The sequence below is a fragment of the Phyllopteryx taeniolatus genome, chromosome 3 (genome assembly GCF_024500385.1).
Source record: "Phyllopteryx taeniolatus isolate TA_2022b chromosome 3, UOR_Ptae_1.2, whole genome shotgun sequence".
In the NCBI taxonomy this organism is placed as follows: domain Eukaryota; kingdom Metazoa; phylum Chordata; class Actinopteri; order Syngnathiformes; family Syngnathidae; genus Phyllopteryx; species Phyllopteryx taeniolatus.
The window spans coordinates 11864499-11979236 of NC_084504.1; the positions used below are offsets into that span (position 1 = coordinate 11864499).

Below are 114738 nucleotides of genomic sequence, written 5' to 3' on the forward strand. Positions count from 1 at the left end.
ATGATGTCGCAATTATTAGGGTTCCCACATAGAACATATTAAGTAAGAGATAAAAAGTGTTAAAACTTCTAGAGTGTCAGCCAGATGCCTAGTCCATATACAAATACAGTGCAGCTCAGCTTCTGGCTAGCAGACACCATGGTTAGACGCATGCAGTGACGGTTTCTGATATGGGCAGTCGCTCAGGGCAGCATTCTCTGGGGGTCTACAGTTTAATGTTTAAACCAGTCCCAGGCTGATATTGGCAAGTTACCACTTGGTGTCTCTGTAAAAGAGTGAAGAAGTACTACCAAAGTAGTCGCCATTTCATCATCAAAGAGCAAACATGTATCACATTTGTACGAAATCAAAACAAACAAGTTAATTATGGTTATGTTTAGGACTAGGCTTGGGGCTTAAGGCGGTTTAGGATGGGTTAGGGTTGGTGGGAAACAAAGAACCACTTTCCTGAAGGTGCTGTGGCGCTTCATCTCATTAAATGAACTCCTATGCTGTTTCAACTAACATTGTACAGCACCATGAAGTACTTGAATGTTGCCCCCTGGGCTTCCTTGAAGGGGTATCCCTTCATCTATGGTCTCTGCAGAAGGTTTCTTTTTTCCCCAAATGGCGGGTTTTGAGTTTTGTCTTGCCCAATTGGGGTCTTCATGTCGCTGATTTGTGTCAGCTGTGGGCCTGTGAAGCACTTTGGCACTTTTGTGATTAGGGCTACACAAATAAACTTGACTTATGTTTGTATGATTGTTTACAGCTACCAATGTATGTAACACTGTTACTGTCATGATAAATACTGAAATATACGTGGGAGGAAACATTCTTAATCATTAGCTTAAAAGTGACATATGGTACGTTTATGTACGTCACTTTTAAGTGTTTGGTGCCTAGTTCCCAAATATGTTGGTGTTTATGTGAATGAGATGCATAACGTTTGTAGAAAGACGCTTTTTAAAATTCAGTCCATTTACTTGCATTAGTTTACAGGACAAATATGACACATTCAATATGGCGGACGCGCATACACATGGCAGCGCCCGGCCAATTCGCTCAAGGCAGTATATTTGACGTCTATGCGTGTAAAATCATCGAACAAAAAAGAGGAAAAGCGGAAGTTAGCGTAGCAACCCATACGTCAGTTGGACAAATTGTTTTCTTGTGGGGTCGCTTAACTGTCTAGAACATCAAAATGTTGAAAGACTTGGTAAGGGAGCGACTCATTGCGGCGGCCGACGAAATCTACGTGCTTTTTGAACGAACGATAGCGTCGTACGAGGAGCAACTTTATCGGGCGAGAGAGGAGAACGAACGACAAAGACAACAACTGGAAGCTGTTTGCAAGACTCAAATGTTGCTCCGCGTCGAAGGTCTGTTTACTACACGTCTACTTCGAATGTACACCATGTTCATCAGCTAAGAAGAGCGTGCCACACACTACGTCTGCGTTCCCATCAGGTGACATTAAAATGTACATAGCAAAACGCACCAAAGGCAACCATCTTGATTTTCCCAATCATCCAATCGGAACGTTAGCTGGACGTCACGTGGTAGGGTCCCTATTTAATGCTAGTCAATTTTATTTTTCCAGCGACAATTCACAACAGAATTGATCTCAGGGGATTGGACATATGAAGGAGGTGTAGAAGCCCGCTCCGCACGCAACAAGAGACAAGCTGAAGACTGTGCGGTGGCCGGCTGCGATATAGTGAGAAAAATATTCAGCCCTGTGGTCAAACGTTGCCCTCCTCTCTTGAGTCTCTCACTTTTGCTGTGCAACAGGGGAATTATAATGTACTTCCTCTGTTATCTGTATATAAAACAATTGAAATCATTGAATCCCTTACTGGAAATGCTCGGACAAAACGACGTCGCCTTTCTCTCGTTGAGTTCATTTTCCATGTCTTTGTTGCTAAAGCTAACAAACAAAACAAAAAACGTGTCTGTGATTATATTGTACACCAATATGTCTGACAATTTACCATTCCATAACACAATGACAAAGTTGTTTTTGTTCAACAAATATTTTTGACGGTATGGTAGAAATACAATATAAACAGTGTTTGTGTTGCTTGTGTCCCTGCAGACGTCCAGCAGCTAATTGCTCGTCAACAAGCACTTTCCCCTCAGCCATACGGCGGGACCTCCAATTCGGACCAGCAGCAGCCCCTCCACTTTAAGGAGGAAGAGGAAGAGGCTGATGTTAGCAAGTTGCCACCAACTGTCATCTCTGTGAAGAGTGAAGGCGAACCACCTGAATCGACACAGCTTCATCGCAGTCCAAGTGAAGATTACTGTGGAGGACCACCCGCGAACAACCTCTTGGCGCCACTGTCAGACAATGATGCTGAAATGCTCCCCGACAGCGAGACAGACTGTGAAGGTGACGACAAACAGTTGAAACGCTCTGAAGAGAAGACAACCCCTGGCAAAAAGAAAACTTTACAATTGCGTAAACGTTTTAGCTGTGCATTTTGTGGTAAGAGTTTTGCTAAAAATCAACATATGATTAGACATATGAGAACACACACAGGTGAAAAACCTTTTCGTTGCGCTGTTTGCGGGAAAACATTTGCTCGAAAAGAACATGTGGAATCACACATGATAACGCACACGGGAGAAAAACCTGTTGGCTGCTCATTGTGTGGTAAAAGATTCTCTCATAAGTCGTATATGAGAACACACATGAGAACACACACGGGAGAAAAACCCTTTAGTTGCTCAGTTTGTGGCGAAAGCTATTCTCATAGGTCCAGTTTGACTGCACACATGCGGGGACACAACATTGAGAGAATCATGGTTTTACAGTAATCCTCTGTTACATTCCACCATGTATTGTTTTTATCCAATTGTATTATTCTGAAGAACTGTAAACATGGGCGTGCAGTTCCCTCCAAATTAGGGGTTGAACTGACTAGTCGATAAGGCGACTTTACTTCTCCGTGTCAACTTTTAAAACCAGAAGCCAATTTATCAGTAATCATGTGTTTACGGAGGATTTTCAATCCCCATGGCTGGTGAAAGATAGTCTGTCGGATTATAACTACGAGCAGCCAAATGTTCGGCCACCTTCATATGTCTGCGTGGGTCCGCAAGTTAAAAAAAAAAAAAAAAAAATGATGGTTGTAGATGAGAATAACGGTTATCTTCGCAAGCTTTGTTTATTACGATATATGCCAATATTCATACCAGCCGGACTACGAGACAGGCTGCAAGCAATGAGGGCAGCAACGTGAAGTGAAGCCACCCCCCCCAACATGACACTGAGAGTGGCCCCCTGTTGCAACAGCTCTGTTTCACGGTTGAATTTGAAACTTTTTTTTTTTTTTTTTTAACTGTTAATAGATGCTTCGGAAAAGATTCTCAGAATTTTAGGTATACGCTCGGTGGGATGTTCATCAATACATATTTTTCCTGTTGACTGTTGTTCTAGCTGTCGCCTTCGTCCCGGTCTCAACCTAGGGGGTATTCCAGCAAGCAGGTTCAACATGCTCTTACTCTAAACCTGAGTTTTAAGTTGACTTCCCCTAAACACAAATCCTGGGATCATTTGGGTCCAGAACAGCTGATCAGAATCAGAATCATCTTTATTTTGCCAAGTATGTCTTAAAAACACACAAGGAATTTGTCTCCGGTAGTTGGAGCCGCTCTAGTACGACAACAGACAGTCAATTGACAGAGAACACTTTGGAGACATAAAGACATTGAGAAAAACAGTCACTGAGCAATAAAGGGTTGCTAGTTATCTGGTAATGCCGGTACATTTTTTTTTGACAATTGTGCAAAAGGATGCAGAGTCCTCTAGCACTTAGAGCAGTTCGAATGAGCAATATTGCAATAGTCCGGTGCCATGACCATTGTGCAAAGGGCGCCGAGACGTCAAGGAGTGTATGCGGTTTAAAGTGACGAGTAGTGCGATAATCTGGGACAATGTTGGTTGTGCAAATGTTGCAGATACTCCTCAGTCAGTGTGCAAATGGAGCAGATGCTACTCTGGCATGAGTGGCCAGTATTGGTCAACAACAGATATGCAAATAGTGCAGCGTGGCGAGACAACTACAGTGAGTGCACGAGTAATGTATAATTGGCCCCACAGAAACGTGACAACAAGTCAAAAAATTGCCAGCATGTTGTAATGGAATTGTAGGTTAGGTGTTTAAGAAGTTGATCGCAAGAGGGAAGAAGCTGTTGGAATGTCTGCTAGTTCTAGTTTGCATTGATCGGTAGCGCCTACCTGAGGGAAGGAGCCGGAAGAGCTGGGGCCTCATGTACAAAAGGTGCGTACGCACAAAAATGTGGCGTCCGTTCTTTTTCACGGCAGATCTATCAAGAGGGACATGACCGTGGAAATGTGCAGTGGTTCACGCCAACTGCATGGCCGGCGTACGCATGTTTCTGCAGCTTTTCGTGCTTTGGCCACAGGTGATGCTGGGAAACTGTTCTCATAAATCTGCACACCAGACACTTGAATAATTAGCACTGATGAACAATTCATGCCCGGCAACATTTGATTTCAACAATGCAATTGAGGCAAGGACTGAGAATTCATTTGTTAACCAGTGTATTTAATGAACCACTGATATTTATATATCAAGGCGATCAGTCGCTTCGTGACTCCAGCACATGCACTGAAAAAAAGAGTCCTTTGAATTTACTTCATTTAAACATGTACATCGGTTGCACATGATTAAAATGTGTTTAAATTGCCATAATTTACCCCTCTTCTCCTAAAAAAAAAACATGATTTATTGTCAGTGTGCGTGTCCTCTCCAGTGTATTAAAATAATAAATTGAGTAATCAAAAAGGAGTCAAAGTTTTTGATATCCTCTTTGATATGCTGATGTGCTTCTATTTGAATTCAAAAGATTTGTTACAAATACCACACATACAACATTTACGCGTGAACCTTTATCTCACAGGGCTGAGTGCAGGTTACTGTATGAACATGTTTGTTGTGAGTTCTAAAAATAAATGGCATTTACCTTGGGGGTGATCATAGTCAGCCACGTGCTCCCACCACCCCTGAGAAAGCAGCGTCACCCATGATCGCAGCGATTCTCTCCTCGAACGGGGTGAGGCCCTCCGCGCCGGTTCGTCCGCCTTTTTTTGGCCACACTTTTGCGGTGGGCAGCTGTCCTCCGCTTCACATCCACCTTAATGTCACTTCTTTTTTAGTTCAGCGTGTGCACACTATTCGGACTCCACAGCATTGACAGCCGCACACACGCTGTCCCATTCACTCCTCTTTCGCGTGTGAGCGCTGTAGGACAGCGTGCGAAAGAGGATTTTCTTGCCTGCCTCCACTTCATTGAGCAACTTCACATTCAGAAAAAATATTTTTCTTCATTACCTTGCTAATTTTCCTTTTTTTCTGATCATGCAGCGATCGGCATCTCAGGTCCAGGGTTAATTTAAGTATGATTTGCATATTTAAATGTGGGCGTGGACAGGGAGGAGTCGGCTACTCCAACGTGCGCTCATTTCCATGTTGATTGGAATGTACGAAGGAAATGCGCTTGGATTCATGACTACGCAGAGTTCCATACATCTGAATATTTTTGTGCGTACGACGTTTTCTAGATTTGAGCGTACGCCATGTTTTAGGAGGAAATCCACAAAGTCTTTGTTCATGAGGCCCCAGGTGACCAGGATGTGGAGGGTCCAAGAGGATTTTGCACGCTCTTGTCTTAGTTCTGGCAGCGTGCAAGTCCTCAAGGGTGGGTACGGGGGTACCGACAATCTTTTGATTGTCCATTGCAGTCGGAGTTTGTCCTTTTATGTAGCAACACCAAACCAGACTGTCATGGAAGAACACAGGACTGATTCGATGACCGCTGTGTCGAACTGTCTCAGCAGCTCCTGTGACAGGCTGTGCTTGCCCAGAAGCCGCAGGAACTACATCCTCTGCTGGGCCTTTTTGAGGTCAGAGTTGATGTTGATCGCCCACTTCAGGTCCTGAGAGACTGTAATTCCCAGGAACTTGAAGGTCTCGACGGTTGACACAAGGCAGCTGGACAGCGTGAGGGGCAGCTGTGGCGAAGGATGCCTCCTGAAGTCCACGATCATCTCTACAGTCTTGAGCGTGTTCAGCTCCAGGTTATGTCGGCCGCACCACAGCTCCAGCCGCTCAACTTCCTGTCGATACGCAGACTCGTCACCGTCTTTGATGAGGCCGATGACTGTGGTGTCATCTGCAAACTTCAGGAGTTTGACAGTCGGGTGCGTTGAGGTGCATGATTAGCCATAAGTAAAAAAAAAAAAATAAGAATAGCAATATGAAAAATTAAACAGCATTTCCCAGACTCTTCAGATGTAACCAAAGCAATAACAAATGGCGTTGTTGGTGTAAAAAATAACTCTCACTGTTGAAACTTACTCTTGCACGTTCCTAAAAAGAAAACAAATGAACCGAACTGTGACCTTAAAACCAAGATACGTACCTAACTATGATTTAGGCATAATGTTGCACCCCGATTGAGTCAACATTTATTCGGGTTCGTCTTCAAACCTGTCCCAGGCCGATGTCGGCAAGTTTCCACTGACTGGTAGTGTGCCTGTGGAGAGTGAAGACATACCGCCCAAGTGGTCAGAGCTTCATTATCGCAAACCAAGTGGAGACACTGTAGACGACCACCACCAGACAACCACCTCTGTCAGACAGTGACAACATGGAAGAACCTTTGAGGAGCAACGCAGATTGTGAAGGTGACGACGCAAACAGTTGAAATGTTCTGAAACTGAGACTACTCTCGGCAATAAGGAACTTTCACAAACACTGAAAGAATGTTACCTGCTCAGTTTGTTAAAAGTTTGAGTCAATGTTGATTAGAAACATGAAAACACACAGGAGAAAAAAAACATTTAGCAATTTGTGGTAAGGTTATGATAGCATACAGACTTTGATAACATGCATGATTATGCATACAGGAGAAAAAACCCTCAGTTACCCCGTTCGAGGAGAGAATCGCTGCGATCAGGGGTGACGCTGCTCTCTTAGGGGTGATGGGAGCACATGTGGCTGACTATGATCACCCCCAAGGTAAATGCCATTTATTTTTAGAACTCACAACAAACGTGTTCATACAGTAACCTGCACTCAGCCCTGTGAGATAAAGGTTCACGCGTAAATGTGTGTATGGTATTTGTAATAAATCTTTTGAATTCAAATCGAAGCACATCAGCATAACAAAGCGGATATCAAAGACTCCGACTCATGTTTAATTACTCAATTTATGATTATAATACACATGAGAGGGACACGCATTGTCTGCGTGCTACATGTTTGGGGGATTCCTCCCCCTGTCCCTGTCGTCTCTGGTGTCACAGAGGTGGAGGATTGGTCCACAGTTGCTGGCGTATCCGGCGTCCTCGCACGTGCTGTGCTGGAGTCGCAACAAGAGATTGTGAGCGCAATAGGCGGCATAAATGATCGCCTTGATCAGCTCATAGGTGTCCTCTCAAAAATAAGCGCTTCATTAAATACACTGGTTAAGTGAATTCTGCTTTAGCCTGGGCCTGTTCAACTGCTTTGTATGGGAACTGGATATGTCTGGGTAATTCCGTCCCACACGGCTGGCATGGCTCGGCTCAGGGTCGACCGGCACAGTCCTGATCGGTCTGCCAGGTCCCTCTGGAATGCCCCGGTCGCTAGGAACCTCCAATGCAGCTGATGAGCCAGTTGTCATCATTTGATCATAAATCCTCTCTGTCTCTGAACTGACGTTTTCTCCGTACCGCAACGTTTGCAATTATAACAGTTTCCCAGCATCACCAAAAGCTGTAGAAACGTGCGTACGCCAGCCATGAAGTTGGCGTGAAGCACCGCACATTTCCGCGGTCATTTCACTTTTGATACATCTGAACTTTGCTGTGAAAAAGAACGTACGCCACGTTTTTGTGCGTATGCACCTTTTGTACATGAGGCCCCTGGTGTCTAACTTTGACAAAGGCCGAGCTACCTGTTGACTGGATCGTCTCTCATGCACCACAAAGTTTGAGCTTATATGTATTTACTGGCTGTAAATAAACTTCTCTTTGTTGAACGAGCTAGTACGAGCAGAGTCTTCCTTGGACATCACCAGCTCACCATCTTCCATCCCAGGAAGGAGAAGGGCCTGTTACTAAATGGACAATCTCAGCGCATTGATGAGAGCACAGCAAGAGTACATACTACGGTGAAGGAATGTCTCCGTAGAAACGCTTGAAAAAGTAGAGACATTACACATTTAGGAAGTGTAATGTAAAAAGGACGGAGCAGACACAAACATCAACGCGAGCTGTTTGAAAGGTAATAATAGTAATAATGTATACCACTTGTATAGCGCTTTCGCAAAGGTACCCTGCGACTCGCACAAAGTCACAGTTGTATTATTAGCCATACTGTACTTACAGCTTTCCATTTGCACATTTTGCTCAAATGTGACTTTCGAATATGTGACTATATTATAAGCACATAAACATTGCATTCCGGCATCTTAATTCCGCACCATGAGTTTCAGTGTGCAATAGAACTATTATGCATCAACATATTTCATTTGCCGACGTTAGTGCGCGAAATGAACCACACATCAGTTCCACAAACAGATCAGTGTTCGGAGAACAAAACAAACAAAACGTAAATTCCTCCCCCCCAAAAAAACAAAAAACAAAAAATCACAATGAATATTACCGCAAGTCAATATTACTTGCTGTTGCCTTACACAGGGGTGTCCAAACCTTTCCTTCTAAGGACAACATACAGAAAAATCTTCAAATGCAACCAAGTCATTATTGTAAGTAAACATATGTGAAGCAATTATATGGTATTTATAAATATATATTCATTAAAAAAAAATAAACATTTTTTTTTTTTTTTTTTTCAGATTTTTTGGGTAGCCAGTGGTCCTGTATCCCACAATTTGTAGCAGTGGCGGTTTCTGGCATGTGCGATATGTGCAACCTCAAAGGGTGGTAGTTTTGCCACACCTTCCTTACAGAGTCTCATTACCAATGTGTGGATTCACCTTGGCAAGTGCCACTCTCATATCATTTTTTTCCAAGAAAGTCTGTTGTTTTTCTTCATTTTCATGGCTACCATCCTCGAAGAGGATCGCTCGCAAAGATAACGTTGAAACAATCGTAATGAGTATGTCAAAGTCTTTCTTAGCAATGACAGGTTACGCTACGCTTTGGTGACAGCAAAAGGTTGACCTCCGCTGAACCCCTGAGACTGACTCACCATCTCCTTTGGGCTTGGTCGAGAACCACTGTATATGAATGAATTATCTACAGTTGAGGTCACCAACATGACATTGATGATGATCCTTTCCTTATTTATAATAACATATAATTCAAGGTAATCTGAGCAAATGTGTAATTTCAGAACTGTGTATCAAACGGGTAACCCTTGCATTAAACAGTAAATCACAAGATGTGGCTCCGTTTCCAAAAATCCGACATTTCAGTATTTCTCTTGGGCTATCTTGACTTTGTTGCAAGCAAGGCATCTTACCGCCACCTCGTGGCGGTAAGATGCCTTGCTTGCAACAAATGCGTTGTGACGTCGTCGTGGACAAAAAGGGCGGAAAGAAGAATAAGGAAGTGCTCCGAAACGCTTGGAAGAGGAGCAAGCACGAGTTTCAGTTTGTGTACGTTGTGCGATCGTTGAACTACAGCGCCAAAATGCTGAAAGATTTGGTAAGGGAGCGACTCATTACGGCGGCGGACGAAATCTTCGGACTGTTTGAAACAACGATCGCGTCGTACGAGGAGCAACTTTGTCGAGCGAGAGAAGAGACGGAGCGACACCGGCGGCAACTTGAAGCTGTTTGCAAGACTCAAATTGTCATACGCATCGAAGGTATGCTCACTAAACGTCCACTTAACATTGTCAACAGTTCGTCAGCCAACAAGGGTGTTAAAAAAACCAAACCAAAACAAACAAACTAATTTCCTCTTTTACAAAAAAGGCGACACCGTAGTATTGGGAGTTGGTTAGAATTATATTCAGTTTATTTCAGCACATTTCCGTTTTAAGAAAATGTAATTTGCTGTAAAACATTGACACGTGCAAAGCGCCTGTATGTGTAAATGTGGTATAATATGATCACTTTTGCTTCATGGTCATGTTCAGCAAGCAAAACAGACGGCAGCCATTTTGATTTTATCAATCAGCCAATCGGAACACAGCCTTGGCGTCACGTGACTGCCGGAAGTGGTAAAACCTAATCAAAATATAAATACGGTCTGTATATTAGTCAATTCAACTTTATTCTTTAAGTATTTAAAGGGCATACCAGTGTTTTACAAAGGAATATATAACACCAAAGACAAAAAAAGTGAACATTAAACAGAACGGTAGATCAATCCTTGGCTTCAGCAGACAGCAGTTCTTGAGCAATTTAGTAGTATTGTAATATATGTAATTATGAGAGTACACTTTTAAGAGCGGAGGTAGGGTTAAGACTGGGGAGGTGTGAGTTGTGGCCGACAGCAGCTCGTTGTTGTGAGGTCCTTGTGTTGCCGCAAGTTGAATAAAGCGACTGAAATGCAGTGGTGACTCCCTTCCTCCTTGACCATTACCGATGGCATTACGGTATTTTTTTTTTTTTCAAAACCAAGGGAGCACCCAAGTGTGAAATACTAAACGAAGAGCCACAACGGAAGGTACCTCTATTAAACAAACCAGGAGTTTACATACACTATATAAAAAAGACCCATACACTTGTTCTCACTGACTGATATGAAATCAGACTATGGTAAACTTTTCCTCTTTTAGGACAACTAGGATTACTGAAATTGTCTCATTTGCTAAATGCCAGAATAATAAGATATTTTTTGGGGGGAGAACTTTTCATTACTTTCTTCAAAGTCAGAAGTTTACACACAGTAAGTTTGTTCTTCTTGCCCATCAACTCCTAGTGGAGCATAGGCCATCGAAGACTCTTCTCCATACAGCACAGCTTTGGCCCCATCCCCTCCACTTTTATGGTGGAGAGGAGAGCCCAAAGCCAGTAAGATTACTGTACCTTTCAACAATTTGGAAAAACCCAGATGAGGATGTTGTGTCTTTGGAAGTTTCTAATAGGTTTATTGACAACATTTTAGTTAGAGACGTGGATGTATTTGAAGGCACACCTAAAACACACTGCTTCTTTGCGTGACATAATGGGGAAGTCAAAAGAAATCCGCCAAGTTATCAGGGAGAGAATTATGGAGTTGCACAAGTCTGGTTCATCCTTGGGTGCAATTTCCAGTTCTCTGAAGGTGCCACGTTTATCTGTTTAAGAAATTATTTACCAGTATAAACACCATGGGAAAGTCCAGACATCATAACACTCAGGAAGGAGACGGGTTCTGTGTCCCAGAAATAAACGTGCTTTGGTCCGAAATGTGCATATCAACCCAAGAAAAGATGGAAAAGACCTTGTGAAGGATTTGGCTGAAGCTGGTCAACGTGTTAGAAGGAAGCCATTACTCTAAAAGAAACATAAAAAAGCCAGAATACAGTTTGCAAATGGACACAGATTTTAGAGACATGTCCTGCGGTCTGATGAAACTCAAATTGAACTGTTTGGCCATAATGAGCATATTTACATTTGGAGGAAAACAGGGGAAGCTTGCAAGCCTGAGAACACCATCCCAACTTTGAAATATGGAAGTGGCGGTATCATGTTGTGGTGTTGTTTTGCTTCAGGAGGGACTGGTGCACTTCACAAAATAAATGGTATCACGAGGAAATAACATGATGTGGAAATACATTTCAAGACAGCAGCAAGGAAGTTAAAGCTAGGATGCAAATGGGTCTTCCAAATGGATAACCACCCATACTGCTAAACTGGTTACAAAGTAGCTTAGGGAAAACAAAGTCAGTGTTTTGGAGTGGCCATCACAAAGCCTTGATCTCAACCCTTTTGAAAATTCCTGGGCAGACCTGGAAAGGGATGTGCGAGCAAGGCGGCCTACAAACTTTGGTCAGTTAAACCAGTTCTGTCAGGGGGAATGGGCCACAATTCCTGCCAACTATTGTGAAAAGCTTGTGGAAGGATATCCAAAACATTTGACCCAAGTTATACAGTTTGAAAGCAATGGTACCAAATACTAATGAAATATATGTAATTTTCTGACTTTCAAGAAAGTAATTTAAAATAAATGTATTAAAACAAATTCCTCTAACTTTTCTGGCATTTACCAAATGGAAAATCATTTTTGTAATCCTAACTGACCTAAAACAGGAAAGGTTTCACCTGATTTCATGTCAGTGAAATGTCTTGCTAGCAATTTGAAAACTGCAAACCCTCCCTTTAATGATACTGGACTCGACTTAGATGATAACTACATGAGTTAACAAGTCTTTCATGTTTATATTTACATTTTAACATCTGAATTTTCAAGAAAGTGTGCCCATTTGTTTTGCGTTTTCTTTTTAAAAATGTATTATTATTTTTTTTTTCAAATTTGCGCAAACCTGATGCCCATTTGTTTTGGTTTTCTTTTTAAATGTTTTTTTTTTTTTTTTCCCAAATTTGCGCAAACCTGGTGACTGACCACAATGTAAAGGAGTGGCCACCTCATGAAGCAAATATAATGGAGGAAGACCTGAAGATAGTTACATTTGGATTCAAGGATTATATATTGTTTGAATTGGGAAAACAGAATGGCAACCTGCAATATTTGGAACGCAAAGTATCATCATAACTACAGTATGACATCTAGTGTCTTTCGTTACAGTAAAACCCACAAAGCTACAGTATGTCAAATTCACAATTTAGCTCTCTGGTCGGTTGTGCGTTTAATTGAGAAGACAAAGTAATAGCCAATACTAGTTGTGTATACTGTAAGTGTGTGTACGAGTGCAAATTGGCAAAAGTGCAATTATAGGTTGTGCCTGAGCAAGATTGTTTGACTTGACTCATGGCTTGCTTAACCCAAGTAATGACCTGACGTCACTAGCTTGAAATTTAGTGGGGGCTCGACTTTGATTTGCTTGATTGTTGTGACAGTAACTTGGGACTTGCTTGAAACTTTCAGGTGGGAACTTGAGATTTACTTATGTCTTCCACATATTTGACTGAACCTGTGGTGCTTAGGTTGGTCAAGAATATAGCTGAAAGTTACAGTATTTCTGTTTGGGAAAAACATCAATTTGACCAGTCTGACTCTTACCACATCTCATATTTGGTCCACGTGAGCTGAACTGTGTTCATGTTGCTTGCATCCTGTAGATCTTCAAAGGCTGATTACTCACCAAGAAGAACTTCCCACTCAGCTGCAAGAGCAGCCACAGCCCCCCAACGTTGAAGAGGAAAAGGAGGAGGCCAGTGTCAGTGTGTTGCCACTGAATGGCGTATCTGTGGAAGAGTGTAAAGAGGAACCACCCGAGCCATCACAGCTTCCTCTTGACAGTCTGAGTGGTGACCACAGTGGAGAACAACCACCAGACATCCCCTTGGGTCCACTTCCACAAAGTGACCACACGGAAGAACCTTTGAGGAGCAACACGGGTTGTGAAGGTGACAGCGAACAGCCGGAATGCTCTAAAAAGAAGATGACTCTTGGAAAAACGAGTCCTGGCAAAAAGAGTCCTTGCAAAAGGAGACCTGTCAAAAAGAGTCCCGTCAAAAAGAGTCCCGTCAAAAAGAGTCCCGTCAAAAAGAATTATGGCAAAAAGAGTTATGCCAAAAAAAGTCCTGGCAAAAAGAGTCTTGGCAAAAAGACAACTCCAAAACGCAAGAAACACCCAACACGTAAAGAAAACTACAAATGCTCAATTTGTGATAAAAGGTTTGCTCGAAACGGACATAGGACAAGACACATGAAAACGCACACAGGAGAAAAACCCTTCGGTTGCTCAGTTTGTGGTAAAAAGTTCTCGCGAAAGGAACATCTGGAATTACATACAAGAACACACACTGGGGAAAAACCCTTTGGTTGCTCAGTTTGCGGCACAACATTCTCTAGAAAAGAAAGTATGGAAATACACATGAGAAAACACACAGGAGAAAAACCCTATCGTTGCTCAATATGCAGTAAAAAGTTCAGTGTAAGGTCAAACTTGGGAACACATATGAGAATACACACAGGAGAAAAACCTTTCCGTTGTTTAGTGTGTGGTGAAAGCTATGCTCATAGCAACAGTTTGACTCTACACATGCGGACACACAAGAAGTAAAAATAAAGGTTTTACAATAGTCCTCATAGAGCTGAAATATCCAAAGCAGACCACGTATTGTTTTTATTAAATTTTAAATATCTGAAGTCCTGTGAATGCTGCTTAACTGTGCAGTTATTCAACCTTAACTCTTTTCAATGATAAACTGTCGGGATGTCACAATATTCGCAATATCACCATATTGCAGTATTAAAAGTTCCTCGATCTCATTGTGGTCTTGTCTCGGTATAAAATAATGAGCCGTTGTCCTTTAAATTTAGTTTTGGGTATAAGCAGGCATGTCGCTAAGCTGGGCTCCTACAGCTCTAATTTCACTTCCTTGTTACGTATATAAGCACCTGATTCCCAAGAAATACACTTATTGGCTAACTCGCCCACGTGACCGAAATGCGGCGTTGAATACGGAAGTCTACAAAATGTCTACGAAACGGCATCTGTGCCGGCTGTAACTAGGTGATGTAAGGGCGTGCGTTAATCGTCCTATGAAAAGAATCGTTGAGACAACTGATGTGAATTGCAGGACACATCACTCATCATCACCTCGCCTGTCTGAGCGTCGCTTTGTAATCAATCGAGCGAGACGCGCCCCTCACGTCGGCTTCCGTCCCCTCAAGTGTAACAAAGTCCAACGGGAGCCATTACCGGCACCAATGTGCCCCCCGTCGGGCCGGGAACGGCTGCGGGTGGACCTCTGCTTGGCGAAGCGGAGGTCCACCTCCCTTCCGACCTCAGATCAGACGAGACGACCCCCTGAGTTTAAGCATATCACTAAACAGAGAAAAAGAAACTAACAAGGATTTCTATGATTATTTTATTTATTGTTACTTGGCTCTTTCTGTATTTACAGTATATACCTGTGTGGGTGTTAAGAGTGTGCTTGTGTTTCTGACTTGACTTGAATTTTTGCAAAGGAATCACTGTTTGTAGGCAGTATCCAATTTCTAATGCTATAAAAAAAATGGCAATAAATACTGACAAATTGGTGAACAGACAATTTCTCAATTGACAGTTTTGTTATTGTCAACGTAGTGTGATTATTGCTGCAGTAATAATAGCTTTTTAGAGTTATACAAATGTAAACGTTGGCTGAACGGGGATAGACGTGCACAATAAAATATGATTTTCACAAAAACCTGTGGGAATACACTCATGAATTTCTCAAGCCTATCGAGGACTCGGCCAGCAAGAAAAGGAGAGCTCTTTTGGTTTACCTCTTCGCCCCACCTGTAGAGTGAAAATTTCTGCAATACCAATTCCCATGATATCGCAATAATTATCGTACCATGCGATTAATACCATGAGAAAACTGAACCGTGAAAATATAATACCATTACATCCCTAGTAAACTGACTTTTACTGACTATTTTGATACACGTGACAATACAGTATTATAAAATATGTACCGGTACAAAAAATTAAAACATACAAAATGTAAAGAGAAGCTATACTTTTATAACAGTTGGATTAAGCGTGGGTCAAAAGGTCGATTTTGTAAAAGTAAGTGACACTGTGTGGCAGCTAAAAATCAGATCGCACATTTCTTTTTTTAACGCTTTCACCCTGGATGCAGTTCCCCTAAAAGTGTAATAATTGATTAGACAGGGTTTCACTTCTTTGAGCATTTTAAGCAACTTTGCATCGTTCATGTTTTTTAATCCAGTATTTTAGGAAGTTAGCTAGTTGAAAGCCCGAGTTGAACTGTAGTGATAAATCAAGACATATTTCCCTTTGAGTCTATATGTGTCTACATGCTGCATCCATTTATTGTTGTTTCTTTTCAACAGTGTTTAATACGACATGATTATTATCAATATGTATTTTTGTAACTCAAGTTGCATAGTATGCAATTTCAATAAATATCACCAAAAATCAAGCTTCACTCTTTTTGGGAGGAACCATATTGTTAGCTATGTGTCTAGCTAAGCTGCAAGGTTTACAGTTATGTAATATGATATACTAGCCTTTATTAGGATTCTCATACAGACTATTATAGGTCAGTGAAAGAAAAAGTAACTGCCTGGCACTCTAGCCACATGCCTGTTCCATAGACAAATATAGTGCAGCTTAGCGTATCTCTAATACAAATAATGGCTGGCCATATGTACGCAAGAAACTTTTTTTTTTTTTTTTTGTGAAAAATTTAGATAGTGTTTTTGTTGCATAATTCACAATGTTGAAAACATTACTGTTACACTTGTCTGCATCGTTTATTATTACTTAAAAGAAAGACAAATGGTTGGTGTTGCGCATAAAAGAAAAGATTCTAGCTGTTGATTTTTCATTTGAAATATCATTGAATGTGTTCCTGTTTAGATGAAACACATTTTTGTTTTGCATACTGTTCCCGATGTGAACGGAACCTTGACCTTAAAATTACGGTAGGTACAGAATTATGATTTTTGGTTTACCAATAAACCCTTAGAAATGTCAAATAAATGTGGTTTCACATATAACAAGCCCGTGAAGGGAAACCTTAACAGTGAAAACAAGTTTGTCACCCCTATTCTTTGAAGTTAGCGCTATGTACAATTTACCTTTTTTTTTATATAAAAGACTTTAAAGGTTAATACGTCCATGCATCTGAATCAGACCATGTATTGTTTTTATTGAAGTGACAGAGCTCTTTTTAAAAATGCTCTGTTTCATTCAATGTTGTTCGTGTTGCACTTGTGGTTGCACCAAGAAAGTGATGAACTGCTGTGTGTGAGACAATCAAATGGGAATTTTCCAAATAATTCATAATTCGCTGTGTTCTTAAAATGTAAAGACCAGGGTTCACCAACCTTTTTGAAACAGAGCTAACAGTGCTACCAGTTTGATAGACTTTTGAAATCTCCATTATTTATATTTAATTATAAGCTAATTAAGTTTATTCATCTATTTGAAGACAATGATATTGTTCATGATTTCTCACAATGATTATTATTTAACAAGGTAGAAAAAAGATCAATATCAATATGCAACACTTCATTTCTATGAATCTCTATAATTGTTTGCATTTTAAAATGATCACTTCTGCAACATTCCTTGGAAATCACAATGTCCCGTCACTGATGAGCTATTTTTAAAGCAGGCCTGTGGGCTACCCATGTGGTTCTTGGGGGTGCTCTCATGCTGCTTGTGCCGTGAGCACCGTGGAGGTGCAATTGTGATTTCCTTTTCCAGCAGGGATCTTTTTTTTTTTAAATACTTGTAGACATTTGTAGAAATAAAATGTTACATATCTGTATCCTACCCCGTTGTTGATAATTATTGTGAGAAATCATTAATATGATCAGTATCTTCACATGGATCACTATAACTAATGATTAATAATAACATATAACCAAAGGTAATTTCTGCAAATGTGTTATTTTTACAAGTGTGTATCAAACTGGGAGCCTTTCACATGAATCAGTCAGTTGCAAAAAGGTCGGTGACCCCTGCGGCCTGCAGGATCTCTCTTGAGCTGTCGTCAAACATCCGTCCCCGTTGACGTGTTGGTTTTAAAATAAACTTTATTTAAACAGAAGTAACTCAATTTTAGAGTCCACTTGAACATAAGATTAGTATTACATTAAATAAAAGAAAGGACAAAATGTAACTAAATAACTCGACGGCGAGTATTGCTGACGTAAATATTTTTAAACTCGCACGTAAACACTCAAGCGTCTTCGTGTAGTCTGGAAACCTCGTGGCTGGTCTGTTGCTTTAAATATTGCTGCTCTACTAAAGGATTGTGGGTAAACAAAAAAATTTCCTTTCGTAAAGGTTTCTCCGAAGTAACCTACGCCAAAGGTGACATCGAGGCAGCTTTCCTCGGCATTTTGGAGAACTCGGACGACCTTTCCTCCAAGTACTTCCGGTTTATGGCGAATAGGAAAGGAAGGTCCGTTAGCCAAAACAAGAATCCGAAGAGGGGCCATTGTGTTGTGCGTTCATCTCTGTGTTCTTGTGTGCTCGTTTATAACTGTCTTTTACATCAAAATGTTGAAAGAGTTGGTAAGGGAGCGACTCGTTGCGGCCGCCGACGAAATCTTTGGGCTGTTTGAAAAAACGATCGCGTCCTACGAGGAGCAACTTCGTCGCGGGAGAGAGGAGACCGAGCGACACCGACGACAACTGGAAGCCGTTTGCAAGACTCAAGTTGTGATACGCATCGAAGGTCTGTTCACATAACTCCCACCTGACAGTTTCAACATTGTATTTATCTAACAAGGACGTTAAAACTACACTTAGGAGCTCTCCAAAAGGCGAACCCCAACAGTTGGGTGGGTGCAGGACTTTAACGTGATGAAGCCGGCGGGCGAACTTCGGACCGCCCACATTTTGGACACATCAGCCTATCTCAGCCTGACACGTCCATGGCAGAAGGGGAGGAGGACATTTCCTCACTGAACATCCTTTTATGTCTATATTAAAAGTAGACAATAATGAGTGAAACTAGTGATTATGAAACATGTCGGAAGGCCTGTTGTTGAAAAATCTGACCGCTGAAGCACCTACTTGAGGAAAGAAGAGCCACGTCATCCCACGTGAAGTAGTTCTTGCAGATTCATTTCTGCATGTTAGCTCAATTTGGTATTGATTGCATCACAAATACTTCTAAGACATTTGAAAGGAGTTCCCATGGATGACAAGGGCGTTTCTGTAGGGTGCATGGTGGCATTGTGTGACAGATGGGACTTTTGACTCACACCGCTGGGTGTCATGACAGGGTCTCCCGGCCAAAAGTGTCACGTCGCTTAATCTCCCAAAAATGCGACCGATCGTCACCAACATTTATGTGTACAACCCTATTTATGACCACCTGCACCTCTGAAATGATCAGAACAATTGGCCCTGTATTTATGGTTTTATGGCCGCTAAGCGTTTCAACAACCGTTCGCACTCACATTCACACCTACGGGCAATTTAGAGTCTTCAATTAACCTACCTTGCTTGTTTTTGGGATGTGGGAGTAAACCGGAGTACCTGGAGGAAACCCACGCAGGTCACGGGGAGAACTTGCAAACTCCACACAGGCGAGGCCTGATTTGAACTGAGAGGCGGGTCTGCTCACTAGTCGGACAACGTGCCGCTATTTATTTCCCCATTGCTCTAAAATGGTTTCGTAGTATTGGAAATGACTGCCAGTTTCACATTTATTTATTTTTTTAACCTGTCCTGTTCTGCTGCATGGCCATGCATTATAAACGACAATTTTTAATCTTCTCACAAAGAGCAGAATAGGTCATGTACTAAAGTCATCAATTCTTTTTTTATGTATTTCTTACAGAGGAGGTTAGAGGCATTTGAAGTGCTCATTCCATTTTTGTTTTAATTATACCAAGATGGCGGCCACTTGTCACGTTGCTAGAACAAGTAACAGTGTGGGAATCACTAATGTAGGTCATATGTGACTCTCCAGCATGAAACTGATTAGAAGTCACATCTGTTTTTATGCAGATACATTTTCTGAAAAGGCAAACATTTCCATTTTAAAAAAAGAGGTTGGAAAAAAAAAAATCCTGATCCAGGCACTCAGTGGGATAACAAATGTAAAAAGCCTTTATTTTTGAGGGCTCAGCCATTAAAAAACACCAGAGTGTTGGACCTGGTCGTGTGACTTCTGATCGGTTTCATGCAGGAGAGTCACATATTACAGTATATTTGAGCCGTGTGATTTAAACTGTGTTTGTGTTGCTTGTGTCCTGCAGATGTCCAACAGCTGATTGGTCGTCAGGAAGAACTCCCCCCTCAACTGCAATCGGGGAGCTCCAGTTTGAAGCAGGATGACCTACAGGACCCCTGTGTTAAAGAAGAAAAGAAGGATCCACAGGACCCCCGTGTTAAAGAAGAAAAAAAGGATCCACAGCCTCCCCATGTTAAAGAGGAAGCGGGAGTGGCTGATATCGGCATGTTGCCACTGACTGGTGTTTCTGCGGAGAGTGAAAACCACGAAGACAAACAACCCGAGTCGTTACAGCTTCATCATCACAGCCCAAGTGGAGACCACTGTGGAGGACCACCACCAGACAACCTCTTCACTCCACTGTCGCACAATGATGACATAGAAGAACCTTCGAGGAGCGACGCATACTGCGAAGGTGACGACAAACAGTTGAAATGTGCTAAAAAGGAGACAACTATTGGCAGCAAGCAAAGGTGTAATATTAAGGTTACCTGCTCAATTTGTGGTAAAAGGTTTGGTAAAAAAAATACAATTAGACACATGAGAACACACACGGGAGAAAAACCCTTTTGTTGCTCAATTTGCGGTAGAAGATTCACTTTAAAGCCAAGCATGAAAACCCACATGAGAACACACACAGGAGAGAAACCCTTTACTTGCTCATTATGTGGTAAAACATTCTCTCAAAAGGATTATGTGGCAATACACATGAGGACACACACAGGAGAAAAACCTTTTAGTTGCTCAGTATGTGGGAAACGATTCATTGCAAAGCGAATTATGGTAGCACACATGAAAGAACATACAGGAGAAATACCCTTTCGTTGCTCAGTTTGTGGTAAAGGATTTTTCCTTAAGTCAATGATGGTTCGCCACATGACAACACACACAGGAGAAAAACCCTTTTGTTGCTCAGTATGTGGGAACAGATTTGTTTCAAAGCGAAACATGTTAACACACATGAGAACACACACAGGAGAAAAACCCTTTTGTTGCTCAAGTTGTGGCCGAACATTCACCCAAAAGTCAACCATGGTAAACCACATGAGAACACATACGAAAACAAACCTTTAGTTGCTCAGTTTCTGGTGAAACATTCTCTCAAATTGAATCACACACATGAGAAGACACAAGGGTGACAACCCCTTTCACGGCTCAGTTTGTGGTAAAACTTTCACTCATGAGAAGATGGCACACAGGATGCTGGTGGTGTTTGGCTCTACATATGTGTGTGAACAGACTTTTAGTGTGATGAACACCTACAGATCCCAGCTGAGTGATGAACACCTCAGATGTGTTCTGAGAAGTCCATCTGGTCCTGGGATGGCCCGTCTGTCAAATTTTAAAAGTCAATGTGTCCCCTGAGCCAAAACGTTTGAGAAGACACTTTCAAAAAGTCTATACTTAATCACATCTAGAACGTTTTTTTTTTTAAACATGTCAAAACGTATTTAAAAATCTGTTATCTTCCCCATACTATTGGGCGTGACTGTATCTTCTTAAAATGTAAATGGTTCAAGTTATGTTTATGTAGGTGTATCTATCTTGTCTATCAATCTTTATGTATTTGTCTGTGTATTTTTTTTTTGTAACTTCATAGGTGCTCCTTTTCCTTGATTTCTTAATTTTTGAATGTGGACGGATATATGATGGATGATCTGAACTGAGTTTTTTTCTCCAATTTGTCATTAATGCTATAAACATACATTAAGGACACAAATAAATAAAAGTTAAAGAATTAAACTCTTTGTCATACCTTTTGCTTGGTAATATTAGTAATTCTTTGCAGAGGATGAAGAATATATGCTTGTGAGTATTGTATTCTATGTGTTGCGCCATCATTTTACTTCAGACACCCGATGCTTTTAGGGTTATAACAACGCCGCATAGATCCTATTCGTTAGCAAGTCACGACGTTTCCCATGATTGGTTAGTATAGTATTAAGACAGCGGGCTTAAAGGCTGAGCTATGTGGTTGTTTTCAATACACAAAGTGTAATTTTCTTTGTAGGTCTATCTGCCAAACTGCTGTTAGTTGTGAAGTGAGTTGAGTTCACTGTCACCATACTGTAGAGTGCTCATATCTCAAGTTTGCACGAGCAATTCAAAGCAAAGAAATCATCCGAGCAACGGTTTGTATCGCAAGAAAATTCGAGTCACTCGTATCTCGAGGCATCAAATTATTATTTACATGTAATAATATTCTACTGTTCTGTTTTTACTGTTCCAAGTTAGACTAAGAATAGTTGAATTAGGCTACATTTGGTTTTCTCATCGAGGACAAAGGCCTCTCTGTTTACGACTTGGTGATAAGCCCACCGAGGTTATCTGAACAATTTTATAGGGAACGGGGGGGGGGGGCAGGTGGCATCACTTTTACCCAGTGAGCTTTATTAATTGGCAGCTAGTATTATGTTTGAACACAGCCCAAGTGAAACACAATTCACGGCACACCAACAAACAAAAATGTCACAAAAAGTGGATACATTATTTACTGTATATGCTTCCTGCCATCTAATAGAAGAGCATTTATTTGTTCTGTCTGTCACTGTGCCTCACTGGCATAAATAGATGAACAAAGATACATTATTTCTTGTAAATAATTTCCCACGGCACACCTGAAAAGCGCTCACGGCAAACTAATAATGTGCCACGGCACACTGGTTGGGAATCACTGGACTAGAGTACTGGTCTGTGAACCCAGGGGGAGGCCTGATGACTGTGTAATGTGTGTGGTTGTCTAAAAAAAAATAAGAGGTCAAGAAGGAAGAGGCACATGTTTTGTCTGCACCAAGCAAAGCAACGTCCTTATCTGCAAGAAGTTTTATGCTTCCTTGTTAACTAAAATGCTCACTTTAAGACTCACTGGTGGATCACCCCAGAGAGAATTGAGAACTCCTGACCCTTGGTTTGCAAGGCCAGTGCTAACTGGGTGAGGCCTTGCCTGGTTAACAAATCCTAATGCTATGCTACAGCATGTCAAACTTAAGGTTTCATATCTCAGTGGTTAAAGTACTAGTCTTTTTACCCAGGGAATTGGACTTCAAATCTCACTGGTCAGTTTTTTAATGCAATGTTTCAATTTGAACAATACAAATTCAAACTATGTTATTCAAATTCAGTTTTTAAAGCAGTTATTCAAGTTTAGCCATTCAAATTCTAATATAGATGATTCAAATACGATTCCTGGTGGCACATATTTCAGCCTGATTTGGAAAATGTATGTTTCATATATATCAAATTACTTTACAGGCTCGGTGCCTGTACGTTGGGGTTCATCTCAGGAGATGAGAGGGTGGCCTCACTCTGCCTTCAGGTGGGGAGGATGGGTCCTGACTGTTGTTTGTGCCTCTGAACCAAACAGCAGGTCAGAGTACTTACCCTTGAAGGGGGTGCTGGAGAGTGTCCCTACTGGGGACTCCCTAGTTCTCGTGTGGGACTTCAACGCTCACATTTGGGAAATGACAATGAGACCTGGGATTGGGAAGAAGGGCACCCCCAATCAGAACCCGAGCAGTGTTGTGTTATTGGACTTTTGTGCCTGTTACAGACTGTCCATAACGAACACCATGTTCAAACATAAGCTTGTCCATCCATGCACTTGGCACCAGGACACCCTAGGCTGCAGTTTGGTGATCGACTTTGTGGTTGTGTCATTGGGCTTGCTGCCACATGTTTTGGACACTTGTGTGAGGAGAGAGGCGGAGCTATCAACCAATCAACTGCCAATAAGTCAAATACTCATCCATCCATTTTCTGTACCTCTTTTTCCTCACTAGGGTCGTGGGTTTGCCAGAGCCTATCCCAGCTGATTCTACGCGAGAGGCGGGGTACACCCTGAAGTGGTCGCCAGCCAATCGCAGGGCACATACAAACAAACAACCAATCACACTCACATTCACACCTCCGGGCAATTTAGAGTCTTCAATTATGCATTTTTTTGGGATGTGGGAGGAAACGGGAGTGCCCGGAGAAAACCCATGGAGGCTTGGGGAGAACATGCTAACTCCACACAGGCGGGGCAGGGATTTGAACCCCGGTCCTCAAAACTGTGAAGCAGATATGCTAACCAGTCGTCCACCATGCCTCTCAAATAGTGATATCGGTAAAATTAATTGCTTTTTCAAAAGAAAATTCAGTAAGCCATGTCTTTACCGCTACTGGTCAAATATATGACACTGACCCATGTGTAATACATATGTAATACATATGTCATACATTGTATATGTTTACATACTGTGTTTAAAAATGTACAGTATGGTGTGTGTGTGAATATTGCTTCTGTGCCAGAGCAGCAGTTTGGCTCCAAGGACCACATCCATGGTGGGAGCCTGTACTAAAAACAGCTCACCATTGATGTGATATTGTAATTTCTTAGGAATGTTGTGGAAATTATCATTTGAAAATGTAAACACTTGGTTATAGAAACAAATTGCTGCATGTTAATATTTTCTGTTTCCTGCCTTGTTAAATCATTGTTGGTAATTACTGTGATCATCAGTGGCTTCACATAGATGAATCGTCTTTGCATCGGTAAAATTGTGAAGCGTAACAGGTATGATTGTATTTGACTTGGATTTAATCCCGGTTGAAGTGATGCCGTTTTAAAAAAGAAACTTTATTCAAAACACAATGAATACAATTTTAGAGTCCACTTGAATACTTGAGCACAACATTAGTATTAGATTAAATAAAGGGAAAGACAAAATGTATTGCTGACATAATTATTTTTTAAATCTCTAACGTAACACTCAAGCGTCTTCATGTAGTCTGGATATCTCGTCGTTGGTCTGTTGCTTTAAATATTGCTGCTCTACTAAAGGAGTCTGGGTAATGAATTTCCTTTTGGGGAGAAAGGAAGGCGGAAGTGAAGTGGCTTGACTGCGGGAAATACAAAATATGTTTATGGTGAAAGATACAGGACAAAAACGAGGAAGAGCTTGAGGTGTTGCATACGGGTCATACCTCGGAGGCGAGGATCAATCTTCAATAACATGAGAAAAATCAGCAAAAACGTTGATTGAACAAAACAGGTTAAAGCGGTTTGTAGCCTGTTTCTGATTCGTTATCAGCATTATTGTCCTTTAAAAAACATGGTATCACAAAGTAGGTCAGATGCGTTATTTGAAATTCACGAGATATTGTATAGATTAAGTAAATTAGAGACGAGCGTCAGGTTTATGTGGGTTCCAGCACATAAAGGAATTAAGGGGAATGAAAAAGATGATTATTTTGCAAAACAAGCACTTCAACGAGAAGAATAGTTGGGAATACCTTTTGGCATGGGTGAGGTCAAGGCTTATGTGAAAAACATAATCAAAAGAGAATGGCAAAAACTTGGGAATGGAGGTCCCACAGGACGGCATTTCTATAAGGCGCAGCGTGTAGAAACAGAAGGGAACAAACAATCGATCATAAGATTAAGATTAGGACATACAGGGCGGAATGGGAAAATGCATTTAAGTGGGAAGCACTGTAAAGGTTTGTGTGAATGTGGAGTAGAGGAGGAGCGTGTCGAACATGTTATTTGTTATTGTCAAAGTTATGGAGGCGACGAGATGAGTTGAAGAAAAGTGAGGTTCCACTATTTAATCTCATAAATGTACTGAACACTGAAATTAAGATCAAAGCCTTGTTTCAGTTTTTAAATGAAATATGATTGATAAAGAGAATCTAGTCTAAAGTATATATTTTTTTTTATTATTGATTTATTTTGCTCCTTAGTACTGTACATGTGTATAGACGTACTCTGATCCACACTCCAGTACAGTAGATGGCGGTAATGCATCTTGAACGTTTGATGCCACCCGCCAACAAACAAGAAGAAAAAGAAGAAGCAGGAAGCTTTCCTCAGCATTTTGGAGAACTCGGACGACCTTTCCTCCAAGTACTTCCGGTTGATGTCGAATAGGAAAGGAAAATTCGTAAGGCCGAAGAGGGGCCATTGTGTCGTGCGTTCATCTCTGTTTTCTTGTGTGCTCGTTTATAACTGTCTTTTACATCAAAATGTTGAAAGAGTTGGTAAGGGAGCGACTCGTTGCGGCCGCCGACGAAATCTTTGGGCTGTTTGAAAAAACGATCGCGTCCTACGAGGAGCAACTTCGTCGCGGGAGAGAGGAGACCGAGCGACACCGACGACAACTGGAAGCCGTTTGCAAGACTCAAGTTGTGATACGCATCGAAGGTCTGTTCACATAACTCCCACCTGACAGTTTCAACGTTTAGTTCTCTAATAAGTACTTTAAAATTGCACCTAGGAGCTCTCCAAAAAACATCAACGCGTATCAGTCCACAGGGCTACATCAGGGAGTTGGACCTGGCCATGTGATCGGTTTCATGCTGGAGAGTCACATATTACAGTCCCCTCCAAAAGTATTGGGACGGTAAATTCAATTCCTTTGTTTTTGTTGTATACTGAAGACATTTTGGTTTCAGATCAAAAGATGAATATAAGACAAAAGTTCAGAATTCCAGCTTTCATTTCATGATATTTACATCTAGATGTGTTTAACAACTCAGGACAGAGCACCTTTCGTTTGAAGCCCCCCAGTTTTCAAGTGAGCAAAAGTATTGTAACGGAAATTATTAAATGAACTTAAAGTGAATAACATTTAATATTAGGTGGCATAACCCTTATTTGCAATAACTGCATCAAGCCTGTGTGCGACCCATTGACTTCGTCAGACTGTTGCATTCTTCATTTGAAATGCTTTTCCAGGACTTGACTGCAGCCTCTTTCAGTTTGTGTTTGTTTCTGGGGTTTTCTCCCTTTAGTCTCCTCTTCAGGAGGTAAAATGCATGCTCTATTTGGTTAAGGTCAGTCTATGACCTTCAACTTTTTCCCCCTTGATGAAGTCCTTTGTTGTGTTGGCAGTGTTTTTTGGGTCATTGTCTTGTTCCATGATGAAGCTTCTCCACATTAGTTTGGATGCATTTTTCTGTAAACTGCCAGACAAAATGGTTTTGTAGAATTTTAGAATTCATTCTGCTGCTACGATCATGAGTTACATCATCAATAAAGACTACTGAGCCTGTCCCAGAAGCAGCCATGCAATCCCAAGCCAGGACATTACCTCTACCATGCTTAACAGAGGAACTTGTGTGTTTTGGATCATAAGCAGATCTTTCTTTCTCCATACTTTTTCCATACATTCTACAGTCTTGAGCGTGCTCAGCTCCAGGTTGTCGGCCACACCACAGCTCCAGCCGCCATCTTCCTGTCGATACGCAGACTTGTCACCGTCTGTGATGAGGCAGATGACTGTTGTGTCATCTGCAAACTTCAGGAGTTTGACAGCCGGGTGCAGTCATTCGGATAGAGAGAGAAGAGCAGCGGAGAGAGGACACAAACTTGGACACAAACTTTGACTGGCCAAGTCAATCACCGGACCTTAACCCAATCGAGCATGTATTTTACCTCCTGAAGAGGAGACTGAAGGGAGGAACCCCCAGAAACAAACAAGAACTGAAAGAGGCTACAGTAAAGGCCTGGAACAGCATTTCAAATGAAGAATGCAACAGTCTGGTGACGTCAATGGGTCGCAGGCTTGATGTAGGTATTGGAAGTAAGGGTTATGCCAACAAATATTAAATATTATGCTCACTTGAAAGGTAGGTGGCTTCAAACAAAAGGTGCTCTGTCGTAATTTGTGAAACACATCTAGATATAAATATGAAATGAAAGCTGGAATTACAAACTTTTATCTCATATTCATCCTTTGATCTGAAACCCAAATGTCTTCAGTATACAACAAAAACAAATGAATTGAGCTTGCCGCTCCAATACTTTTGAAGGGGACACTATATTTGATTCGTGTGATCTAAACTGTGTTTGTGTTGCTTGTGTCCTGCAGATGTCCAACAGCTGATTGGTCGTCAGGAAGAACTCCCCCCTCAACCGCAATGGGGGAGCTCCAATTTGAAGCAGGATGAGATACAGGACCCCCATGTTAAAGAGGAAGAGGAGGATCCACAGCCTCCCCACGTTAAAGAGGAAGAGGGGGTGGCTGATATCGGCATGTTGCCACTGACTGGTGTTTCTGCGGAGAGTGAAAACCACGAAGACAAACAACCCGAGTCGTCACAGCTTCATCATCACAGCCCAAGTGGAGACCATTGTGGAGGACCACCACCAGACAACCTCTTCGCTCCACTGTCGCACAATGATGATATTGAAGAACCTTTGAGGAGTGACGCAAACTGCGAAGGTGACGACAAGCAGTTGAAATCTGCTAAAAAGGAGACAACTATCGGTAGCAAGCAAAGGTGTAATATTAAGGTTACCTGCTCAATTTGTGGTAAAAGGTTTGGTAAAGCAAATAAAATTGGACACATGAGAACACACACAGGAGAAAAACCCTTTTGTTGCTCAATTTGCGGTAGAAGATTCACTTTAAAGCCAAGCATGAAAACCCACATGAGAACACACACAGGAGAGAAACCCTTTGATTGCTCATTATGTGGTAAAGCGTTCTCTCAAAAGGATTATGTGGCAATACACATGAGAACACACACAGGAGAAAAACCTTTTAGTTGCTCAGTATGTGGGAAAAGATTCATTTCAAAGCGAAGCATGGTAGTACACATGAAAGTACACACAGGAGAAAAACCCTTTCGTTGCTCAGTTTGTGGTAAAGGATTTGTCCTTAACTCACTGATGATTCGACACATGACAACACACACAGGAGAAAAACCCTTTTGTTGCTCAGTATGTGGGAATAAATTTGTTACAAAGCGAAACATGTTAACACACATGAGAACACACACAGGAGAAAAACCCTTTTGTTGCTCAACTTGTGGCCGAACATTCGCCCAAAAGTCAACTATGGTAAACCACATGAGAACACACACAAAAACAGACCTTTAGTTGTTCAGTTCGTGGTGAAACATTCTCTCAAAAAGGAGGAATGGCATCACACACTTGAGAAGACACAAAGGAGAAAACCCCTTTCATTGCTCATTTTGTGGTAAAACTTTCACTCATGAGAAAATTAAGACATGAAAACACACAGGAGGAAACACCTATAGTTCAATTTGCGGTGAAAGCTATGTTAATAGGGCAAGTTTGATACTGTACATGCAGACACAAAACAGGGAGAATAAACATTTTTCTGAGCACACTAGAAAGTGGTACGTGTGTGGGTCTTGGGATAAAAGATTCGGTCATCTGAGTACTTCTAGACAGGTAGTCAAGCAGTCTTTACTTAAATCATCTTTATGTATCTGTCTTGTGTATTTGTTTTCGTTGCTTTATATGTGCTCCTTTTCCTTGATTCCTATATTTTTGAATGTGGACTGATGGAAGTTTTTTTCTCCAATTTGTCATTAATGCGATAAACATACATTAAGGACACAAATGAATAAAAGTTAAAGAATTAAACTCTTTGTCATACTTTTTGTTTCTGTTCATATGCCGCTCCTGGTGTGCACTCCTAGGCCAGCTAGGGGCAGTACAATACAGATATATGGATGGACATGGAGACACAGGAGACATCATCACTTAATGCTAATAGTCATTAGCAGAGGATGAAGAATATGCTTGTATTCTGTGTTGCACCATTGTTTTCCTTCAGACACCCGATGCTTTATTCCATTTATTTACATGGTGCCATGTTCACCTACTAAATTTGGCTTGTGTACATGAGGGAATATTCCACAAAGCAGGATTAAAAAAGGTCGCCCAAGAGTTTGACTCAACCTCCCATATGGATGCTAATCATAAACACACTTATGACTTACACAAGTTATAACTCAATGTTAGTCTTGTGGCGTACCCCCTTATGAGTGAAACTAGAAAGCTATTTTACTTTACTACTTTGTGAGATAAATTAACGTTACCCTTTTGTAAGTAAAACTTGATTCATTTTGCCTAACGTTAGCTACTATCGCAAAACAAGTCTTTCCCATTTTAGATTGCGTTTTCACGCGCTTTCTGCCACTCCGTGTGTAGACTCGCTGTGACTTCCGTATGCGGTGACGTCATACGCACACACTTATTATATTTAACTTTCATCCCACTTGAAAAATCAACCATAACGTGGATAATTCCGGTGATAATAATAATTCAGCCACGCAGACGGTGCATTTTTTTCCAAAATTGTTATTGAAGTTCTTCGCAGGCAATTCATTCGTGACACGCATACTACATAATGACGTCACATTTACGCGACGTCTCCAGTAAATGACGTCATATGAGAACTTCTTGCCTCCTCCCACCTCGCGCCTCTGGGACGCATTGAGTTGTGTGTTCAACTCTCTTTTACATCATGTTGAAGGAGTTGGTAAGGGAGCGACTCATTGCGGCCGCCGACGAAATCTTCGGACTGTTTGAAAGAACGATAGCATCGTACGAGGAGCAACTTCGTCGAGGGAGAGAGGAGACCGAGCGACACCGACGACAACTGGAAGCCGTTTGCAAAACTCAAATTGTGATACGCGTCGAAGGTCTGTTCAACTTAACTCTCACCTGACATTTGCAACATTTAATTTATCTAATAAATGCGTTAGCAACTACATTATGAGCTCTTTAAAAGAATGGCAAGCCCAATTTGCTCCGACTCGATTTGAACTAGCCAGCAAAACAAACCAACAAACAGTCGGCAACCATGTTGATTTTGCCAAACAGCCAATCGGAACATTGCCTTGGCGTCACGTGATTTTTCGACGCGTTTAATTCTTAGACTATATAAAATATACCTCTGTCGTCATGGAGATACATTGCATTCAAGTTTAAAATGGTCCCACCGTGGTCAAAATTTCTCTCTTCATATTCTCATAAGTTTAATTTTGTGGCTAATGGTTTCAAACACACCTATTGTAAATGAAAAAAACAACAACAAAATTAACATCATAGCTTTGTAAAGAATACAAGACATTTGATTAATAAATTTATTTCAAATGCATAAGTCTATTGAAGTAGCAGTCAAATACTTGTTACATAATACCGAGTGACTCAAATTGCCAGTACAAATTTAACTGAATAAATATGCCTGAATACATGCCCAAATTTGTCAATACTTAGATTTCTTTAAATATTAATTGAAGTCAACACAACTTTATTTATACAGCACTTTAACAACAACCGCAGCTGTAACGAAGTGCTGTACATAAGACATAAAAGGCACAATTAAGTACATTGATTGTAAATAGCAACTGATGTTTTATAGATCAAATGTTATTTTTTATCCATTGTTTACAATATGCGGCATGTTTACGCACAACCATTAGTGCTAGCACAAGCTTGCTAGGCTACATAACGTTTTGTTGCCTGCTTGCGAGCCGTATCGTATTAAAAGTACGGGAAAATACCACAAGCAAGCCTTAAACAAACATCCTGTCTTGAGCACCGGTGACCACCACCACACGTTTTTCCCCATTTAGTTCTTGTAATACACACAATGCGATCGATTGTTGTTGTTGTGGCCGTGGTAACGAGTGTATCCGATCGCGTTTAAGTTGACAAGATAAAGCCCAGTGATTGTAAAAGACGGCATGCGGTGGTATCGGATTTAAAGATTTTATTGCAGTAGTGTGACATAGTGCAATCGCGAAAGAGCAAATTTGTCTTGTTGTCTGATCCGGGCATTACGTGTTGTCTGTCCCACACCGCGGACATGTTTTTTAAAAAATAAACTAGCTTTTGGATTCAAATATAATCTACACGATGCCGACGCAGAGTAAATGTCTTTTGCCAATGATCGGATCGGCGAATTATGACATTAAAGCCATTCAGCCTATCAGCATAAAATGCTAAATATCGACCGATACCGATCAGGCTAATCAGATCGGTGTAAAGTCTAATATTTACCTTATTTTGATAATTGTGTGGTTAACAATAAATACTGTGCGATATAGAAATAAGTGAAAACAATTTATCCATCCATCCACTTTCAACACTGCACGGTTTTAGCATTTAATTCAGTGATTCTTTCGCGTGGGAATCACTGATGTAGATCATATTATTTCTGACCCATGTGATCTAAACTGTGTTTGTGTTGCTTGTGTCCTGCAGACGTCCAGCAGCTGATTGGTCGTCAGAAAGAACTCCCCCTTCAGCTGCAGTGGGGGAGCTCCAATTTGAAGCAGGATGAGATACAGGACCCCCATGTTAAAGAGGAAAAGGAGGGTCCACAGCCTCCCCACGTTAAAGAGGAAGAAGCGGTGGCTGATATCGGCATGTTGCCACTGACTGGTGTTTCTGCGGAGAATGAAAACTACGAAGACAAACAATCCGAGTCGTCACAGCTTCATCATCTCAGCCCAAGTGGAGACCACTGTGGAGGACCGCCACTAGACGACCTTTTATCGCACATAAACAACATAGGAGAACCTTTGAGGAGCGATGGAGACAGCGAAGGTGACGACAAGCAGTTGAAATGCTCTAAAAAGGAGACAACTATCGGCAGCAAGCAGAGGTGTAATGTTCAGGTTACTTGCTCAGTTTGTGGTAAACGGTTTGGTAGAAAAAATACGGTTAGACACATGAGAACACACACAGGAGAAAAACCCTTTTGTTGCTCAACTTGCGGTAAAAGATTCACTTTAAAGTCACACTTGGTAACCCACATGAGAACGCACACAGGGGAGAAACCCTTTCATTGCTCATTATGTGGTAAAACATTCTCTCAAAAGGATTATCTGGCAGTACACATGAGAACACACACAGGAGAAAAACGTTTTAGTTGCTCAGTATGTGGGAAAAGATTCATTGCAAAGCGAAGCATGGTAGCACACATGAAAGCACACATCGGCGAAAGTCCCTTTAGTTGCTCAATTTGTGGTAAAGGGTTTACCCTTAAGTCCGTTATGGTTAGGCACATGAGAACACACACAGCAGAAAAACCCTTTTGTTGCTCAACTTGTGGGCAAACATTCACCCGAAGGTCAACCATGGTAACACACATGAGAACACACATGAGAACAAAACTGTAGTTGCTCAGTCTGTGTCAAACGTGTGGACTCGAGTCATATGACTTGGACTGGAGTCATGAATTTGATGACTTTAGACATGACTCGACAAAGTGTCACAAGAGATGACTTCGACTTGAACAGCAAAGACTCGTGACTTAACTCGGACTCAAGCCCATTGACTTGAAAATACTTGCCACTTTTACCAATGTATTGAGAAACAAACAGCCTGCAAATCTCTCTCAATAGTTCAACATGCCAATGTTTAATTTATTACGGGAATTTCAGAATGACGTAACCATTAAGTTGATGCTCTCAATGGATATCAAGTGAAAATGTCTCACAGTACTTAAGTTTAATTTGAACTTATTTTTGTTTACTTTTTAAAATTAATTTTTTTTGGGGGGGTAATTTACAGTGAACACCCTGTTGGGTACTCTTAAGTAGAGGAATTGACTAGGACTTCACTCTTTTCAGACACTAAGTTATTCTAATGTTTAGAATAAAATAATCAATAAATAACATAAATCAACAATAAATGTGGCAGTTACATAAGGTACACATTCCACCAAGTACTGGTAACATACACAGAAATGACAATTAACGTAATAATAGGAATGTTAATTATTGCAAAAATAAAATCCACATTGCATTGTGGAAATCGCGTGGCTTGACATCTCGTATGCTCGTTTTTGCTAGCATTAGCAGCTAGCATTGTGAGCGATTACACAAATAGTTACACGGCGGGCCGGCCATATGCTGTCTGGATTTCCTTTTCATTACAGTCTGGCTTAGTCAGTATAGTGTTCTCAAGAATTAGTCATATTTATTTATTTTATTCACTTTATTTACCGATCAAGACAAAGCTAGCATCTATTCGACATGAAACTGCGCGCTTTTTTGCGTCATTTTCTTCTTCTTTGGCTCTTTGTGATGTAATATTTTTATGCAGTGCCCCCTAATGTTGTGGTTGAGATACCACAGTTGGATAGCCTTTTCAACAGGATGACAAACTGTTCTTTTTTTTAAAAAATAATGCCTTATGTTTTTGATACTCACAAGAAATGTCAAGTTTAAACTGAAATCTATTTATAATTGTGTTTTATTTATTTGGATTTGTGTTTGAAATTCCCTCACTGCAAATGTTTGTAGACAAGAAAATGTAGGTTCTTGATATGTATATGCACAATGTGAATTTAAGAAAAATGCTTTTAAAGAGGAAACCTATTGGCCATTCATTATTAAGTGAAATGTATTCATAATTGCTCTTTAACAAACAAAAAAATTACCCAATTACTTGATTATTCGATAGAATTGTCAGTAGAATACTCTAACTAATTGCAGCACTACTGGATGCCAATTCTCATTTGTGACATGTCTGTTTAATGTAACTTCATAAATAAAGTGAGAAAAAGTAAGTCATAGCATACCATTTACATAGAATAATTGAAAACTTACTATTGGTTTTGAAAAGGCAAAAACACTTCCCCCTTTGACGATCGGTTTTGAAGGGGCAAAGATTTTGATCAGCTCCCGAATTTTCTTATAAAGTTTCAATGCACTTGTTTATCAAATTTGTTTCGATAACAAAATATGGATTTTAAAATATATATTCATTCATTTTCCGTACCGCTGATCCTCACTAGGGTCGTGAGTGTGCTGGAGCCTATCCCAGCTAGCTTTGGGCAAGGGGAGGTGTACACCCTGAACTGGTTGCCATTCACACTCACGCCTACGGGCAATTTAGAGTTGTCAATTAACCTACCATGCATGTTTCTGGGATGTGGGAGGATACTGGGGTACCCAGAGAAAACCCACGCAGGCACGGGGAGAACATGCAAACTCCACATGGGTGAGGCTGGATTTGAACCCAGGTCCCCACAACTGTAAGGCACATGTGCTAACCAGTTGTCCACCGTGCCGCCTGTATGAGTATTCTATATATTAAGTGTATAATATATGAATTCAATATATTGTTAAAGACTAAAAACTAAAAGTGTAGGATTTGACTCTGGACTTGCTTGTCTCGACTTGGGACTTGACTCGAGACTTGAGGCAAAAGACTTAGTTGTGACTTGCAAAGCAATGACTTGGTGAAACTTTCACTCATGAGAAAGCTAAGTTAAGACATGAAAACACACAGGATAACACACCTTGAGTTCAATGTGCGATGAAAGCTCTGCTATTAGGGCCAGTTTGACTGCATGCAGACACAAAACAGAGAGAATAAACGTTTTTCTGCCCAGTTGTGCTCAGGGTTTCGCGAAGAAAGTGTGTGACATAAGATCAGGTCGTCTGAATGCTTCAAGACTTTCTCAATTCTTCACTTAAATCACATCTAGAATTTCTTTTTATTTATTCTTTTACTATTCAAAACGTACTTAAAAATCTGTCATCATCCAATAACTATTGGGCATGACTGTTCTTAACATGTAAATGTCACATGTAACTAGTTTGTTTATGTAGGTCTATCTATTTAGTCTATCTAGCTTTATATATCTGTCTTTGTGCATCTATTATGTAGCTCCTTTAGTAGCGTTATAGGTGCTCCTTTTCCTTGATTCCTATATTTTTGATTTATGGATTATTTATCTGTAGTAAAAAGTCGATAACTCTCAAGCAAGCTATTTTTTTTCCTCCAATTTCTTCATGAATGCTTATTTTTTTGTTATAAACATGCATTAATGACACAATTAAATACAATTTAAAGACAAACCCTTTGTCACACTTTTAGCTTCAATTCAATGGTTATACTGCTTCTGGTGTGCGGTCCTTAGGCCACCTGGGGGTCGTAGAATAGATATATGGCGGTACATGGAGACATCAAAACTCAATGGTAATATTAGTCCTTCTTTGCAGAGGATGAAGAATATATGCTTATGAGTATTCTATTCTTTGTGTTTCTCCACTATAACACCACCACAGAGATGCTATACGTTAGCAAGACCGGCATTTCCCACACAAGGCCTCATAGCTCAGTGGTGAGAGCACTGGTCTCGTAAACCAGGGGTCGTGAGTTCAATTCTCACTGAGGCCTGATAACAGTGACTTCTTAATAAAGCATGTGTTGTTTTGCATATTGTCATTGAAAGTTGGCAACGGGCAAACCTTTGTCAGCTCCTTATAAGAAATGGTGAATTGAATCAAAGTAGGCACACTGTCTTCTTTGTTGGACACCAAGTAACTGTTTTGTAACCAATCAGATCAAATTCTCCCTCCCAGGACCAGCTGGCCCGCAATAACATCAGCATTTTCCCATCCTGATTGGTTGATCAGCGCTATATTGTCAAGTTCAACTAGTAAAACTTGACTGTAGCGATCTGCACACATTGTTTAATAATCAGCACCGCTGGTATTATGTCCTTTACTCGTTTTAGTAAAGTTCATGTTGTATATCGATTCTGAACTGCTCCAGATGTGAGTGACAGTCACATGCTGTTATACTGCGTTTTTTTAGTATTGATGGTTTCTTTAATTGCAGTGTGATAAGTCCGCACAGAAGCTTCAAATAACAAGCAAGTTCCCTGTTGAAAATGTACTTCAAATTACTTTCTCAATGTAACTAATTACAATGGAAAACATTTTAATTAGTTGTCTTAATTTTAAATGAGCTCTCGATTTGCTGGTCACTGTACGTTCCTACCCTCACCTAAGCTCATGAGCTGTGGGTCAGGACCGAAAGAACAAGATTGTGGATACAAGCGGACGAAATTAGTTTCCCCCGTAGGGTGTCTGGACTCTCCCTTGGAGATAGGGTGAGAGGCTCTGTCATCCCTGAGGGGCTCAGAGTCGAGCCGCTAGCCCTCTGCATCGAGAGGAGCCAGATGAAGTGGCTCGCGGATCTGGTTAGGATGCCTCCTAGACGCCTCCCTGGTGAGGTGTACCAGGTGCACGTCCCAGTGGGAGGAGGCCCCGACGATGACCCAGGACACGCTGGAGGGATCATGTCTCGCAGCTGGCCTGGGAAGAGCTGGAGGAAGTGGCTCGGGAAAGGCAAGTCTGTTCTTCCTTGCTAAAGCTGCTGCCCCCGTGACCCGACTCCAGATAATCAGAAGAAAATGGATGGATGGATGGAATTTTGAACAAATGCATCAACAGGACCCTTGGATTGGACCCTCCTCCAAAGAAGTGATTTAAAACCATAGATCATGAACTTGTAATCATACAAATAACTAAATATTTGTTCTTTAAACAAATAATAAACTGATAGAAAATTATGATGAAATTTAAATACAGAATAAAACCAGCTAGCACATCTGCCTCACAGTTCTGAGGATAATAACCAAAAGCAACTGTAATTTAATTTATTATTTTCTCCCAGTAATGTAACAGATTACATGAATTGTGAACTAAATTACATCAAATTACTAAATGTAATTTGTCCAAGAAGTAGGAAATGGGTCAAGGTTACGATTAGAGGGTGGGTTAGGGTTAGTGGGAAACGCTAATGCCGCCACACTTTAGTCACATACTTCTTTTCCCATCTGGAAGCAATAGCGCGTGTTACACGGGGATACAACAGTCAAAGTCATAGAGCAGCGGCGCGTCTCCGTGAACCAGTAATATTGGAGAAGGTCGTGTCCTGCCTGGAAACTTTGTGGGAATCCTAACAACACATTGACAACACCCAAGAGCAAGAGCAGAGGAAGAAGAGCTGCAACGTGGTCAGAATCCACATCATCTTTGTAGCTAAGTACAAATACATAAAAAATGGCTTATGGTGACGCATGCTCAAATCCTTTTCTACCATTTATACATGACATTACACATTAAGAACAAACTGAATCGAAGAATATTCCATTTATTCATCTTCAGTCAAATGACACGGATGACCCACTCACACACTTGGCCACTCAACTGTTTATAGTCAAAGCCTTGAGAACTGGTAAACATTCATTCGCTCTCCGTGTTGTGTTTCCGCATGTGTTCAGCCAAACTGCCCCTATGAGCATAGCTTTCACCACACACTGGGCAACTAAAGGGTATTCCTGTGTGTGTGCTCATGTGCGTCACCACATGTTCCATTTGAGAGAATGTTTTACCACAAGTTGAGCAACTATGGAGTTTTTCTCCTGTGTGTTTACTCATGTGTGATTGCATACTTCCTTTATGAGAGAATGATTTACTGCAAACTGAGCAACGAAAGAGTTTTTCTCCTGTGTGTGTTCTCATGTGTGTTGCCAGATGTGGCTTTTGAGAGAAGAGTTTACCACAAGTTGAGCAACTATAGGGTTTTTCTCCTGTGTGCGTTCTCATGTGTGAGATCAAATGTGGCTTTTGAGAAAAGATTTTACCACAAGTTGAGCAATTATAGGGTTTTTCTCCCGTGTGTCTTCTCATGTGTGTTGCCATAGCAGCCCTATGAGAGAAAGTTCGGCCACAAGTTGAGCAACTATAAGGTTTTTCTCCTGTGTGTTTTCTAAAGTGTGAGTGCATACTTCCTTTTTGAGAAAATGTTTTACCACAAACTGAGCAACTAAAGGGTTTTTCTCCCGTGTGTATTCTCATGTGTAATACCATATATGGCTTTTGAGAGAATGTCTTACCACAATGTGAGCAACTAAAGGGTTTTTCTCCTGTATGCATCCTCATGTGCGCTTGCATACTTCCTTTTTGAGAGAATGTTTTACTGCAAACTGAGCACCTAAACGGCTTTTCTCCTGTGTGGATTCTCACGTGTTCTAGCATTGATCCCCTTTGTGAAAATTCTTTACCACACTGTGAGCAACTATAGGGTTTTCCTCCTGTGTGTGTTCTCATGTGTGTTATCAAAGTCTGTTTTGTAGCAAAGGTTTTACCGCAAACAGAGCAGGTGACAGTTTTTGTACGCATTTGTGAAGTTTTCTTGTTGGCAAGAGTTGACTCAGTTTCAGAGCATTTTGACTGTTTATCGTCACTTTCACATTCTATGTCACTTCTCAAAGGGTCTTCTATGTCATCAGTGTCTGACAGTGGAGCTAAGAGGTTGTCTGGTGGTGCTCCCCCACTGTGGTCTCCATTTGGAGTGTGACGAAGCTGTGACCACTGGAGTGGTCCGTTTTCGTCAGCTTCAATCTTGATAGAGACACCATTCATTGGCAACTTGCTGACCTCAGCCTCCTCCTCTTCCTCCTTCATGTGGGACGGCTGTGGATCCTTCTGCTGCTCCTCCTGCACCAAAATGGAGGCGCAACACTGCGGCTGAGGGGGAAGCTCTTCTGTTGTCATGTGCTGCGGTGAGATGCTGCAATGAAGCTGCGACAACTCATCTTCGCTCTTCACGACGACGACAGTCAGAGGCAAGTTGGTGACATTGCTCTCATCGTCTTCCTGCTTAATGCGGCATGGCAGATGATCCTGTGCTTCCTCTTTAACATGAGGGGGCGTAGATTCTTCTCGGTGCCCAATCAGCTGCTGGACGTCTGCAGGACACAAGTGACACACAATGGAACTTATAAACAGAATCTTGCTTAGGGCTGATGTTATTGAATATTTTTTGAATTTAGTATTCTATCATTTATCCCATTGATTAATCAAGTAATGGGATAAAAATCGATGTTTTAAAGACCCTGTAAAGCAACAACAAAATGTATGTGTGTGAATGTGCTGGAAACACACACTGCCTGACTTTCACATATCAATCAAATATGTTTGTTCGTACAGTATGTGCTCAAGTGTCTGTAATCAGCTATAAAGGCTGAATCATGTGTGCCACTGTGTTCAGTAAACTGCTAACTCCCCTGTAAGTTAACTTAGCTTAAGGGGAGTCACATAGAACACAGAGCGAGGCGCTGACATATTAAACGACCCCACTGCTAGCTTGCTAGCTCATTACCTCACAAGCTAGTGAACGCAATAGTTAACTTTCCCTTACGTGTCTCTGTTGTGTGGCTGGATCGATGCGTGACGCATGGAGAGAGGCTGTGAAGTATTGGACGTACTTAACACCAGTCCACCGTCTGCGAGCCTGCTAGTGGCTACTAGCTACTAGCCGCTAGTAGTTGACTAGCTGGCCAATGCGGTATATGCAGAACTGCATTTGGTAAAACAGGTCTAAGCACTTCTTTTGGTGAATGGCGAAGGGCGCTATGACAAAGCAACCGTAAGACCTTTAAACATCTACAATGTATTTTTTTCTATTCATGCCATCTCTACTTATGCCCACTTCAACCTCTGAAAATATCGGAATGACAGCCCCAATATTATGGATTTTATGGATGTTAAGTGTTTTCCTTATTAAAAGACGTTAAGCTTTTTCTGTATAGTGAATGCCTATGGGGAGGAAATCGCGTAACGCTCATAAAATCAAAAATATTGGGACGATCATTCGAATGTTTTCAGGGGTTGAAGTGGACATAAGTAGAGAAGTCCACATAGAAAATGGTGAATATTGATCACAGTTTTCTGACATTAACGTTTTTTTTTCTACAGAGAGAGAAACGCTTAGCTTCCATAAAATACAAAATACAGGAGCAATTGTTCTGATATTTTCAGAGGTTGAAGTGGGCATTAAGTAGATATGTCCAGACAAATTTTGGTGACAATAGATCACTGTTTTCTTACATTAAGCGATGTTAAGCCTTTTTACATTAAGCGTTTTGGACAGTCCCAACATTGGGGCATTTTCACCGGATTTAAAGATTCATAATCGTTTTAGTATTATCATAGGAAATGATACTATCACTGGATTCGTCTTAAACGGATTTGTCTGCTCATGGTTGTCTCATGTAAACCAACGCCTAATCTTGAAACATTTTACAAACATTCCTGCATGGTGACATATCAGGAACTCTTGTTTTTGATACCGCATCTATTAACTTTAAAAGGCATGCCAAAATCGGACAGTAATTGTCCCCCTAGTGAAATCTCCATAGTCCTAAACTGTACATAACATTCAAGCAAACATTATTTCTCGTATATGACCAATACTAACGCTGAGTCCACAAAACATTTTCTACGCGTTTTGTCCACTTTTTTTTAGCTACAAAAATGTGCAGAGTAGCGAACAGACCTTGGACAATTTGAGTGGAGGAAACTGTGTCCCATTGTGGCCGTTGTCGATCGTTCTCCTCTTTTGCTCGACAAAGTTCCTTTCTTGACATGTTCATGTCTTTTAGAGCGAGTTTACCACTTCGCCGTCGTGCTTTGTCTTTCGTCTGCTCACGGCGACGCCATTAACCGCCTTTTCTTCTTCGGTGGTGGTTTTACAGCTTACAAAGGGTCCATGATGCCGCACGGCCGCCATCTTGCGGCGGTATTTATGGAGGCCCAAAAGTACCCAAATTAAATAAAATTGAATTATTTAATTATTTCAGGCTTTATTTTATTATTTTAACATTTATTTAATAATTGCAACAGTCATTTAATTGTTTCAATATTTATTTTATTATTTAAACATGTATTTAGTTATGTGAATATTAATGTAATTATTTCAAAGTTTCATTATCGTTATTATTGCGGCCAAAGGACGGTCAACCTATTATTAAATCCAAACGTTCACTTCCTTTTTCTTCCCTGTCCTGTGAATGTTTACGTTATTTTCAATTAAAATATGAAAATATATTGTTCATGTGGTATTAGCCTATGCAGACTATTTGTTTATTCTTATTATTCAAAAGATAAAGTCATTAGACATTTCTTAGATTTTTTTAGGACAACAGGACTAGATAAAATAATTTGAAAATCAAAGCTCTTTGGTGTGTTTATTTTTGATTTGTGTGGCTGAACAGTTTAGTCTATAAACCAAAGCAGGAATCATTGCAGATCAATAGATGGCTGTAATGCATTATTACCGCTTGCAAACGCCGTTCAATGCAAAGATCGAGTCCGTACGACACTGCGCATGCGCACACAGCCTCCACAGACGCTGTCAAGAGAGCAGCTGAGACGAGCAGACAAAACGAACAAATGAACTACTTTCCAGAGAGTGACTTAAATTTTAATTACGCGATGGGCTATTAACAAGGGCCACAACAGTTTGGGTGAGTTTCAACTCGTCCTATTATGATTCCGTTTGTATTGTTTATGCGAGTGCCTGCTAGCTAAATGCTAACGTTGTTACACTGAAGAGACGACGCGGCGCAAGTGTAAAACATTATTGATTTGATTGATATTGACAAATGGATTTATTTCTCTTATTACCCGTCTTACAGGTCATTTCATTGCATTGTGTGTGTGAGAGAGCGAGAGCGAAAGGGACCTACCCTACATCCTGAATGAGCTGTTGCACCCCGTTCAAGAAAATCCAGTACGAGTTTGACATTGACAAATTCATGGTATGGCACCATTAATTAACAATTTGCTGTATTTTACATTTGTTTGGAGGTAAAACTGTGATTGTGTTGCTTGTCTCCTACAGACATCCAGGAGCTAGTTGGCCACTAGAGTAACTTCCCCCTCAGCCACAGCGGGGGTGATCACGAAACTTCAAGGAGGATGGCGTCAGCAAGTTACCACTAACTAGCGTCTCTGTGGAGAGTAAAGAAGCCAAAATACAAATCAGCCAAGTTGAGACACTGTGAAGAACACCACTAGACACCCTCTTAGCTCCTATGCCAGACGGTGACGACATGGAAGAACCTTTGAGGAGCAACGCAGAATGTGAAGGTGACGACAAATCGTCGAAATGCTCTAAAATACTTGGCAACAAGGAAATTACACAAACATGAAGAAAACATGTTACCTCCTCAGTTTGTGGTACAATTTTCGCTGCACATCACAAACGCCACAGAACACACATAGGAGAAAAGCTTGTTTGTTGCTTATTGTGTGGTAAAAGATTTTCTTGGAAGGTATGTGTGGTATCAAACATGAGAATACACAGAGGAGAAAAACCTTTAGTCGCTCAGTTTGTGGTAAAAGATGAATTAAATAGCCAAGCATGGTAACAAGTGAGAACGCCCACAGGGGAAAAATCCGTCTATCCGGAACTATTTAACTGCACACATGCGGACACATGATAAAGGGAAAATAAATGTTTTACAGTGGTAGCCCACAATATAGCGATTCCGAAGCGGACCACGTATTGTTTTTATTGAAGAGCCATAAATGCTGTGTTTAGCTGTGCAGCACAGATCGTTGTCATCTTCATCGTACTTTCAGGAGTGGCGCAGATTGTGAAGGTGACAAAATGTCCAAATGCTCTGGAAAGGAAACTTCACGTGTTATCTCCTCAGATTGTGGTAAATGTTTCCCTAAAAGAAACAACATTGATTAGACTCATGAGAAAACACAGAGGAGAAAACCCCTTTGGATGCTCATTTTTTGGGAAAGAATTTGCTCAGAGCCTACCATTGCTAAGACACGAGAATACACACAGGAGGAAAATCCTACATCCAATAGTCTCAGAAGATTATAGTACGCTTAAAGAAAAATTCAAAACGGCGGCGGGACAAATATGGTGGCCACTCTAAACCCAAACATCAACAAGGTAAGGTCATTTTTCATGGTTATATTTTGTTGAGCTATGCATAAAATCATTGTGAGTTCATCGTGACGCGCAAATCTGACAATAATTTGTAAATGTGACGATGTAGTATGCTGCTAAATGACATGGCCTTGGTTCCATTAAAAAATGTTAGTATGTTAGCAAACATTTGCTCAGGGAAAGCATAAGTAAACAAGCTTTTAGCTAACGCTGGTGCATCTTAAAAGCGGTACATTGTCTCAGTGAAATCATTTAGTTTAGTAAATGAATACAGCCATCCATACATAAATGACATGAATTTTTATTTGATGTTTCATGATTTTATTTCCAGAGCGTTTTTTCAAAGAAAACTGGAGTTCCTCAAATTAATTGATGGAGATGAATCAGATTTTGAAAATGTATCCGACGAGGATGATGCCATCCTGGATGCTGATTATCAACAACCAGTAATGGAGCAAAGCAGCAGTAGTACTGATGAGGGCTCCTTTCCACAGCCCACTGACCACAGCAGAGGACATAAATGTCTCCATGATCCACTAATGAAGACCATTATGCAGGTCCTTGAGTTCCGTACGGAAGTAGCTTACGCACTCTTGGCCCAGCATCACATTCACGAGGACTATGGCGAGCTTTCAGAGATGTCAGAGGAAGAAGAATATTCAAATCACGAGAAAAAAATGGCCAGTGACAGCAGTGCCCCACGTCTCAGTCCTCAGGGGGGCAAATGTGTATCTCCCCGAGCAGATCAGCATGTGGAACGCAGCATGCTGCACTGGGAGAACCCAAGTGTGTTGTGTGAGCTGCAAGGTGTTCTTGTGCTTGCGAGCTGATTGCAACTGTTACACAGCTTTTCATTTGTTGATGTATACATGTTCCTCAAGTAAAGGGCAATCCTAGTTTTAATACAAAATGCTTTCAACTGTTGGCAGAATTTCAAATGAGCCATACTGTCGATGTGACTGTCTAAAAGTGGAAGAAATGTCATTTTGTTTTGATTTTTGCACTGTGGTGTTTGAAACATGTTCAAGATGTATTGTGTAAGCCCTATTGATACATGCATATGCTGTGTTCAGGTTGGAAATAAAGAGTTGGGCACTCAGTGACTCAAAGATGACTTTATTGCGTTAAATGGGTATTCAGAAAGCATGTCCTAATGTGGTTATCATTTTTCTGTAAGCTACATCATGTATAGGTTTTTACACTTATTGGGGTTCAAATAAGCCCAAATAGCAAAGAAACATATTGACTAATTCTCAGGGCGTTGAATCGATCGCAAGTGGATTGTTCTGTTTCTATTAGAAGATGTTACGCCTCTCATTCAAGCAGGCTTCATCAGTTTATGCAACAAGACTTACTTAGGACGCACGAGCCAGTCTTTGTGTGGAAAACTCAACTATTTATGCTCCAAGTTAGACCATGGCTCAAAGTTAACTTTTTAGAGCAATTGCCTGAAGGGCAAATTTTTGCTTGCCCGTGGCAAACTGGAGCTTTCCCTGTTAGGTCAAGTGCACTTAAATCTTTGCTATATCTCACAGTTCGGTTTAATCACAGTATCAATCTCACGGTACGGTAGTTATTGCAGTATTGTGGGAAAGCTCATAGTATTACAGGAAGGTTGACCCAACAGGTGGGGCGAAGAGATGAAAAACCTCTCTTTTACTTACTCGCCGAGTCCTTCTCAATTGGCTTTCGTAGTTTCTGTGTTTCCCAACAGGTTTTTGTGAAAAAGACATCTTCACATCATATATTACCGTGCACTTCTATCCCTGTCCATCCAATGTTTACACTCGTATACGGTACCTCCAAAATGCTATTATTGCTGCAGCAAAAATCACGCTATGCTCACAATAACAAAACTTTCCATTGAGAAAGTCTCTTCACATTGAACAGCTTGGTGCACGCTATTTTATTATGCCCCTGGCTGCTAAGGCGCAGAGGCTAAAGTTCTCCGATGTCAACGCATTGTAAGTCACTAGTCATTGCCTCCACGGTCATGAAAAAGGTACACTTCTTACTATGCTTCTTACAAGTGTCACGAAGTGAGGATGAGGGGTGGCTAGGCAAAGACTATCTCAAAGCTATGCTAATTGCTAAGCTATCGTGTCATACAGTACACGCCCGAAGATAGCTGGGATAGGCTCCAGCACGCCCGCGACCCGCATGAGGATAAGCGGAACGGAAGATGAATGAATTAATGAATAAATTTGCATTGTTTCAGCAGCAGTTGTGGATATAGGAAATATAAATATGTAATGTACATAGCATGCAAGAGAAGACCAAGACTATTGTCCATACATAAACTATCCAATTCAATCTATCAATCTTTATTTGGTTGATTGCAAAATGGAGGGCTGAGTTTTAAAAGTTTACGTTTGAGAGCTGGTTAATCTGATTTAATAGTCTTGCTTTTTTGTTTAAACAGAATTGGCAGAGGCGAATTAATCCATAGACACCAATATTTTTGATGATGACACGTTAATTCAGGCTTCAACTGCGTCCGCCATGACAATGTTGATGTAATTAAACATTAAAATATATAACAAAAATTTCGAAGCCATAATTTATTAACGATTATGATTATGTCTATCTCACGATAATGATCTTGACAAAATTGTGAAAATATGGAAATTCAGACAAATTGTGACAAATTGTTCTGAAAGTGATTTTTTTATAGGTTGGCAGCTCTGCTAGTGCGTCCGAACTAAACCTTGTTGTATGAACTGATGAAGCCCGGTCAAATGAGAGCCGAAACGTCTTCTAAGACAAACAGAACAGTCCGGTTGGTATCGATTCATGCGCTGAGAATGAAATGACCTGGATGAATGAGAATATTCACAGTCAGATTTGGAAACACTGATCCAAATTATGCGTTTTCTTGCTTGTCCCCTGCAGACGGCCAGCAGCTGATTGGTCGTGAGGAAGAATTTCCCCCTCGGCTGCAGTGGGGGAACTCCAATTTGGACCAGAAGGATCCACAGTTCATCCGTGTTAAAGCAGAAGTGGAGGCTCCACAGCCGTCTCACATTAAGGTGGAAGAGGAGGAGGCTGTCGTCAGCAAGTTGCCACTGACCGGTGTCTCTGTGAAAAGCGAAGACGAACAACCGGAGTGGTCACAAATGCATCATCAAAGTCCAAGTGGAGACCAATGTGGACGACCACTATCAGAAAACGTTTTAGCTCCGTTATCAGACAGTGATGACATGGAAGGACCTTTGAGGAGCAATGCAGACTGTGAAGCTGACGACAAACATACGAAATGCTCTGAAAAACAAAGAACTTTTGGCCACAAGGAAACTTCACAAATGCGTAAGAAATGTGTTACCTGCTCAGTTTGTGGTAAAAGTTTTACGAAAAAATCAACATTGAATAGACACATGAGAACACACACAGGAGAAAAACCCTTCAGTTGCTCGGTTTGTGGTACAGCATTCTCTAGAAAACAAAGTATGGTAACACATATGAGAACACACACTGGAGAAACCCCCTTTTGTTGCTCAGTTTGTGGTAAAAGTTGTGTTACAAAACAAACTTTGACAACGCACATGAGAACGCACACAGGAGAAAAACCTTATAGTTGCTCCTTTTGTGGTAAAGAATTTGCTCGAAGTGGACCAATGCTAAGACACATGAGAATACACACAGGAGAAAAGCCCTTTAGTTGCTCAGTTTGCAGTAAAACATTCTCTCAAAAGGGAAGTATGCAAGCGCACATGAGAACACACACAGGAGAAAAACCCTTTTGTTGCTCAACTTGTGGCAAAACATTCTCTCAAAAGGAAAACATGGTAACACACATGAGAACACACACAGGAGAAAAACCGTTTAGTTGCTCAGTTTGCGGTAAAACATTCTCTCAAAAAGGAAGTATGGAATCACACATGAGAGGACACACAGGTGTAAAACCCTTTACTTGCTTAACTTGTAGTAAAGTTTTTTCTAAAAAGCCACATCTGGTATCACACATGAGAACACACACGGGAGAAAAACCCTTTAGTTGCTCGTTGTGTGGCGAACGCTATGCTCACAGGGCCAGTTTGACTGAACACAAGCGGAAACACAACACAGAGAGAGAATAAATGTTTTCCTGCCCAGTTGTTCTCAGGGCTTCAACTAAAAAGTGATGAGTGGCTGAGTGTGTGACACAAGATCAGGGCATCTATAATATCTTATTCAAGAGTGAAGATAAATAAATGGGATAAAATTCGTATCTTTTTTTTTTTTTTGTCCCATAATGTCAACATCAGTTTAAAAGGTGCTGCCTCCCATAAAAAGCTACAACAGGCATTTGTATCAGACAAAACCAGGGCTGCTTTATGAACTCATGCAAAACAACTTTGTCTTAAAAGCATTTAATATTGTCTTACTCTTATTCAATGTGAGCAGACCTTTTGCTCATAATAGTTTTATACAATTTTTTTTACACTTTTGTAATGTTTAAATAACAAAGCTTTTACTTTTTATCTGTTTCACTTATTTAAGTTTTCTTAAAACATTTTTAATTGCAACATAGAGAGTTGTGACTAATTCTAAGTACTATGCAGCCTTTCAACACACCTTTAACCAAAATATCAAAAATAATATGAAGTAACCTAAAATAAAATAATAAAATAAAAGTTGTTCCTCCTCCAAGATCCTGGCTGTAGATAAATAAAACATTTTTAGACATGGATATCATCTTAATATTACAGTGGAAATCTAATTGAAATCGCGTTGTTTCAATATTTCTGATAATTGAAATACTGTACTATTGAAATTCTGTTCTATGTTCAGAATTGTAACGCTGTTTCAATATTAAAAAACGATGTGGAATCAATATCAAATTTCAATACTGATTCAATGACTTATTGTTGAAAAAAAATAACGTTGGCTCAACATACTTTGTAGATTCAATAACTTCTTGTTGTCTGGGAAATGATCACAAACTGCTAATCTCACTTCTAGGCTCGTTGTCTTTAGCTGATTGATTGTTGAGGTTCAACAATTAGACCATCCATATATGTCCCAGGCAAAACGCTCTGTCGAGCGGGCTCAGGAACAGGATTTCCAAATGTGGTGCCTTCATCGACCACATTCAGCAACATACAGTACACGCACCACTGAATGTATACGAGGTCACGTCGGGGAAGCTCATTAAATAAAACGTGTGCTAATTCCACGGCCATGTTTTTAATTCAGCTTGTATTAAGTTCTGTCCCTTTAAGAAGATCCCGGTCGCCTATGACACTGCGCATGCGCGTACAGCCTGCAGGCACAAACGAGACAAGCGGAAAATGAACGAATACGGGAGTTATTTAGCTCCTCAAAGTTATTACTACGTGGTTGGTTATTAACAAGGACCACACGCAATCAGTTTTGGTGAGTTTCCACTTTTCCTAATATGAATCCGTTTGTAATAGTTTACGCGTTCGCTTGCGAGCAAATGCTAATGTTGGCAGAACTGTGTGAAGGCGACGCAGAGTGTAAAACGTCATTGATTTGATTTATATTGACATATTGACGTATTTCTCTCACGACCTGTCGTGCAGGGCAGTGTTCCCATTGTGTTGTTGTTTCCCGTATGAAGTCGGGACCTGAGGAGGCGCTTATGTGTGAGGGGCCTACACGAATGCGGAGAAAACAAAGTCTGGATAGTGACAGGAGAGGGCGCCATATTGTCACCCAATGACCTAACGTCACGATGCAATACATTTCAAAACTTGCCCATATGTAACGTATTACACCCCCAACCCCGCCCACCCCGCAGAAACCTAGCAATATGTCGTTAGCCTAATGGGATAATTGACCAAGTCATTATTAACTTACTGTCATAATAATATCAGGGTATATAATAGGGTTAAGCACACACAGAGGTCGTCGTTCTGGTTTTTTTTTTTTTAGTTAACAATGCATGCGCGCAGCTTGTCTTGTATGTTTGCAACAGCCTACAGCCACACACAAAAAAAGATTTTTGCTAAAAATTGCCAAAAATCCACTTTAAAAAAAGGCCCAACACTAACCTAGGCTGGCGGCACGGTGGCCGACTGGTTAGAGCGTCAGCCTCACAGTTCTGAGGACCCAGGTTCAATCCCCGGCCCCGACTGTGTGGAGTTTGCATGTTCTCCCCGTGCCTGCGTGGGTTTTCTCCGGGCACTCCGGTTTCCTCCCACATCCCAAAAACATGCATTAATTGGAGACTCTAAATTGCCCGTAGGTGTGACTGTGAGTGCGAATGGTTGTTTGTTTGTATGTGCCCTGCGATTGGCTGGCAACCAGTTCAGGGTGTAGCCTGCCTCCTGCCCGATGACAGCTGGGATAGGCTCCAGCACGCCCGCGACCCTAGTGAGGAGAAGCGGCTCAGGAAATGGATGGATGGATGGACTAACCTAGGCTAATGCAAGAAAATGGTGGGATTGGGGACCTTGGTTGACAACGTGTTGTCCACGAGCCCCGTGGATTTAACCAATGACAGAGCAGTATGGCCAGTTCAAAGAGTGTCCAAACGTTGGGCCTAAACACACGCCCAGGGGTGGAATTGCCAGTAGGGAATTACTCCTCGATCAGACGATGACAATGGAGTTTTTGTTAGAAAAAATATTATCGACTGTGTAGCTGTAGTTATCGTCACAAAATTGACTTGTGTCCTGCAGACATTCCGCTGACGTCAGCAGGTTACCACTGACTGGAGAGTGACGAAGACGAACAATAACTTCATCATCACAGTCAGGGACTACAATGGAAGAACCTTTGAGGAGTGATGCAGACTGTGAAGGTAACGGAAAAAGGTTGAAATGCTTGCGTTAAAAAAAAAAAAAAAAAAAAACGTACCCTGCTGAGTTTGTGATAAAGGTTTTGCTAAACATTCTAGACACATTAGAGAACATTTCAGCATTAAAGCCTCTCTTTGCTCATTTTGTGATAAAACATACTCACGAAAGGTACGTGGAGCGTACACACAGGAAGAAAATTTGACTGCTCGGTTTGTGGTAAAAGATTCATTCACTAGTCAAGTGTGGTAACACACGTTAGAAGACACAGTAGAAATAACCTTTAGTTATTCGGTTTGTGGTGAAAGCTATGCTCATAGAAACAGATTGTCTTCACACATGCGGACATAATAAAGCGAGAATAGACGTTTTCAGTAGTCCGCCTTCATAGCATGACTTCTGAAGCAGACCACAATGGTTTTATTGACTATTACCATTTGATTCATTGATTGTAGACTATGGCGTGATTGACTGACGATTATTTACTATTATTAATGCATGTTCTCAAAATGTGAACATTTTGTATAAGAGATACAAAAGCATTATAAAACACATGTACTAACTGCCATTTCTGATTAATATTTGATATGAAAATAAGCTTTGCACTGCTTGGCTCACTGTTCTCATTAATTTGACTCTGGCGTGTGACCGCGCTGGTAGTGTCCTCACTTAATGTCTATTCGCTTGTACAACTGACGGCTGTAAACAAGTAGTACTTACTAGATGCTCCAATTTCCTCGCTCACCATTCTCCAGGCCGGCTCATTTTTCAGCAGGAGTTATCATAAAGTTCCGGGGGCCCACGAATCATGACGATCGTTTTATCCGCCATTGTTTCAGGATGCTGTGAGCGACACAAGATATTCTTGATGCCGACTGGTTGTCGCGACGCAGCGTCACGCAAATTTGAGTTGAGTGGGCCGGTGCTTGAATAGTGATTAGCGAGTCTACGTCACAAGGACGCTAAATTCAGATCCGCTCGTTTTGCAAGCGGTTTGGCTTTCAAAGGCTTTCACATATAAGCGACAAACAGCATCGATGTCAACCTGAAGCCATCTCACAAACACATTTTGACTTATGTTATGCATAAAACAGTAGAAAAAAATTGGATTTTGATGGCATGGGACCTTTAACTAAATCACCACCGACTATCTACTCTGATTGTTGTTAGCTGCTTAGCTCACTTATCTCAAACTGTGCATGTTTCCCAAAGATAACAGGGCTGAGAAAGCAGTGGGAATCATGTCGTTTATTTAAGCACGCCTGTATGTGTAAATATGATACAATGGTATCACTTTAGCTGTAAGTTCATTTTAACTAGTGAGCATAACAAACAGACGGCGGACTAAACTAAACAGGCCCAGATGTCACACTACGTAAATTGAGACAATATCGTCATCATTATTTCAGGACACTTGACCCCTGCATACTTGCAGTTAGATTTTATTCCCCCCCCTCCCAAAAAAATATTTTCAATATTTTTGGAATTTTTTTCAGTTTTCTCTTTTTTTGGGGGGGGGAAACCAACCCCGAAAACACTTATTGGTGGTTCATCTCCTCTTATTTGAAAATGTTTGGGCTTAAAAAAAAGTGTTCAATGTAATTACAATCGGCATCAATTATCCACAGATTTTTGCTATTCGCTGTCTGGCTGGGTCCCTATTGCCCGCGAATAGCGGGAGTCCACTGTTTATAAACTTATTGTGACTTTTTTGGGGGGGGAGGTGGTGTGCCGTGTGGTTTTTCTGATGGGAAATATGTGCCTTGGCTCAATAAAGGCCACGCTGACATAAACTGTGTTTGTGTTTCTTATGGCCTGCAGACGTTCAGCACCTGATTGGTCATCAGGAAGAACTTCCCCCTCAACCACGGTGGGGGACCTCCAGTGTGGAGCAAGATGATCCACAGGCCCCACATGTTAAAGAGGAAGAGGAGGCTCTACAGCCGCCCCAGATTAAGGAGGAAGAGGAGGAGACTGACGTCAGCAATTTGCCACTGGCTTGTGTCTCTGTGAAAAACGAAGACGAAGACAAGAAACCGGAGTGGTCGAAATTTCATATTCAAAGTCCAAATGGTGACCACTGTGGGGGCCCACCGTCAGACAACCTCTTAGGTCCACTGTCAGACAGTGGGGACACAGAAGAACACAGTGTAGATGATCACAAACCAACCAACTGCTCTGAAATGCAATCAACTCTCCACAAAGAAACTTCACAAAGGCGTAAAAAACGTGTTACCTGCTCAGTTTGTGGTAAAACTTTTGCCACTAAGCAAACTTTGGTAACACACATGAGAACACACACAGGAGAAAAACCCTTTAGTTGCTCATTTTGCGGTAAAGAATTTTCTCAAAAGGGACCAATGATACGACACATGAGAGTACACACAGGGGAAAAACCTTTCAGCTGCTCAGTTTGCAGGAAAACATTCTCTCAAAAAGGAAGTATAGAATTACACATGAGAACACACACAGGAGAAAAACCCTTTAGTTGCTCTGCTTGTGGCAAAACATTCTCTCAAAAAGAAAATATGATAACACACATGAGAAAACACACCGGGGAAAAACCCTTTCGCTGCTCAGATTGCGGTAAATCGTTCTCTCGAAAGGAACATGTGGCAACACACATGAGAACACACACAGGAGGAATACCCTTTACTTGTTCAGTGTGTGGAGAAAGCTATGGTCATAGGGCCAGTTTGACTGAGCACATGCAGAAACACAACACAGAGAGCTAATAAATGTTTTCATTTTAGGACTTGGACTAACTAAAAAGTGACGAGTGGCAATGTGTGTCACAGAAGACTTGGATATACAGGGTGATTGAAAAGTAACTCCTTATTTTAAAATACGTATAATTTATTCATATGTTGTAATATTTTTCTCAATTTTTTTGTGTATGTTCCATGATTGAAGGAGCAAGTCCATTCTACCAAACCAACGATTTTGGAAGAACACGCAGCACCACATATTGACAGAAAAAATGGAATTGTTGACATTTTTGCAGATTTATTCAAAAAGAAAAACTGAAATATCACACAGCCTTAAGTATTCAGACCCTTTGCTCAGTATTTAGTAGAAGCCCCCTTTTGAGCTAATACAGCCATGAGTCTTTTTGGGAATGATGCAGCAAGTTCTTCACACCTGGATTTGAGGATCATCTGCCATTCCTACTTGCAGATCCTCTCCAGTTCTGTCAGGTTGGATGGTGAACGTTGGTGGGCAGCCATTTTCAGGTCTCTCCAGAGATGCTCAATTGGGTTTAAGTCAGGGCTCTGGCTGGGCCATTCAAGAACAGTCACAGAGTTGTTCTGAAGCCAGTCCTTTGTTATTTTAGCAGTGTGCTTAGGGTCATTGTCTTCTTGGAAGGTGAACCTTCGGCCCAGTGTGAGGTTCTGAGCACTCTGGAGAAGGTTTTCGTCCAGGATATCCCTGTACTTGGCCGCATTCATCTTTTCTTCGATTGCAACCAGTCGTCCTGTCCCTGCAGCTGAAACACCCCCACAGCATGATGCTGCCACCACCATGCTTCACTGTTGGGACTGTATTGGACAGGTGATGAGCAGTTCCTGGTTTTCTCCACACATGCCACTTAGAATTAAGGACAACAATTTTTATCTTGGTGTCATTAGACCAGAGAATCTTATTTCTCACCACCTTGGAGTCCTTCAGATGTTTTTTTAGCAAACTCCATGTGGGCTTTCATGTGTCTTGCACTGAGGAGAGGCTTCCGTCGGGCCAGTCTGCCATAAAGCCCCGACTGGTGGAGGGCTGCAATGATGGTTGACTTTCTAGAACTTTCTCCCATCTCCCAATTGCATCTCTAGAGCTCAGCCACAGTGATATTTGGGTTCTTCTTTACCTCTCACCTTGGCTCTTCTCCCCTAATTGCTCAGTTTGGCCGGACGGCCAGCTCTACGAAGGCTTCTGGTCGTCTCAAACGTCTTCCATTTAAGGATTATGGAGGCCACTGCTCACACTGAAATAATTTTTTTTTACATCTCGGGGGTCACATCCACACATCCAACATTAGTTGACAGAATGAATGTGGTGTCTTTATCACCCCTATTCAGCAGCGTACAGTATACGCACCAATACTGGGTCACATCGGGGAAGCTCAGAACACAGACGCACAGATTCACTGTCTATGGTGGAGAGCTTCAAGAAATAGAATCAGGGAGGACTTGTTCACTGAAATACAGCACAGTTTGTTCAGCCTTCACGGGGGTAGCTTTGAGGTTCAATTGTGCTGGGTGCACAGCACAGGCAGGGGTGAAGGGGAATGAGGTCGCTGATGACTTAGCAAAAAAAAGGTCCTTAGGCATTAATTCTGATACGTGTGAGCGATGCAGTGTAAAAGAAAATATGAATAATAAAAAAAAATAAGCGTGGATCATGTAATTATGTTTTTCTTAAAGTTTACATCAGCGAGAGAGAGGCTGCTGAGTTGTGTGAGCAGCACAACGTGAGTGGACGTTTGGTGGAATACTTGGGGCAGAGGGAGTTGGGGATAAGATTAAATGTGTGAGGAAAACCATTATTTTTTGGAGGGAAACCAAATTAATGAGTAGTAAAGGTGGGGACGAGTGTTACACACTATTTTGTACAGTAGGTGGCGGTATGCACCGTACCATTGCTTTCAATCCACCAATATATGAAAGAAGTAGAAGAAGACAAAACAACACTGCGCACGCGCACACGGCATAAACTAGACGAGCAGAAAACTAAATTAACGATTTCCCAAAGAGTGGTGTAGCACCTCAAAGTCATTATTAAGTGGTTGGTTATTAACAAGGGACATATCTAATTAAGCCACATAAGTTTTGGTGAGTTTCAATTTGTCCTAATAGTAATCCGTTTGTAATGGTTTACGCCTTTGCATACAACCTGATGCTAGTTGGTATAACTGTGTAACGCAGCGTGTCAAACTTCATCGATTTGATTTATATTGACATATTGATTTATTTCTCTACGTACCAATGTTACTAAAATTTTCAACGCGTTTTTCTTGGCCCGCCGTTGAATTCATTTACCCAATTTCCGGAAACAAAAAAAAGAAAAGAAAATGGCGGCGGTTTTTCTTTTCTTTCTTTCTTTTTTTTAGTAACACACCTATCGATTGACCTGTCGTAAAGCTCTTTGTTCCCCTTGTGTTATTGTTCCCGTTTGAAGTCGGCCCTAATAGCATAATTGCCCAAGTCATTTTTAGCATACTGTCATAATAATACCAATAAAAATTACCAATATACTTCTTAAAACATTTTGGTTTTTTTCTTTATGCATGTGTAGATTGTCAGCAATCCAGGTTATATCACAAGATATGATTAATAAAATACAGTGCCCCTAAAGCAGGGGTTTCAAACTCATTTTTGTTGTGGGCCACATAGTTACGGTGTCCCTCAGAGGGCCGCCCCAAGATGACTGAGAAACCATGTAATTGTTTAATCGCCTCATCATATTATTGCATACTGTTTACTCTACAAAACAATTTGTTGGATAACTAGTTTGAAATCACAAGTCTAGGATAATAATTTGTTCAACTCTTTTTCAGTTTACTGTAAAGGGTGCTTAATAAATCTCACCATAATTATTTATTACAAACCTTATGACAATTGGAAGTTTTGGTACAGATTTTAGCAAGAATAATGGAAGTTGGCACACATGATTTGCTTTCGCTGGTCATATTATGTGGCAGGCCGGATCTGGCCCCCAGGGCTTGAGTTTAACACCTACACACACACACACATATATATATATATATATATATATATATATATATATAGAGAGAGAGAGAGAGAGAGAGAGAGAGAGAGAGAGAGAGAGAGAGAGAGAGAGAGAGAGAGAGAGAGAGAGAGAGAGAGAGAGAGAGAGAGAGAGAGCTGTGCATCGATCTAAATATTTTTCAGAAAATTATTTAGGAATGGGCTAATTCCTTTATTACATTATTTTTGTACTTGGTCGCATTCATCTTTTCTTCGATTGCAACCAGTCGTCCTGTCCCTGCAGCTGAAAAAAAAACCCACAGCATGATGCTACCATCACCATGCTTCACTGTTGGGACTGTATTGGACAGGTGATGAGCAGTGCCTGGTTTTCTCCACACATATCGCTTAGAATTAAGGCCAAAAAGTTCTATCTTGCTCTCATCAGACCAGAGAATCTTATTTCTCACCATCTTGGAGTCCTTCAGGTGTTTTTTTTTTTTTTTAGCAAACTCCATGAGGGCTTTCATGTGTCTTGCACTGAGGAGATGCTACCGTCGGGGCACTCTGACATAAAGCCCCGATTGGTGGAGGGCTGCAGTGACTTTCTAGAACTTTCTCCCATCTCCCGACTGTATCTCTGGAGCTCAGCCACAGTGATATTTGGGTTCTTCTTTACCTCTCTCACCAAGGCTCTTCTCCCCCAGTTGCTCAGTTTGGCCGGACGGTCAGCTCTAGGAAGGGTTGTGATCGTCCCAAACGTCTTCCATTTCAGGATTATGGAGGCCACTGTGCTCTTAGGAACCTTAAGTGCAGCAGAATTTTTTTTGTAACCTTGGCCAGTTCTGTGCTTTGCCACAATTCTGTCTCTGAGCTCTTCAGGCAGTTCCTTTGACCTCATGATTCTCATTTGCTCTGACATGCACTGTGAGCTGTAGGGTCTTATATAGACAGGTGTGTGGCTTTCCTAATCAAGTCCAATAAGTATAATCAAACACAGCTGGACTCCAATGAAGGCGTAGAACCGTCTCAAGGATGCTCAAAAGAAATGGACGACACCAGAGTTAAATATATGAGTGTCACAGCAAAGGGTCTGAATATTTATGGCTGTGTGATATTTGAGTTTTTCTTTTTTAATAAATCTGCAAAATTTCAACAATTCTGTTGTTTTTCCTGTCAATATGGGGTGCTGTGTTTACATTGTTTAAAAAAAAATAAAAATAAAAAAAAACTTCAATGATTTCAGCAAACGGCTGCAATATAAAAAAAAGAGTGAAAAATGTAAGGGGTCTCAATACTTTCCGTACCCACTGTATTTTGACTTTGGTTTGGTGGTGTGCCATGAGTTTTTTCAAATGTAAAATATGTGCCGAGGCTCATTAAAATCTGGGAAAGACTGACAAAAACTGTTGTGTTTCTTATAGCCTGCAGACATGCAGCAAGAGCCACAGCCCTCCCATGTTAAAGAGGAAGAGGAGGATCTACAGCCAACCCACATTAAGGAGGAGGAGAAGGAGACTGATGTCAGCAACTTGCTTCTGACTGGTGTCTTTGTGAAAAACGAAGACGAAGACCAGAAACCGGAGTGGTCACAGTTTCATAGTCACAGTCCAAATGGAGACCACTATGGAGGACCACCTTCAGACCATCTCTTAGGTCCACTGTCAGACAGTGCGGAAACAGAAGAAACTTTGAGGAACAACACAGACTATGAAAATGATGACAAACCGACCAACTGCTCTGAAATGGAATCAACTCTCAACAAGGAAACTTCACAAATGTGTAAAAATCATCGTGTTACCTGCTCAGTTTGTAGGAAAACCTTTGCTACAAAACAAACTTTGAGGACACACACGAGAAGACACACAAGAGAAAAACCCTTTAGTTGCTCATTTTGTGGTAAAGAATTTTTTCAAAAGGGACCAATGCTACGACACACGAGAGTACACACAGGAGAAAAACCATTTAGTTGCCAAGTTTGCAAGAAAACATTCTCTCAAAAAGGAAGTATACAATTACACATGAGAACACACACTGGAGAAAAACCCTTCAGTTGCTCAATTTGTGGCCAAACATTCTCTCACAAAGAAAATTTGGTAACACATACGAGAAAACACACAGGGGAAAAACCCTTTCACTGCCCAGATTGTGGTAAAACGTTCACTCGGAAAGTACATGTGGCAAAACACATGAAAAAAATACACACAGGAGAAATACCTTTCAGTTGCTCAGTTTGTGGAGAAAGCTATGGTCGTAGGGCCAGTTTGACTGAACACATGCGGAAACACAACAGTGAGACCGAATAAATGTTTTCCTGTTAGGACTTGGACTAAAAAGTGACAAGTGGCTATGTGTCACGTTGGATTGGGACATAGATGTCATTCAAGACTGAAGATAAATCAAAATTAATTTTTCCATTCATCTTGTTCTCAAGAGGCAAATATCACGTGTAAAGTGCACAAAACCAGTATAAAAAATACATGTATTGCTATGTCACGTTTTAAAATGTTTTCTTTATTCTTTGCTCTAAAGATTTAGATTCTGAGTCTGACCTCTTAGCAGCTCTTCCTTTTTCCTCTACTCATCTTGCGCAATCTGCAATACCGTTGTATCTTATATTGGTGTTTAAAAAAAAAAAAATGTGTTGAGGGGTTGGAGGATAACATTAGCATTCTCCTTCGTTCTGCAGGGTCCAGTTTCAATGGAAATGGGAGGATGTGGTAACTAAGGATGTTTAGTTAGCATCAAAATGTCATTGATTAGCTAACAGCAGGGCAAAATGATGAAAAACCTTGAGGATCAGTCTTTTTCTGAAAGGGTTGCCACATTTACTATATGTAAAATGAGTGCCGATTGCAGAGATTCTTGAATCAAACACACGCAGTACACGATAGAATGCTTGATATGTGGAACATTTATTGTGAAACTACGAGGGAAATGGGGACAAATGTGAAGGGAGTTAGCTACATAATAAAAGACGAGTAACATAGTGGACTACAGTGTGAATGGCTTAACTTGTGAGATGAGCTTGAATGAACTGATGAGTCATTAGAGAGAATAAAGTTGGGACCTGTAAGATCATTAAAATAACCACAAGCTACTATGTACCAATTTGTACTTATTCTGGTAATTGCAGCAATGTTTACTCACTATTACTGGATCACATGGTCACCGACTCGGAGGGGTTCTTTTTCAGTAGTCTCAGGCGGGAACCAGGCAGTCGAATAGTCGGCAAAAAGATGAAGAAAATTAGGACAAATGGGAGAGAACCCAAAAATGAAAATTGGTGGTCACGAGGATGCGGGGAGTTGCACTCGTAACTTTCCACCCGTTGGGTTTGCTGGCGGGTCACGTCTTTACGCTTGATAGAGCGCATAGCTTGCGGGAATACTTGAGTTTTCAGTAGCCTGGCAAGCCAGAAGGCTGGGAAAGAGTTGCACCGCAGGCTTAACGCCGGACCAAGCCTTTCTCGTGGTCCGGCGGAACCACGTGGAGACCAGAAAAAAAAAATGGAGTGGGGAGCGACAGGAGCCAGAGTGAAACACCAGAGCCAGCAAGAGCAAGAAACAAGCAAAAAAAAGTGTCTGCCTTTATACCTCTGAATCGTTTTTTAATTATGCAGGTGCACCCTAATCACGAGTGGACTCCACAGTATTCAAAACAGTTCCAAACTTTTAAACTGTCTCAATCAGTGATTAATTATGAGAATGAACTTTTTCAATCTTGGTTCTGGCAGTTCAAATCATACTGTCCAACACAACACTATTTCCACTGATGGTGTAGCGGTACACTCGCCTGACTTTGGTGTGGGCAGCGTGGGTTCAGTTCCCACTCAGTGACGGTGTGAATGTGAGTGCGAATGGTTGTCCGTGTCTATATGTGCCCTGCGACTGACTGGCGACCAGTTCAGGGTGTAGTCCACCTTTCGCCCGAAGTCAGCTGGGATAGGCTCCAGCGCCCCGCGACCCTAACCAGGATAAGCAGTGTTGAAAATGGATGAATGTATGGACAACACTATTTCATCAGTCCTGTGTGGCATTATTTAATATATTGTGTGCTTGTAACACTGTGGCACAATCCTCATGAACAGACTCATCGCAAAACTTCCAGAAGCAACAACATATTAATGACACAGAAATCAAGGTGTACATTCAGGGTACTCATGCAGATTTCTACATGTTTGTAGAGATGTGAGATTTCCTTAATTTTGTTCATTCTCGATATACATGCAAATCAGTCACCTTTCGGCGAAATTTGCATTTTGAACTCGAAACTAGGCCATTTACGTAAATCGTATAGATCCAATGGGTTTTTCCTGTGGGGAGGGGGGTCACTGTCACAGTCATCGTAGGGTGTTTCATACTCCTTGAACGCTGACAGCTAGATCACATCCACCATCCACATACAGATGTAATTTCTGAATACTACTCCGCGGACTAATTTGCATACTCATCGGCCTGAGGTTCCGCCTGTGCGCTCGGGACCTTCTTTGGATAAGTCACAGGAGTTGACGAGACCAGAAAAATCGCTTCTGCTGTTAAGAAGTAACAGTACTTTTACTCCGTTACAATGATCGAAATGTCGCTCTCTACTTTTATTTATCAATGATTGCTTTTCAACTATTTCGTGCGCGAGACTACGACTTCCGCATTGGACGCTGTTTGCTCCAATCCAATGTAAGCGGTAGTGACATTTAGTCTAGTTCTCCAATCAAAGAAAGTCACATGACCTCACACAACATCTTCTATTGGGCTTCCCGGGCATAGATATTAACAGCATATTGCACACCATTTAAGCAAATCGCTGTGTGATATTTCAGTTTTTCTTTTCTAATAAAGCTGCAAAGATTTCAAAAATTCTTTTTTTTCCTGTCAATATGGGGTGTTGTGTATACATTAATGAGGGAGAAAACATACAAAGAAAGTAGAACAAATAATCTCAGAAATTAAATTGTAATAATGTGCAATGACATAGGGAAAAAGTATTGAACACACCAACTGGTATTTATTTAATACTTTGTACAAAAGCCTTTGTTTGCAAGATGCCTCCTGTATGGAGAAACTAGTCGCTTGCATTACTCTGGTGTTATTTTGGCCCATTTCTCCACACAAGCAGTCTTCAAACATAATGACACAAAGATAAATTACTAGTTTTAGAATAAACTTAACAGAAGTTGAAAATATCTCAAATTACACAACACGTAAAAGAAAACTGGACATTCACTGTTGTATTGTAAACTACAATAAAATAATATAATTTTTAAAAAACCTCAGTGTTCTATTTTCCCTCTTGACACACACACTTATTTTCTTTTCGTAGTTGGTTACTCTCAAGGTGCTGTAACGATTGCAGTACCAGCGAGAGTGAAAATATTCTCAGTATTTCACTAACTAATTTTCTTGAGCAAATAATACATACAAATCAAATGATTTATATGTATTATTTGCTCAAGAAAATGAAACTGGCAGGTCACTTCCAATAATAAACCATTTTGGAGCAAGCGGGAAATAACTATAATTGCCTTTGGAACGTGTCCTGTTTCATCGTTAAAATTCACTCGCCCCTCACATTGTGGTATGACATCAGTGGCAGAACTGAAGACCGATATTGCAGCTATTTGCTAAAATAATTTAAGTTCACTCATTAACTCATTAATGTACACACAGCACCCAATGTTGACAGAAAAAAATATATGTTTTAAATTTTTGCAGATTTATTAAATAAGAAAAACTGAAATATCACACAGCCGTAAGTATTCAGACCCTTGACTGTGACATCATATTTAACTCGGGTGCTGTCCATTTCTTTTGATCATCCTTGAAGTGGTTCTAGATCTTCATTGGAGGCCTGCTGTGTTTGATTGTACTGTTCAGACTTGATTAGGAAAGCCACACACCTGTCTACATAAGTGTGTACATTAATGAGGGGGAAAAAAATTACCTTTCATGATTTTAGCAAATGGCTGCAATAAAACAAAGAGCAAAAAATTTAAGGGGGTCCGTACCCACTGTAGATTGTACACATAAATGTTGGTTACCAAAGGTGGCAGTTTTAGGACACTAAGTGATATAATGCTTTTGGCCTGGTGATCCAGTTATGACAAAGTCCACGTCTGTGACAGAATACCACCATACACCAAACAAAAATGCCTTTGTCATCCATGGTAACTCTTTTCAAATGTCTTTTTGTATGTATTTGTGATGCAATTAATACAAAATTGACCTAACATATGCAGAAATAAATCTGCAAGAATTCATGTGGGATGACATGGCTATCTTTCCTGAAAGGGCCATTTCACCGCGTAATTTAAAAAAATATATAACTAAATTTAAAAAACTAATAAAAGCCTTTCAACATGTTCCACATCGCTATTTGCAATCATTATCAAAAAAAAAAAACATCATCCAGACTTTCAATATAGGCAAAAATTTACATAATTCAGAACACAGATAAATTCAATGAGAAAACATTTGCACCATCTGCCATCAACTTGTCAGGCCGTGATATAGGCCGATGTGTCCAAAAAGCGGACGTGCGAAAATCCCGCCGAAACCAAATATTTCATCAAAAAACAAGCCTAAAATTACAAGAGTCTTTTTGGGGGAGGGGGGATTTTTTCCTGCAAACGTCATTTGTAAGTCCAGAACTTTGGAACGAGTGTCAATATTCACATGATTAAATAGGCCCTTTAAGGTGGGACATGCATTTCTTACACAGTAGTTGGACAGTGATACACACACAAAAGCTTATCATTTCGTAGGTGAAGGTCTCAGCAGAAAACAAACACAGGAGCAAATCATTACCAGTGAAGATACAAAAATTGAGTGAAGATGATTACGGTAAGATGAATTAGCTGTGCAGTATGACAAAGGTGACAATGATGTGTAGTGAGTGCACAGCACACAAAAAAGCAATTACAGCTCTTTGGAAGAATTAAGTTGAATGAAATTTGAAATGTTTCTAATGTTGGGGTATTACGTGGTACTACTGTAAAACATTTATACCCCCTCCATTTGGATTGTCTCCTATGTGTGTTCTCATGTGTGTTACCATGTTATGTTTCTGAGTAAAACTTTTACCACAAGTTGAGCAACTAAAGAGTTTTTCGCCCTTGTGTGTTCTCATGTGTGGTACCAAGTTTTGCTTTTGCGAGAATGTTTTACCACAAGTTGAGCAACTGAAGGGTTTTTCACCCGTGTGAGTTCTCATGTGTGATACCATGTTTTGCTTTTGAGAGAATGTTTTACCGCAAGTTGAGCAACTAAAGGGTTTTTCTCCCGTGTGTGTTCTCATGTGATATACCAGACCTGTCTTTTGAGGGAATGTTCTCCCACAAGTTGAGCAATTGAAGGGTTTTTCTCCAGTGTGTGTTCTTACGTGTGTTACCAAGTTTTCCTTGTAAGAGAATGTTTTACCACAAGTTAAGCAACTAAAGGGTTTTTCTCCAGAATGCACTCTCATGTGTGTAACCATGCCTTGCTTTCGGGTAAAACTTTTACCACAAGTTGAGCAACAAAAGGGTTTTTCTCCCGTGTGTTTTCTCATGTGTGATACCAGACTTCGCTTATGACAGAATGCTTTGCTACATGAGCTCCTGAAAAGGGTTTCTCGTCTGTGTGCTCTCGTGTGTGTTTGAGGTTTCTTGAAGTGACTTCTCTTCTTTTCAGAGCATTTTGACTGTTTATTGTCACTTTCACAGTCTCCGTCACTTCTCAAAGGTGCTCCCTTTTTGTCACTGTCTGACAGAGGACCAAAGAGGTTGTCTGGTGTTGCTCCTCCACAGTGATCACCACTTGGACTGTGATGGGGAAGTTGTGATAACTCGGCTGGTTCGTTTTCATCCTCTTTACTCTCCACAGAGACACCAGTCAACAGAAACTTACTGATGTCAGCCTCCTCCTCATCCTGCTTAACAGGGGGGAGCTGTTGATCATCCGCTTCCTCTTTAACATTAGGGAGCTGTGAATCCTCTTGCTCCAAATTGGGGCTTCCTCCTGGTGGCTGAGGTGGAAGTTCTCCCTGGTGACCAATAAGCTGTTCGAGGTCTGCAGGACACAAGACACGAGCCAATTTTGTTGCTATACCCACCACAATACACAAAAATATTTTCTAACAAAAACAACATTGTCATTGTGTGATGGAGATGTAAACTTTCAGACATGTTGGTGGACAACCCAAGCACAGACTCCAAAATCTAATTCCACCAAGCGCATCTCCAAGCAGGGCTCGAGACTGCAACCCAAATGGTCGCATATGCGACCCTGTTTTTTTCAGTCTTTGACTAAAAATTTCATGTGGTCGCACTTTCGTGAGTACATGTTTTAATGCTTCCTTAACACAGTCTCACTATATAAGACACGGTGGTTGAAAGCTGCCGTCTTTTTGGTGGTTGAAAGAGCGCCTTCTCTATGATATGAACCGCCAACGGCCGCGTGCCCTCTCGCCACAGCGAGTGATGTGGCGCCGAAAAGGGCGCAGATAGAACTGGTACCCACTCAGCTTCACAATGACATGACATTGATCCTTCCACATCACTTTTTTAATCACCACCTCTTCCTTAGGGTAAGGGACCTCTAACTCGGCAAGGGAGACAAATCTTACAAGCCCGACATGGAATTCATGCCATCTGCTCCTCACGTAAAACACGACCTGTAAAGTTACATGTTTTGTTGTACGTTGGTAAGGCTGAGAAGACACAACACTGGCCTTACGTGTTTTGAGCTTTATAAATTCCGACTTACCGTGGAAGTTGGACACACTGTCACCGCATCACGTCATGAGTCTCACTACCCACACTGTAAAACGTGTTTACTCAACTTAAATCAAAGTAACAATTTTCACTGTGCTCAGATATTTGTAACGTTATCGCTACTTGTCTAGAAAAATACTCAACACCAGCTGAATTGTAATACCTTCAAAATATCAGTGGAAATAGTTAGTACATCTTTTTAACTTTGAGCCAACACCAGATTATTTACAGCTTGCAGCCAGTTGTCCGTGCATCCATTTTCTGTACCGCTTATCCTCACTAGGGTCGCGGGCGTGCTGGAGCCAATCCCAGCTATCTTCAGGCGAGAGGCGGGGTACACCCGGAACTGGCCGCCAGCCAGTCGCAGGGTACATATAAACTAACAACCATTCGCACTCACATTCACACCGACGGGCAATTTGGAGTCTTCAATCAACCTACCGTGCATGTTTCTGAGATGTGGCAGGAAACCGGAGTACCTGGAGAAAACCCACGCTGGCACGGGGAGAACATGCAAACTCCACACAGGCGGGGCCAGGATTTGAATCAAGGTCCTCAGAACTGTGAGGCAGATGTGCTAACCAGTCGTCCACCGTGCCGCTCGTTCTGGAACTTGTACTGGAAAAACGCATTACAAGTTTGTCGCAAACCTGGAAATGTATTTTCAGTGTGAGTGAAAGCTTCTGTGCATTTCGATTGGCTGTAAACGGCGACGTTGCGACAAGTGTGCGCCCAAAACCAGTGGCAGACTCATCGGCCATTCACGGAAACAGCTGCCAAACCCTGCACACCACACAACAGTTCAATCGGGTTCGACCAAGTCACTCGGTGTGCGGTACCGTAACCCTTTGTGCTGTTTACTTGCATTCACCCAACCAATACGGAAACTGTCTTCAAAAGCAGAAGTTGTATGACGTCACATTAGCACCATACCACTTTTCTCAAATAAAATGTATTCGCCTCCAATAACTTCCCACAGACTTATTGGCCATCATTTGTCCCTGTTAAGCCGCATTTGTGGTTGCAATGTGAAGACTCCACCCATCCATATGGTAGGGGTGGGCGTATCGATCTAAATATTGATACCAAGGTGAGTATTGGAATTAGATCGATACTAGCGTGATGAGATCGATACTGCAGTTTCTCTTCTGTCGTCCAGCAATTTACTCAAATTTCCACTGGAAAATGAATGAGCCAACATTTCCCTGTCTGTGCAAGATTGCAAAGAAACAGCTGGCATTACTGGCAACATCTTTACCTACATAAAGGATTTTCTCGAAGGCGGGACAGTGCAATAAAAGGGAAGAATGTAAACGTTGCTGTTCCTGAACAAAAACCTATAAACCTGTTGTCATTATGGGAACAGAGCCAAAAGGGCACCTCAAGGGATTCTTCCTTGGAGGGCTTTGTGAGCAGGGAGGCAAAGGTTAAGAATAAGAGCAAATTGTAGTTTACACTTTATTTGCACTACTGACGTTATTTTTCACAATATCGTGCAATTGAAGGTATTTTTTGTTGTGATGTTGACATTCGTATTTATATTTTTGTTACATATCTGCTTTTTTTTTTGTTATTTTGCACTAGTGCAGAAAATGGATGGATGGATAACTTGTTTCTGAAACAATTGTAGTAATAGAATTATTATTTTATTATTTTTGTTACATTTTGTTCTATTGTTGTAGTTAGTCAATTAAAAAAAAGCCTTTTTATTGCCTAAGATCTTTGTGCTGTGTTTTACCATGATCATAATCAACTAACTCAAGGCAAAACCACAAAATTATTCAATGATCATGACATTTCAAGTAAAACGTATCGGTATCGGCGATACTAGCCCTGTATTTACTTGGTATCGGATCGATACCAAAATTCCCAGTATCGCCCACTCCTACCATATGGCGCCCGTGGTGACCAGTACCCGGATGTAGTCACGTGACAGTAAACGTCTATAGTTAAAGTAAAGGAAATATAACTAACTCCTACCTAATACCGACACCATTAATGTCGATGATCGCCCCACTTAAATAAAATGTTGTAAACGTTCGTGAACAGACCTTCGACGCGTATCACAATTTGTGTCTTGCAAACAGCTTCCAGTTGTCGTCGGTGTCTCTCGCTCTCCTCCCTCGCTCGACAAAGTTGCTCCTCGTACGACGTTATCGTTTTCTCAAACAGCCCGAAGATTTCGTCAGCGGCAGCAATGAGTCGCTCCCTTACTAACTCTTTCAACATATTGGTGCTGTAGACAGTTCAAACACTAAAAGTGAAAACACTTGCACCGCGGTCTGTCACTGGTTGTCGCTGCAGCTTTGGTTGCTATGCTAACTTCCGTCTTGTGCTTCTTCTTCTGTGGGCTTTATTTGCAGTTGGCAAACCAGCTCAATGGTGCATTACCGCCACCAGCCTGACTGGAATGTGGATTGAGCGAATGTGCAGGGAAAAAAACATGTCAAGAGGGGGAAAAAACACGAAATAATACAAAACTGCAGCGCACTAGAAACACTATATTAGACTGAAAAATCTGGTACCTTTGGGGAACTTAATTGTGCTGTACCAAGCCTTGCTAGCTGTTCTCTTTGAGAGTTGATGCCACTGTTGTTTACTGGCCCTTTGGTGCAATATAGACAGGGACAGGTAGACAAGTGTTTCTGGGTCATAAATAGCCAATATGACGAGATCCAACTAACAGACCTTACTGCGTGGCGGCCATGTTGAATGTGTGAACTTTCCACGTGGTTGCCACTGTGGCAGCAGTCCATCAATCATGGTATCATATCAAGGATAGTGATCTGTGCCGCCGTGAGTCGTGATGGGGACGGCAGTTCTTTTGTGCTCGTCTGTGTGCTCTCATCTGTGTTTGAGGAGGTTCCTTGTAGTGACTCCTCTTTTTTCAGAGCATTTTGACTGTTTATTGTCACTTTCACAGTCTCCGTCACTTCTCAAAAGGTGCCAGAGAACCTAAAAGGTTGTCTGGTGTTGGTCCTCCACAGTGATCTTGGAATTTGAGCTCTTTTGGCTTGCAGAAGAAGTAGGCCAGGTAACGCTTAGCATGCAGCAGAACATACTGTGATGTCACTCTATTGCACACAACCCAGTCATGGTTTCATACGGAAAAAAGGTGCAACATACATGTAACGCGAACTTCCCCCTTACTAATCATTGCCACTTCCTGGTCCACCACACTTAGCTCTTCTACTCTTCCTTCTCTCTCATTTTCCTCATTCATCGACTCTTCAAAGTCTTCTTTCCATCTGTCCAGCACACTACCGGCACCAGTCAACACATTTGCATCTCTATCCTTAACCACCCTAACCCGCTGCACATCCTTCCCATCTCAATCCCTCTGTCTGGCCAACCTGTAGAGATCATTTTCTCCTTCTTTAGTGTCCAACCTGGCATACATGTCATCATATGCCTCTTGTTTGGCCTTTGCCACCTCTACCTTTCCCTATGTCGCATCTCAATATATTCCTTTCTCCTCTCCTCGGTCCTCTGCGTCCCACTTCTTCTTAGCTAACCTTTTTCCTTGTATGATTTCTTGTACTTTGAGGTTCCTCCACCAAGTCTCCTTCTCTCCTTTCCTGTCAGAAGATACACCAAGTACTCTCCTGCCTGCCTCTCTGATCACCTTGACTGCAGTGGTCCAGTCTTCTGGAAGCGCCTCCTGTCCACAGAGAGCCTGTCTCACCTCTTCCCGAAAAACTGCACAACACTTGTCCTGTCTCAGCTTCCACATGGTTCTCTGCTCTGCCTTTGTCTTCCTAATCTTCCTCCCCACCACCAGAGTCATCTTACACACCACCATCCTATGCTGTCTAGCCACACTCTCCCCTACCACTACCATACAGTCAGTAACCTCCTTCAGATGACCTCGTCTGCACAAAATGTAATCCACCTGCATGCTTCTACCTCCGCTCTTGCAGGTCACCCTATGTTCCTGCCTCTTCTGGAAAAAAAAGTGTTCACTACAGCCATTTCCATCCTTTTGACAAAGTCTACCACCTTCTGTCCCTCCAAGTTCCTTTCCTGGATGCCAAACTTACCCATCACTTCTTCATCACCCTTATTACCTTCACCAACATGTCCATTACAATCTGCACCAATTACGACTCTCTCTCTGTCTGGGATGCTCAGAACTACTTCGTCAAGATCCTTCCAGAATTTCTGTCTCACCTCCAGGTCACATTTTACCTGTGGGGCATAGCCACTAATCACATTATACATAACACCCTCAAGGCCACACCCTCACTGCACTGAAAAGCGCAGCTTGGCGCAGACAGGTCTGCCAAACTGACAAACACTTTCGCGCACGTTTTTACACTGAAGCGCAGGTGGATTGTCTACAAAAACAGAGCCAACAGTGTTCAACTATTTTTCACCATTTCAGTTTTTCCGATTTGTTTGAGGGGTGTGACTAAAATTGTGTAGTCTGGCATGAGTCACCCGTCCCTCACTATATAAGAACTTGACGGCCTTTGTTTGCATCAGCTGTTATCTGGCACAATTGCGACATGCAGTAAGCTAGATCTATGAGCTAGGTCTCCACCCCGAAACTTCATCTTCCCTTTGGATAGACCGCTGGCATGGCTACTTTAGAGCGCCTCGTTGTTATGAAATAACAATAACTAATAATAATGACAGAGCAGTATCCGATCATCCTTTTTTAATCTAAATTTTTTAAAGATTGTTTTAACCACTTTCACACGTGGACCAAATTGTTCGAACCCCTCTGTGAATTACAGAACACCTCAAAATGGTCACTGAAATAAGTTGAAATTGACAAAAGGACACAAAAAAAAAAACCAAAAAAACACAAACACATCAATAAAAATCAGACATGGACAGCTGACAAAATCAACAATATAGTAACAACAAGCAAGTAGTACTTTATCGCAAACAATAAAAAATACATAAAACAGGGCGCTACATGTATGAACTATGCCGCTTTCGTACAATTTACACATGATGTTTACATTTTGAGAACTCAGCCTTAGGTCCATAAGTATTTGGACAATGACACGCTTACACACGCACACATACCAAAATTAGGTCAAGACGGTGATGATGAATCAGCTGAAAGATGGTTCTTATTTGTAGTATACTGTACTGCACACCTAAACTGCATTTACAGCGCTAAAAAAAAAACCTCTAAATTTCCCCCAAAAATCTGGCCTACTGCAAAAGCCAAATTGCAGTATCGCAGGGTACTACTGTAAAACATTTACTGTCCCTTGGTTGCATATTCTCCCGTGTGCAGTGAAAGTGGACCTATGAGCAAAGTTTCCACAAACAGAGCAACTATAAGCTTATTCTCCTGTGTGTGTTCTCATGTTTTAGCATATTATACTTCGAAGAGAATTTTTTATCACAGACCGAGCAACTGAAAGGTTTTTCCCCTGTGTGTGTCCTAATGTGTTTTAACATAGTTGCCTTAAGAGTGAATCTTTTATCGCACACTGAGCAAGCAAAGGGTTTTTCTCCTGTGTGTGTTCTCATGTGGTCGACCAGATGATGCTTATGAGAGAATGTTTTGCCACAAGTTGAGCAACTATAGGGTTTTTCTCCTGTGTGTGTTCTCATATGTGATGCCACATCATACTTAGAAGGGAACATTTTATCACAGACGGAGCAACTGAAAGGTTTTTCTCCTGTGTGTGTCCGAAAAATGTGTTTTACCATGGTTGACTTCAGAGTGAATCTTTTACCACACACTGAGCAACCAAAGGGTTTTTCTCCCGTGTGTGATCTCATGTGTGATACCAGATGACGCTTTTGAGAGAATCTTTTCCTACACACTGAGCAACTTAAGAGTTTTTCTCCTGTGTGTGTTTGAGAAGGTTCCTTGTTGCTAAAAGTTGTCTCCTTTTCAGAGCAGTCTGCGTCACTCCTCAAAGGTTCTTCAATGTCATCACTGTGTGATAGTGGAACAAAGAGGTTATCTCGTGCTGGGCGTCCACAGTGCTCTCCGATTAGACTATGATGATGATGAAGCTGTGACCACTCGAGTCGTCCGTCTTTGTCTCCTCCACTCTCCCTGACACCAGTCAGCGGAAACTTGCAAATTTCAGACCCCTCCTCTTCCTCCTTGACGTGGGAGGGCTCTAGATGTTCATCTTCTTCCTTAAAGTCAGGTGGTTGTAGATCCTCCTCTTCCTCTTTAATGTGAGGGGGTTGTTGCTCCCAACTGGAGCTCCCCCCATGCGGCTGAGGGGGAAGTTCTTCCTGATGACCAATCAGCTGCTGTAAGTCTGTACCACACAAGTCACAAGTCAATTTTATTACCACAACTACTGACATACAGTCAGTGTTGGGGAGTAACTAATTACAAGCAACTAAATTATTACAAAATTTGCCCGTCCCAGCTTTTTGGTAACGTGTTTCAGCCATAAAATTCTAAGTTAATGATTATTTGCTAAAAACATCACATCACACACATACCTGCTTCTTCCTTAACTAGTAATATATCTTTTATGGTTTGAGAAATCTGATAAAGTACAATTTACTGAATACACAGCATCAAACGGCTATACAGGCTCCCTGTTCTGGGCATCCAATTGTGCAATTGCTTATTTGCGGCAGTACGTCGGCAACTCTACAATAGACAATACAATATAGATTTTTTTGGGCAGTAAATTTACTGAAAACATAAAACCAATGTTTTGATTCATTGTGGTGCAGATGAGTTACACAAGGCAAATTGGAGCTCTTTTGGCTTGCAGAAGAAGTAGGCCAGGTAACGCTTAGCATGCAGCAGAACATACTGTGATGTCACTCTATTGCACACAACCCAGTCATGGTTTCATACGGAAAAAAGGTGCAACATACATGTAACGCGAGATTTAAATATGACACACATTCAACGAACTATGGGTAATGGTACGGTAATCCTTATCATTCATGAACATGAAGGATTATCATCCTTTTCATGGCAACAGTTCAACAATTTATGGCGCAATGCATGCTGGGAGCACACGGCTTCACAGTTCTGCTGCATGCAAAATACAGTAACTTTCTGTGTGAAATCAACCAAAAGCCCATAATGCAGTGGAAACTGTAGTTAATTACTGTAAAATCACTTTGAAGTATTTCACTGTAAGGTTTGAGGTAAATAAACACACATATAATGATGTGGCCGGCCGCATCTGGCCCCCGGGCCTTGAGTTTGACACCGATGGTGTACGCGTTTGTCCGATCCAGTCCAGTCGGGTTAGACCACGTCGGTCAGTGTGCAGCAGGCTCTTAAAGCAGCTTTTGTTCTGTTGTCGACTGAGGACGTGCGGGCCTTTTTGTCCATATTGGCAAAAGATGAAACACAGCGAGAGATGGAAAGCGCAAGAAGAAACGAGCGTGTCACCTTGTCACCGAGCTGACGCCCCCGAAAAGAGGCCTAACGAAGCCACTGTCGGACGTCATTCATGTCGTTTAACGAGCGTATTAGATCAATACAATTGTGTAAATATACACATTTAGCGAACAAACCTTCCAAGTGTATGAAAGTTTGAGACTTACAAACAGCTTCCAGTTGTCGTCGGTGTCGCTCGCTCTCCTCTCTCGCTCGACAAAGTTGCTCGTCGTACGACGCTATCGTTCTTTCAAACAGTCCGAAGATTTCGTCGGCGGCCGCAATGAGTCGCTCCCTTACCAACTCTTTCAACATTATGACGTTGTATAATGCACAGGAACAACACTTGAACCTTGCACTTCGTCCCTATGCTAACTTTACTAAGGCCCTCTTCGTATTCTCGTTTTTGCGTCGGAACATTCCTTTCCAATCCTATCCGAGCCAGATGAACCAGAACCGGAAGTAATCGTTCGAATCATAGATATGAGGATCGCGCCGTAGCAGCTCAGCTAACCAACGCGCCTACGTGGCGGCCATGTTGGGGAGGTCGTCGTTCCCATTGAAAGCAATGCACGGGCACTGAAATAAAGCCACAACTCGCTCAATTCTCAAGCGACTTTCATGGGGGTACGGTTTTGTCAACGCCAAAGCGTATGTTATCAATACACAACAATTGAAAAAAAAATAAAAGCAAATATATGCGAAAGGGACACCCAGTTCCCTTGTCCCATTTGGTTTTCTTGCCTTCCACACACTTTAGTCTGGCAAAGAGACAAGAGACAAGTTAGACAACATTCTTAAAACAATTTCCACTAGAAAATTTTGATTAATAATGTGTTTTCCTATGCTTTTAGCTTAATCTAGTTTATCCCTCTCAAGTTTGTATTTGTATTTTAAATGTATAGTTATATTTCTTATTATATGTATGATAGTATATCTTTTCGAGTATTGTGATACATGTTAGTTAAGACCATATTGTTATATGTATATTATTATGTATGGTTCTGTACAGCTGTAATGTGTATAATAAGATATACTGTTTTATAATCCTATGACTAAAAAGTTTTAAAATAACAATAATCTTGCAGCTACTTTTGGGTTTTGTAACATGTAAAGCCTCATTTAAAAATTAATACGACTTAATTAACCTCATCATCTTTATTGCCAAGTTGTATGTGCACAAATGTAAATTCTTCAACTTTTGTCCCTCGTTGTCGCTGCAGCTTTAGCTGTTATGCTAACTTGATGCTAATTTTAGGGACTTCTTGTTGTACATTACCGCCACTTATTTATTTAAAATATTACTACTTTGGTCACAAATCTAAACTGGTCATTTTCATAAAACAAAATAAAAATTAAGTAAAGAAAATATCTTTTCTTTACTTAATCTTTTTGAACCTGTCCTGTTCAGCTGCATGGCCATGCAGAATGGTGGATATGTATGCCTTTTGAGCTGCAACAGTTTTGCAGTTTAATAGTGGAGTTTGAAATACTCACTCTGTTTAATGTATTTATTATTTTTGTTAATTATTCTTATGTTTATTGAAAATGTAGCCAGACAAATTGTTTGAATTAAACTGTTTTATCTAAGCCTGTTGTCCTCGCATTAGCTCCTCTCTCATATTTTTAACACTTCATAATTTTATATAGAATCAATTCCATTTTATTACACAATTCACATGCTCGTGTTTCCCCACACTAAAAAAAGATGTATTTAATCAAAATTGCTTGATACCTTAACAGGTAGTTGACTACAGTACTTCCACCAGTCAAATATAGAACATTTTCATTCACATTAATGGTTTCTTCTGTAATTTTGGAATAGTTCTTTGTGTACTCATTATACTTAAAATTTCTTTTCTCTCTCATTTTTATTTTTTTTTTATACTTAAGTACATGTATTTGGGGCAGTATTTTAAGGTACGAAGTACAAGGTACTTTTATTGTCAATTCTACAATATGCGTAGCACATTCACAGGATTGAAATTATGGTACTCAAGGGCCCACGGTGCTACACGACACGGTATAAATAAAAAACATCAGTATAAAGAAGCTAAATAAAACTATGGTATATACAGTATCAAAAGTATAAGTGTGCAAAGATCAAAGATTAGGAGACGTGCAACATAGTCAGTCTGAGTACCAAGGCACATAAAGACATTTACAATTTCGAAGGCAGTGTGGGGCTTCAGAGTTAATACTAAAATGACTTCATTACACTGACTCATGGGTATATAACTATACCTGACCAACCACGTATTTCTAAGAATTGTGGCGTAATTAGGCTGTCATTTTGTGAAATGCATAAAGAAAAAAAAATGTGTGTTGGTTCATAAGCAACAGATCAACACTTTACATATATTTAAGAGTTAGTCCAAAAATGCGCTGTGGGCGGAGAGGTGGGGGGGTGATTGTCTTATTTCTCCCAAACATTCCTACCTCGTCCTGCATCGCTCCTCTGGCAATATCCTGGCTCCTCGATGGAATTTCTGGTGGGAGGAGCTAGCATGTAAACAGCGGACCTAGGAAGTTCCAAATATAGACATGAGATGCACCCAAAGTCTCTAATCCATACATCATGGCTGGCCTCACCACAGTTTTATAAATGTTGCCCTTAATCCTAGCAGAGACTCTTCTGTCACATAACACACCTGACACCTTCCTCCACCCGTTCCAACCTGCTTGGACCCGTTTCTTCACTTCCTGACCACACTCACCATTGCTCTGGATGGTTGACCCCAAGTATTTAAAGTCCTCCACCCTTGCTATCTCTTCTCCCTGTAGCCTCACTCTTCCCCCACCACCTCTCTCATTCATGCACATATATTGTCTTACTTCGGCTGCTTTCCAGTGCATGCCTCCATCTTTCTAACTGTTCCTCCACCTGCTCCCTGCTTTCACTGCAGATCACAATGTCATCTCCAAACATCATGGTCCACAGGGATTCCAGTCTAACCTCATCTGTCAGCCTATCCATCACCACTGCAAACAGGAAGGGGCTCAGGGCTGATCCCTGATGCATTCCCACCTAAACGCCTCAGTGACACCTCCAGCACATCTCACCACTGTTCTGCTGCCCTCGTACATGTCCTGAATTATTCTAACATACTTCTCTGCCACTCCAGACTTCCGCATGCAGTACCACAGTTCCTCTCTGGGTACTCTGTCATAGGCTTTCTCTAGATCTACAAAGACACAATGTAGCTCCTTCTGACCTCTGTAACTTCTCCATCCACATCGTCAAGGCAAATCTGTGGTACTCTTTCTAGTCACTGATGGTGTAGTGGTACATTCGCCTGACATTGGTGCAGGCAGTGTGGGTTCAGCTCCCACTCAGTGACGGGGAGAAATATGAGTGTGAATGGTTGTCGGTGTCTCTATGTGCCCTGCGACTGACTGGTGACCAGTTCAGGGTGTATTCCGCCTTTTGTCCGAAATCAGCTGGGATAAGCTCCAGTGCCCCGCGACCCAGAACAGGATAAGCGGTATTGAGAATGGATGGTATTCTTTGTAGGCATGAAACCATACTGTTGCTCGCAAATACTCACGTCTGTTCTGAGTCTAGCCTCCACGACTCTTTCCCATAACTTCATTGTGTGGCTCATCAGCTTTATTCCTTTATAGTTCCCACAGACCTGCACATCACCCTTTTCCTTAAAAATGGGCACCAGCAGACTTTTCCTCCATTCCTCAGGCATCTTTTCACACGCTAGAATTCTATTGAACAAGCTGGTCAAAATCTCCACAGCCACCGCTCCTAGATGCTTCCATACCTCCACAGGAATGTCATCAGGACCAACCGCCTTTCCATTTTTCATCCCCTTTAATGCCTTTCTAACTTCCCCCTTACTAATCATTGCCTCTTCTACTCTGGCTTCTCTCTCATTCTCCAAGTTTAAAGTATTCTTTCCATCTGTCCAGCACACTACTGGCACCCGTCAACACATTTCCATCTCCATCCTTAAGCACCCTAACCTGTTGCATATCCTTCCCATCTCTATCCCTATGTCTGGACAACCTGTATAGATCCTTTTCTCCTTCTTTAGTCTTCAACCTGGCATACATGTCATCATATGCCTCTTGTTAGCCCTTTGCCACCTCCAAGATCATCAAACAAATGTAACCAGAGATAAGCCAAGTAAACATGTTTTAAACATTTTTTTTGTCATAAGGGGGAAAAAAATATTCAAAGCTTCCTGACCCTGTGTGAAAAAGTTAATTTTCACTGACCACACCCAAGCCTGACTACCTCCTGACTTGTTCAATCAAGAAATCAGTTAAACAGAATCTGGCTAACAGAATGAAAGCGGCCAAAAGTTCTCAAAAAGCTGGAACAAAATGCCATGATACAAAGACATTGAAGAGCAGAGGATAAATAAAGTAATTGACATCCATCAGTCTGGAAAGGGTTACAGTCTCTTTAAAGCTTTAGGACTTTAGCGAACAATGGTGAGAGCCATTTTCCACAAATGGGGAAAACATGGAACAGTGGTGAACCTTCCCAGGAGTGGCCGGCCTACAAAAATTACCCCAAGAGCACAATGACGACTCATCCAGGAGGTGACAAAGGAACCCCGGACAATATCGGAAGAACTGCAGGCCTCCCCAAAATCAGTGTACATGACTCAACAATAAGGAAGAGACTGGGTGAAAATGTAATTGAGGCACGAAAGCAAGGAGCAAAAACCACTGCCGACTAAAAACAACAAAGGCTCATCTTACTTTTGACAAACAAAAAACAAACATTTGAATGATTTGCAAGACTTTTGGGAGAATATTTTTTGGACTAACGAGACCCAACGTTGCACTTTTTGGAAAGTGTGTCTCTCATTACATATGGCATACATGTAATACAGCATTTCAGAAAAAAAACATCATACCAACAGTCAAACATGATGGTGGTGCGATGGTCTGCGGGTGCTTTGCTTCTTCAGGACCTGAATGACTTGTTGTGTGTGATTGATGGAACTATTAATTCTGCTCTTTTCCAGAAAAATCCTGGAGGAGAATGTTCAGGCATCAGTTTGGGAAGTCAAGGTGAAGCACATTTGGGTTATGCAGCAAGACAACAAAACAAACAAGTCAAATTTGAATGGCTGAAAAAACCCAAAATGAAGGCTTTGGTGTGGCCAAGACAAAGTCCAGACGTGAATCAGATTGAAATGCTGCAGTATGACCTTAAAAAGGCAGTGAATGCTCGGGAAAAAAAACTCCAGTGTTGCTGAATTAAAACAATTCTGCAAGGAAGAGTGGGTCAAAATATCTCCACAGAGATGTGAAAGACTCATTGCCAGTTCTAGATTTCAGTGGTTGCTGCTGAGGGTGGCACAACCAGTATTAGGTTTAGGGGGCCATTACTTTTTCACACAGGGCCTGGTCGCATCGAATAGTCCACCCCCCAATAAATAAAAGCACCATTTAAAAACTGCATTTTATGTTTATTTGGATTATATTTATATATTTACATTTGTTTGATAATTTTTTACATTGAACAGATTTTGATGAATCGTTTTGCTATTCCATGATTGATATCAATGTAAAGCCTAATAAAGGCAATCACTGGAGACAGACTACCAGAATAGCCTTCCCGTCTTACAGTTTTCTCAGCCCTTTATTTTGGGGGGAAGCCATAGCAAAAGAGAATACAGCTAAGCAACTAACAAAAATCAGAGTAGTTACTTTTTTCCAATTTGGAAAGGAAGGAAATCTTAATAGCAAATAATAATAATTTAAAAAATACTTTTGGCACTATATGTACTGCATGTTTTCCACTGCTTTTGTGAACACATTGTGTGTTAAATCCGAAAGTATTTGGGCAATGACAGATTTACGCACATACAGCAGCGCATCACTTTCTAGGTGACTAACACAAACATGAGTAAATCGTTTCCCATTAAGATATATAAACTGAGTGAAGACATCATTGATGAATCAGATGTGCAGAACAATGAAAATGACATCAGTGAATTATACTGTAGAGCACATCAAAACAACAATTACTGTACAGCTCTTCAGAAGAATACATTCAATTCAATTTTCATATTTCAAAGTTCAATGAAAACAGAACTTGCGTCGAATCTCAACAGAATTTCAGGGTACTACTGAACATTTATTCCCTCTTTGCTGTGTGTCCACATGTGTGCAGTCAAAGAGGACTTACGAGCATAATTTCCACCACAAACTGAACAATTATAGGGTTTTTCTCCTGTGTGTATTCTCTTGTGTGATACCACTTGTGACTTAGTAGAGAATGTTTTAGTACAGACAGAGCAACCGAAAGGTTTTTCTCCAGTGTGCGTTCTCGTGTGTGACACCAAATGTGGCTTTTGAGAAAATGCTTTTCCACAAATTAGGCAACTAAAAGGTTTTTCTCCTGTGTGTGTTCTCACGTGTTTCACCATAACTGCCTTTGCAGTGAAACTTTTACCACACACTGAGCAACAAAAAGGTTTTTCTGTTGTGTGTGTTTTCATGTGCGATAACATATTCGGCTTTTGAGAGAATGACTTACCACACGCTGAGCAACTAAAGGGTTTTTCTACTACGTGTGTTGTCATGTGTTTGAGCATGGTTTCCTTTATTTTGCCACATAACGAGCAACTAAGGGAGTTTTCCCGCGTGAGTGTTCTTATGTGCGTTTCAAAAGCTTTCTTATTTAGAGTGGTCTCCTTTTCAGAGAATTCCAACTGTTTCTTGTCACCTTTACAGTCTGTGTCGCTCATCAAAGATTCTTTCATGTCATCACGGTCTGACAATGAAGCAAAGAGGTTGTCTGGTGGTGGTCCTCCATGATGGTCTCCACTTGGACTGCAATGTTGACCCACTGATGACTTGCGTGGTTCGGCGTGTTCACTCTCCACAAAGACACCAGTCAGTGGCAACTTGCTGATGTCGGCCTCCTCCACTTCCTCTTTAACGTGGGGGGGCTGTGGATATTCTTGCTCCAAACTGGAGCTGCCCTCCTGCGGCTCAGTGGGAAGTTCTTCCTGACGAGCAATCACTTGTCCAACCTCTGCAGGACAAGACAATTTTGTTAGTACAACTACTGCCATACTGTCACAAACATTTTTCAAACAAAAACAACATCATTGTGTGATGGGGTCAGGGATTGAGTGGCAATTGGGCCCACCGGGCAGTCGGCAGTCCTCTGGGGCTGATTTAAGTCTTTTGGGAAGTTATCGTAGGGCATTAGATTTCAGGAGAGCAGTATGATGCTAAGTGTGCTATGATCGACAATAGGCCTTACAAGTAACACCACCAACAAAAGATCCACTACTGGCATAACAAGAATAAACCGTGCCCCATTTTGGCTGGACTTTCTGATCAAGCCAGTACAGCAACAACAGAAGACACAATAACTTGTATGCATCCTTGCTAGCTAAGAAAGGTAAGTTGACAGTTGCGCTGTTTTCTCGCACTGATTCTTGATGATCCATGGAAGTCGAACGAACCATGCCGTACACTACCCACTTTCGTTGGAGCAGACGATAACATACCGTAGTAGTGAACCCCCCTCTCCGGTAGTTGGAGCCGCTCTAGTACGACAACAGACAGTCAATTGACAGAGAACACTTTGGAGACATAAAGACATTGACAAAAACAATAAAGCAATAAAGGGTTGCTAGTTATCTGGTAATGGGTCACTGTCTCATCCCAAAAATTTGTCTGTCATAGTTCCTGAACTATTGGCTGTTTGAAAACTACAGTTCCTCGTTTACTTTCAAACTCAGCTCTTAGCAAATGTGAACGACTTCATGCATGCTGTGATAACGACATCTATGATCTCAGCATCCTCATATTAGTCAATGGAGACTTCAATCTTGCGCTTATCCAGAGGAGGGTAGAGTAGCCAAATATTGCACCCAAGTAAGAGTACTGTTACTTTAGAATAATATGACTCAAGTAAAAGTAGTCATCCAAATATTTACTTGAGTAAGAAAGAAAGTACTCAATGAAAAAACTACTCAAGTAAAGAGTAACTTGTGAGTAACTTTTTTTTTTTTTTTCAAATTCAGAACATCATAATCAAATAAAATAAAAAATAATATATGGGAGTCGACACACACCTGCCACCATTTCAATATTTAACTTCCCAAAAACCAACAACACATACAAAGGGACCTACAGAAACATTATTTGCTTTATTCGCTTAAATGACTTCATGAAGAAGCTGTTAGCTGAACAGACTGATTGTGTGTGCGACACCATAGGGATCGTGCTAATGTTGCCATATCCACTGACAAAACAACAATAGAAACATCTGCAACTTACCGCAAGGTGTTTTCTCAAGTTAGAAGTGGGCTGGAATAGCCAAGTTTGAGCAGTCACAGTTTAAGAGCTGCATGATAAAGCTGTTGTTTTTTGGACTCTGTAAAATCAACAGTCGTGCAGCTGTATTTTCCCCCCAAAATGAGTCCTTTTGATTGGCTTGCAAAGGAAATGTGCGCAGTCATGTGACTGCCTTGTATCGTCTCATTGGTGAATTGGAGTCAAATGACATTGGTGATCCCGTTTGATTGGGTCAACAGGCACCCTATGCGGAAGTTGAAGATGGAGTCTAAATATAGACGCGCACACACAAGAGTGAAAAGGTATAGATCCTTCTTCACATAAATACTCAAGTAAAAGTAAAAGGGTACGGTGCATTTAAAGTACTCTGACAAGTGCAGTTTATGGAAAATGTTACTTGAGTAAATGTAACGGAGTAAATGTAGCGCGTTACTACCCACCTCTGCTCTTATTTCTCCTAACAGCGTAAAACAACATGAGCAAGCTACAGCAATGATGGGGAACTATTTGGTTGAATGTCTCACTTGATTTTTTTTTACCGCTAAGTGACCACTGCCCGGATATATGTCACCAATCGTAACAGTCAATAGGTGACGTCTCACATTGAGGGGGGCGGGGGGTAAAGGAACTAAATGGGTGGCAACAATGGGAAATGCCTATATTTTGCCACTCTTTTTATAAAACGGACACTATTCCTGTCGTTGAACGCTCTAATTAAATAAGATGTTGTAAATGTTAGTGAACAGACCTTGGACGCGTATCACAATTTGAGTGTTGCAAACAGCTTCCAGTTGTCGTCGGTGTCGCTCGGTCTCCTCTCTCGCCCGACAAAGTTGCTCCTCGTACGACGCTATCGTTTTCTCAAACAGTCCGAAGATTTCCTCGGCGGCCGTGATTAGTCGCTCCCTTACCAACTCTTTCAACATGTTGATGTCGTAGACAGTTCAAACACTAAATGGAAAACACTTGCACCTTGCCTCGTTGTCGCTGCAGCTTTGGTTGCGATGCTAACTTCCGCCTTATTCTTCTTCTGTGGTGTTTATTGGTGGCTGGCAAACCATCTTAAAGGCGCATTACCGCCACTAAGAAGAAGAAGAATCACCTTTTATTGTCATGAACATGCATGCATATACACGAAATTTGTTCTCTGCATTTTACCCATCACAGTGAACACATATACATGTTAGTGGAACACACTGGAGCAGGGGGCAGCTGAAGCGCACGAAGAGCATTTCGGGGTATCAGTGTCTTGCTCAAGGACACCACAGCCGTGAGTCCGGGAGATGTTGGCGTATGGTCCAGTCGGGGTCTTTAACCTTCGTCCCCCACGGTGGCAGGCAATGAGCTTAACCATTGGGCCACGGTTTCCGAATGAACTAACTGGACTGCAGTATGAATTGAAATTGAAAGGTTGGCAAAGGAAAAAAATAACACAAAATTAAATTATATAATACTATCAATGTATTACTGAACAATCAGGTATCTTTGAAGAGATTCATTATGTGATAACAAGCCTTTAGGAGACCAGACCCCAAAATTACTCATGAGTAAAAAGTACACAGTGAAATAATTACTCAAGTACTGAGTAAATAGTAAGTTCTCATTTTTCTAACCACAGCATCCATCCATCCATTTTCTGAGCCGCTTCTCCTCACTAGGGTCGCGATTGTGCTGGAGCCTATCCCAGCTATCATCGGGCAGGAGGCGGGGTACACCTTGACCTGGTTGCCAGCCAATCGCAGGGCACATACAAACAAACAACCATTCGCACTCACATTCACACCTACGGGCAATTTAGAGTATCCGATTAATGCATGTTTTTGGGATGTGGAAACCGGAGTGCCCGGAGAAATCCCACGCAGGCACGGGGAGAACATGCAAACTCCACACAGGCGGGGCCGGGGATTTGAATCCCCGGTCCTCAGAACTGTGAGGCTGACGCTCTAACCAGTCGGCCAACGTGCAATAAAATAAAAATAACAAAATAAAATGTTTTTTACTGCAAGGTGTTTTCCCAAGTTAAAAGTGAGCTGAAATATCCACGTTTGGACAGATAGTGCCAGACAAACACTACAATACATGAAAGTTGTTGGTTTTGTTCGTCTAAATGTAAACAAGTAGCGCGCCGTTCCCTTCATGGTAACACGACCCTCCCAAAATGGCCGCCACATAGGCCACAGTCAGCCGGGCTGGCTTATCTAGTGTGAATACCTATGCCTGGGAAGCCCAATAGAAGACGTTGTGCGAGGTCATGTGACTTTCTTGTGTCGTTTGATTGGTGAACTAGACTTAAACGTCACTAGCGCTTAAACTGGATTGGAGCAAACTGTGACTCCAAAGCAGGTCCCAACATCAAACCCATTTAACAGTTAGCCCTAAACTAGCCCTGAAGATATCTTGAACTGGTATTATGGCTCGTCATCAGGATCAAATTGTGGATATCGCAAACTGGAATTACAGATATCAACAATTCAGTTGAAGATATGCCTCATTCACATAGCGGATATCTGAAACTAAATTGTAGATAAAAATGTTGAGACCCTCCATACCCAGGAACGGCAAATAGGACGTCATTTGTTCAAGGAAGAATGTTTTTGATATCTGAAATGACAATTGTGGATAGAAAAATTGCGGATATTAGCGGATATCTGAAATGTTCTTTTTGACTACAGGCACATGTGAATTACAGATATCTGCAAAACATACCCAGTCTAGTTAAATGGACTTGAAGGAGCTGCATGGTATGTTGATTGACGTGATTTAACAAAATGAAAAAGAGCTTTCACAACTGGATATGTTGTGCTGATGTTACCAAAGTGTTTTCAAAGGGACCGGAGGCGGCAGTGTTGTAGAATGATTTCGTAAACATAAATAAATAAATAAACATTTCAAAACTTGCTTTGGAAAGTACTTCATGCCATCTGGCAAAGAACATAATTTAATTTGACTAAATTTTTACTACTTTTTTATTTTTTATTTTGAACGAATGCATCAACAGAACCCGTGCATGTTTCCTTTAACTAAATGGATTAGCATATCTGCCTCACAGTTCTGAGGACACGGGTTCAAATCCGGCCTCCTTTGTGTGGAGTTTGCATGTTCTCCCCGTGCCTGCGTGGGTTTTCTCCCACATTCCAAAAACACGCATAGTAGGTTAATTGAAGACTCCAAATTGCCTGCAGATGTGAATATGAGTGCGAATGGTTGTTTGTGTGCCTTGCGATTGGCTAGCGACCAGTTCAGGGTGTACCCCGCCTCTCGCCCGAAGACAGCTGGGCTAGGCTCCAGCACACCCGCGACCCTAGTGAGAATAAGCGGTACGGAAAATGAATGAATGAATACCTATTTTGGAATTAAACACGTTCTTTATTAAAAAAAAAAAAAAAAAAACTAAACACGATGCAATGTACAACCCCAATTCCAATGAAGTTGGGACGTTATGTTAAACATAAATAAAAACAGAATACAATGATTTGAAAATCATGTTCGACCTATATTTAATTGAATACACTACAAACACAAGATATTTAATGTTCAAACTGATCAACTTTATTGCTTTTAGCAAATAATTATTAACTTAGACTTTTATGGCTGCTGTATTTTTTTTTCATCCATTCATTCTTTGTCGGGCTTATCCTTACTCTTTTCTGTGGTGTGTTGAATTTACAAGATTTTGTTGGCCGCCTCCGTGGCACCTTAAAGAACTGTTCACTATCTGCTACTGCATTACGTACTCAGCGAGGGCAGAGGAAGCAGTTGAGAGCGTGGATGGCTGGATGAAGTTGGTAAATTGCTATCGGTGTTGTAGTATCGGAGCATTTCAACAAGTGCAAGTTCAGACTGACACCATCACGATCAGTGTCTCCCTGTTCGTGAACCAAACATTTGTTTTCCATTAAAATATACGGAATTAGAATTAAGCCATTCCAGCCTTAGAATAAAGTTAGGTTTACTTGTTTTTTTTGTGGGTTTAAAAGTAGAAGAGACAAAAAATGTAAACACTTTATTACATTATGAAGAAAAAACAAAAAATGTTCATAATGCATTTAGTAGTCTTTTGAAGGAGAGTCTTGTTCCATACCATGTTTTTTTTTTGTCTTCTATTTCTTTTATAATTCACAGGCTGGTTTGGGCACAAGAAATCAACAGAGAGAAACATCTTTTTTTCCCTTCAAGCTTTTTTTTCCCCCCCTAAGTGGGACATCACATTGTCATTTACCATGTTAACTGCTTCTTTGGTCACCGTTTTAAGATTTGGGAAAGAAAAAGGTTCCCGAAGTGCTGGTTCCCGGTCTAGATGCTTTGCTCCTCCGCCCTTCCTGCCCCCCAGGTCTTTTAATGCCTTACACACACTCATCCCCTTTTAAAAATTGTATTACATACACTGATCTCTGGGAGGGCGAGGGTCAACACTCGGGGGCCAATTGTGCATTTGGTAGGCCCAATGACTGCCAGTCGGGGACCTGACAGTCATATTAACATGGGGGGACTCCCCTCTCATGCCCCGGGGCTGCTCTCTGGTGTGCCCCCCATTGTCATTCCCCTGTTTGGTGCCTCTATCCGCCTTCATGTCCACCAAGCGGGGGACACTGTCTCGCCCTCTGGCTGGTCGGGGGCTGGCTACATTGGCAGTCCCTGTCAGTGGGGAGGGGGACTGGCCCGGGTCCCTCAGTGTGATTAGTATCCCATCCACCAGGCCACTCTTGGGTGGGCCCCTAGGCCCAGCCCCGCCTCTCGGATGGATGGGGTGGGGCCCTCAGCTCCCACTTGTGAGGGTTATTGTGCATGCGAGACGGTGTCAGTTCACTTGCATGTGTCCGCAGACACACAACCTTTGGACTTACTTGCTTGGTGTGGGGCTACTCACACATTGCTATATCTAACTCATTACGATACAAACTTCCCAGGTATTCCCTCACATTCACTCCGTTTCTATAGATGTTTCAAATTGACATAGCCACTCCCACCACACTTCAGTTGTACAGCCGGGTCCACCACCTCTGTTCTGCATGCTTCCCCTCCTGTCCTTTCCTTGTTCTGTCCAGTCCTGTCCTATATTGTCTTATCCTTCCCTCAAAGGGTGTAGCACTCCTGCTCCATACAATATTTGAATGTAATGTGTCATTGTACTATACATATGACTTATTTTGCTTATCTTTCTTACAGCGAGTGTGCTGTCTTTTGTTGTATTCTCTTCCTGTGTAATTTAGTTATCTTCTCACTCTCCCCCCTGCCACTCTGCTTTAAAAACTAATTCTGTCCGACTGAAATTTTTAATAAATATCCTTCAAAATACAAAGAACCACAGTGGCAGCATAAAAACTCAACTGTGGCACAGTGTAACTGTTCTGGCATAAAAGGGATACAGCGTCTCCATTGTGCTTGACCTAACAGCCGAATAGGACAGGTTTGAGAGAGAGAGAGAGAGAGAAAAAAAACGTTTGCACTTCAACACAGAGCACATTTCTTCTATCATGGTGCTAGCGATTTCATCTTCCGATGAATACTCCTGCCTATGAGCTTTTAACCTGTTCACTCTGCAGCTCAAGAAGGTCTTTTGTGGTGAGTTCTTTGTGTTGGTCCTCCACCTGTTCCTCTACCAGTTCCTCCACATCTTGTCTGTCAACCTCTAAGCCCATACTTTTGCCAATGGACACGATATCATCCACGACGGCCGCCTCCTCATTATCGAGGCCCTCGAAGTCTCTCTCTGGCACGCAAGTTGGCCAAAGTTTCTTCCAAGCAGATTGTAAGGTACGATAAGAGACCTCTCTCCAGGCCTCATCAATAATGTTGATGCAGTGGAAAATATTGAAGTGGTCCCTCCAAAAAACTGTCAGGGTCAAATCGGTGCCCTTTGTGACCTGAAAACATCTCAAGATAAGTGCCCTCGTATACAATTTCTTGAAATTACAAATGACCTGCTGACCCATGGGCTGAAGCAATAGAGTTGTATTGGATGGCAGAAATTTGACTTTTATGAAGTCGTATTCGATGTCCAGGTCTTCTGCCAAGCCTGGGGGATGAGCAGGAGCTTTATCCATGACAAGAAGACATTTAAGGGGCAAACCATTCTCCTGAAGATACATCTTGACAGCTGGTGCAAAGACCTTGGCCACCCACTCCACGAAAAGGATTCTTGTAACCCTGGTTTTAGCATTTGCTCTCCAGATCACAGGCAGATTGGCCTTTATCACATGATTGCTCTTAAATGCACGAGGATTTTCAGAGTGGTAGACTAAAAGTGGCTTGATTTGACAATCACCACTTGCATTCGCACATAATAAAAGTGTGAGCTTGTCTTTCATTGGCTTGTGTCCAGGCCGTGCCTTCTCCTCTTTAGTGAGGGAGGTTCTTTTTGGCATCTTTCGCCAAAACAACCCGACTTCGCCACAATTAAACACTTGATTTGGAAGATAGCCTTCACTTTTCACAAACTTTGCAAATTGTCCAACAAATTTCTCTGCAGCCCTTTTATTTAAACTCGCAACATCCTCGTCATGCTTAATGCTACGAATTCCGCTTCGCTTGAGAAAATTATCAAACCAGCCTCTGCTGGCTTTAAAATGTTCACGTTCAACACTATTTGCAGTCTGTGTGTTGGCTACCAAATCACTATGCAACTTCTTTGCCTTTTCACAAACTGCAGCCGCATTAACACCACCACCAGCAAGCTCTTTTTCATTAACCCATAACAATAATAATTTCTCGACCTCTTCTAGAATTTGAGTTCTTTGCTTCGTCAAAAGTGTCACTCCTTTAGCCACGTCAGCTGCCTTTATTGACGCTTTGTTTTTAAGAATTGTACAGATGGTAGATTTCGCCAAACCAAACTGCGCAGCGAGATCACAAACACGGACACCAGTTTCATGTTCAGCTATTATTTCCTTCTTTTGTTCTACAGTCAAACGAATAGGCCTCCTAATAATACCATCGCTAACAGTTTTCAGTTGCTTTGGGGACGTACTGAGGGCTAAATTACCCGAATTGTCTGCAGCACTCAGAGAACCTTCACACTGTGCGAGAGATGGCACAGCTAAGCATTCTGCCTCAATGCTGCGACTGTTCGCCAAATCAAGCATCGTGGGTGAACCGATGCAAGGATTGTCCAAAAATATTTGGTCGAGAACAGGGTCGTTCGCGAACCGAGGTTTGGCTGTATTTGACTTTTTAATGAACCCTTTATCCCAAACTGAACAACTAGCAGCTTTCTCTCCCATGTGTATTTTCATGTGTTTAACCAAAGCGTGCTTATGAAGGAACCCTTTAAAACAAGCTGAGCAACGAAGTATTTCTCCTGTGTGCTTTCTCATGTGTCTAGCCAAATGCGGTTCTCGAAGAAATCTCTGACCACAAACGGAGCAACGAAAACGTTTCGGTTTGCGACGTTTACAGGGCATTTGAGAACTTTGACTTGTGCCCTTTTTAGACCATTCAGGGTCTGAATCGCTTGTAACTTCCATGTCGTCACTGTCTGACAGTGGCGCCAAGAGGTTGTCCGGTGGTGGTCCCCCAGGGTGGTCTACATCAGGCCCTGCGGTCATGTGTTGTGTGTTGCTGTGACGACGCTGTGACAACTCAGGTGGATTTTCATCACAGTTTTCACTCTTCACAGACACACCAGTCAGTGGAAACTCGCTGACATCAGCCTCCACCACTTCCACTTTAATGTGAGGAGGCAGTTGAGCCTCCTCTTCGTTGTGAGGAGACTGTGGATCCTCTTCCTCCTCTTTAATGTGAGGGGTCTGCTGAGGTGGAAGCTCTTCCTGACAACCAATCAGCTGCTGGACGTCTGCAGGACAAGTCAATCATGTTACTATGAGATGTTTGGTTTTGTAATTCTGTATATTTTATAAGTTGCTGTTAGTTGTTGTGTACCCCATTCTAATATGTTTGTTTATTTTATGTTCTAGACTACAGATGGAAATGAGCTTTCTGCTAAATCTGGTGCAAGCACCTCTTAATGTCCTTATATTGTTTAATGTACGTGCACATTAGCGCTATGCATGAATTAGCAGTGACTTGAATTGACATTCAAGTGGGCGTGGAAAAGCGATCAGCGAATCAGAATTTTTTTGACTCAAATCAGAACGAATTTTAGAATATAATACAACTTACTTTATTCTGACAAAAGCTGCAACTGCTGCCACGCCACATTTAAATAAAATACAAAATATTTCACGATTTTTAGCCAGTGTTTGAGGCCGATGCCAAAATGTATGCAGCTTCAGTTCATTGTTGCAGCTGATGCACGTCTGATACGCGTGATATTTGCATCCAAAGTCCTGCATGGAAATTCATGGCAGCGCTACAAATTACCGAAGCCGAAAAGGAGCCATCGCCGAGGTGGATGTCGACCGCAGGAGAATGAATGGGAGAAAGTTGATCCAACACAGTGTGGCAGATGACGAGAGCCAGCTCGCTAGTTAGCTAGGAAGGATGATTTATGCCACCGACAGGCACAAAACCAACCCGGGTTCTACCTTTGGCCATAGAATGGCGAGGGATCCTGATTAAAGTAAGCCATTTTAAACAAAAAGAAAAAGTTTTCTGGAGGGAGAAGCGGCAGCCAGCATTCTCTGTTTCCGGTTCAATAGATAGTTTTCAAGTAAATTGGATTTTACATTTGCTGGAATATGACAAGTATTTATTTCAGAACATTGTAACAAATTGCTTCTGATTCGGAAGTCATTTGTTACTGTCAACACGAATAACGAATAGGGATTTAGATGACAAGTCCGAGCCCCAGTGCATATTGTACATAAACACAGTACGTGAATGCAAATTGCAGTTCCTCCGACCCAACCAGACTCGTGTTGAGTTCTCTGTGCCTCGCCATCAAAGTGCTCGTGAGCAAGGAGCAGGGAGAAAAGCAATCTGCAATGTATGCACGGCACTGAGGATAAAGATGTAAGTTGGCAAAGCTTAATTTTTTTGTGAATGAAACAGATGTTAGCATTGCTGATTAATGTGGGTGAATCCACCTTTGAAGTTCAATTCAGTAATCAATTCCCCCTCCATCGCCGGGATTACGTTCCACACCACCCCCGCGATAAGTGAAATCTGCAATATAAAACTACCCTATTTCAATTGATAGCATTGATGGCACTTACATTTTTTAACGTCTTTAAAAACGCTTTTAAAACAAAGACAGATTTGAACACATAATATATTGAGACGGAGCAATGAAAAGAACAAAAATAATCTTAAAACTGTATAAAAAAAAAAAGAGTAACAAACGTAATAAAAAAAAAAAAAATTAATCTGTGATATAGCGGGACTGCGAAGGGTGAACTGCGATAGAGCGGGGGATTACTGTACATTAAAATTGTATGAATTTTATAATTGGTCATATCTGCCTGGTGAGCCTATTGATAACACGTATATAATACAGTGTCGTGAGAAAGATTTGGAACCTTTCTCAAATTCTTAGATTTTTGCATAGTTTCCCCACTTCAATGTTTGAGATCATCAAACAAATGTAAGTATCGGAGCAATAAAACTCAACTGAACTTAAAATACTGTTTTTAAATGATTTCCTTTATTAAGGAAAAAAACTATTCAACGTTACCTGGCCCTGTGTGAAAAAGTAACGGCCCCCTAAACCTAATAACTGGTTGGGCCAGCGAACAATGCCAACACGTCATTCGGACGAAGGTAAATGGAGCTAAAACAATTAGCATGTCCGGCTAACCTATAACGTTCACCGATAGTATTTATTAACCCAGCTAATATTATTATTAAAATAATCAACAATCACATACAATGTTCCAGCATGTTACGGGCATGTTGTGTGTGTGTGTTGACACGACGAAAAGAACATGATGCAGAAATTCTATTTTATTTTATTTATTTACACACTGTAATGAAAATGTAAGAAGCACACTCGTCGTCGTGATATTGTCAAAGGCTAGATTTCTTTTCGTCTTACAGCTGACAACCAAGCCATCCGTCGTTTTGGAAGCTCTGATGTCGGGCTGCACGTTATTGGAAAATAAATTACATTGCAATTTTTTTTAAACCTGCACTACATATGGCGATGTGAAATAATACAGGATCCGCATTATGAAATAGCATTTTCCATGTGAAGTAGTTCAAAGTTCTAAAAAAGAACTAGATCAGTTCATAATTCAAAAATTTGAACCGAGTTCACTGGTCCAAAACCAAACTAGTTCATAGTTTTTTTTTTTCCCCCTCAATATGTTGCTGACGAGGAATTACCCTCAAAATACTGGCATTTCATTTCCCCATTGTTGTCGCTCATTCAGTCCACACTAGTAACCAGCTGCAGCTTTCACCCTACAATCTTAAAAACATGATGAAAAACGTGTTGCTTGGTTTTCATGGTTTCTTGAATGGTATTTTTTTTAAATGAGGAATTAAAACAAAAAGAGGACTTTTGTCCTTAATGTGCAAACAAAAACACGCAACAGAGTATGACAGGAATTATGGTGAAAGGACATTGATAACTTCACATTCCTTGCAGCTCTGGCTGACTATATTAACAAATGTATGTATTGTTATACTACAAAACAAAAATTCCATTATCACTGCAATCGTACAATGGTTTAATTAAAGCATCTGATACAAATAATTGTCCCGGTAATCAATTTTTACAATTATGTACTGTATTTCAAAAGAACATATTCACTCACATTTAGAGGTGAACGCACCTCACGCACTCATACAGCTGCAGAGTGCCTGCCTCGTTTAATTCTGAAGAGCAAAATAGAAAATTCATAATTATCTTAGAAGGACGTAAGTATACAACACTCTGGGTTGCTCCGGGTTGTTTGAAGCGTTATAATTTACTTTAACATGGGTGCTAATCTTATTAACCTGTCCAAACACGGCCCTTTGCTGGTCACTTTTAATATTACAGTTGATTCACTGTATATTACAGTACACAAACATCGCAGCTGACCCTGCGATGTGACTATTGCCCATACGTACATCGCGATGACAATGCGCAAAAGACTGTGCAGTCCTAAGAAACTATTTTGTCAAAAAAAAACAATTGAAGAAAAACTTGAAACTACTATAAAGCTTCGGTACATTTAACTGGTGCATATATGACTATAGCTCATAAGTTCTCTCTATATACAGGTACAGCTCAATAAATTAAAATAATGTCAAAAGTTTAATTTAGTTATTTAATTATAAACTTGAAACGCATTATAGAGAGATGCACTATACACACAGAGTGAAACATTTCATGTTTATAGAAACACACACACAATTCTGCCGATTATAGTTTAGAGCAAACGAAAACCAAAAATTCACCATGTCTCGAAACTAGAATATTGCGTAACAATAAAAAAAAATTAAAAAACACTGAAAAAGATTTTTAATGTAGAAATTAGTCAGGAATTACCTGACTACCTACTATCTACCGACTCCCGCCTCTCTCATATATGCCTTGTTTACATTCACAACAGATACCATCCATGGTGCACCGCGATGTGACGTCACGATCCCAAGCTCCTCGCAAATATGGCGGCGTGAGAATAACTTTCTGGTTGCGATCGATTTGAAACATCTCGCTATTTAGACCGACGAGGAAATACATCCACGCTACAGAAAATTAAAGAAGTTAACATTTGAAAGCACGTGGATGAGTGACGTTATATCTGCATTAATAAAAAATAAAGGCAGTGGAAATTCTATTACATTTTGCTGTCTGTACTGAAACCCCGCTTACCCACATGCATTGCCTTTTGTTTCTAATTGTATTGCTGTTCTTTTTTTTTTTATATGAATACTATTCCCTTTACTGAGAGTCCCTTTATTCATTGATGAAAAAGGTACAAGTAAATGAGAGTAGTGGACAGACAGACCTTGGCTGTACAACACGATGGGAGTCTCACCAACGGCTTCCAGCCGTTTTCGCTGACGCTCGTTGTCCTCGACCGACGTCATCGTTCTGTTAAACTGTCACAATATATAATTATTAGTCGCTCCCGTGGCAACTATTTCAACTTTAGTTCCCCCCCACCCAATTGATTTACCCTGGCCGCCTTCGCGTTGTTTTCGTGGCGTCTCTTGATCTCTTTTCTCCTTCGATGGTCGTTTTACGGCACGTATCTCGGCTGCCATCTTGCGGCGGTATAAAAGACGGCCACCAGATGCTTGTCTCTCCACCCGCTCCATAAAACCTGTGAAAGGCTACAAGGTGACAGTATCGTTCTGCTCCATTTGTAGCGATAGTATTTCTCATCGATATGAACAGTAGAAACACCAGCGCGCCGTAGCAACCCTGCTAAATGACGTGCCTACGCCGCGGCCATGTTGGGGAGGTCGTCCTTCCCATAGAAGGCAATGAATGGACATTGAAAATAAGTCATAACTTGCTCATTTCTCAACCGATTTTCTTTTTTGCCAAGGCCAAAGCGTGTGCTATCAATACACAACAAAAAAGAAATATATCTATATTTTTACATATGAAAGGGGCTCCCACTTCCCTTGTCGTAACTGTACGGCATTTTACGTAACCGTATGCAGCACAATGTGCCAGCATCCTTGGTCTTTTGGTTTTCTTGCTGTCCACACACATGGAATGTGCTGACGAACTTTCACCTCCGTAGCTTAGCGTCGCCGTCGGCACGGAGCTCAAAATGCGCATGTCGTTTCTACCTATACATATTGGTGGGGTTTCTACTTTACAATATTTCAGTTTTATTTTAGTTTTCTTCTTAAGTGGTGGTTTTTGCCGATGCTCACATTTGTATTGCTTTATATGTATTGCGTATTAGATATTTGTTTCATTGAATTGCTCTCTATTATTAATATATCATTCTTTAAAAAAGTAGCAAAATTTTTCTCGTGGTATTTAAAAACAAACTGTTTTTTTTATCTCGAAACATTTTCTACAATTTTTTTTGTAAAAAGAACCCCTTTTCTCATATTAACTTTTTTCTTTGAAAAAAGACCCTCTCTCAATAAGGGCCATTTCGCCCCGATGTTCTTTTTCTCCCAAAAAATATTACCTCAAAATATATTTTTTAAAAAAATACACATACTAGTAATATCAATTTTCTCATAATATTACTTTTTTTTCTTGAAAATAAATGTCTCAAGAAATGTCACTTTTAAAAAAAATAATATTTCACTTATTTTCGTCATAGGATTATACTTTTATCATCATTGTATTAGTTTTACGTATGATTTGGTCTTCAACGGCTTTTTTCATATACATTTTGTCCCAGTTTTTTTATTTATTTATTTTTTTTTTTACATCCGGTCAGTTTTCATACCCCCCCACATCCCCAAAAATAAAAATAAAACTGTGTGACTCAGCCATTCTTTTCCCAAAATTGTTAAGGGTTCAAAAGGGCAATGAAAAGTGTGGTAAAATTGGCGTGTATTTTTAAGGCCAGACTTTTGAGTCTGGACTTTCTGGGTCCAGTAATCACAATCAGAGGATTGAAAGCCGGTGGGCCTTTTTGAGAAGGCATCATGCTCACTTCTGGATGAACCGTCTCCAGGAACTCAAAGACAATGACCGATTTTTGGGAAACTGCTTGGACAAACAGCTTGTATTGTTTACTTGCCTGAACGTCATAGAGGTAGGCATCATGTAAATAAGTGTCATTATCTATCTACCTATATAGTTGCTGTATGTTTGTATGTCTCTCTCTCTCTCTCCCCCCGCTCGCCTTATATACACTTTCCCTTGGAATGAATGTAAATATTCACGTTCACGGGCTTGAGCTTGTTTTCACCTCCCTATTCTGTTTACCTTTCCTCCTTCCTCTCCTAAGCACTCCTTTACTCTGTCTCATATCTAATTCTTTTGAGCTGTTTTGTTCCCTATGCCTAGACCATTATTTGTGTATTTTGATTTCAATGCTCTATTTTTAAATGTTTTCTTCGTAGTCTGTCAATCTCTCCCTCCTGTCTCATCTCATTGGAGGACAAGATAAACTAAAACAGGTCTCCCATGCGGCAGTGCAGGCCTGTTAACATGAATGCCAACAGAGAGGACCATATCCTTGTGATGAGACTGTATTCAACTTGTGCTGCCTTATAATGACAGAAAATTTCTTACACTCACCCACCACAGCAGATGAGGCCATAGAACTGTATCTCTTCCTGAGAGCAGACATACTTAAAAACCTAAACATTTCTATTTTTGAGGTTAATCACTACAATTGTATTTTTTCTGTTCATTTTGACTTCCTGTCCTTAGTTCTGAGCAAAAACAGTATCTGCGGCTTTACCAAAATTTTGCTACATCTGCCAGGCCCCTGAAATCAACAATTAATCCAGCACGCCAACTATAGTGGTCCAAGAGGTCCTCATCTGCCAGACGTCTGAGCCTGCTGCTCCACCAAGAAGAAATAAAACATCAGAATCAGCCCATGTCCCAATAGCGTGACAGCAAATGTGAACTTTAATGGTGATGACACATTCAAGAGCATATGGAGCTGTAGAATCACTTGCTTGATCAACTGTATATGCTGTGTCTGGAGTGTTGAATGTTGCTGTGCTTAATGCGGTAAAAGTGACTGATGGGATGGTCAGCTCATCTACTTCAAACTGCAGGATGGGTTGATGTATCAAAGTGTCATCCAGCTGACTTGCCATGGGTTCTCCAAGGAAAGGGCCGATCATCACCTCAGATGTGTCAGAAATTACATCTGCATCTAACTCCTTCAAATCAGCCGTCTGAATGACAATGGTTTGAAGATCATCTTCATGTGTCTTTCAGCTGGACATCAATATTTGCATCAGAGCTTTCCCCAACAGAGTCTACCAGTCTATTAGTGCAAAGCTAAAATCTCAACACTCCCATTCTTAGCACTTTGTAGAGGACTCCAATTGTGATATCTTCATCAAGCACAGCTTCCTCTTGCTAGTCTAATATGTCACAACTGAATGCTTCACATCTTCCAAATCTACTTTTTCCATTTGGAAAGAAAATGTCTGTAGCATACTGCAATATGTCGGCTTTTTTGGACTCTTTGGGCACATCAAGTGTCCTCGTTCCCCCTCCTTTGCGTTTCCTTATATGTTTACCTTCATAAATCCACCCCAACTCAACTTTTCTGGTCGGTTTTTCAGCCCATTTGTTGTTTTTTGTGTAGGTTCTTTTCCGCTTTTCAGCTGCAGTCTCCTCATGATCACTTTCATTATCCTCATTCCCAACACCAATCTTTTTCTTTAGTTTTTCAAGCAGTGAATTTTTTTTATTCTCTTGTTCCTTTATTTGGACCTTTGTTTTCCAAACAGTAGCGTCTTGCTGCGATGCGATCTCCATATATTGGGATGTAACCTGCCAGACTGTTATCATCTATGTAGGCAATGACTGTGGCATCAATCTATCAAAACAGAAAGAAATGTATGCACAATTCATTGACATATGCACACTTAAATTATGTAGACTGATACCATTGTGTAATGCAATTGTGTTGCAATCTAAAAATGTTACAAGTCATATAAAATACTGAGGACACCTGGAGGGGGGATCAGCAGTTGCCCGACGATACAATTCTATCACGATACTTGAGTCACAATTCGATTATTTTTATATGCTCGTATTGCTATACTATTGTTATATTTTGCAATATATCATTTCTATTTTAATTTATCATGCAATTTATTTTTATTTCATTAACAGGGGTAACAACAACTTTGGGGGGGAAGATGTCCGGCCTAATTATATTATATAATTATATGGCTGTCTTTAATTTAATATTGTCACACAAAATTCTCTGCTGAATGTTATACTGAATGGATTCCCCTCCCCCAACTGAGCTGTGAGTGGTCCTGTGTTTTCACCCAGGGACCCACATTTCATTATTGTTGCAGTCTCGAATCCCACTTTTACAAAATTTAAGACCAAGAAAAGGTACTGTTTAAAAATAGCCTCAGAAAACACGTTACATTTTTAAATATAACTGTAGTATGCTTTGTTTCATGCTGTGGTGATATTCACATTCCCAAGACGCCGTTTCAAAAGAGTTTGCCATACCACCTAAAGCATATTGCAAGCCATGACCTCCACTAGCCAGAGGTTGAGCTGCCCTGTATTTGTTAACGTAGTAAATTAGAGCGTTAGGGTTAGTTAATAGAGGGTCAGGCAGATACGCTTCTCGCCCCATACCTAGAATGTTCTGTCACTCAGTATACGCCTCTGATCAGTACAAAAAACATCATAATACAATTTCATTACCGTTACACCCTCAGTCATAGCGTTTCAGATGCATTCGTAATGTTTTCCAGGCTGGGATGCGCGTGAAATAGCTCACTGCACAGGGGGTAACTTCGGCGACGTAACCTGAATTTGTCTATGACTCACACCCAGTTGTAAAGTAATTACAGAAAATATTTTGACAAAAAAACACTTCTAGCCCATAAGAATCAAACGAAAAACAGTAGTGTTATTTTGCTACGGTACGACATAGTGTATTCGTACGCGAACTCATTAATTGAGCGTCGTTCCGCACTGTCGTGAACCGAGGACTCCGTGGTATTTGTAGCTGACTGCGAGTTCGCGACCCACGTTTGGTTCTTGACCCACCCACCAGTTGAGAAACCTCGACTACTCGAGGACGCCTACTACCGCAGACAAACCACGAATTTGCAAACATACTGCAATTAATTTCACACCGGAGTTTCCTTGGGCTAGCTTGTGCTAACATGAGTTGCCTAGCTAGCATAAAAGAGTGAAAAACAATAGGACACTAAGAATAAACTTACATGTTCTTGCTCCATGCGTAAGAGGCAATCTTCAGGTACACCACGACTTCGTAAAAAGCTCAGCAAATCCATGTTTTGCGCAACACTCAATGGTAGAGTTATAACGTGAAACTTTTCACGTTGTATGAAATTATTCACGTCATAACGTGAAACATATCACGTTATAACATGAAACGTATTGTAACGTGAACCTTTTTTTTTTTGGTGTGGCAGCAATACGCTTCTGTAAAGTTCAGAGTTCCAGCAATTTAATAAAAGAGACACGAGAACATTTTAAGAAAGAACTTGGACCAAAAAATAAAAATAAAAGACTCCCCCCACACACTCTACACATTTTTTGTCAGTAAAACTATAGCTACTCTCTTATGTCATGTATTTTTTCTTAAACTAAACGAATGACTAAACCAGAGATACTTGAAAGCAAAAATATATTATGTGCCTGCACCACCCGTACGTTCGTGGAATAATAATCTAACAGGATATAATCAGCGTGTCGGACAAAATCATTATCGGTTGCAGACTCGAAGTGACAACCGAGCGCCGGTGGAGAGGCGTCTGCCACCACAGAACTGCGTCAACTGATGGATTGCAAAGAGCCATAGATTTTGCAGGCGCTATTGGCCCGGCCCTCACGTCTTCTGCTAGTTTTACGCATGATTAACCTATTTAAACTGCTGACAATAGCGTGGCAACAAATGCATTTACGCTCTTCAACACTCCACGGAAAATTGTTGTAAAACACCGCATCTTCTCGCAGGCCGCCGAGTCATCATAGAGGCAGGCGCTATTATGAGTCCCACTACCGAAGCGCCTCCATGCAGCTTCATTTCTGCCTATTAAACTGCTCAACGTTTTATGTATCGCGTCAACATTGGCTCTAAGCCCTTCTACCACTTTAATCAATAACAGCGCAATGAACCAGTTCTATATTTTGTTGTGTATTACATTAGCAATTGAACATGATTTTGGGGTGGTGTTGTGTTGACGTGTAACGGCCTACGATGGAAACATAAGGTACAATAGCAACTTCAACAATGTGGTGTTCAGTAACTCAAGCAAGATGACGTTCCATTTCCTGAGTAGTGATTTTGGAGATGTGAGGATTCTGCCCGATCGTGACGGTATGTAGCTTGTCGTTGCTGAATATTTGCTAACTGTTGGTTTTCTTAGTAAGGTGCATAATAAGTTGGAACTGGCGAATAAATCACATTCTCGTTAATTCACTCTTGCGAGAGTGCAAAGACTTCAAAATGACGCCACCCCATAAATGAGTAAATGCAATGTTTAAACTCATTTTTTGGAATACTTTATAGATTTAAGTACACAGCAGCAGGGGAGGTTCGCTGGGTGCGTTGTTGGGCACGGGGGGGGGGGGGGGCTGGGCGTTGGTCCGGGGCCCGCGCCCCTCCCTTTGTGACTAGTCAGGGCGCTTCGGTTGGGCTCGAGACCTCCCTGGGTCCTGGGGCGTTGGTGGTGTCCCCCTGGTTGGATCCCCTGCTGGACGGGCTCGCTGACTCGCCCCCCCACTTCCTCTATGTGCCGGCTCAGCAACTCCGTACACCCGTTGACTAACATGCGTGTGATATGGTGTTCATTCACTAATAAGTTTGATAGAAACACTATAGACTTTAATTACTAGTGCTGGGATCACTTATAACAACACAGGTTATACTAACTTATCAACTCACAGGTTCTTACAGGTGTTTAGACACTAAAAAAGAATCCCACCGCACCACTCGTCAATAGCACTGCCTTGCTCATTTTCCCACATCCTGTCCTTCCCTTTTCTGTCCTTTCTTATCTTGTTCTCGTTTAGTTATTGCATGTTATTTATTATTATATATATATTTTTTTTTTACAAATGACTGTTCTAATGTTACTTGTGTTCAAATATGTAGACTGTCTCCCTATTGTAGTGCTGCTGTGGTTCTCACCCCTATTACCCTTGTCCACTCTATCCCTCTGTCTGTCCCCCAAAAACCGTTTTTTGTCCGGCTGCATTTTCAATAAACATCACAATAATAATAAAAAAATAATAATAATAATAAGCAGAGGGAGGGTGGAACAGTGGATGAATGGTTAGCACATCAGCCTCACAGTTCTGAGGGCCGGGGTTCAAATCCTCCTGTGTGTTTGCATGTTCTCCCCGTGCCTGAGTGGGTTTTCTCCGGGTACTCCAGTTTCCTCCCACATCTCAAAAACATGCATGGTAGGTTGATTGAAGACTCCAAATTGCCTGTAGGTGTGAATGGTTGTTCGTTTATATGTGCCCTGCAATTGGCTGGCAACCAGTTCAGGGTATACCCCGCCTCTCGCCCGAAGTTAGCTGGGATAGGCTCCAGCACGCCCGCGACCCTAGTGAGGATAAGTGGTACAGAAAATGGATGAATGGAAGCAGAAGGAGTATTTCAAACTCAACTGTTGCACAGCAAAACTATTCCAGCACAAGACATACAGATCCACCATTCTGCAAGGCCATGCAGATGAGCAGGACAGGCTAAAAAAAAAAAAAAAGTAGGCTGATGGTCACCAGACTCTGAAACTGTAGAAGGTTGAAGATGTCGTTTTATTCTTGACAGGGCTTTCTGTGCCTTTAATTTCTTCTTTTTCTCATTTTCAAGTTTCTCTTGATTTTTTTTTGCTTATCACTGATGAAGGTTTATCTCATTTCTTTACTTCTCTTTTGAGCAGTTAAGGACAGTTTTAGATCCCCAATTTTCTTTTGACTTGTTTCCTCTCTCCTACGAACATTCCAGGGTAAGAAAGTAAAGAGAATACTTCACTTTCTCTGTGAGCTGCACCAGCTTCTGTTCCTAACAAGTAACTCCTGTTCCTTTTTACTGATGTCCGTGGAGAGAAGTTTCCTTTGCTTTCTTAGCTGACTGATGTTCTCTTCTGTTTCAATGCGATAATGTCACAAAGAAATGTTCCGCTCATAATTATGTTGCCTCAATTGCCTTTCTTCAAAGTCACTATCCATGCTTGCGTCATTCCCTTCCAATTCATCCACTGCATTTTGATCACAGACTTGAGTAAGTTTTAGAACCCTTCTTACTACTGGTTTTGGTGCCATGAACTCACTATTCTTCAATTCTTTGGACTTTAGATTCCTCTTCTTTTCACATTCCAATTTTAGTCTGGCTATTTTTACCCTCAAGGTACCGATATTCAATGTGTCGTTCTTCAGCAGATCCTTGATCCTTTTGGCAACTGAAGCTATTGTTACAGAGTATCCGATGGCAAGGCGGTGAAGCTCTAATACAGCGTCGTTAGTCAGTCCACTTCTCGTACTGTCAAATCTTTTGATTGCTTGCAGGGAGGGCACATATCGTAAACCGAGCTCATCACAGAAAGGCCCAATCTTCAAACAAGTCTGTAAGAGAAAGAGGAGAGTCTTAGAATTGTGTCAAAATAAAATGGAATTCAATTCACCTTGGTATCATATTGTATGGAACTATAATCACTCATATTTGCCTCAACTGATTTTGTCAACCACAGTGAAGCTGGTCACGGGCTTACTCTGGGACCGGGTACTCCGGTTTCCTCCCATGTCACTTACCCCATTGTAATACTGCACTACTACTACTGAGGCGTTTGCAACTCAGTTTTCCAATAACATTTCAAGATCCAAAAGCCGGAGCCGGTTAAGATGGATTTCTAAGACAACCAGAACAGTTAAGTTGGAATTGAACCAATGCCCTGGGAATGACATGATGTGGATGAATCAAAGTATTCACAGGCAAGATCCAAAATGAACCTGATGATGATGAAGGCAATGGACCTGGCGATCTTTCTTATCTGATGGTACTGCAATCACATTTTATCAGGTCACCTTGACAAACAAGAAATAGACAGAAAAAAATAAAAATAAACTATGACTTGACAGTGGAATATAATGTTTTTTTTATATTTTAGGATCTTTTTGTTGTATGAACCTATTTCGTTAAGGGGCTAAACACAAAAGTGGTAGTATTCTGCAATCTGCATAAAAATTAGTTGCTAAGTGGAATATTTAAGATATATAAATTACAGCCTTTAACAGGCCAATAATTCATAACACTGATTTTGAGGCAATAATAATTTATTAAAACAAACCCATCTGTATCTGAACACATATGATTGACAACTTAACAACAGTTTGTCTTAAGTGAATTTTACAACTTCGAGGATAAGCCACAGACCATTGCGATGTGCATTTTTCATGCAGTCTCCATGGTTCCGGGGATATAACTTCCAATTTTCTTCTTGGTGATCTGGCTGACAGCAGTGGTAGATTATGAGAGGAGAAGGTTGTATCCAGTAGATCCACATACACATTTTAACTGCAGACCTTTTTTGATAGTTTCAGCAGTCCACTTCCTTGCTGACTTGCCTGATGAATTTGTCAAGCGGCTCTTTGCGGAATAATTTAGAAACGTACAGCTCTATCCTTTTTTTTTGTTTAAAAAGTTTCTTTTTCTCCCTTCTTTCTTTCGCCAAAAGCTGTTCCAGTCTCTCTATCTTGGCTGTCATGGCTTTTAATCTCTCATTGCAGCTCGCTACAGAACATGTTACATTCTCTGCAGAAGCCAATGCACCCGTCGCAGAAGAGTCAATGGGCACAAGATGGACATCTGGCTTGACATCTGCACACAAAATGAGGAAGAGAAATCATTTCAAAACAAACAACTCACAATTGAAACTACACTTTTGAGTTAAACTACAAGTCAACTACCATGTTTTACTAATATACAATAATTTAAAAATGATGAAAAGTAATACACCAAATGTCTTTGCATCATGCAACTGCAGTACTTACGCTCAATAATTCTTACTGTAATTATATTAAAGGGACTGCCAAACATTTGTACACAATCTAAGAGCCATGTAAAATTTCAATTGTGCATCAATAGTAACAACTATTCACACAATACTTTAGATTAAAATTATTTGGGATACGTGTAATTTGCTTTCATGAACAATCCTTTTTTGTAAAGAGCCAATGGGCTGAGTGAAAAATGTCTTCTATTTTGCATATAATGAATTCAATACTGAGGGAGTTGCAGGAATGATCAAATATGAAGTCATTCACATTATCACCTCCTAGTCGTGCATTTCTTTTTTTTTCTTCTATCAAATCTTTGACACAGCATCGTATTCATTTATCATTTTGAATTCTATGAAAGACAGCTCATATTGATAAGCTTGTGCGTGCTTTCTTTTTACAACAAAATTACCATCTTCACTATGGCTAATTGGCTTCTCCAGAGTGTCAGCGGGAACAGACGCCAGACAATACGAATGTTCGTTTCGTATCCTCTTAGGCAGACGAGATGAAGACCCCTCACTGCTTCGCTTTAGAGATTCGCTAGGCTGCACAGTCTCTGTAAGTGACGTGTACACGACCAGTGTAGGCACAGGGCTTGGTTGCAATTTCCTCAGGTCATCAGCACTGCACTGCTCATATTGCATGTCGCCCTTAAAAAACATATGGGACAAAGCAACACTTGACATTAAAGCCTGCACTGCATAGGACTGCAAGGGTTAAGGGATTTTCCCAATGTTTTCAAATGCAGCATTAATAGTAATACTAATTGCAATAGCTGGGATAGGCTACAGCACACCCGCAACCCTAGTGAGGATAAGCGGTACAGAAAACGGATAGATGGATATGGTAAAAGACCTAGACCTCAGGAACAGATATGAAGCTTGGGGAGCAATTTTATATGCAGTAATTTTAAAATTACAATCATGTCTCTCCACAGAAATTGCTTTACTTGTTAAATAACCAATACATAATATTGCATTCAATCTACCGCATGATCTCCCTGCATGAAGTGTAGGTGTTCACAACAGTGAATAACTGTGACATCATTTTCAACTCAATATGCATCAAATTGACACACCTGCTACGTCTCGTGCCGTGAAAAAGTATTGCCCCCCCCCCCGTCTAAAATGTTTAGATTTTTTGCATAGTTTCCGCACTTTAATGTTTAAGATAATCAAATAAATGTAAATATCAGACAACTATAACCCAAGTGAACTTAAAATGCAGTTTTTAAATGGTGATTTCATTTATTAAGGGAAAAAAACCTATTCAAAGTTAGCTGGCCATGTGTGAAAAAGTAATGGTCCCCTAAACCCAATAGCTGGTTGGCCCATCCTCAGAAGCAACAATTGAAATCAAGCGTTTTCTATAACTGGCAATGAGTCACACATCTCTGTGGAGATACTGTATTTTGGCCCAGTCTTCCTTGCAGAATCGTTTCAATTCAGCAAAAATGGAGGGTTTTCGAGCATGAATGGCCTTTTTCAAGTTATGCCACTGCATTTCAATCGGATTCAAGTCTGGACCTTGACTAGAGCACTCCAAAACCTTCATTTTGTTTTTTTAAACCATTCATTAGTTGACTTGCTGGTGTGTTTTGGATTGTTATCCTGCTGCAGAACCCAAGTGTGCTTCAGGTTGAGGTCACAAACATTCTCCTTGAGGATTTTCTGTTCAAAAGCAGAATTCATGGTTTCATCAATCACAGCACGTTGTCCAGGTCCAGACGGAGAAAGCAGCCCAAGACCATCACACTACCACCTTCATGTTTGACTGTTAGTATGATGTTCTTGTTCTTGTTTTCTAAAATGCTGTGCTTGCTACATTTACGCCAGATGTAACGAGACACACACCTTCCAAAAATCTCAACTTTCATCTTGCCGTGTTTGTGTGTACGTGCATGTGTACAAATCACATTATCACACATTGCATAGCCTACCTCCTCGTATGCGATGGTTCGAGGTACTTCAGCCTCGTATCGCTGCAATTCTTTGCCATCGTTCGCTGCATGACGACGCACACACATTCCCCTGACTGAGCCTGGGGTACTCTCTCTTGCCGGGGCTTGTCTGCTACTCTGCGATGTTCTCGGCTCTGGGTCATAGTCAGAGTCAGATGTAGACGTGTCCTCCTCCTCCTCATGGGAACTCTGAACAACAAAGGATATAAATTCACCGGACATTGCCTCTACTAAACTGTGGTGTATTCTTATTTATAGCTTTTATCAAGGCTAGTTGTTGCTAAAAAAGCAGCTACTAATCAATCAAATGTAACGGACGTGCTGATAACTTTCTAAATACAGTGCCACCAGTTCAAGGCTCGAAATTTTTTTTCCTTTGAGGAGCAATTTTGCTAATTATTCCTTCATTTGAGGAGCAACTTTCTAATTTGGAGGAGCAATCTTTTGCAGGTTTATTGCACAGGGCCCCAAAGCAGGGGTTTTAATAAACAAAATTACGACAATATAATTGGCGAATTGTTAAGGCTGTAGCTATCGAATATTTTAGTACTCGAGTATCCTCCAAAACCTCTTCTGTTTGGGTACATAACCCATTTGACCAATTATTCCTCTCTGACCACATTTGCCGTTTTTCACCTACATGACTCAAAGTGTAGCGACTTACAGATCAGACAGTAGTATACTGGCCATCTATCACACAGTGACTACACTGAGCAAAACATTCAAGCACCCTGTACGCAAGTAAATCAGTGTTGGGAAAGTGCTTTTTCTATGTGACCTAGTTTGAAAAAAAAAAAAAAAAAACTTGTTCAGTTCATAGCGCATAATTGAAAATTTTGAACTAAGTTCACCTTTCCCAAAATGAACTACTCCATCGTTTTTTTTTTTCTTTCAATATGTTGTTGACGGGTTGTTACCCTAAAAAAACGGAGCTTTTGTCCTTAATGTGCAAACAAAAACACACAACACAGTATGACAAGAACTATGGCGATATTTTGCATTCCTTGCTGACTATATTAACAAAATATTTGATCTGAGCTATTCTTATATTACAAAACAAAATAAATTCCATTTTATGACAGTGTGATCGTACAGTGTTTTAACTAAAGTATTCTGGTACAAATAATTTTATATATATATATATATATATATAGTGTGTTCAGCTCTCATACTCTGTGTTATCGGCGGAGAGAAAGCTCCGTGTTACAACCTTACAAGTCACAGGTGCTCGCCTTGCATTTCACTATGAAACGCTACCGCACTTTTGCCGTTTTCCGTCTTTTGCTCTTGCATTTTTCTTAGCAATACAGTTTTGCCCTTCTCGCGTCAACCACAGCGAACAATCTGTGATTCGCAGTTTTGCTTCTCTGTGAGTTTTCGCGTCATAAAAATAGCAACGCAATGCCGCTTAATTTAAGCCTTGGAGTTCGTTTGCTACTTAAACTCATTATGACAACACCTGTTTTTTTTTTACTTACCAGTGAACGAAACTTGTCAAAGCTGTTGCTTCTAGATGACAACGGTACATCAGCAGTCAGCAAGCCAGGTAAAGGTACGCGTGCACGCTGGTGAAGGACGTGGCTTTGGGACAGCACTCGAGGGGGAGAGAGGGAGAGGCTACATTCAAATCTTGCCAGCAGTTTGAAAACTGCAAACTCCTCCTGTTATTAAACACCAAGAATATCTTATGACTTAATACTTCTTTTACCTAGCCAGTGAGAAAAAGAACCTTGGCCTGCACCAAACTAATCCTGTCCTGAAATTAGGTCAAATCTGTCACTGCAATCTTGCCACTATTTTTCAAGAAATCAAGGTTAATCCTATTCAGCGTTTCACGTAAACCATGCATTATGCCTCATCAATGACACCAAATTAATATATTGAAACAGATCAAGAAAAAAATATTTTTAAAACTAATTCCCATACACCAAACTTAGATCGCCATGACAAACGCCACTTGCAGACTGTATAAATCAGACATTTCAACTTCGCAACAATTTATTTTAAAGTAAATTATGCTTATTTCTGAACCCAACGAATTATGAAATATTTTGTTTCAACAAAAAAATTTACTTTAATACTTACATTACAAATAGCAGAACAAGCTGTGGGAACAACATTGACTTAGGGCCCACTCTGACTGGCCTGGACACTAGTTGGTGACCTGATATCAAATCTCCAGAGTCTCCACTGGTTGCGGAGACGTCTCCTGGAGACTAGCTGTGCCAAGGAGTTGCGATTAACTGGAACGTTCGCTTTCAACTTGGAGACCTTCTGGCGACTCCTCTATATGACTACTATAGAGAAAAACCTTTACGTAGCTTGTCGCAAAACTGCTAGCAATCTTCACCAACATTTAAGTGGACATCTCTACTTATAGCAAACGTGGCCCAATGGTTAAGATCATCGCCTGACACCATGGAGAACCTAGGTTCAAGACCCCGACCGGACCATCCACCAACATCTCCCGGACTCACGGCTGTGGTGTCCTTGAGCAAGACACCTATATCTTGAACTGCTTCCTGGGCGCTTAAGTTGCCCCCTGCTCCAGTGTGTTCCACTAACAAGTATGTTTATTCACAAATTTCGTGTGCATGTCCATGACAATGATGATTCTTATAACCATGTCAACCTCTGGAAACATCAGAACGATCGCCCCATTACTTTGGATTTTATGGACGTCAAAAGTTTACCTCACACAGAAAAACCTCAACGTCACTTAATGTAAATGTGTAAAACATGAGGAATCGTCACCAAAATTTATATGGACATCTCTACCTATGCCGACTTCAACCTTTTAAAATATCTGAACCATTGCCCCATTATTTTAGATTTTACGGAACGTTAAAAGAGTCTTCCTCATTGGAGGACTGTAGGTTTCAGTGCTGCGCCAGCTGAGCGCAGAACACGCACACAGCACAAACATAATAGACATTATTACCAATCGAAATAATACATGTACTGTATGTAGGCCAATATATGTGAATTGGTTGGCACGTTGTCTGGAGACGTCTCCCAGACATCTTCCTGATAAGAGCGCAAGCAAATATTTGGTCTCCCAAAGTCCCTGCGACTGATTAGTCGCTGCGACGTCTCTGCCAGTAAGATAGGGGTGTATATACGGAACCTTAGGCTCAGGAGCTAGTAGGTCATATTATAAAGTACCGTTTTGTGTCATTTAGAAGAACCTTTAGTGTAAGCGACTCATCAATTGAGACTGACAATTCTTGCAACACAAAAAAAAAAAATCTTTGAGTGGTGGTGTATATATATTGGTGGCGTTTATAAGTGCCCTCCGATTGGCCGGCGACCAGTTCAGGGTGTACTCAGTCTCTCGTTTAAAGATAGCTACGATAGGCTCCAGCACGCCCGTGACCCTAGTGAGGATGAGCCGTACGGAAAATTAATGAATACAAATTTTCATGGAATTTAAAATACATAAAAGATCATTGAAGTCATACATCCATCCATTTTCCTCCACTCATCCGAGCTCGGGTCGTGGGGGCAGCAGCTTAAGCAGGGAAGCCCAGCGCTCCCTCTCCCCAGCCACTTCGTCCAGCTCTTCCGGTCTCTCCAGCGCGTCCTGGGTCATCCCTGGGGCCACCTCCCGGTGGGATGGGTCACCTCACCAGGAAGGAGTCCAGGAGGCATCCTAACCAGATGCCCCAGCCACCTCATCTGGCTCCTCTCGATGCAGAGGAGCAGCAGCTCGACTCTGAGGCTCTCCCGGATGACTGACTTTCTCACCCTCTCTCTAAGGGAGAGCTCGGACACCCTGGGGAGGAAAGTCATTTCCGCCGCTTGTATCCGAGATCTTGTTCTTTTTGGTCACAACCCATAGCTCATGACCATAGGTGAGGGTAGGAACGTAGATCAACCGGTAAATCGAGAGCTTTGCCTTTTGGCTCAACTCCTTCTTCACCACAATAGACTGATACAGAATACGCATCACTGCAGAAACAATAAGTATACCCACACCTGCTCTGCTCCTCTCACTATGGGCAACTCCACAGTGGAAAAGAGTCCACTGGAGCCCAGGCTGTGTGGAGGTGAGCCCGACAATATCTAGTCGGAACTTCTCAACTTCCCACACCAGCTTGGGCTCCTTCCCTGCCAGAGAGATGACATTCCACGGCCCTACAGCCAGCTTCTGTAGCCTGGGATCAACCTTCGGCCGCCACCCAGTTCACTACACACCCTACCCCCTTGGCCCCTCCCACAGGTGGTGAGCTCATGGGAAGGGGGACCCACGTTGCCTCTTCGGGCTGTGCCCGGCCAGACCCATAAGTGCAAGCCCGGCCACCAGACACTTGCCTTCGCGCCCAACCTCCAGGCCTGGCTCCGGAGGGGGGCCCCAGTAACCCGCGTCCCGGCAAGGGAAACTGAGGTCCACATATCTTCATCATCATACGGGATCATTCGAGAATGCATTAAATTTGCCCCATGAACTAATGTAAGTCAATGGACCGAACGTAATAAAGCTACAACCTACAAAGTGAGCAAACTTATCATGAAAAAAGTCAGTCATTAAAATTCAATTAATTCCTGTCGTTTTGACGTATAAATCATTAAAACTGATCTGCAGCTAAGATGTGGAAATCAATTTAAAAAAAAAAAAACAACAACAACAACAAACATCCAAATTCAAATTTTTTTCAACTTAAAATGTTTTTTTTTTTATTTCCTCTTTTAATTGCCATTCAAAAACGCCCAAACTTACTGTGATATAAGAGGGTGTCTGGTGGTGGTCCCTCAGAATTATCTACATCAGCCGCTGTCGTCACGTGTGGTGTGCTGCTGTGATGATGCTGTGACAACTCAGGTGGTTTGTCGTCATAATTTCCACTATTTACAGAAACACCAGGCAGTGGCAAGTCGCTGACTGAAAGAGTCCCCCGGAGCTTGGATAGAGCCTCCTCCTCTTCCTCTTTAATGTGGGAGGGCTCTTGAGCTGCCATTACCTGTTTAACGTGTGCGGGCTGTGGATCTTCAGCTTCCTCTTTAACGTGAGGGGGCTGTTGAGCCTCTTCTTCCTGTCTGACATGAAGAAACTGTGGCTCTTTGTCTTCGACTTTAATGTAGAGGGGCTGTGGATCATCTTCTTCCTCTTTAAGTTGTGGGGGCTGTGGAGATTTATCTTCCACTTTAATGTGGGGAAGCTGTGGATCGTTGGCTTCCTCTTTAATGTGGAGCGGTAGATCCTCTTCTTCCTCTTTAATGGCCAGGGGCTGCTGAGGGGAAAGCTCTTCATTACAACCAATGAGCCGATTTACATCTGCAGGACAAAAGCAAGTCAATTACATTACTATAACTATAGCCACACAGCTGAAAATATTTTTCAAACAAACATTATTGTCATTGTGTGACTGAGAAATAAACCAAGCAGAGAATCAGACACCGTTGTATAGCTGCTTGTACCATAAGCCACATAGAAATGGAAAGCGAACGCTACAATGGGACAATATTCCATCCATCCACTTTCCAAACCACTTATCCTGACTAGGGTTGTGGGCGTACTGGAGCCCATTCCAGCTATCTTTGGCGAGAGGCGGGGTACACCCTGAACTGGTCGACAGCCAATCGCAGGGCACATATAAACAAACAACCATTCGCACTCACATTCACACCTACGGGCAATTTAGAGTCTTCAATTTACCTACCATTCATGTTTTTGGGATGCGGGAGGAAAACGGAGTACCCGGAGAAAACCCAGGCAGGCACGGGGAGAACATGCAAACTCCACACAGGCGAGGCCGGATTTTAACCCGGGTCCTCAGAACTGTGAGGCAGCTGTGTTAACCAGTGGTGGACCGTGCCGTTTGGACCATTTTAAACTTAAAAATTAGTCTACTGCAAATTGTGCCATACCATACAGTTCTGAAACATACTGGATGAAAGTTGGTGATGGAGCATGACTGGGGCATCTGATTCGGATGCCTCCCGGACGCCTCCCTGGTGAGGTGTTCCGGGCACGTCCCACAGGGAGGAGACCCCGGGGACGACCCAGGACACGCTGGAGAGACTATGTCCTTCAGCTGCCCTGGGAACGCCTCGGGATCCCCCGGAAGCGCTGGATGAAGTGGCTAGGGAGAGGGAAGTCTGGGTGTCCCTGCTAAAGCCACTGCCCGCACGACCCGACCTCGGATAAGCGGTAGAAAAAGGATGGATGGATGGATAATCGATTCTAAAAAGATTCGATACTGACGGCCCTAATTGTGATAACATATTCTCTACACACCATCACTTACTACTGTTTTACATAGGAACAAACATTTGTGCATGGTGCAGACTATCCACTACCTGAAATTACATACCCGTATCCTCAGCAGCAAAGCCTTCAAAAGAACCATCTGCTTCATCTTCACGTACGTCTGATGCATCATCGCAGAGGTCCTCAATGACTAGTTGGTCCAGTGTCTCGTACTCGTGCATTGGCTCATCAACATCTTCCCCATCATCCCACTGTATGTCATCCTCGGTGCCTTCCATGGAGTTTGTGAGGCAGCAGTTTTTGAATCCCCTTGAAATTATGTCAGGGGAGACTGCATCCCATGCTTCTTTGATCCATGTGGTAATTTCCACCAGTTCGGGTTTCCTTGTTTTGCCACCAGCAGTGAATGATTGAGTCGCCGAACTCATCCACTCGTTCCATTTCTGCCGCATGTGGTGTTTAAAAGGGCGATTGCACGACACCTCCATTACTTGTAACTGCTTAGTCATGCCATCAGGAATTAGCACCAAGTCAGTTTTATTTTCATTTAGGATCTCTTTGATGGCTGGCATGCGATTGCTCCGACAGGCATCCAGCACCAGCATTTTGCGACTGAGTGGCTTGCCCTTACACCAGACTGATCTAATCCAGTCCTTAGTCAGCGCCTCGTCCATCCACCCTTTTGGGTGGCATCTCACTATGACGTCATTTGGCCACTGGCACTTATTGGGAAGATTTTTTTGTTTAAAGATGATGTATGGAATCATCTTAGTCCCATCTCCATATGCGCCCAGCATCACAGTAAAGTGGTTTTTTTCATTCCCAGTGGACTTTATCGTGACCGTCTTTGCATCTTTCACCTTGATTGTGTGACTGCATGGCACACCAAAGGTAAGGGGTGTTTGATCAGCATTTGCTATGCAGCTGATGTCGTATCCATGCTGCTTTCTCAGCTGAAAAATTACTTGCTGGTATGTATTCAAATCATCCTCAAAGCTGGTTGAAAGACGTGCAATTGATATTCTGCGCTTTAAGGGGATGCCGTGTCTCCTCATAAATAAGTAGCACCAGTTAGCTGATGCCTTGAACTCATGGTTACCTTTGTCCTTCATGATCTTCAAAGCTTTGAGGCGAAGTTCTACAGTGCTGATTGCACAGCCACTTGCCCTCTGTTCTGCTATTATCTCGAGTAGCTCCTTTTCCATCTCTGGAAACTGGGCCACTTTCCCACGTCCTGAAGCTCTTGAATGGGGTTTTTGTTGAAGGAGCTGCTCCTTGGTCTTCCTCCATAATCTCACATTAGCTTCGCTTATCTCGAACTGCCGAGCTGCTTCACGGTTCCCTACTGATTCTGCAACACTGATCACTTTCTTCTTAAAGGTAGCAGCATAACTTGCCCTTTTACTCGACATGTTTTAACTCAGGAGTAGGGCTGGCCGATTATGTGATCGCAATTAGTGATCACGATAAATTTCTGGTCAATCACCGTGATAAGATGTGAGCATATTTACTCGCTCAAACATGCCGAAAATGTCCATGACAACAGACAAACAGAGCTGACATTTTCCTGCGCCACTTTCGTTAGTGTAGCGTGGTGCAGAAAGGGTTTGTCTCAGTCTGTCTCCGTTTTGATTTTATCTGTAAAACACAAAAATATAACATTTGTTTATAACATTTGCAGTAACACTGCTGTTTCAACATTGTGTATGGGCCTTCGCTTTTAGAATGCAGCCTCTTCTTTCGACCCTCTAGTAAGAGAGTGAACGCTGTTCTCTGCTGGTCGGAGTTAGACATTGGACCCCATTACACCATAATACTCCATTGAGTTATTTTACAAGACTCGAAATATTTTTTTTCTCTTTGAGGAGCAGTTGTGCTAATAATTTCTTCATTTGAGGAGAAATTTTCTAATTTTAAGGAGCGATTTTTTTTAATGTTAATCGCACTGGGACCGAAAGCAGGGTTTTAATTAAACAATAAAAATACGACAATATAATGGGGGTTGAATCGCTGCCGCTATTGAATACTTAGAATTTGATTAGCCTACTAAAAACTCTATCAAATCGAGTATTTCGATAAATTATATTTTTGCATGGTTAAAGAGCAATTATGAATACAAGAGAAAATAAGACCCTTCATTAACAAACGACCAACTGGTTTCTTTTTTTTTTAATATAATCAACACTTATTTCTTACATTCACATTGTTCATGAAAGATAAGGCATTAAAAAGGCATTAACATCCTTTGTACAACTTGACTTGAGCAGCTAACATTCAACATCACATGACCAACGCGGAAAAACTGTGATTCGCAATACTGCTTTTCAATGTGTTTTGTGAGGCGCAAAATGTGAATTTTGACTCGCAAACTGCGATGTGAGATTGCTTAATTCGAACCTTGTTTTATATTTTTCTACATTTGTTGAGTAAAAATTAGTGATGCACCGAAATGTAAATTCTTGGCCGAAACCAAAAACTGAAATTGAGAAAACTGGTTAACTAAGGAACTCAGAATCTCAGAGTAGTGCAACTCAAGGCTCAGACAAATACAATTATTCATTGAATCCTATTTATTAGGCTGCAATAACTAACAGCATGTGTTCAAAGTAGCATTTAGTAATGCACCGAAATGAAAAATCTTGTCTGAAAACGAAATTCAGGAACCCAAGACCAAAAACCGAGAGAAATTAGTTTTACGATGCCACTTATTGTAAAATTGCTGATATGACTGCAGAGCTGCCAACCTAAAGAAATTCACTTCCACAATGATTTGTCTGGATTTCCATATTTTTTTTAATTATGTCAAGAACATTACCCTGGCCCCTCTTGGAGCTGTCACCATATCGTTGTGGAGCGTTTTGTGTGTCCCAATGATCCTGCGAGCTAAGTTGTCTGGGGCTTCACGCCCCTGGTAGGGTCCTAGGTGAGGGACTAGACAAAGCATAGCTAAAAGACCCCTATAATGAATTATATACGTGGATTTAAGTTTCCCTTGCCTGTACGCAGGTCACGGGGCCCCCCTCTGGAGCCAGGCCTGGAGGGAGGTGGGTCCGTGATCTTCTCTCGCCCCCTCATGCTAGGAGTCTTGTGGGGGGTGCTTCGGGAGTATGGGGTACTGAACCCCCTGATATGGGCTGTTCGGTCCCTGTACGACCAGTGTCAGAGTTTGGTCCAGATTCCTGGCAGTAAATCAGACTCGTTTCCAGGGAGGGTTGGACTCCGCCAAGGCTGCCCTTTGTCACCGATTCTGTTCATTACGTTTATGGACAGAATTGCTCGGCTCAGCCTTGGGGTAGAAGGGATCTGGTTTGCTGGCCTCAGTATTCCATCTCTGCTTTTTTCAGATGATGTAGTTCTGTTGGCTTCATCAAGAGGTGATCTCCAACTCTCACCGGAGCGGTTCGCAGCAGAGTGTGAAGCAGCTGGGATGAAAATCAGCACCTCCGAATCTGAGACCACGGTTTTCAGTCAGAAAAGGGTGGCATGCCCTCTCCAGTTTGGGGATGAGATCCTGCCCCAAGTGAAGGAGTTCAAGTATCTTGGGGTCTTGTTCATGAGTGAGGGAAGAATGGAGCGGGAGATCGACAGGTGGATCGGTGCAGCGCCTGCTGTGATGCGGACTTTGTATTGATCCGTTGTGGTAAAGAAGAAGCTAAGCCGAAAGGCGAAACTCTCGATTTACCGGTCGATCTACGCTCCTACCCTCACCTATGGTCACGAGCTCTGGGTCGTGACCGAAAGAATGAGATCCCGGATACAAGCGGCCGAAATGAGTTCCCTCCGCAGGATGTCCCGGCTCTGCCTTAGAGATAGCGTGAGAAGCTTTGTCATCCATGAGGAGCTCGAGTAGAGCTGCTGCTCCTCCACATTGAGAGGAGCCAGATGAGGTACCTGGGGCATCTGATTAGGATGCCTCCCTGGTAAGGTGTTCCGGGCACGTCCAACTGGGACGAGACCCCAGGGACGACCCAGGACACGCTGGAGAGACTATGTCTCCCGCCGGAAGAGCTGGATGAAGTGGCTGGACAGAGGGAAGTCTGGGCGTCCCTGCTACTTTTACTCCGTTACATTGTGCTACATTCCGCTCGGGACTAGTATTTTAATATATTATTTCTTTCGCCATCTATTTAGGTTTGTCAGAGAAAATAAATTTCAAGTTACTCAACAGTTATTCAATACTTATACACATGAATCACTTAATACTTAATTAACTACATTTACTTAAAAGTACTTGAGTAAAATTTTGGAAAACTCTACCTAGGTATGTGACAAAATCCAGATGACCAGATGCCATTTTCTTTCCACTTCACTGTGCCAGATTTCCTGAGCTTGGATTTCGTTAAGGTCCACCAAAATCGAGTTTCTCATTGTTTTTCACAAAGTCACCCTTGTTCTACCTTGTTCTCTTTATTTAATTTTCAATTCGGTTGAGCTTTTCTGTGGTTCCGACAAAGATCAAAATGTTCCTCGATTTCAGCGTCCAAAATCACACGTTCATAGGATTTGATGACTAGCTTGCTCTAGGCGTGTTCCGGAATGAGATGGCTCAAGCGGATGCCGCCATTGAAAGTCTGAAAGTGACCTGTTTCAACATCATATTTTCAACTAAAAAGCGTCAAGGTTTAGCCACAAATTTCCTATTTATTTGTACTGATTTCTGGACAATTGGGGCCGATTCACAACAAAAAGTGGCAGAAACCCCTTAATCCTTCTTACAAACTAGGGCTCATTTTATTCGTGTTTCAAATCTCTATCCAATGATAGCCTATATTTTGACATACAGGTGGTTTGAAATATTTTTGGAACATAGCTACTCCACCTACCTCTGTCCACTAGGTGACGACAAAGCCTTGTTTACTAGTGATGGGCATGGCAGATCTTTTGAGTGTACTGAATCAACGAATCAGTTCTTTAAAAAGATTTGTTCAAAATATTTGTTCACCGAATCGTTCAGTTCTTTTTCACAAAATCATTCAAGTGCTTCCTCATTCAGTTAATGATCCGTCCCTGAGGTTCACGTTCACTCAACACGTTCACCAAAGGGCTATGCGTTGTTGTTGTCACGTAAACTAGGAAAGGCGGCAGACATTTATATATATAAAAAAGCTTAAGCTAAATCACCACCTACCTATCTC

At 41.4% G+C, this 114738-nt stretch overlaps 11 protein-coding genes, 1 non-coding gene and 1 pseudogene across 24 annotated transcripts in view; 8 read left to right on the forward strand and 5 right to left on the reverse strand.

Moving 5' to 3' along the window:
* The window catches only part of LOC133475775 (zinc finger protein 79-like), a 10804-nt gene extending 5824 nt beyond the window's left edge, over window positions 1–4980 (forward strand). The window contains exons 3-5 of one of the 3 annotated variants that reach the window (XM_061769180.1): window positions 1–1462; window positions 1583–1699; window positions 2078–4980. The exon at window positions 1–1462 is cut by the window's left edge and continues 3505 nt beyond it. The gene's annotated coding sequence lies outside the window, so the exon portion shown is untranslated. The remainder of the gene's footprint in view (window positions 1463–1582; window positions 1700–2077) is intronic. The other 2 variants (XM_061769181.1, XM_061769179.1) reach the window with 2 other exon arrangements.
* Window positions 1184–16014, forward strand: LOC133474815 (zinc finger and SCAN domain-containing protein 20-like). Its single transcript, XM_061766861.1, has 5 exons — window positions 1184–1361; window positions 2078–2374; window positions 7319–7395; window positions 9470–9830; window positions 13195–16014. Exons 1-5 carry the CDS (start codon window positions 1184–1186, stop codon window positions 14139–14141), a joined length of 1860 nt encoding a protein of 619 aa, XP_061622845.1. The 3' UTR covers window positions 14142–16014.
* A 1576-nt stretch (window positions 16015–17590) lies between these two features.
* Window positions 17591–25522, forward strand: LOC133475784 (gastrula zinc finger protein XlCGF8.2DB-like). Of its 4 annotated transcripts, none has more exons than XM_061769204.1 (3): window positions 17591–18285; window positions 18360–18391; window positions 19820–19951. In XM_061769204.1, the coding sequence occupies exons 1-3, from the start codon at window positions 18108–18110 to the stop codon at window positions 19832–19834; spliced, it is 225 nt and encodes a 74-aa protein (XP_061625188.1). In that variant the 5' UTR covers window positions 17591–18107; the 3' UTR covers window positions 19835–19951. The 4 variants fall into 4 exon arrangements, with proteins under 4 accessions (XP_061625188.1, XP_061625187.1, XP_061625185.1 ...); XM_061769203.1 differs by lacking the exon at window positions 18360–18391 and adding an exon at window positions 23574–25522 and having other exon boundaries at window positions 17620–18285; window positions 19820–20209; XM_061769202.1 differs by having other exon boundaries at window positions 18148–18285; window positions 18360–18701; window positions 19820–21537.
* Window positions 25523–25666: 144 nt separating this feature from the next.
* Window positions 25667–29173, forward strand: LOC133475787 (gastrula zinc finger protein XlCGF57.1-like). Its single transcript, XM_061769206.1, has 2 exons — window positions 25667–25978; window positions 27648–29173. The coding sequence occupies exons 1-2, from the start codon at window positions 25801–25803 to the stop codon at window positions 28658–28660; spliced, it is 1191 nt and encodes a 396-aa protein (XP_061625190.1). The 5' UTR covers window positions 25667–25800; the 3' UTR covers window positions 28661–29173.
* An 806-nt stretch (window positions 29174–29979) lies between these two features.
* LOC133475804 (zinc finger and SCAN domain-containing protein 2-like) lies at window positions 29980–35415 on the forward strand. The gene is made up of 2 exons (XM_061769238.1): window positions 29980–30237; window positions 31805–35415. The coding sequence occupies exons 1-2, from the start codon at window positions 30060–30062 to the stop codon at window positions 32722–32724; spliced, it is 1098 nt and encodes a 365-aa protein (XP_061625222.1). The 5' UTR covers window positions 29980–30059; the 3' UTR covers window positions 32725–35415.
* A 249-nt stretch (window positions 35416–35664) lies between these two features.
* On the forward strand, window positions 35665–35737 carry trnat-cgu (transfer RNA threonine (anticodon CGU)). Its single transcript has one exon. It is a non-coding gene; the product is annotated as a tRNA-Thr (tRNA).
* Window positions 35738–36990: 1253 nt separating this feature from the next.
* On the reverse strand, window positions 36991–40900 carry LOC133475758 (zinc finger protein OZF-like). Its single transcript, XM_061769146.1, has 2 exons — window positions 40691–40900; window positions 36991–39101 (listed from the first exon to the last, which is right to left on the reverse strand). Exons 1-2 carry the CDS (start codon window positions 40785–40787, stop codon window positions 37594–37596), a joined length of 1605 nt encoding a protein of 534 aa, XP_061625130.1. The 5' UTR covers window positions 40788–40900; the 3' UTR covers window positions 36991–37593.
* A 572-nt stretch (window positions 40901–41472) lies between these two features.
* Window positions 41473–47310, forward strand: LOC133475778 (oocyte zinc finger protein XlCOF6.1-like). Of its 3 annotated transcripts, none has more exons than XM_061769187.1 (4): window positions 41473–41660; window positions 41832–41954; window positions 42038–42285; window positions 45998–47310. In XM_061769187.1, the coding sequence occupies exons 3-4, from the start codon at window positions 42231–42233 to the stop codon at window positions 47179–47181; spliced, it is 1239 nt and encodes a 412-aa protein (XP_061625171.1). In that variant the 5' UTR covers window positions 41473–41660; window positions 41832–41954; window positions 42038–42230; the 3' UTR covers window positions 47182–47310. The 3 variants fall into 3 exon arrangements, 1 of the variants encoding a protein (XP_061625171.1); XR_009787927.1 differs by lacking the exon at window positions 45998–47310 and adding an exon at window positions 43437–44208 and having other exon boundaries at window positions 41484–41660; window positions 42038–43108; XR_009787926.1 differs by lacking the exon at window positions 45998–47310 and adding an exon at window positions 43437–44208 and having other exon boundaries at window positions 41501–41660.
* A 1009-nt stretch (window positions 47311–48319) lies between these two features.
* On the forward strand, window positions 48320–57111 carry LOC133475812 (gastrula zinc finger protein XlCGF7.1-like). 5 transcript variants are annotated; one of them, XR_009787932.1, is made up of 4 exons: window positions 48320–48460; window positions 49732–49853; window positions 51670–52664; window positions 56972–57111. XR_009787932.1 is itself a non-coding variant. In XM_061769246.1 (3 exons), the coding sequence occupies exons 2-3, from the start codon at window positions 49817–49819 to the stop codon at window positions 52581–52583; spliced, it is 951 nt and encodes a 316-aa protein (XP_061625230.1). In that variant the 5' UTR covers window positions 48320–48460; window positions 49732–49816; the 3' UTR covers window positions 52584–54236. The 5 variants fall into 5 exon arrangements, 1 of the variants encoding a protein (XP_061625230.1); XR_009787929.1 differs by having other exon boundaries at window positions 51670–52675; window positions 56972–57109; XR_009787930.1 differs by lacking the exon at window positions 56972–57111 and adding an exon at window positions 52762–54236 and having other exon boundaries at window positions 51670–52675.
* Window positions 57112–60524: 3413 nt separating this feature from the next.
* Window positions 60525–66623, reverse strand: LOC133475780 (gastrula zinc finger protein XlCGF8.2DB-like). 2 transcript variants are annotated; one of them, XM_061769189.1, is made up of 2 exons: window positions 66348–66623; window positions 60525–63592 (listed from the first exon to the last, which is right to left on the reverse strand). In XM_061769189.1, the coding sequence occupies exons 1-2, from the start codon at window positions 66523–66525 to the stop codon at window positions 62532–62534; spliced, it is 1239 nt and encodes a 412-aa protein (XP_061625173.1). In that variant the 5' UTR covers window positions 66526–66623; the 3' UTR covers window positions 60525–62531. The 2 variants fall into 2 exon arrangements, with proteins under 2 accessions (XP_061625173.1, XP_061625174.1); XM_061769190.1 differs by lacking the exon at window positions 66348–66623 and adding an exon at window positions 64738–66341.
* A 2318-nt stretch (window positions 66624–68941) lies between these two features.
* On the reverse strand, window positions 68942–72080 carry LOC133475806 (zinc finger protein OZF-like; annotated as a pseudogene).
* Window positions 72081–77407: 5327 nt separating this feature from the next.
* Window positions 77408–80988, reverse strand: LOC133475805 (zinc finger protein OZF-like). Its single transcript, XM_061769240.1, has 2 exons — window positions 80673–80988; window positions 77408–78647 (listed from the first exon to the last, which is right to left on the reverse strand). Exons 1-2 carry the CDS (start codon window positions 80848–80850, stop codon window positions 77734–77736), a joined length of 1092 nt encoding a protein of 363 aa, XP_061625224.1. The 5' UTR covers window positions 80851–80988; the 3' UTR covers window positions 77408–77733.
* Window positions 80989–83914: 2926 nt separating this feature from the next.
* On the reverse strand, window positions 83915–92345 carry LOC133475737 (tigger transposable element-derived protein 1-like). Its single transcript, XM_061769073.1, has 3 exons — window positions 91933–92345; window positions 91762–91855; window positions 83915–87716 (listed from the first exon to the last, which is right to left on the reverse strand). Exons 2-3 carry the CDS (start codon window positions 91841–91843, stop codon window positions 85438–85440), a joined length of 2361 nt encoding a protein of 786 aa, XP_061625057.1. The 5' UTR covers window positions 91844–91855; window positions 91933–92345; the 3' UTR covers window positions 83915–85437.
* Window positions 92346–114738: the final 22393 nt, after the last annotated feature.

What these genes read in the sequence shown, in the direction of transcription:
- LOC133475758 (XM_061769146.1), bottom strand. Translation starts at nt 40,787, where the DNA reads ATGAACATGTCAAGAAAGGAACTTTGTCGAGCAAAAGAGGAGAACGAT. An exon ending in CTCCACTCAAATTGTCCAAG is followed by an intron (nt 39,102 to 40,690) that starts GTCTGTTCGCTA and finishes TGTGTCCTGCAG; the next exon opens with ACGTCCAGCAGCTGATTGGG.
- LOC133475805 (XM_061769240.1), bottom strand. Translation starts at nt 80,850, where the DNA reads ATGTTGAAAGAGTTGGTAAGGGAGCGACTAATCACGGCCGCCGAGGAA. An exon ending in AATTGTGATACGCGTCCAAG is followed by an intron (nt 78,648 to 80,672) that starts GTCTGTTCACTA and finishes CTTGTCCTGCAG; the next exon opens with AGGTTGGACAAGTGATTGCT.
- LOC133475787 (XM_061769206.1), top strand. Translation starts at nt 25,801, where the DNA reads ATGTTGAAAGAGTTGGTAAGGGAGCGACTCGTTGCGGCCGCCGACGAA. An exon ending in AGTTGTGATACGCATCGAAG is followed by an intron (nt 25,979 to 27,647) that starts GTCTGTTCACAT and finishes TGTGTCCTGCAG; the next exon opens with ATGTCCAACAGCTGATTGGT.
- LOC133475778 (XM_061769187.1), top strand. Translation starts at nt 42,231, where the DNA reads ATGCCAGACGGTGACGACATGGAAGAACCTTTGAGGAGCAACGCAGAA. An exon ending in GAGCAACGCAGAATGTGAAG is followed by an intron (nt 42,286 to 45,997) that starts GTGACGACAAAT and finishes TGTCCCCTGCAG; the next exon opens with ACGGCCAGCAGCTGATTGGT.
- LOC133475784 (XM_061769201.1), top strand. Translation starts at nt 18,108, where the DNA reads ATGTTGAAAGAGTTGGTAAGGGAGCGACTCGTTGCGGCCGCCGACGAA. An exon ending in AGTTGTGATACGCATCGAAG is followed by an intron (nt 18,286 to 19,819) that starts GTCTGTTCACAT and finishes TGTGTCCTGCAG; the next exon opens with ATGTCCAACAGCTGATTGGT.
- LOC133475780 (XM_061769189.1), bottom strand. Translation starts at nt 66,525, where the DNA reads ATGTTGAAAGAGTTAGTAAGGGAGCGACTCATTGCTGCCGCTGACGAA. An exon ending in AATTGTGATACGCGTCGAAG is followed by an intron (nt 63,593 to 66,347) that starts GTCTGTTCACGA and finishes TGTGTCCTGCAG; the next exon opens with ACCTCGAACAGCTTATTGGT.
- LOC133474815 (XM_061766861.1), top strand. Translation starts at nt 1,184, where the DNA reads ATGTTGAAAGACTTGGTAAGGGAGCGACTCATTGCGGCGGCCGACGAA. An exon ending in CAGCGAGACAGACTGTGAAG is followed by an intron (nt 2,375 to 7,318) that starts GTGACGACAAAC and finishes CTGGTGTCACAG; the next exon opens with AGGTGGAGGATTGGTCCACA. An exon ending in AATTGTCATACGCATCGAAG is followed by an intron (nt 9,831 to 13,194) that starts GTATGCTCACTA and finishes TGCATCCTGTAG; the next exon opens with ATCTTCAAAGGCTGATTACT.
- LOC133475737 (XM_061769073.1), bottom strand. Translation starts at nt 91,843, where the DNA reads ATGACGTCGGTCGAGGACAACGAGCGTCAGCGAAAACGGCTGGAAGCC. An exon ending in CATCGTGTTGTACAGCCAAG is followed by an intron (nt 87,717 to 91,761) that starts GTCTGTCTGTCC and finishes CTTGTCCTGCAG; the next exon opens with ACGTCCAGCAGCTGATTGGT.
- LOC133475804 (XM_061769238.1), top strand. Translation starts at nt 30,060, where the DNA reads ATGTTGAAGGAGTTGGTAAGGGAGCGACTCATTGCGGCCGCCGACGAA. An exon ending in AATTGTGATACGCGTCGAAG is followed by an intron (nt 30,238 to 31,804) that starts GTCTGTTCAACT and finishes TGTGTCCTGCAG; the next exon opens with ACGTCCAGCAGCTGATTGGT.
- LOC133475812 (XM_061769246.1), top strand. Translation starts at nt 49,817, where the DNA reads ATGGAAGAACCTTTGAGGAGTGATGCAGACTGTGAAG. An exon ending in GAGTGATGCAGACTGTGAAG is followed by an intron (nt 49,854 to 51,669) that starts GTAACGGAAAAA and finishes TATGGCCTGCAG; the next exon opens with ACGTTCAGCACCTGATTGGT.